The sequence below is a fragment of the Hippoglossus hippoglossus genome, chromosome 18, assembly GCF_009819705.1.
Source record: "Hippoglossus hippoglossus isolate fHipHip1 chromosome 18, fHipHip1.pri, whole genome shotgun sequence".
In the NCBI taxonomy this organism is placed as follows: Eukaryota; Metazoa; Chordata; class Actinopteri; order Pleuronectiformes; family Pleuronectidae; genus Hippoglossus; species Hippoglossus hippoglossus.
This window is the reverse complement of record NC_047168.1, coordinates 7,053,885-7,161,331: the sequence shown is the minus strand read 5'-3', so window position 1 is coordinate 7,161,331 and position 107,447 is coordinate 7,053,885. Positions and strand designations below refer to the sequence as shown.

General features: G+C 41.8%; 4 protein-coding genes and 2 non-coding genes across 11 annotated transcripts in view; 4 read left to right on the top strand and 2 right to left on the bottom strand.

The window, feature by feature from the left end:
* The first annotated feature begins 13,334 nt into the window (after positions 1-13,334).
* On the top strand, positions 13,335-16,077 carry LOC117752266 (DNA damage-inducible transcript 4-like protein). The gene is made up of 3 exons (XM_034569555.1): positions 13,335-13,469; positions 13,603-13,734; positions 14,618-16,077. Exons 2-3 carry the CDS (start codon positions 13,644-13,646, stop codon positions 15,106-15,108), a joined length of 582 nt encoding a protein of 193 aa, XP_034425446.1. The 5' UTR covers positions 13,335-13,469; positions 13,603-13,643; the 3' UTR covers positions 15,109-16,077.
* A 6,260-nt stretch (positions 16,078-22,337) lies between these two features.
* spag17 (sperm associated antigen 17) lies at positions 22,338-39,994 on the top strand. 4 transcript variants are annotated; one of them, XM_034569438.1, is made up of 51 exons: positions 22,339-22,493; positions 22,836-22,970; positions 23,402-23,461; positions 23,615-23,743; positions 23,924-24,059; positions 24,386-24,574; positions 24,763-24,938; positions 25,168-25,314; positions 26,290-26,342; positions 26,503-26,596; positions 26,844-27,044; positions 27,938-28,042; positions 28,156-28,306; positions 28,477-28,692; positions 28,804-28,841; positions 28,950-29,063; positions 29,432-29,586; positions 29,673-29,773; positions 29,862-29,935; positions 30,295-30,430; positions 30,470-30,549; positions 30,679-30,793; positions 31,122-31,262; positions 31,462-31,566; positions 31,808-31,977; positions 32,069-32,171; positions 32,667-32,821; positions 32,976-33,090; positions 33,187-33,341; positions 33,516-33,636; positions 33,752-33,778; positions 33,860-34,185; positions 34,383-34,565; positions 34,707-34,831; positions 34,938-35,068; positions 35,208-35,341; positions 35,447-35,635; positions 35,924-36,037; positions 36,307-36,358; positions 36,616-36,706; positions 36,826-36,876; positions 37,166-37,259; positions 37,414-37,519; positions 37,750-37,789; positions 37,918-37,982; positions 38,184-38,320; positions 38,691-38,869; positions 38,971-39,031; positions 39,123-39,270; positions 39,641-39,805; positions 39,903-39,994. In XM_034569438.1, the coding sequence occupies exons 1-51, from the start codon at positions 22,383-22,385 to the stop codon at positions 39,929-39,931; spliced, it is 6,228 nt and encodes a 2,075-aa protein (XP_034425329.1). In that variant the 5' UTR covers positions 22,339-22,382; the 3' UTR covers positions 39,932-39,994. The 4 variants fall into 4 exon arrangements, 3 of the variants coding, with proteins under 3 accessions (XP_034425329.1, XP_034425330.1, XP_034425328.1); XM_034569439.1 differs by having other exon boundaries at positions 28,947-29,063; positions 31,808-31,965; XM_034569437.1 differs by having other exon boundaries at positions 28,947-29,063.
* trnam-cau lies at positions 25,560-25,631 on the bottom strand. The gene has a single exon. It is a non-coding gene; the product is annotated as a tRNA-Met (tRNA).
* On the top strand, positions 27,179-27,249 carry trnag-gcc. Its single transcript has one exon. It is a non-coding gene; the product is annotated as a tRNA-Gly (tRNA).
* Positions 39,995-40,608: 614 nt separating the features above from the next.
* Positions 40,609-57,007, top strand: LOC117752247 (transmembrane protein 151A). The gene is made up of 6 exons (XM_034569488.1): positions 40,609-41,256; positions 49,289-49,624; positions 50,366-50,500; positions 50,754-50,893; positions 50,969-51,008; positions 51,595-57,007. The coding sequence occupies exons 1-6, from the start codon at positions 41,188-41,190 to the stop codon at positions 52,807-52,809; spliced, it is 1,935 nt and encodes a 644-aa protein (XP_034425379.1). The 5' UTR covers positions 40,609-41,187; the 3' UTR covers positions 52,810-57,007.
* A 49,443-nt stretch (positions 57,008-106,450) lies between these two features.
* Positions 106,451-107,447, bottom strand: part of pcxb (pyruvate carboxylase b) — a 265,650-nt gene continuing 264,653 nt past the window's right edge. For all 3 annotated transcript variants that reach the window (XM_034569452.1, XM_034569451.1, XM_034569453.1), the window contains one exon: positions 106,451-107,435. In XM_034569452.1, coding sequence (XP_034425343.1) covers positions 107,286-107,435 — 150 coding nt within the window. In that variant the 3' untranslated portion in view covers positions 106,451-107,285. The remainder of the gene's footprint in view (positions 107,436-107,447) is intronic.

Below are 107,447 nucleotides of genomic sequence, written 5' to 3'. Positions count from 1 at the left end.
CTGCACGTGTACCTGCACGAGAGAAAGATCTACGTGATTACAGGGTTCCTCTGCACATACATGTAGATTAGAGCTGAAATGTTAGTTTTGTATTTTATAGTTTATAGATTAACTCTCAATCTCCATAGACCTAAATAGTAAATATTAGTATTAATGACCACTCACAGCTCAGTTTTGCCATTCACACATTCATACAGTGCATCTATGTACGGCACTTTATCACACATCACTCACACACTCAGCCATCGGGGCCAATTTGGGCTTCAGTGTCTCGCCCAAGGACACTTTGACATATGGGATATGGGAGACTGGGATCGAACTGCTGACCTTTTGGTTCGTGGACGACCCGCACGACCTCTCCAGCCACAGCCGCCCCAACGTGATTACCAAAGTATCAATCAAAGATAAGAAAATAAAGTTATTTCAATTCACTTATTTAAGTTTCTTTTTTTAGGGATAATCCAACTTTCTCCGTTAATAAAATACCAACTAAAAGTAAAATCTCTAAAGTAACTTCATAAGCAAACAAAGCAGCTCAGGCTTCCTTCAAGGTCTCTTCAACTGGAATCAAACACAGTGTTCAAATCACCTCAAATCCAAGGAAGTAAACTGACATCCTGTTTTGTTTTCTTTTTCAGTGCAGGGGGGAGGAGGGCTAGTACAGTCAGGGCGATATCAGGACAGATTGTCAGAGAGACGCTGAAATAACAGCTCGTATTTGATATTTCTATCAAACTACAGTCCTGGGAACTCTGCTTTAAGGCCTTTATTATCTGCAGTGTCTTATATGACTCATGAGTCAAACCCGTTCAGTCACAAGGGAAAATGCGACTATTTTATTTTTGTAAGATTGTTGGTGCATGCATGTGTGTGTGTGTGTGTGTTATCCCAAAGTTTATCATGTCAAATCTTGTTAATGTTTTTTTCTTTATTTTAGCATATGATTATTCACAATGTATTTGGTTGACGTCCTTTCTCTGAGTGGCCAGGACTCAGACTGTTGAGTCTCCTCCCAACTGGTCAAGTTGTGTCAGAGCAGGAAAAAATAAGTGATGGGAGTTGGCGATGCATTCAAATAAACCCACTTTACGTCAGGAAGGGAAGCCGGTGTATTTCCTCCCCCCCTCCTTCTTTATCTGCAGCCAGGGCCAAAATAAGCATCGGCAGCAGAGCGCCCGAGGCTCGGACACCTTCTTTCCCACTGGCCACTGCACTGTTTCTGAGTCCGAGGGCGAAGTCAGAGGGGTCCACGGCAGCAGAATCACCATGAAGACCACCATGGTTCTTGTGCTCCTTCTGCTCGCGTCTGTCCACGTCTCCACAGAAGGTAGGGACACCAGTCAAACTGATTTTGTCCTGGAACATATGGAGTTAAGATTTCACAGAATTAGAAGTGAGGGCCCTCACAGGTCCCCTGGACTGAGATCAGTTTGTTTCAGCCTTTTGTCTGTGTCACATGGGGAGATTTAAATTTTTTTTAAAAGGAGAGTCTATTACTTTATTGTGTTGGAACATTTCCACATTTAGGATTTTCTATTGAATTTCTATTGATCGTTCATGTTGTCGTGAGACTTAAAAACATCTTTTCTTTCTTTTTTTTAAATGTGCAGCAGTAATAACTCAGATTGATGATGTTTTTCTTGTTCTCATGTAAACTGGTTCGGTATGTACAAAGATAAAGATCACTTGTTCAAAAGACACTTTGAACATGACCTCGGAGACATCCACTCATACAGTGTGTTTCCGGGCTAAGATAAGGTGCGTGTGTGTGTGTGCGTGCGTGTGTGCGTGTGTGTGTGTGTGCGTTGAACTGTCCTCTATGTACTAACAAGTTAGAAAAAGATGACATTGTTTGGCCATATTTAGTCAAACTGACAGAAAATATGTTTTCATGAAGCACAAATCTAAACCTAAAGTGCCAGAGTGACAGCTGAGGGTCAGAATAAAGAGGGGGGGGAGGGCGGCTCGTGATTTGTTTGTTTTCCTTGTGCGGAGCCAAAAGAACCTCTAACTGTTCTGCTCTGGGCAGATAGGTGATCTAACTGCAGATAGCCAGTGGGAACCAAGCTGCCCCCCTCTCTCACAGAGACGGCACAGCATTGTCCTGAGGCCCGAGACGTCCCATCTGGCCGCAAATCTGCTTCCAGTGTTTTAGGCTGTAAACATCTGGAGGAAACACCCTCACCCGGGCTGCTGCTCGGCCCAGCAGAGCCCGTGAGCGTGAGACCCCAGGCGCCTGAGATCAGTCCACAAGCTCTTAATAAATAGTCAAGAGAAGGGTTTTTTAACACAGCTCTTCAGACAATGATGCAAGTGGTTTCCATTGAGCTCACACTTGTGTTTCTGCTCCACAGAAGAGACAGAAGAGAAACCCACTGCGCAAGCTCCAGTACAGCCACCGATAAAGATGGCAACAGGTGAGTTCATGCGATTGTGGAGGTGGAGAGGGTCGCCCACTAACTGGAATGTCGGCAGGTTGAACCCCAAGTTGCCCCTGATGGAAAAGTGTCTCGTAAATACCGTCCATTTTACCTTTTTATTAAAAGCAACAGTTCCAACCCTAAAACATAATTATTGACTCTGACAAGATAAATATCGCTCTCATGTTTCTTGCTAACTGACTATGACTCACCCTAAAGGATGATTAAAGAACTTTATTTAACACTCACACAGAAGTGTTTGTGACTTGGTTCTTTAGTCTTGACTGACTTGAAAACATTTCCACACCTGGTCCGAAATATTTGTTTTGAACAGTAATTCCTGAGATTTCTCTGATTCCTGACTTGAGACTCAAAATACTTGGACTTATCTCAAACTTGGACTTGGACTTATCTCAAACCAGGGTGGGGCCAGGGGGGCACTGGTCCAGCTGAAATTTGATTGGTCCCTGCAGTGCCCCATCCTGTCAGTAGGCTCCTTTTTAATTATTAATTTAATTATCTAGTAAAATTATTTATTTTTAAGCTTTTTTGGAGTAATGTTCTTAAACGAGGAACAGTTTTCACAATATATTCAATGACGTGGCTTTGCTGAAAGCTATAGAGCTTAACAGTACACAAGGAATTACTTAATTGTGCACCTGACTGGATCAGGAATTGTGCGTGAATGTTGGACATATATTTGGCCCTTCTGTGTAAATTGTGGCCCCTTCATGGCCCCTCATTCAGAGAAATCCTAGATCCACCACTGTCTTAAACTCATCACAGGACTCAAGACACGGTGCTTGTTCTGCAGTACGTGAACCTTTTAACTGGACTTACTTGATATTTGCTCTGAAATACATGTGTCCTGACTTCGACTTGTTTCAAATGACCTGAAGGTCTCAAGACCACTTGCGACTCGCTCTGAAACACTGGAGACTTGACTGGGACATTCCCTGCTCTTTGTTTCCTGACGAGGATAATGGAGCCAGACAGAGCTGCATGTGGTCGCAGGGAAAACGTGCACTAATTGACTCCGGCTCAGCTCTGGTGTGAAATATGTGCGCTGGGTGTGCAGCTGACAGCAGTGAAGACAGGAAGCTGGGCCACACAGGACAGGGGGAGACAACAATGGTGTGTCTGGGACCGGATGCAGCTTCAATCTGCTGCGGGGCTTCAAGCAGAGGATATCCACCTCAACACGCCACCACCACCTCCACAGCCATGTTGACATCTCCCACGTCTGACACTTGGAGCGAGGGCACATCTTTGTCTCCGGCCTTTAAAGCTGTGCCAAACAGGAATAATGCAAATACACGACTTTGAGCCTTAAATAGAGAACCTATCCTTGGAAGTGTTTCACACGCACAAGCTGACGCTGGTGCTTTTCACGATGGAAGTATTTCGAGTTCCTGGAGTTGCTTTGCTTTGGAAAAGTGCACTTTGACCTCAAACCATGAGGATGTCGAGCATAAGATTTCACCTTTCAAATCTCTTGTTTTAACCTCAGACACAAGTGGTTACCAGCTGCATGACAACATGACACGTGTGTAAACTGACACTCGTGTTTCTGCTTCACAGATTCAACAACTAAGTCAGTCACCAAATATAACAACACGCAAGATCAGACGACACAACCGCCAGTGATCATAACCACAGCAGGTGAGTACATGTGTGTTAAAACAATGCTTCTACATACAGGAAACACCTGGTAACAAGCACCAGGTCTGTGGCGATAGAACCTTTTCCATAGATACCAATGATGTGTATTTTGTATTATTTACTTGCTCTGTTTTTTAACCAACATTAATGTGTTTGAGCATATTTAACAACACCATATGAGTAAAATGTACAATAAAAATATTATTATTGAGACTGTAAATAGTGAGAAACATCTTGTTTGACTCAGTCAATATAACAACCAGCACTTTATTCATTAAATTCCCCTGTTGTTGTTTTTTCAAGGACGCGCTGAGCCTCCAGTGCAGGCCGCCGTGAAGCCCACTCTACCTGCAGCTGCAGCTACGTCCCACAAAGCTGTGGTCAATGCTTCCTTGCACATTCAAAGTTAGAAAAATTTATGCTGCTTGTACTGTAAAGAGCTTAGATTGGTTGTTAAGACTGGAAAAGTTTCTCATAAATACCGTCCATTTTACCTTTATATTAAAAGCAACAGTTTCAACTTTCAGGAAACATAATTATTTACTCTGACAAGATAAATATCGCTCTCATGTTTCTTGCTAACTGACTATGAAGCCCACTTCTCCTGCAGTTACAGCTGCAGCTACAACTACAGCTACAGCTGCAGCTGCAGCTACAGCTACAGCTGCAGCTACGTCCCACAAAGCTGTGACCACTGCTTCTCCGGTTGATCCCGACAAGCGCACTCAAAGTTAGAAAAATTTATTTTGCATGTATTTTTATTTGGATGGTGATGATACAAATCTGTGTGGAAATGTATTGGAGAGTTTCAGTTTAGAAACAAGTGCTATTGCAAAGTTATCCTCGTTGCACAATTGGGTCAATATCCCATAAATGAAACTAGAATAGCGTAATAGAGTAGAGCATCCTCCTCCACCAAGGACCAGCAGTCTCCATTTTTTCCTTATTTGCAGCAAATTGCACACACTCATAATTATCAGTCCCATAAATATGCCTGATTATTTTCATCCAGATCCATGAATCATTCTCTAAGAAACCAACACAAACGTTGTGAAATGCTCACAATGTTAAAGAAAATGATGGCGGACGTAATTAGTTCAACATCACATCACATCCATTACGTCACAACTAAGCCTTCTTGTTTCTGAGTGAGACAGAGTAATAAAAAAAAAAGGTCATTTTAAAAAAAGTAACAAAGTACTGCCCCAGATTTGTTTTAAATATTTAAACTAGCTTTATCTTTTCCTTTTGTTGTTTAGGTATGAAAAATTACACTCTTGAGCCGAGGTCTTCCCAGACTCCAACCCCGAGCCTCCACCCAAAGACCGAGATGCATGTCACGTCACTCAGTACAGGTAGGTAACCATCCATTTATGATTGTTGATGAAGTTATCTGTTTTCATGAAAGCAAGGTGCGCTGATGCTGGATGTCAAGTTTGTTTTTAGTGAATACTATTGGTCATAGTAGGTTTTGTTATATGATTTTTTTATATTTAGGATTTCTTTTTTCTTTTGTCTATTAGCTATGAAAAAGGAAACTGTGGAGCCGAGATCTTCTCCAACTCCGAAACCAAGCAACCGCCCTGAGACAAGTGAGACTTCATCTGATCAAGGTAAAACATCATAAGTGATCCGTTTCACTGGTGTGATGTGATGTGTGATGATGCCGATTGAGACTGTGCTTGTATCTGAACCCTTAGGACACAATCAACAATCAAAACCAGGCAAAGGTACGAATCGAATGTCTTCTCGTTGTCAGATGATTCACAGCATTTTAACTTTGAATCAAATTAACATACTGATCCATGTTGTCTGCAGGCACCAGTACTCCTGTCCCAGATACAGGTAAATCATATACACACATTATCTTCCTCCATGTCTTTACCTTTATATATATTTATGTATATTAAGATTTAAATAAAGATGAATAAGGCTAACATTATATACCATATGATTTCTATCACTGTCTGTGAGCTGGTTGCTTTTACTCTATAATATTTGATCAAGAAAGAAAATGCTGAAGAGAAAGCTGTTGTTGAGTTTTTTCTGTGCTCACATACGTGGTTTTTCTGCACATGAAGCCATGATTGAAGAAGCAATGTAGATAGTTAATAAGTAGTTTTTCGGTCTGTAATCTAAAACCTTTTGTCTTGAAAGGTTCTCAGACAGGGAGTGATGTGAAAGAGCCGCTCAAATCAGGTGAATTCTACCAAACTGACACTGAACCGTACAGAACCGACCTGAAATCTGCTCACACAACAGAAACACTCATTATTTTTTAAATTTCATTTGGTGTTCATTGTATCTGCTTGATCTTCCCCTGTTTTCCCCACAGACAAAAGGCTGTGGTGGTTGACACTGCCCGCCCTCCTGGCCGTAGCTGCCGCCACCATCTTCTTCAAGTTCAGAAGCAAGAGAATCAACGACCACTCAGGTACATGGAGTAGTAGACTTTACCGTGTACTCATGTCATATACACGGCCTCTAATGTATGAGTTTTAAGTGTCTTATTGATTTGGTTACAATCATTTCAACTGGAATGACACTCAGTAGAGCGCATATCTCCGCCAAGGCCCAACAGCCCCTTATATTCAATCAAGCTGCGCCAACTTTCACACACTCATCATATCAGTCCCCTAAATATACCTGATTGTCTCTTCTCTTCTTCTCTTCTCCAGAAAACATTGACAATGGCACTGAGAAGTAAGTTTGATCTTTATCATCACATGCTGCCTGTATAAACCTGTGTGAACAAGCAAAGCATCCTCCTCCCTGTGTCTCTCTGACTCTCCACAGCGCATCCTTCCAGAGCAGGCCCGAGAGCAGCAAAGATGGCGTCATGCTCCTCGGGGTGAAGTCATGCGTCGGGGAGGAAAGCGGTGAGCTGCCCTCCGTCCATTTCCCGCGAGATTTCCTCCGCAGGTTCCTTCTGTTTCGCGCATTCTTCCATGCCTGGGTTAAAAAGCTGTTTCTCCAGACGCAGATCTGCAGCGACGTGCAGGGAAGTCACAGGCTTTTAATATCTCATTGTGCTGCGTGGGCTTCTGGGCCTGTAGCTGGGTAACAGAAGGTGTTTCCTGTGATTCTGGGCCCTCCGCCCTCCAACAAGCAGCAGGGCTTGAAAGATAGTCACTTCCCAACATAAACACAGATTATTTTGGATAGGGGCTATTGTGTGGCCTGTAAATGTCAGCGTGGACCAGACGCTGCAGGCGTGTGCACGTATGGCGGTGGGGTGAATGCACGTGCACATCCACACGTGAACCGACTCAGTGTACCCCTTAACCCCACCAATTAAAAAAACTAAATCTGGCCACTAAACGTTCTACCTTCCTTCCCTAATACAATCAGTCCTGAAATACTGGGCTGAGAGCTTCCCAGGGAAGTGGAGTCATGCAGGAGGAATGTTACGGAGGAAAAAAGTGTTTATGTTGTTCCACACTATTGCTGGATTTCTCTGGATGTAGCTTTTGGAATCCTAACGGGACTCGTCAGGAATCTATGTCTGCACAGATAAGACTGTAAAATCCCACGCCCATGAACTAGAACTTCTGCCAAAAATACATGCTAACTTCACCTGTGGTGGATCGAGGGCACTTCAGGGGCCAATGAGACTTCAGCTGGGGCCAGTGCCCCTGGCCCCGCCCCTGGATCATCCCCTGAACTGAATCTATTTTTATTTTGTATTGAAATAAACATATATATATATACAAGAAATAGTTAAGAACAGAGATGTACAAGAAAAAAAATAATAATCATCATCGTGAATTCAATTTTGAAAATTACATTTTTTTTAAAGCTTAAAAAACAGTCTTCCCTATTTGGAATGTAAGATTATTTAGCTTCATGTACTTTGGTGTCTTTATAACTGGTTTCAGATCATTTTCAGTTCCTTCACAATTCAGAATTCATTTCTTTTTATTTCTCAGATACATTTCAGACTTTTCCTGTGGTGTTATCCTCATGTGGTTTCCTCACTTACCTCTGTTGCTATGTGTGTTTCAGCGGCTACAAGATAGAAGAAAACTGGAGGGTGGAAACATGAAGATCAGCCAGAGGATGAGTCACATCTGTCCCCCACGTACTGATCTAGTGGAGGAGCAGCTTAGATGCTTTCATTTTAGTTTGTGAAACATAGTGTTGTGTGGAGCAGAGACGTGTGGAGCAGTGGTTTTCATGTATGATTCTGTATGCTGACAGCAGTTCGATGGAGCAGTGGGCGTGACTGTGATGATGAATCTCAGAGTAGGTGAACTTGTTGTGGTGAATGCTGGGCTACATTCTCAGTATACTGTTGACTCAAACCTGCAAAAGTACAGCTGCATCACTCATTTCTGTCCAAAACATGTTTCCTGTACAGTGCACTGACCTCAGATCTGTCACATATTTGATGTAATGAGTGTCTGTTTCATAGTTTTAGAATTATCCGTCGGTTTTGAATATAGTCTGTGTGTGAGTGAGTGAGTGAGTGAGTGAGTGAGTGAGTGAGTGTGTGTGTGTGTGTGTGTGTGTGTGTGTGTGTGTGTGTGTGTGTGTGTGTGTGTGTGTGTGTGTGTGTGTCTGTCAGTCATTCAATATCACCAAACGACTAACGGCCTACAGTCTAGCGATGCACAACAGACTCTAGGTATTAAGAAGAGTTTTAGAGTTACGTAATTACGTTTTTTCAGTAAATACACATTCAATCATACAATGAATTAGCAACAGGTTTGTATTTTAAAGACACTGGAACTGCTTCATATCGTGAATTTCTTGTTCAAGTTCAATTTCCTGAATAAATCACTAAAAAAAAGATTTTTGAAATTATCTTTGGTTATTTGTTTGTTAGTTTGCACAGGATAGACTGAAATACTGAATCCAGATATTGTTTTACAAAGAGATAACAACATGTTGTGGGTCCAGGAATGACCTTATTGTGACCCCTTATTGTGATGATAGCTTTTTATTGCATTTGTTAGTTTGTTTTGATATTTCCTCTGGAGAACAAGTTGTAATTGTCTTTTTAGTTTCACAAGATCTGCTATATTATTATTATTATTGTGGAAGCATCTTTCTATCTAAGTATAAATAAAGAGAAGAATAAATGAATACATAAATAAATATAGTTGCGTTGCATTCATGTATTTATTTCATGTATAATTTTTATTTAATCATTTCTTCATTTATTTCTTTATGCGTTAACACATTTAATTATTTATTTAGTTCTACATTCATTTATTTGTTCTGATGTCATTTTTTGTCATTCATATCTTTCAACAGTTATTTAATGACATGGTGTAGTGATATGATGAAGTAAATCATTAACCTCATAACATATTTTCATTTTCAGTGATTAACCACTAGAGGGTGCAATAAGTCAACACAAAACAGAGCCAGCCCTGGTTCGGCCTTCACTTCCTCAGTCAGTGTTCATCACAGGGAGGTTGCATGAGGTTGTGAACAGAGGAGTGAGACGTAGTGAACCAGTGTTAAACTCTCTCTCTCTGTGCTGCTGCTCAATCTCCATAAAATCACATCCATAAAGAGCTGGATGCATGAATTCATATCTAGGTAGAATAAAATCTATTTCTAATGGAATGGCTCATTCTTCGTGGTTAAGCATTTGAGTGACCTTTGCCATTTTGCAGCCATGGCCTCCATTTTGAATCGATTCCCACAGTGTTATTGGCTTCGGTTCTATCCGTGGCCTTTGTAAGTTGACACTGGGCAACGGCTTCGACTGTGGGCATGCGTCCACCAAAGAGACAGCGAGCAGATTGGCAGCAGCCAAATCACACACAACTATTATGCCTCACCAGCTGTGGCATCGGCTGAGTTACAGGATGACATGCCTGCTTCCTTCAGCTTCACTCAAAGTGTTAAGCCTCACTTTTTATTATGACAAATACCTTCTCATCTACCATCAGGGTGTTTTCTGTTTCTTTGTGTCGCTGCAACCACTGCACGCTTCAAAAAAAACGGATGGAAGTGATCACCACATGGAAAATCTGTAAATCTGTCATGTTTGCAGCACAGCAATAAAAATGCACAGTATAACTCAATGGAAATCTGCAGAAAACATCATTTAAGTTAAAGTTAACTTTTTTTCCACCCGATTACTGGATGCTTAAATTGTCTTGAACCCATGCTGTAGATACTGTGCATGCCCTGTTTTCACTGACTTTATATCATTAAATTTGACAGATGTGGATTTGCACGGTGGCCCTGAGAGCAGGTTTTCCATTTGCTGTGCACGTGTAGTCAAATTGATGAAGATGTTTTCTCCATTTGCATGTGCTGTGTCTTTTTGCACGTTTTTTTTTTTATTGTAGTGTGCTGAGCTCTCAGGGCCACCATAGATCTGTGGTGTGAATGCAATGGTACGTGTCTCTCAATAGATCCCATAGGTTTCAGGTGGTCTTATATTAAATGCTCCTTATATCTTATATTAAACTATGATTCTGTCATTACTGGGCACTTGATGGTTGCATTATATCACCACAAATCTGAGGGACCTCCCCTGAAGAGAAATGACAAGACAAATAATGAAAAGCAAGACATTACAATACAAAACATCCACTAAAACAATAACACAATAAAACACCATCAAACAGCTGTTCAGTTGTGTTGAGCTAAATGTGCAATATCTTTAAAAATACTAAATGTTATAATAAATGAGTTAAATAGTTCATAGTTCATCATGTATATCTGTAAATGATGGTGTGTAAGACCTGCAGGATTTTTCCTCTACATGCAACCACCAGCTATTTTCCATGAGAAATGCAACTCAGCAAAAAAAAAAAAGTCTCCTGTTGTTAAGTTACATGGGGGGGGGGAGTCACTGTGTGCAACAAGCAGCTCGTTTCACATGTCAGCCTGCAATACCAGGGGTCTTGACCAGGGATAACGGGGTTCATCTGAATAGCGGCGGATTAGTAACCTGAAACACGACATCTCTCCGCCTCATTCAGGGAAACAGGGAGTTGGCGCATGGAACGAATTCACCAGCAGATTTTGGTCGACTTGTTTTACCACCAGGGAGTGAAGGTCACACAAGCAGAGGTGCTCCTCACCTCCAGCCTGGTCTCTGCTCCCACGGGGAGAGAGAGGAACTCACATGACCTTTATTCAACTAGTGAGATCCATAGTCCTTATTAAAGTCACACTGAAAACATGTATCGGCCTGCACATTGATCTTACAGGGATCTTACAGTTGCTGTAAACACGTTGGTGTGAATTGCAGAATGATTTCATGCAAAAATCCCTATTTCTGAACTTTGTGCACCAAAATATATCATTTGTATTGCTTACATTATTGTTGGGACAGTTGCATTCTGCAAACTATTGTACAATTAGAAGTGTTTTGACTTGTTGTGTCCAAAAGGATTTTCATTCTGATGAATCTGCTGCAGTTAACATTGCTCATGCATGTGTAGCCTACATCTGCAACAGTTTGGTATGCCCAGTTAACCCACATTGCTGTAACAGTATAGCATCTGCAGATAGGAGCAGACACTAAAACTGACTTTTGGATTCTTTTCTTTTACCGAAAATAAGTTTTAAATATCAAATTGAAACTCACGCTCTGTGTTTCAGATTTATTCACCACATTAAAACTTTTCTTTTGCTGTAATTAGCAGCTTTACTTGGTTGACCTGCGTTCTGCAGACATCATTTTAAACACGTAATGATCCAGTTCGCTGCTTGTTAAGTTTTCTTTTTGTCAAAGTACAATGTAGGCTGCTGAGATGTGAAAGAAAGATTTCGTAGCATTTATAGTGACCTTGTTAATTCTACATGAAGTTAGGTCAAGACCTCATTAAAAAACCCTGTCATGGTGAATGTGACACTTTCGACAGCACAGTTTACAAACCACACAGTTGTCAACCCTTATGTGTATATATATATATATATATATTAAATTCACTATTAAACTGCTATAAGGAAACGTCTGCACATGTACACCCTGCACAGAGTGCATCATTTGCACCTTTTAGCCTAAATGCTTACATTATTATCTTGTGCTTTTTCACATGAATTTAACAGCCTCGTTCCGCAAAAGAAGTAACACCAGCTAAAGCATGTGACTTTTTTTTCTGAGGCATATCCAGTTCTCCCCATGTGACTGTCAGAGGGCTCTCTCTCTCTCTCTCTCTCTCTCTCTCTCTCTCTCTCTCTCTCTCTCTCTCTCTCTCCCTCTCTCTCTCTCTCTCTCTCTCTCTCTCTCTCTCTCTCTCTCTCTCTCTCTCTCTCTCTCTCACTGGATTCCATTACCCTTAAGCCAGCAGAGCTGCATGCTGGGGGTGAAGTGGAGCGGATCCAGTTACTGGGAGAACATTTCTCTTGAGACAGTGTATGATGAGGGATAAACTGCTGACCAGCCGAACAACTGTGCACACTGTTCTACCTGCCAAATGTACTATGCATGTAAGTGCATGCACGTATAATTACAGTCGGATCATTTCATGTCAAATCAGCCCACTTTAGGGCCACACCATCACAGGTGTAATTGTAATGATTGTAAAAGTGTAATGGTTTGACCTGAAACGTCCCATTTCACAGGCCTTTTTGCCTCAGTAAGCCCGGACACGCAGAGCCCCATCAGACGCTAACAAGCCAAAGATGTCTGCTTTTATATATTTTAGACATGCGGGGAAGGTTTTGCTTATTTTGCACATAATTACATCCCAGTGGGAGGTGAACTCAGAAGCTATGTCATCCTCCAAACTTCTATTTTGAAAGACTTTTTTTTCTCCATATGGCAATCACTAATACTGCTTTGTTTTGCTGCAGATCTCTGACGTTGGATTGGATGCCTCAGTTTTAAAAATGTAGATTGTCCTTAGGGGAATAAATCCAACAATGTATGTGTGAGGCTTTGTGTCTAATCAAAGGCGTATGATGCAATACAGGTTTCTCTTATCCTTAGACTAAAGCATGTTCTGTCTACATATGTTTACACCGGGGATCAGAGAGAAGTTTCAATCCCATCTATGTCCTGTACATATGTTCAGCTTATTGATTTTCCATATATGCTGGGTATAACTTTATATTTACTCCACATACTTTATATACAGTCCATGATTCCACAACATCCAGACGACAGCCAGCAGTCTGCCCCCGTCCACGTAGCAACCCAAAATATTCCCCCCGGCCATTGGTCAACTATTTAAATTAAAAGGCCTTTTTGCAGCCAATCGGGGCAGAGCGGAGCCTGGCGTGGGGACATTCGCTCTGATTGGTCAAACCTTCTGGTCAGCTGACTGTGAGGAAGGTATAAGCAGCCCCCAGAAGTTTGCCTACTGCAGTCAGTGCGTGTTTGTGAACAAGTGACAGAAACAAAGCAGCGTGCGTGTTTGTGTGTGTTGTTCATGAGAAGCTGTGTGTTTCCTCTGGACATTATTGGAGGTGAGTGGTTTAATATCCGGAGCGACCTGCTGTTAGCTTGAAAGCAGTGACGCTAATGTGTGACAGTGTCAAACCAGCTGTAATTAGCCGCCCGTGTTTAATTGACGCGGACGTGTCGCTGTGTGTCTTTCAGGCAGCTTCAGCTAAAGACAAACTCCTGGAGGAACCGCCGCCATGGTCGCCACAAGCACTTTGAAGACCAAGAGCAGCGAGTGCATCTCCGACCTGGTCGACAGGAGATGTGACCAGAGCTGCATAGAGAAAGGTACAAGCTGTGTTTTGTGTGTTTGTTTGTTTGTTTGTCTCTCCGTGTTTGTGTGTTTTGGAGCTAACAGGCTAGTTTCGGGACACTTCCAGCGGCGGTGCGCTTGTTTATCACTGTGTGTGGTGCATGGCTGCAGCAGCGGAGGGGCGGGGTGAGGGGAGCCAACAACAAGGAAGATGAAGTCATCCCTGTAGCCTGGTTCTGCACAGAGGCGCAGCTCATCCACTAACTGCGTCTACTAGTGACCAGAGCAGGATGATGACACTGCACTTCACCTGTATTGTCTTTGGTTCGATTCCCTTATTTATGTTTTGTATGTTCGAGCAGTTTGTCTGAGATGTTTTTGTTTTTTTCCCCTCATGCAAATCTGACACACACTCACCAGAGGGGATGCAAAAGCAGATCAATTAGGATAATGATATTATATATTTGATGAATGGCAATATAGCAAAATCCTCTACGTATTGATCTATTGCTTATGCATTGTTCGTGCACAGTGAGGAGGTGTAACATGTTTGTTTCCATGTTTCACCTCAGGTTTGTAAAATGTGTCACTTCTCTGCTCATAAAGAGTTAAAAACCACAAACTTCACTCAAGAACAAAACTCAATCTTTAAACTTGAAAGAAATGTGACATTTATTGTGATAATTATCAATGTATAAAATCTTTATCTTAACATTTGGGCCCATATCACCCATCCCTAGGATCACTTACTTTAACCACGTATGTATGTGTAATTTACTGTGGGTCAGTACTTAGAAATGGACATCAAACATGATTTGTGCATGTTGTTTTGCCAGCATCTTTCCCCCTGGTACTTGATGTTATTTACATGTAAAGTGGCATTGGTTCCTAAATGTGAAACTTGCATTGTTTCCTCAGAACTGGATTTCTGGGATCACTGCTTGGCTGAGCCCCACAGGAATGCAGATGTGGCTGAGGACAGAACCTGTCAACAGCTGGCCAAGCAGTTTGAAAACTGCCTGTCACGAGCCAAGAAGACGACGCTGCACTGCTCCTCTGTGCTGGTACCAGAGAAGCTAACTCGGAGAATAGCTTGCGAGGTCCTGCGGCTGGCGTCGTGCGAGCCCTGCGGCCTGCGCGGCTGCGTCCTCTACGTCCACCTGGAGCTGGACAAGGGCTGCAAGCGGCTGGAGCGCATCGTGTACGATGCCACCGTGGTGCCCACGTTTGAGTTGACTCTTGTGTTCAAGCAGGACGGCACCGCCTGGCCCAGCCTACGGGACTTCCTCTTTATGGGAACCTGCTTTGCCCCTACTTTCAGGCATGTGCTTAAGTTGAGTCCAGGTTTCCGTCTTGTCAAGAAAAAACTGTACTCCTCCTCGGCTGGTACCGTGGTGGAGGAGTGCTGAACTATGGGAGGGATTAGAGTGGGTGTAGAGTTTCTTGTGGGTAAACGCACTTCTGCCCAAATGTAAATGACACTGCTGATGGTGTCATGTTTTCTACAGTGTTTTTGTACAGGTTGAGCTGCTCGTAGACCGTCTGTCAGTTTGCAGCTTGGGGGTTTAAAGTTTAAACGTTTGTGCACAAATGAGCCTGATGGTTCTTGCATTTGGCTTCAGTGTTTCTAAAAGTGCATTTTTATCAGCAACATTGTGATATCCTGAATGTTGTTGTTTTTTTTCCCCAATAAGAACGATTGTTACTCAAACACAATTTTAGATGGTACATTTTGCAGATGAATGTAAAGCTATGTTCACATCAACATGCTTGAGAGGGACATGCTGTGGGTGCACTTTGTTAAAGACACTAGCCACTTTGTTGATGCATCTGAGTGTTTCCAGATGCATTGAATGTGTTCAGCAACAGTAAACGCACCGAGGCTTGAATAGGAGACTGAGTTTAGTCTTTGGGGGCCATATGTAGCTATTGTTGTACGATGCTGTAATTTGGGCTACAGATGTTTTTAAGACGATGTCTTGTGAAGATGCTGCTGTCTTGGTGTGGGCTTCTCGCACTAAGGGAATGTTGATGCCTTAAATGTCATGTCCTTTTTTTCACTCCGATCACAGATGTGTGTACGTTTAGTATAAATGTTTTATTGCTTTTTTTTATTATTATTTTATACCCTCCTCCCCCAGACACACCTTTTTCAATGTAGAAACTTTATAGATTATTTAAAGGATGGTTCACCAAAATGTAAAAGCAAATTGTTTTTATGTCATCCATTCACTGGGATGTGCAATGAATTTTTTCATTTATTTTTTTTTCTTTGTGAATTCCCAGTAATTTTTCAAATGTTTTTGGTGCCATTTGTACTTGTTGATGGAAAACTAGGCCTTGTCTATTAGACAATAAAAAAATGTAAACCTCAAATTACATTTGTAGGCCTGATTCTGTGTTTCGTTTTGTCTGAATAATTGTTAAGCACCCACACAACATTGGTGTTCATACCCTGGAGCTGTTGCCGTGCAGGCTGCAGTGGCACAATGCAGCCGTTTTTTAAGGAGAACAAACCAGATAAGAACATTATGCATCATCACTGGTTTGACAAAAAACCGCCACCAGCAGTTACTGTAAAACGTCTTAATACACATCTGTAATTGCAAGAGCAGTCTGAATCATATCGGAAAATACAACAATGACCCCATCAAGGATTCATTAATTGCTCTTGGGAATATTACATTTTCCAATAAATCCTTGTCGGGGTCAACACCGTGCACAAGCTGCTCCTTGTGCACGGCTGCAGCTGTTTATATCGGCACATCAGCTGCTTGTGTGAACCTGCAGAGTTTGTGTGACATTTCTCTCACTCTCTTTAATGGAGGTGTCTCCATAGTGATTTTGAGGGCCTCCGTTTGTGAACCATACTAATGAGTCCGATGAATCGAAGACTTTGACACCTGCGTGTGACATTTGAGCCCGAGACCCTTTTCTGTAATTCACCCTCATCTTTGTCTCTCTGTGGATGTTAAAGTAAGTTGGCTGCTGACACGATGGTGAACTACTCTTTGTTGATTATATAAAATTAGACCAATCGCGCAGTCCGCTGCCATTCTTGCACAAACGAGAACAGGCTGACATGGTTTCAGTGGACTGATGACCGGAGCACATGATCTTGGCAAAGATGCATCGTCGTCATTGTGACGGGACAAAGCACCAGTGATTATTTACCCAGTGTCACACGTACGTGCCGTCGCCTTGTCCCTTTGCCTTGCTGGGCTGAAGTGGGCCAGCAATACAAGTTTGCATTGTGGAGCCCATGAATATATACAACTCTGTGCAGACTTACATTTAACCCTATGACTACTGTACTGTATACTGAATGACAAATGTCATTAGGGGCAAAAAGAAGGAAAGCAAACTAGTTTGTTTTTTCAAATTGTCAAAAACTATTTCTTTATAAATCAGTACCTTAATATTTCATCCAGCCTTCAACGCTTTATGAGAATCTTCGTTTTAACGTGTGATGTTTACAGTGTCTCACATCCTTGTTTTTGTGCTGCATGTCCAAAGAAAGACGGAGGCAGCTCATGCTCCTGCTGAGGGACACACATGGCCAGTGCTTCGTGGAAAAGTACTGAAGGCCTTTTCATGCTGCTGCAGCCCAAAGAATCGGAGCTGCACGGCCTGGCAGCTCATTCACTGCAGCTCAGGCCTCTACTGGTGGCACTGGAGAACCTCAGTGTCAACACGATTCACCTCACAGTGTGGGGGTTTTAAATGACACCTCCATGTTGGGAAATAGGTCTTTCCCCGTCATACGTGCACTGCCTAAACAGCACATGACATTGATGGCCTTCACATGTTTACCAGCTGCAGGTTGCTGCTCTATCCCCCCCCCATGGGCGTCACTGGATAAGGCTGTTTGTTTACCAAGAGACGAGCTGGGCGTCATTAATGTTTCCTTCCTGAGCCTCACAACAGCCTCCTTCTGGGAAGGTGGTTATCTGATGAAGTTGGGAACATGCCTGTCACCCTGGGACTGGGTTTATTTTATGATCGAGATATGTTATCTGTCTCTGAAGAGTTTGTGTGTATAATCTGCATAGAAAAAAACGTCAATTGTGAATTACTTTTTGCAATACATTTTGTGCATTATCATCTTTATTCTTCATGTTAATCTGCATGATATTCAAAATTGATCTGATCAGACTTGTTTTCATGTATCTAACTTTTTAATATCAATCTATTTTAGTGTACCTAAGGTGAGAAGTATAATTGATAGTTATAGTTTATGACTTTGGAGAATAATACTCTTAATGCTTATATTATCAGACCACATAATGTCATTTTCATTATGGTCCTGGGTCGCGAGCCACTAACAAATCAAAACACTCACTCCCCCTTGACAGAGAGTGATATTTCCATCCAGAGAGACTGTGACTCTGGTTAGTAAACATGAGCTCGCGCTTTGCTCTTTGCTGACGTTGTATCACATGGTTCCTGGGTATTGAAATTCAAATCTTTCCTACACTCCAGCATTCCACGGCCTTTTGCTGCCACCGGAGCTGGCGACGTGTGATGTTGCTGAGAGGAATTTGAAATCACTTTGCATTGCCGAGTGGCACTTTGACGCCTCAGTGCGAACTGACAGGAGTAAACACAGGCTGAGGGACAGTGCTCATAGTCAATGCTGTCAGGCTTAATCGAATATATGGACACAAGGGGAGTAGCTAAGATATTGTAGCATTCTATTTAATTTAAGATATCTTACTGTTCATTTTTTTAAACTATAGCATGCTAACACACTACACAAAGATAAAACACACACAGAGGGCAGCAAGCATGACTGTGGGCCATAGACGATTTCTAAAGATGGTCAATGCAGACTCGATTTCCTTCCACCATCCAGAAATGAAGCCAAGATTTCCTGGATGTGATGGCCGCCATTTTGCATGTTTGGGGCCAGAGTCTGCGCAGTAGGGATTAAGGGGATGGAGCTCAACAGTGAGGCCCTGCCGGTATGTGCACTTGACCAATCGCGAGTTGGTCTCAGCTGTCAATCATCTCGTTTCACCACATTTACACAGCACTTAATAACTAATCAAAACCAAAGTTAAAGGAAGAATTAGCCCTTGGTCAACATCAGTGTGATAGGAACTACCTTAAATAACAGAAAGCATCTTTGAGAAAATGTATTTGATGTGAACATTGACTTTTACTGTCCCATTCACTAACACGGAGAATTCGGGGGCTTATGATCTATTCTGCAGCCAGCCACCAGGTGGCGACTGAGACACTTTGGCTTAATTTAATGTAGTGTAGCTATGTAATCAAGTTATATCCCTGCAATGAACATTACATAAAAAGTTAATCTTATTGTTGAGATCAATTCCAGTTTTTGTTGAATTGCACAGTTAAACTGAAATGTCTTTCTACTGCTGTAGATTTGCTCCACCCTGTTTACATGCAGGATCTGCAGGTACAAAATATTAAGAAACATTTAAATATCATACAGTCTAGTGCAGCAGCTCAAAATGAGCCTCAGAACTGCCCATAGAGATGACTCAACAGCAACTAATGCATTTCACATTTGCACAGAACAAATTGAAGTTTCTATTTTTCTCGTTATTCTGTTTTTCCCTCACGTCCATGTGTCAATCAAAGTCCACCCTCTGAATGATGCTTCACGAGCTGCTTGATATTTTAAAGAGCATCTAAATACAGTGCCGTGCAGTTTCCGAGCACATGATTTGAAACCTCAAGGTGCTAAGCATCGCCAACTTTACTGGCAATAACATTGTGTCCTGTTTTCCTTTGCCATTTTAGCGGCTCCAGTATGTTTTTTGGGGTTTTACATTTAAAGTCGAGAACTTCTTGCTCTGATCAGATTACTTTAACTTCTGTAAGATGCATTTGTTTGAGTAGCAAGAGGGTGAAGTTCTTAAATAAACCAGTTCTGTTGCTGTTAAATGAAACAAAATAGCCCCAACAGACACATGATGCACATGTTTGACAGCAGCGTAAAGCCTAAAAGAATATGTATATTTTGAGATGTTGCTATGCCGTTTGCTATTTGTGTGAATGAGTGTCACTTAAGTTTCACCACAGTGTTTATCTGGCTGGTGTGTGACCTTGGTTGGGTGCTGCCTCTGGAGGGTTTGGAGCAGACAACTCCTCCATAACTAATGCACTGCTGGCTTCAGACGTGGATTTCTCTGGCACCAGACCAGTGGCTTCTGTCTCACTTTTAACCTTTTATAGTGGAAATAGGTCATTGCCTGCAGGGTGAAGTAACCGCCACAACAATGGTCCCCTTACATTGGGAATCCATGTGAAAGCATGGTTTTGCTGCAGAGATATTGTGCATAAGATTTTTTTATAATAGCAATGATGAATTGTGACAGACGCATTTGATTATTTCACATTACATTGAGAATGCACAGCACAAATAGGTTTCTTTAGGGGAAAGGGAATATAATTCGCAGTATCTGTTTATGCTGGGGACAAATCCCAAAGTAAACATGAACTAAGTCGACAGTTTGACCCTTGTGAATGGTCAAAGTTCAACTCTGACGTCATTGAGTCTCTTGAAATATCAGCTGAATTGCAAAAAAACAATAAGAATAAGAATTGTCTTTTCCATTCTAATAACAGAATTATATTGGCAAGCATTATAAAAGAAAAAGGCAAATTATCATTATTATGAAATCCTTGTTGCCTGGGAGTGGGTGGGAGAAAGTTGCCACAAACCCTTTCTCACCTCTCTCTTCATTTCCATTCATTTAATACAGTATCTTTATATTTATTCCACTTCAGTATTCACCTGATTAACATTCAAAAGCTTCCTTTCTTTAAATAAAACCTGGCCGCGCTTAAATCCCTTGTGATGCATTGTCTGCGTTTTGTGAATACTAGATTTACATTTTACTCCAGATTCAGTTTCATGTATATTAGATCAGACTCTTCTTATTTGCGTTACTATAATTGAACCTTTGTTCTTGTTACTTTGCTCAGTTCCTCATTCCTGGGACGCTTTGGTTTCTTAAGTTCTGGCACCGAAAACAAATCAGCCTTACATAATGTCGATCACTTTTGTGGCTCAAGTTCTTCATTCAGTAACAGGAACAAAGAGAGTTGCTCATTATAATGTCTGCTTCTACGTTTGAACCGATAAACTACTCTCAGTATTGGTTAACTTTTGGATTGCCATGTGGTAGCAGCTTTTGGATTACTTTCTTATGTAATGGTATTATATTGAGAGAAAATAACTCGAATTTATGTAAAACACTAAAATAGCAGCAGGTGTATTTGTATTTTAGATTTTTAACACAATTTTGTGGATTGATGGTTTGTCCCTGTGCATTTGTCTCCTAGGGGATCTTACTGCCATCTGGTGGAGAAAAATAATAACAACATTTCACTGAAAGTTACCTAAAATATAGCATAACAAAAACATAACAAGGTATATTTTGTGGAAAAAATCCTAACAAATATTTATTGCAGGTAGTTATTACTACTTTAAGGGATAGTTCACCGAAAAATGAATATTCACTCATTATCTACTCACTGCTATGCAGATGGTGGGTGAAGTGTTTGAGTCCACAAAACACTTCTGGAGTTTCAGGGGTTGCAGTGTTGCAGCTAAATCCAATACAATTGAAGTAACTGGTGACCACATCTTCAAATGTAAAAAAAAAAACAGAAGGAAAAATGAAATGCCTCCATACTGATCCTGTGGTGTCATCCAAGTGTCTGTAAACCCCAACGGGGAGTTTTTGTTTTTTTGCGTTTTCCGTTTCACCCACCCCTCCACTGGCATAGTGGTGAGTAGATGATGAGTGCATTTTCATTTTTTTGTGAGGAATACCTTTAATATTGAAATTAAAACGTGGTCGTGCTTTTATTTTTGAAGAGCTACAGGAAGCGTCACTTTCATTCACCTGTTGTCCTCGCGGTTGCCAGGGGCAACACAAGCACCGGGCGACGCGGACAGGAACAGTTTCTGGCAGGTTTTGACTCTAAATATGTTTTTTATTCGGTAACTGTGGGACTGTTTAAGAAATGCCAGAGAGACAGGAAGCTCAAACCGTGGCAGCTGACTTATTCCCTTGAGATTTATACGTAGTTTATGAATGTTTATCAGCGTGTTACTGCTCTGAGAACCAAGAATAATTGATCTGTATTTCTTCACTTGTATTGTGAAACATGCTCGTTTATATAGCTGTCAGTCACACTGTAGCTGATACTGGGAATACAGTCTTTGAGTTCCCACCTATCCATAGACACCACGATCATGCATATGGATCTGATAGATGTGGAGCTTTTCTTGATTAATTTTGAGTCCAACCCCCCCCCCCCCCCCCCCCCCCCGAGAGCTAACAAACTATCCAATAAACTTTCATAAACCAGTATCTCATTGAATAAATCACAAACAGCTTAAGTTGCTCTCAGACAGTGTGGTGGCAGTGACAGCTGCCCCCACACACGTGTGGCAACAATCACATCAGCTGCCTCTAAACTGTGTGGCAACTAAAGCAGCTGCCTCTAAACTGTGTGGCAACTAAAGCCGCTGCCTCTAAACTGTGTGGCCTCCATAGACTGGTGTTATCAAAGGCAGCTTCTTTAAACAGTGTGGAAACAACGACAGCGGCCTTTACATATCAGCGGCAGTTTCTGTTGCCACCGGAAGTGCCTCTACGATCCACCGCTGCCACGACTTGAACCTGCCTTTACTGAAATGCCACCAAAAGCCGGTAAGAAGGGCTCCGCCAAGAAGCCCAACGCAGCTGGAGAAGAACCTGTCAACTCGAACTGGGAGGCTGGTCTCACCGGAGCCCAGTTTGAAGAGGTTGGTTTTCTTTCTCCTGGTTTGACCTGTTCACAAATATTCATATTTAATCCCACAAAGTGAAACTGCGAAGGCTCTTGTGTTCTTGATACCTGGCTTCACCTGGTGCGGGGCCGGTGTCGCTAGCTACAGCGTTTCAAATGCTACACGAAAGCAGGATCCATCTTCCAAACTGTTTCTTGAGACCGTAACGTGAACGAAACTCAGGCCCGTCTTTGCAGTTTCCCCACTTTATTCATGTGATTGTCAATTAACTCTTGAAATTGAAATGGAGAGGCCTATGAAAACATGCAAACATGACCTGGATGATGTTGTTATCATGTTGTCTTTACTCGTTTCCAGGACTCGTGGCGGGCCTGTGTGTCCTTTGTGGTTGGGGGAAGTCTGGAGGATGACGAGCTGATCCAGGCTCTGGCCGTACAGCCGCCTCAACGCAAACTGTTCACCTCGTTGACCCTGGACAGCACCATTGCAATGGTCAACTTTTTAAAAATTTTAATTATTATTTGTGTCTCCTAGCTGTTTTCTCTCCCATTAGGTCACAATAGTAACAAAGCTCGTACTCACTGTCTTTTAACATCTTGTGCCCGCTATGATGCATATTTAAAATCATAAATTGATAGATTACTCTGAAAAATACAGTTATTAGCTTAGATTTTGTAATATTTGTGTCACAATGTAGTGTAGCCTTTACTGCTGACTAATTGTTTGGTCTATAAAAAGTTACATTCATTCTCTGTTTCTGTTAAATCTCAGCTTTTATCACATTATTTGCAACTTTGTTTGCACGTCCCACTGTACTGACTGTATCATCTCATTTATGCACTGATCTACCTAATGAGTGAGTGCCACTCTAACTCATTGTATTTTGTAAACTGTAAATATTCTTCTGTCCAACTTTATTACAGATCCAGGAATTGGGGAATCCAAAAACAAAAAGAGATGATGATACCCCCATGTTCTATGAGGTGAGTTTTCAGATGTCTTAGAGGGGTAACTAGCAGAGATTTTATAATTTTTAATTAGAAAGTGGTCTGAAAAAAAACTGTTTGTGTGCTTTAATCTTTGCATTTGTGGAAAGGCTTTGCTCTTTTGTGACTTATATGTTTTCATATGTGCAGGTTGCAGAGTCTGCCAAGGTGCTGTTGGATGCAGGAGAAGAGATTCCCTGTGACCTGATGGCAAAAATACTGAAGTTCCAGCTGCTTCAGGTCAAAACCACTGATCAGCAGAGGAGGGCGGCTGAGCAGGTGAGAGCTAAATGTGACACTGTTGCATGTGTTAAAGGTTTAGTAACAGTCTTGGATTGTGACTGGATTTCCACTCAGGTTATGGTAAACTATAAAGCCATGTTTCTTGAATCTTTTTTCTGCACTGAAAAGCTGCTTGCCAATCAGTTTTGTGTCATTCTGTGTCCCCTTCTGTTTAAGGCTCTGGAAGAGATGGCGAAGGCTGGTTCAACCCCTGTCAACAAGGGCCCTGACAAAAAGGGAAAGGCTCCGCCTCCCCAGGAGAAGAAAACCAAACTCAAACGCAGGGATGACGTTGAGCCACCTAAATTCATAGGTAAAAACTCAGACAGTAAATACAAATCTTATTGGACAAAGAAATAACTAATCTAAATTGGTTGAACGTGCACTTTATTGACAACCACCACACATACACTTCCTCCTAACTGGTGACAACACACACACAGACACACACACACACACAAACACACACGACGCAAACACAACAAAACATCAAATAACACTATTAATCAACCACAGCAGTGCAATGAGTAGGGGGATATTTTTAATATGTAAAAAATTATAAGAAATTATTATACACAAGAGCTCGTGTGTGTACATGTATTAACATACTTTTGTGTTTATATATGTGTGTGGGTGCAGAAGATGAGCCAGAAGATGGTCCTCAGCACTACATTCTGGTGCTGGGTTTCCACCAGCCCCACCTGATTTGGATCCTTGATGCCATTGGTGTACATGTAGCCAATGTCATCAAAGTGTGTTCAGAGGAAAAAGAACACACGTCTGAGGGCAACGAGCAGAGTCCGAGTACATCTCCAGTGCTGGATGCAGGTAAATATCTTTCAGTATTTGTGTATCTCCCTCTTTACCCATTGAATGAGGCAAGTTAAAAGTGCAAAGCTTAGCCATGCTTTCAAACGTATCAATGTACATAATCTACGGAGTAAATATCTCATACTTACAGTTGAGATGATTCATTTAAATATATTTGAGGACTGAATTGATTCAATAAATCACAGACTCGGACAGCATGGAGCAGGCTGCACGGGCCAGGAGAGTGGATCTTTTCTGGGCAGCCCTGAGACCAGTTTTGGACAGCGCACCATTCGACTCCAAGCTCCACAATGTGGCTCAGCTCAGCTACACTGTTCCAGATCTCTTTCCGTCGACCCAGCCACGGAACACTGATTCTCTGGTGAGATATATGTTTTCTAGATACGTTCTCAGTATTGATTTTCTCGTGTAAAATATTGCGTCTTTTTCCTGCATGGTGTGTGTTTTGTCTCACCTTCTTGCCGTTTCCTTTTCATCACTCTCAGCCTCTGTCTTCTCAATGTCTGTGTCTCACTGTGTTTACTTGTCTGATGTTGCCTTTGACTTGATTTTGATTCCCATCTTTGTTTGGGTTTAATGTGTGTGTCCAGCTGGAGTTGGGAAGTCAAGTCTTTGACAGTGTTGCCTATCTCCTCTATGACTGTTTGGACTGGCGCAGGCAGCATCAGCACTACCTAGACAACAGCAAGCTCATCAATGTACCCACTGTTGTCGGGTTGGATTTTCAGCGTAAAGAGGTACACACATACAGTACACATGACAATCAGTGTAACCACATGACAGACCTGCAACTAAGGATTATTTTTATTATTTATTAATTAACTGTAGATTATTTTCCTCATTCAAACATTTTAAAAATGCATTCCCTCAGCCCATTTTGATGTCTTCAAATATCTTGTTTTGCTGTTATTGTTGAATCCCCTAAGATACTCTATCACACTTCTTCATTTAATAACCCAAAAAAAAAAAAAAAAAAAAACCTTAGCAGAGGATGGTTTCGATCCATCGACCTCTGGGTTATGGGCCCAGCACGCTTCCGCTGCGCCACTCTGCTGCTGAGCTCAGTTGCTTTGTTGAACTCATTTTATGACTCACAGGCTAACAGAGTAGGGATTGCTGTAGCACCACTATGCAGTCAGTGTTAGAAGTAGTATTGCTAACAACATGATCTTTTATCAAGTTGTATTTGTTTTGGCTTGGATTGCACCTTTTGTGTGAACTAAAATCAAGTAGTGAGTAATGTCAGCCTGCCTGATGCTATTGATTGTAGCCTTCACTGCAGACTAATTGTTTGGTAGATAAAACATCATAAAAATAGTTTAGTGTAAATTGTAATTTTAAACATCACTTGTGTTTTAAGTAAGTTAAAAAAATTTAAAAATAAATAAACAGAAAAAGTATTGAATAAGCAGGAACCACAAAAATGTCTTTGTTTGCTTAAGGTACTGTAAAACAGCAACACTAACAAACATCCAGCGTGACTGCAATAGGTAAAACATTGGAAAGAGCTGCTGAAGTCATAGGGATCTAATAGCTTTCCCCACCGTGATCATCATAGTGATGTGTGTTCATTGTCATACAGTCTGAAATACAGTATCATCAGCTATCTTAATCTGCCCAGTGAACTGTAATCAGTTGGCTGCCTTTTGTTTTCATAGTCTCAATATATCAAAACCTATTACTTTGAGTATTTTGTGTGTTTCTCTTGCTAGGTTGCGCGGACCCTTCCCCCCACGACTCCAAACTCCAAGAAGAAGACAGTTCAGGACGAAAACCTGCCAGGCCAAGGTAAAAACCTTTCTCTGCCCTCATGTATTTTTGGCAAATGCTTGTGTGTTTTTTAATTTAAAAACTAGAATGACGAAAGTAGCTTGTTTCTTTTCTATCCTCTCTTCTTTGTGGACCCAACTGCCTCCTCTCTCTACAGATGCGGACATGCGTTATTATAGCGACCTACTGAACCTGGTTCCAACTGAAGCTTGCTCAGTGCCCCTGATCATGCACTGTATGCTGGAGCAGGTCTGTGGCTTATGAGTGTATGGCCAGACCATGATTTTGGAGCATTTAAAGCAACATTATGTAACTTTTACTGAGCACCATTGCCCTTTTGTCAGGCACATGTGATGATCGATTCTGTTGGGCTCTGTGTCAGAGCGATCTGACTGTGTAGTCCCAGTCTCAGAACTGAAACAAGACTGAGCAGTGGATATTCGTCGAACTTCCTTAAACCCCAAATTGATTTCACCAAATGTGTGTTTGTCTTCAGGTGGTGATGTCCTCCGAGCAGTCTGACCTAACACAGTCTCGCATGGCGAAGAAGCCCAAGCCCAATGATGCTTCCTGGTTAGACTGCGAGCTGGTCGACTACATGCTCCAGAGCTGCCTGCCTCTGGTGCACACAGAAGAGGAGCGAAGCCGCATGTTAGACGGCTTAGTGACGGTGATACAGAGTGAGGGAGACAAGAAGGTAGGAGTGGCCATAACATCAAACTACACTGGTAATCCTGATAAACCAACAGTCCCACAACCTTTGTGCATACACATACAACTGTATACACATGTAGGTTTTTTTCTCTGACATCATACTTGTGTGTATGTGTAGCATTGGTGGTTCAGTGGTAGAATTCTCGCCTGCCACGCGGGAGGCCCGGGTTCGATTCCCGGCCAATGCATCACAAACCTTTTTAACGGGAGGAGGATCTGTGAAATTTGAGACTAGGTTATGTTACAGTGAGTAGAACGTGTTACAGGCCCTCAGAGCAGCGTAGCAGCTACTGCGTCATGGTAGGAGTGTCTCACTGAACAAATGGAAAAGAAGGGGGCTGAGATGTCTGTGAGGGGGAGGGTGAAATGGCTGAGACCGGACTCCACAGTAGACATAAAGCATGTGTCCGGCAATCACACTCATCTCTCATTTCCTGCTTTTGTTTCAACACAAGTATATTGACACAAGAGAGAATCTCAGATGTTTTTATAATGAATGTGTTGAAAGCTTTGTTTGTTTTCTCCACTGTATTGGTCCATGTGAGGAGAGGTATGTTTTATTGCAGTCTACCACCTTAGTGACAGAACTGTAGAGCTTAGCTGTCATCAGCAGATGGTACAGTCATCACATACTCAGTGCTACAAGATTAAAAAAAGAAGTTGTTATCAATGTCACATTATAAGGAGTGTGAGTTGCTTTAAAATGACGATTGGATTATGACAGAAGCTGATTTGCTTTATTTGATGTTTTACTTTATTCCACTTGTTTACCTAATACACCCAATCTCTGGTCTCCAAACCCAGATTGAGAATTACTTGTTAATTGGAACTGTAAAGATTCACGAAGGATTTCCCCATTAAATCTTCTGTGTTTAGAGACTAGTGGAGAAGTTTGGAGCAGAGGAGACCAAGAAGAAGTCGGATGACCCTTTGGTTATCAGACACCACGATGAGAGGGCACTGCGCTTGAGGGACATCAATGTAAATAGATCTTTTCTGTTTTAATTGATATGTATGGTTAGTGTAATCTCTCTGTCACCACAAGGGTGTTCATACATGGTATGTTTGTGTGTGTGTATATGACTTTCTCATAGACTGTGAAGGGTTTTGATCCAGCTGCGGTGGAGTTGTCCATGATAAAGTCGACTCCAGTTTGGGAGCTGATCCATTCTGTGGCTGATCCGAGAAAGAGCAGCTCCTGCTGGATGGCCATCAAACAGCAGCTGCAACACTACTGCACAGATGGTCAGGTTCAGAAACTATCAAAGGCACTCACCTCAATAAATACCCACCTATAATTTACATAATGTAATGTTTATCAATCAGGAAGATATTGGTCAGCCTCAGTTTTCTTGGAGAAAGCTCACGATTGGTCGGCTTGCGAATGACCTTTATAATGTGATGTCATCCTGCAGATGTTGTGTCATGGCCCCAGGTGGAGCGTCTGTTTCATCAGAGTGTGTTTGAAACTATGCCACTGACCAGACTGGACCAAAATAGTGTACTACAGAAAGCTGCAGGAACACAGGGAACACTGGAACCAGCACAGCAGCAGGAGACACCCACAATAATCCCCTGGGACAACCCACAATCATACGCTAAACAGCTGCCTCACAAACTAAAGACTAAAGGTTTGTTACCTTTGTTTGGTGAATTCAGTAACTGTGATGTTGTGATATTTGGTTACATACAAATGTATGTCCATCTCTACTACTATACCTCATAATTTATTTCAATTATAGGTCCAACATTTCTCACTGAGGAACCTGGTAACACAGAGGTATTGTTCAAATCTTCTCATTACTGCAGCCTCTGACATTTTTGTAATTAAGTAAAGAGCATGTTTTCCTCCCAGTAGTGTTTCATGTGGGTTTTCTTTCTCCAGCAGTTCAGTGAGAGAGTGTGTCCCCATCTGGAGCTATCTGACATCCAGAGCTGTAGGCTGAGGTCTCTGTTTGACTGGCATTACGCAGAACACCACGACCCTTCGATCTTCCCACAGGTGTTCTTTGTTATCTTGCCTTTGTCAGCATGAGTAAACAGTTGTGCCTGCCATACGTGTTGCTCACCTTATTAGTGTTGTTAAATATGCTAATTGTGTTCAGACCTAATCCTCTAATCAGATCTAACCCTAAACAGCATCAGATTAGCATACCTCGGTTAGTTCATTATTGAGTTCTCTTTGCAGGGAGGATTTAAATGAGAAAAGTTGCCGACACTGTAAAATTCAGGGATAAATTATAAAACAAACGAGACACACTTAAGGTGATACACAAGAGCAGCATGTTGTACATCTCAAGATTTAAAGAAAAACACTTCTACCACCATACAATTTGTGTAATTAAATTTTGTTTTATTGTTTATGCACAGGTACTCCAGGTTGCATCAGAGGAATACTGCTGCCTTGACACTTTCAGAGGAAGCCACAATAACATCCGGTACATTTTTTGCCACAATCCCAAAAGTCTCCATTACCAGTGCAAGGAATCCTGGGATGTAGTGCTTCACACTGATGTCAAGTTCAGGTCAGACTGCAAGTTCTCATTGTAACATCATGATTTTTTCTGTGTGAGAATGAAACAAATGACTGAACTCTGTTATCTTTTGATAGGAAGTATCTGGAACATGTTACTGATATCATATCGGATTGGACAAGAGAGGAGGAATTAAAGAGAGAAGCAATTCAACACAGCAGTGTTGAGTCTCAAGAAGGTGCTGCAGCTTTCGACACAAGGCTCTGACAATAATAATTGATTTAATACCATACGTACAAATGCAATCTTTGTTTATCCTGAACTAGATGAAAAGGTTAAAGATTCTGCAGAGGAGGAGGAGGACACTTTGGAGCCTGTCATCAGAAAAGAGTCTCTTAAAGTTCGTACCAACTGACGCACGATTGCTGCAATCATGCACCTAACTACATCACTCCTCAAACTGAGGAAGAATTGTACAACCAGGTTACCTCTTGATCACATAGAAGGATGCAATATCATGTTTTGTTTCAGACATATTCACAGCAGTCTAAAAGTCTAGTCCCTGATCACTTCAAATATGAATGGTTTGGCTGAGATCAGTGCATCAATTTGACCCAATTCTAAATCAGCCGTGACATCCTCCCATCTATTTACTAATAATAGAACAGGACCAGATAGACCTCTTCAAATCTCCAATCATTACTTGTAGTTTCTCACACGTTGAATGCAGTTTATAATGATGTGAGCATGATGTTACAGGCCTTGAAGTTGGAGCAGGAGCGGCTGAAGGAGGAGGAGATGGACAAGAAATCAAAGAGGGAGAATACACCGAAAGGCAAGAAGCCGAAGGAGGAGGCCAAGACGACGGACAACAAGAATGATAAAAATGTGTCAGGTGGCAAGAACAGCAGAGCCGAGACAGCAGACCGCTCAGTTACGACCCCCATAGAGTCCTCCACAGTGCCCCCTGGGGAGGAAAACAAGGAGCTGCATCAGACGGAGGAACGCTTTCATGTGAGGGCACACACACAGAAACATATTAATCAGCCGCCTTTATGTTTGCATTAAAGATAAAAACAGATAGTAGATGATCAGTTGTTTCCTCTCACAAGTAATGCATCATTATGTGTGCATGGTGTGTAGGGTTTCACAGGTTACAGCATGGATGGGATGTTGATCCATGTGTCAGGTCGTCTCCAGCACCTTTTCCCCTCAGATGGAGGACACATCACTGTGGAGAATATCACCTATGTTGAAGGTATTTTTCAAGAAGCACAAGGAACGTGCTGACATCCAGAATTAATCAAACCAACGTCAGTTCAGGACACATACCAGCAAACAGCTTAGATGTTGAGAGATCATTACAAAGAAATACATACAGGGAATTTTGTTGTGCTGAGCTTAAGTATTCCCTCAACATTTCTCCCTCTACAGCCACATTTGTATAATAAAGGAATTAACTGGCAGAGGCAGTACAGTTATTTGCTGAATGAATAACAGTGAATTGAAGTTATTCAACACTGACATCTAGTGGTTGACTGGTGCTTTGGTGATCTCCCATGCATTTTGTGCCGTTTTCAATCCAGGTTCCTGCCTAATGAAACTGGCTGTGAAGAAGGATGGACATCATTTCTACACACACATCAACCAGGTTGTTATTCATCCTGCAAGACCTCCCTCTCAGCCCCCCAAAAAAGAAACCTCTGACAAAAAGGACGACTGTAAAGGTAAAGACGCTAAACACAACACAGAAAAAAATGACCACCCTGAGTCCAGAGAGGTGGCTGCGTGAGAAAGTGTTTTGTAATTTTAGGATTCTTTTCATCCACACTTCCAATGTTTTTAAAGTTATTTTGTGGATAGTACAGTTGAACAAACTAAGATGACCCGTGAATGATTCTGTGTTCACATCATTTCTCGTCTCAGAGCCTGTGGTGGAGAAAAGAGTGAAGCAGGGCTCCCTCACAGCGGTGCTAAACAACGGAGTTCACCTCTCATACAGTTTCTATGGCCCCACAGGAGAATGCAGAGGTGGTAGTTTCATATTTTCATTCATCAAATTTTCCGCCTTTGTGAAGTTTAATTTGCATTTAAGTATTCCAGTCTTTACTCAATGTTGAAAACAATTCTCTTGTTAAATTATAACGCAATGATTGCTAATGTTCCAGATATCCTTATGATTATGTTTGGGGTGGAAATATCTGAATCTTCTTCACTATGCAGGCACATACTGAAAAAGCTGTTGACAGTGTTTTGTTTGGTGATGTTCTAGTGAATACCCAGGAAACAGACGGGGGCATCACAGACGCAACCACCCAAGTCCCTGCCCCTCTCTCTTCCTCCTCCCAGGACTCCAAGAATACAGACCTGGATTCAGATCCTGTCAATACACAAATCCCATCCAGCCAGGACAGTCCTCAAGAGTCCCAGGTTTCACAAAACGTGCATTAAACACACAAAAGGACACACACGTACATCTTAACCAAGAACAATATTGTTGTAATATTAACCATGTGTTTGTTTGTGGTCTAAGTTGTGTGAAGGCCAGCCGGCACGGCCATCAATTCCATTCAACAGTGTCAACCTGTCTGTCCCTAACGGCCTCCTGCTGCAGTTTCTGAGAGAGGATATTCCAGGTCAGCTATACACAGTGTTATACATGTACAGTATGTAGACGCTCGCTCTCAGGTGTGTGTTTCCTCACATTCTTACAAAAGGCTTGTGTACTTTGAGGTGAGAATACAAATCAAATTGAAGAGCCGTGACATTGTGTTCCTAGATTGACTGCAGTAACTGTATATCACAGAACTCATTAGCGGAGCAATATAACTCTGTTTTAACTGTTGCGTCAACCCTTCGACACTCATCTTTGTATTTTGGGGACCTCGTGAAAATGAAATAATGAATCAGAAGGAGTTTAATCTGGAGTAATAACTTAATATGTCTAAATTTACCTACTCATACACTCAAGAGGATATTGCCACTTATTTTGATGTCTAAAAAATAGTGTAAATGAAAACAGGAAGAAGGTTGTGTTAAATGAATGCATCCTCTGTGCATCATATTCCATTACCACTATATTCCCTCCTGTATTCACTCTCAAATATTTATCACATAATTTCTGCCTCCAGGAGAGTCCTCAGAGGTGCAGGTGAGACAGAGCTTTCCTCTCCGTGGTAGGGGAGGGGTGGGGCAGCTTCTGGACCCCTCCTTGTCCAAGGAACTGTCCCGCATTGTCAACAGCCAGGGAGCTGTGATCCGTTACATGAGAGATGGGTCCACAGAGGTAAACATACACACATTTTCATAAAGAGGCAAACATGCTAACAAATTTAGAACTGGTAGTTGTACCCAACATCAAGGATTCCTATCTATTAATAGTGATGACATTACACCCATACAGGCACACAAACCATTAGCTTCATCTGTGTGTACTGCAGGTGCTGTTTGCAGATGGGTCGGTCAGTTTCAGCCAGGATGGTGGTCCAGTGTGGGTGGCTGACTCTGAGGTCAAGGAGGAAAACACTCCTAATGAAGCTAAAGTCAACATGAAAGGTCAGAATGCAGTGCAGCCCCCCCGCTGTGAAGATAATCAAGTATCATTTTCAATGACACCCAGTGTCAGATTGTCTTTGTACCTTTTGTGTACAGAACAGAGCAAAGAGAAGGCGGCTGATGCTCAGAGAGGCTGTTGGTTAACTACGACTCCCTCTGGGGCTCGCATCTGCACAGTGGGGACCACACACAAACACTTACCCACCACCCCTGTTCTCGCCTTCAAGGCTACGGACTCCATAACTCATGAGGTAAGAGTGCAGTATTACTCAGGTTATCATGATTACTTGTTCATTGTATTGATGCTACAAACATATTTATGTGCAGAGTTGTTGTTTCAAAATTGTCAGAGACACAGGGCCCAGTCTGACATTGATACACTAATTCTACACTATGGTTGAGCTTGGCATGTGTTGTTGTGTCAGGTGATGCTGAGCAGGGAGGATCTGGTGGTTTCTGTCCAGAACTCAGATGGATCTTCAGTTGTGGATCATGCAGATGGAACCCGGATCACCAGTCTCCACCAAGAAAGACCATCAAACACAGGTGACCAGCAGACAGTGCACACAGCAACCAGTCAAACAAACCTGCACTCACAAATTAAATCTTTTAGCCAAGTATAGTTTTTTGACCTGAGTCCCTGTGTCTGCTACCTTTCCAGAGGAGCAGCATAAGAGTGTGACTCTTAACACCCCTTCTGAATGTGTATGCGGCTGCAACGACAACATCACTGAGAACATGTGCAGTCAGGATACCTGCAACACTGGGGACGAGAAAAGCAGGGACAATGCAGGGAAAGCATGTGGCAAGGAGAACGATAGTACAGAGTTGATGGCGTGTGAGGACGTTTGCGATGAAAGGGAGTGTGATGAAAATGCATTGTGTAAGAATGGTGCGGAGAGTGTGTTTGCAAAAGAGAATGGTGAGACCCGCCCATGTGAAACTGATGAAGGTAGCGTGTCGACCAAAGAGAGAGTGATGTTGGTGGAGAAGGAGGGCTGCGCTACAGTGGTGATGTATCCAGAGAGACACACGGCTCACGTCTTTTTGGCTGATGGAACTGTCATCACTGGGAACAACCAAGGAGCCTATCAGGTGGGGATGTTTATGCCAAATATGTTTTTTTTTTAACGAAAAGTTGGATTATCTTGATGGAAATGAGTGTTTTTAGCCTACATATATCAGTCAGCACCACAGTGTCAGTCTCTGTTGACAGACTATCTTAGGCAGTATCATCGATTTAAAAACCCATCTCTCTGTTTACCTTCTTTTGTTTGTTTCATGCATTCAAGGTGTTCCCATCCAACGGGCTCCTGCAGATCCAAAGTGACGGCAAGTGTGTCTACTCCTCTGACCCACTTGTAACCCCCAGTCCGATGGGTGATACTCCCACAAACCAACCAGGAAGCTACACCATGAGTCACACAGACAAAGTGGCCTGTGATATTACAGACGCTGATGGGAACCACTTCCAGGTCAGTTATCATCTGTATCCGAATCTTGAGAAAGCAGCTCTTCTGAAAAATAAAGAAATAACTTTAAAATGATGCGACAGAAATGTACCCATCGTCTTTACTTCAGCAAAAAGTTGGAATCAATGACAAACTGTGTTGCAGGTGATGGAGGATGGGCAGGTATCAGTGCTGAACGTCAATCCCACTCCGAGCACGCTGAAACACGACGAGGAAAAGGAAGAGGAAGACCGGGAAGTGTCCAGGCTTCATGAAAAACATTGTCCTAGGTGGGCTTCCATAGATATGACTCTTATAATTAATAGTGTGAGATGGAATGGATATGGATGGGGGTTTTACTTAAAGCTTGAAAACATACAGTATCTCGTCCTGCAGGCTGTTTCTGGTACATGAGGACGGCTCAGGTACTGAACTGCTGCGCTCTCAAACTGTGGAGGAGCTGCTCTACCAGGCGTACTCTGACCCTACCGTAGCAGTGCGGAAGGAACCACTGCCGGACACACAAGGTGCACTGCTCAATATCATTTGAATTAGGAAATACAATGATCATACAATAGTATTTCAGAGGGGAGGATTCAATAAGAAGGTTTTATGGTGTCATGGAGCCATTCTTTAGTGCTTTAATTTGTGCATTTGTGCTCCCAGATGAATTTGGTATTACCATCCTCAAGCCCAGTCACCAGAGTGTGTGTTCCAAGTGGATGCTAGGGAAACAGAACCCTGACATAACCCCTCCAAACCTCAGAAACCGCAACTGGCGTGACTTCCCTAGAAAAGAGGTACTGGCACACACAAACCCATTGTACATGCACGCACAGGCAAACAACACACTCAGGGCCAATCGCTGACACTTTCCAGTTTCTTTGTGTTTCTCTCTTTCTCAGAAGAAAAGCCGAGGTCCTGCATTTGGTACCAACATGGGACGAGGTCTGACTCTGAGAGAGTGGCCCGGGGGTTCTGCAGCACAGCACCAACATGTCCGGGGCTCCCCTAAAGTCCTGGAGATGAGGGAACTGTGCCAGCACCAACCATTTACCAGGCTGTTCAAAAATACTATAGATGCACGACTGAAGGTAGAACTCACCCAGCATCCTTTCTTTTAAAAATGGTCATGAGGTGGTGTGTTTTTTTTACTTTTAAGTTTTATATTTATTGCACTGAAATGCTAACAATGGCTTTGCTAAACCAAGCAGATTAAAGAGAACATTTAAGACTATCTTATCTCTTGGTTTAGAGGGAAAAGGGTTACAGCAGGAGCAGACACCTGAAAATGATCCTATTTTTATTACTTTAAGTTTTGACTTTTATGGAAATTTTTTCACAAGATTGTAACAGATGTTAAAATGTTGCTCTGACTGTAGGAATACATCGAGAGCTTGATGGAGAGGGATCAGCGATCAGAAGCCATGAAGGTCAAAAACCCTCGCACTGATAAGGAGAGTGTCCATGCCAGTGATCTGCTCAATCTGGTCCTGGTCAGTGCACACACACGCACACACAGACAAACGTACACACACACACACACACACACACACACACACATACACACATACACACACACACACACACACACACACACACACACACATACACACACACACACACACACACACACACACACACACACACACACACACACACACACACACACACACACACACACACACACACACACACACACTCACTCACACTCGCACACATATATATATATATATATATAAAATTAATTATGTGTATTTTTCAGTCTTTCAGAGAGAAAGAGGATACAAATCCCACCTTTGTGAAGAGGACTTCAGGTGGGCACCTTTTGTGTGTTGATGTGTTGGTTCTTGTATATTATGTGAAAGATTGTAACAGCTGGAACTGGACTGGAATCAGACTAATGATACCAATGTGTTAATCATCAAAATATTGTTTGTTTTCAATAAATTACTTAATTTTTGTCAAAGTAAAGTGAAGATAAGTTGTTTTTAGTCAAGTTACTTTATCAGCTGTTTCACTTCAGTTGTGTGTCACAAACACTTCCTCTAAATTCTTCTGTGTGTATCCACAGTGGACATTGGGAATCTGTACAGCCAAGGTATTGGAGCTCAAGATCAACAGCCGGATATTTCCAAAAGCACAGGCTCGGCAGATAGTGACAGGTAAGAGAGATTAAAGTGAAACATGTGCATTTATGAAATAACACTCTTAAAGGACAGTTCTACATATTTGAAAAGGTTTAAACTATAATATGTATTTTTAAACCTACTCTCCTATTCAGTTCTGTTAATGTGAAGGAGTCAAAATGGACTGAAAAACATGCACAATACAGGTAAATATAAAGTCACACATTAATGCACTAAAATTACATTTGAAGTAAATATTTGATGTGTTATTGTCTCAGGGGAATACATATGGCTGTTGCTGTGTTTCTCCTTTGAAGAGAATTATTATAATATTTAGCATACTGAAGCAACTGCAATTCTACTAAGAGATGATTGCAGGATAGATAATGGACAAACAATGGAAATTATGGCACTCCCATGGCAACAGGTACATTCAATTTGTGCTAGCAGCCATCGACTCATCAGTCATTTTCTCTGCATGCATGTGTGAGTCAGACAGGAGGTGTGTGAGGAGAAGGCTTGTAGAGCGGCTTTGAGAAGGAAGAGCATTGTTCCATATTTCCACCCAGAAAATATTCCACTGTACCAGGTACTGTATGTGTCCACTTTCATATTTTGTATATAATTGTATGTAGCTAAAAAGTCAAAAGTCTAAAAACACATTGATTCAACCTTTCTGAATTCATATAGAGGAATGCACAATGTACACTTAGAGATGCAGCTTTGTGTTTTTTCCAAATCAGCTGCAGAACCAAGCACCAGACATGAAGAGGCTCTCCATGGATCTTCCACCAATCCCTAAGTCAGACTGTGCTGAGGCCTTTCTGAAAGATGCTCCACAGGAGAACAGTTAAGTCATGATTTTGTAAGGATTTACTCATAGCTGCTAAGATGAAACTCATTTTAAAGGGAGGCCTGTTGGGAATCCATGGGGAGAAACACAAGTTAAATTCAACACAACTTAAATAACGTAAAACTCAATTTAAAGCCATTGGCAAATTGCTTAAAAAGCATTATAATTGTAGATTTGATTAAAATACGTTCTGTATGATTTACTGTATTTGTGTTTGTCACTGCAGCCCCACGACCTTTAAACCCAACACCTTCTCAGTCTGCAAGGTAATAATGAAAAGCATACTAAGAACTGTTTTTTGTTTTTCTTCTGTTTAATTAGGTTTTCACTATTCCATAAATTACTTGTCTAATTAATGCTGTTCCGACACTGCTTAACATCATTTTCCTCTCAGTCGTGCAGCAGGAAGTGACGGGCTGCCTGTGAGGAGACCCACTAACCCCACACCTCAGACTGCTGGTTTGTACCTTGCCCTTCTTATTTACTTCATGCTCAAAGGAATCTTCCAATCAGATACCTCACCAGTGATGATGTGTCAAATGCCGGACTGTTTCTCAGATATTGTCTAGACATTTCTATTTAAAGCATCATCAGAAATTAGACTTTAAATCACATATGAATGAACGAGTGACTCTGTCCTTGTGTGTGTCTCTGTGCCAGGTGAAAGCAGTCAGAGGGGTTCACCTGGGCCATATAAGTCTGTCCAGGTGGATGTGACTGGAGAGCCCAGGAGGACTAAAGTCAGACTACCGACCTCCATCCTCGTCTCTAAACCCCGCAGTATGCCAAATCAACAGGTACACAAACACACATTAAATGTCAGTAGATCAACTGTGTTTGACCAAATTCAAATATTTGTATATTTAATTACATTACACAGCTAATTTAGTAAAAATATTATGTCGGAAATAGTAAAATCAAGTGTTTCTTTAACACCTTTCTTATTTTTGAAAAGCCTTTATCTACTGTATCCATTTTTTGCCTGTGAATATTAAAAAGTTATTCTCTAGTGACCTCTAGAGGTGGAGATGTGCCACTTTAGACCATATCTGGACATCATGTAATCATGCAACATATGTATCTATACACATGTGTCTCTATCACTGTCAAACAAATACTGTTCCTCCTGTATTCCCGCAACACTCTGTTTGTGTCCTTTTATTCCAGTTCCTATCATTGGACGAGCCATTGAGGAGGAGGTGTCGAACGATTTCTCTGACCAATCCAAATGTTGTAGTGAGGGGCTTCCTGCTCCTCCCGTCCACCGTCGACTTCGGTACAGTGCAGGAGGGCACCTCGTCATCCATCACTGTGGTGATGAAGAACGTGGGAGTTGACACGTGCAGGTATGGACGAGGATCCTGATGATGGTTGAATGATTGAGTAAACAGGCAGTTCAGATCGGCACAGGTGAATTCATGGCCACTTTGCTCTGTATCTCTTGCAGGTTTCACGTGAAACAGCCTCGTCCTTCCACAGGCCTCCGTGTCATCTACAATCCTGGGCCTGTACGTTTCCATCTGGATCTTATCATTACAGTAAATATTAATCCTCATGTTTGAACGAGCTTTTTTCCTAAATCAACTCGTATTTGTCCAGGTGGCTGCTGGGTTGCAGGTTGAACTGCAGGTTCAGCTGTTTGCCAAGTGTACATCCCAACCAGGAGATGTAGAGACAAAAAAGCACATCTCCCAGGATATTATCATCCACACTGAGACAGACATCTTCTTCCTGCCAGTCACTGCGAATATCCTTCCACTAACTTAAGATTTTCTTTTTACTTGGGGAGAAAGTTTTGCTTTTCGTTATAGATTCAAGTATTTTCCTAAAACTTAGTTTTTTGTCCATGAACCATATGAGCTACTATTCAGCCTTGTATTGTCCTCGCGACTTATCAATTTGCAAATTCTTAATGAAATCACATTTCAGCATCCCTTCATGTTGTCTGACTCATAGGCTTGTTTTCAACATTTTAATTAAAATTCCCTCCGAGGAAGGAAACAGAAGTAATTTAGGTTTAATTGTAAATAAAATGTGTGAAATTTCCACAGTTGCAATCAGCTAGATCTGTGTAGTGACATAAATGATGCATGATATTGGTCCTTAAACAGTTTCACTCATCCTTCCTGAGAGGTTGTATGACATTTTGCTCAAGGAGCGCACCAGTGCACACAAAAAGAAAAGCTCCAGGGTTCTCGAGCTCTCCTCCAGTCTGCCAGATGGTCAGGGTGTCGCACACAGACGACCCGATACCCTCCTGACCAGTTCTGCTGCAAAACCAGGTCGGTGTCTTAAAACCAAATTCTAAACCAAAACTACACATCTTTGAGTAGAAAGAATATCAGTATCACGGAACCTGTTCTTGTTTGTAAATTGCAGGAAATCTGAATCGCTCCACGAGTCAATGAGGAATACACAACAACACCATCTTTAATCTGATTTCTCATTTTTCACATGTTAAGAAATCATAAGCAGTGCAGGCCTTTGGTACATTCCACAAAAATCTAATCATTTGAATGGATTTTGTTGTTTTTTCCCCAAAATAAAATCCTTATTAACCCATGAACTCTGGACATTTGTGTGTTCTTTAAAAGACTTAAGATAAGATAAGATAATACTTTATTAGTCCCACAATGGGGATATTTGCTGTGTGGAAGCAGCAAAGAGGACAGTCAAAAATATACACATCAGGAAAGTAATAAATGTATTGTACTTATTTATTGCATGCCATGCAATGCAAGCACAAGGAAATATATAAATATACATAGAGTAGAAGCAATATATAGTGTAATCAGAATATATACAGTGTAACAGAATATACAGTGTAACAGAATTGCACAGATAGAAATGATTATTGCGCAGTTAAACCTGAGTGAGTCTATGGTGCTGTCCCAGAATTGATAAATAGAAGCTGAGGCCATTTTAACTCTTGTGATTTGGCAGGGTATGGATGAAGCCTCTGTCCCTCTCATACAGGGGGATGGGGGGGGGGGGGGGGACACGCGCCTGTGCGTGTGCTCAGGTGAATGGATGGGGGTGGGGATGTTGGTGTATGACGTCAGCGGAGACCCAGCGCAAGACGCACGGTGCACCGTGACACAACGAGGCTGAGATCCCAGACAACACAACCTCGCTGCTGCTTCGTGCGTTTCTCCTGCACGTCGCACGCAAGACGCGTCTCGTGCGTCCCGCTTGATTTGTGCAGCTGCAGCTCGTGAGCTCCGGCGCTGTGGTTGGCTCTCCCGGTGCGGTCGGTCACGCGCGCACACTTGCACAAACGCACGCTCGCAAGCTCCAGAAACACGGCGGAGGCGAGGACGGCTTGACAGGGAGCGTGACGCGGCTTTGACTTTGGGCGCTCGGGCACATTTTCCAGTCGCTTAGCCCGGTGAGGTGGAGGATGGAGCGGGGAGGAGAGCCGCACTGAGCGCGTCCGCTGAGGGAGAGGAGACGGCTGAGGAAGGCGCGAGGTGCCACCGTTAAAGTCCGGGGTAGATGATGCTTGTTTGCCGCAGGCCCCGCCATCGTGAAATCGGATACCGACGTGCGGCGGATGGGGTGACCGAGCTCGCTGCTCCGCCGGGGAGGTCCCTGTCTTCGGACGGTGCCGGGATGGGAGCTGCCTGGTTCTAAGGGAAGGAAGGAAGGAGTGGCAAGAGGGAAAATGCAGACGGAGGAGGAGACGGCCACCGCAGAAGAGCCCATTTTGGAGGAAGGGTCAGGACGAGAGCAGGTAAGAAAGGGCACCTTTTCAAAAACACTGCCTTCTCCTTTTACGCGTACGTGGTTGTTTATGCGTAAAGTTGCGCATATGTGGCTCCTTCAACAAGCCCCTTCTATTTCCAAACAACCCATTTATTCTCCATTTTACACCCCAGTCTGTAGACCAGTAGACTCCTGCTCCTTCATGTCATTGCTCGGGAGGGAGTCACGTTTCCCTCTGAAGTCCTTCATGCCTTGTTCCGGAGCAAGGGCACGGAGCAGGACCTTGGCTTTCATATGAGGAGCTGATGAGGCTGTGGTCCGGGTAAACAGACACGGAGAGGGACATGGTCTAAATGTAGAAACGAAAACCCCAGTCCCGATGTGATCTGTCCGGCAACGCTGTGGGATGCTGTCCCTCTCGGGGATGAGAGATGCTTTCCTGTATAGTGGAGTGTGTCCATCTGCCAGCTGTCACCGCTGAAATACACTAGAGGGTGACATCACGGTGGAGACACACACCCACCTCTCAGCCCAAAATACACTGACATACAATGCAAATGGTGAGAGAGCGCAGGATAATGCCTCCAGCTACTGTAATATTAGTTATCTGATTGATGAATATAACCTGCAGTGTGTGTGTGTGTGTGTGTGTGTGTGTGTGTGTGTGTGTGTGTGTGTTTAGTATCTAATGTTCAAACCTCAAGAACATGTATCACTGTCCTTTTTTAAAAACATTTCCCCAACCGTATATTTACTCCTCCTCCTTGTTGTTGAAGTCCCTGCTCTTGTTCCTGTACTGTTATAATGTAAAAGTGATATCTTTAAAATATGGAGCCTTGAATCCGAATACAGTTTTTCAGTACACCACCCTGCTGCTGCCCCATCACCACACACACACACACACACACACACACACACACACACACACACACACACACACACACACACACACACACACACACACACGCTCATCTTTACTGTGTGACCTTTTCCTCTCTCTCTCAGTTCATCACCTGCCCTACTATTTCTCCTCTTCTTTGAAAACCAAGGGAAATGGAGTAGGAACGACGAAAACAACATCAAAAATATGGATGAATAATGCACAGAGTAGGAAATGAACTGCGCCAGTGGAGTTTACTTAGACATGTGAGGTGTCGGTGGGTGTATCTGCTGCATGCATGGGGTTGTGTGGAATAGAGCTGGGTGATGAGGCCAAAAACAAGTTAAATGCAATAATTCATTTCATATCTGTCGATACCGATGATCGTTACAATAAACATCGAATCATCATTTCTTTCCAGTTTAAAGGTTTTTGCACCAAGGTCAAAGTTGAGTTATCTGCGGTTTAAAACTTTTCTTATTGGACAGAAAATGACTATATACCTCTCAATACATACACTTTATATCAGAATCTATTGAACATTTCATTTATTTATCGCTATAGATGTAAACAACACAGAGATAATTAGTTATCGTTTAATTGGTGGGTGGGTTGTGACGTACGTAAACAGCTGAGGCAGACCTGGGTGCTTGGGTACAGGCAAACATCTTGATCACACCTTCTTTTTAAATTGGAGCCTCAGGGTTAAAACTAACAACTTTATCAATTCATCAGACACTTATTACTTTAAAACGTTAATTTTGTTGTCTGTTGATTATGAAAATGTTGAGAAATGCCCATTGAGTCACAAAAAGCAGAACATCTTTTGCGTTGCCAGTTTTAATTCTTGCAGCCGTTGATTCGCTCTTGATGACATTTTCAATTAATGGACAAATCGTTTTAGCTCTAATGAACTTCGTCCACTCGGCTGCTTTTTACAATATACAGTATAAGACTGGTCCACTTGGCTAATAAAAGTAGACATAAATAAGAACTAGGTACTGAGCCGGTGGTAATTTAAAGCCTTGGAGACCCTAAGCCTGTTAAATCATGCCTCTCGCATTATTCTGTCACTCTCCTCTGTTTGTATCCATGCGTACAGTGCAGACAGTGCAATGTCATGCAGTGAATTCAGTCGGCACCTGTTCTCTGCCTCCATTACTCTCTCATCTTCCCCTCTTGCTCTCCTTCCTGTTTCATATTTGCCTGTCATGGAGAATACAGCATCTTCCTCCCATCTCTCGCTGCTCAACTCTCACTCTCAAGCAGCTGCACGCTCGTGTTATTCATGCCTCACATGGGTACGCACGTACACTCGCACAAATGAAGCAGTAGCACGATTAATATTAAAATCTCAGGTTTGATTCTCACGTACCTCTTGACAGTGGCCCTGCTCTGTTTTTTTTTAAGCGGTAAACTCTGTTGCATCAAACCAAGTATTTCTAATTATTACTTATTTCCTTAAGTTTCATCAGCAGATAACGAGACAGATTTCCACCAAATGAGGAACCGTGTTCGGGCAGAGGAAGAAAAAGACAGATCTAATGTGTGGGAGGGGCAGAGAACAGGAACAGAATTAAAGAAAAACTGGCTGGTGTTGGCCTCAGAAACAAATGTAGTCAACCCAAGTTCTCTTTCTGCGCTTGTGCAGAAAGAAAGAGAAACGCTTTCTGTTTTGTAGAAAGGTCTAATTTAAAGACTAAAGCTTGGTGAAGTCTCATGTTTTATGCATTTGTGACCCACTCTTGTAGATTTACATCTTCACTAAGAAGAACTGTGTTGTGCCACAGATGTAAATCTTGATAACAGTTACACAGCAGCAGCCTGGCTAGCATCATGAGAATCAGAGAAATGTGTTTCGTTAAAGACAAATATAAACACAACTGCTGGAGGGGACCACAGGACATTGGACAGCAAATGTAGAGTCGCTGCTTTCCTGAGGACAATATGTCCCATGTAGCATTCAAAGCTAAAATTAATACTGACCAGGAAGCGCATTTTCATTTATTTGTTAGAGAACAATGTATGGATTTTGATGTTGAAAAAAAATAAGGTATGTTTAGGGAACAGGTATTTATGAGTGTGAGCATTTTGGTGCAGATTTAAAAAAAAGAATCTGTATCTAGTGAATTTACATGTGGCTTCATGAGGGGCGGAGGTATGCACAGTGCCATTGTAGTTTCGCATAGGTTTACATGGACAGCAGGTATTTCACAAGTGCTGATATTCAGTGTATTGACACGTCATATGTACGTGAACGCAATGCAAATATCAAAGTTCACCAAAGTTGAATTCCGTGTGAGGCCACGCTGCCACTTGCTTCGCCACAGAAAGCAAACGTTTTATTCGTCTGCTTTCACTTTGTGTGACCGGGCCCGAACAGCATTGGGAGCTGCTGTGAATGTTTTTGATAAGAATTCATTTCCACTTACGTCTCTGAAAGTAGCATTCAATATAAATATGAAATTTGCTGCATTTTATTCTTACATTTAATTACATTTGAAACTACTTTTCCTAGCTCTTAGTATGCACTTGGTTTTTTTCTCTCGCTCCAATGGTGTTGTTTTTATCATGAGATTTAGAGACATAGTTATTAGCTACAAGGGTAATTTGATGAGTTTCTATAGATCTTTGTGTATTTTATTCCACTGTGAAAAGCTGCCACCACTTGTATGTATTTTGTAACAGACATATATTCAAGCTGACATGAAGGGCGACGGTTGCTTTCAATGATCATTTCATTTCTCAACATTAGACCTTCCCCTGCTGAAAATTGATCAGTCTCCCGGACACATTCTCAGAAACCGATGATTTGTAATGGAGTAATTCTTTCAGCCACAGTGAGGACACGATGACACAATTTATTTCCTTTACTCATCAAGTGCTCACGATTGAATTTGTTGGTCCTGCCGAGCTACACTAGAAACCTGACATCCTAAACGGCCCCTCCAATTGTATTGAAATGACACATCGTTTTTAACAGTGCACTGCAGGCATCAACAGCACATTTTCCTCTCTCCGCGCTTCCTCACTTCATTTGCCACCCACATGCCCGGATTGCTAATTATAGCTGCTCCAGTCACACCTAACACGCTGAATCAGTATGAGCAGCGAGGGTGGGGGGGAGAGGGAGAGAAACGTTTTCTACTAGATCCCTTAATCCAGGGGGTGATTTTTAAAAATGTCTCAGCCAAGTGTAAAAAGGAAAACATTTCTATAAATTGAATTTTTTGAATCTTTATGTGTAAAGATGGAAGGGAGGGTACAATAATATAGCTCCATCAGATGCCTTAAGAGTAAGCAGCATGTCGTGATGAAAGATTTGCTTACGACAATTTTTCAATGCATATTCAATTTTCTTTTTGGGTTGGAGGGGAAAGTAATGTATCTCATTCATTCGCACCAAATGTCATGTGATCCAATAAAAACATTCAAGTTAACACTGTCTCAACAAACAATCCACGTTTTAGTAGATTTGCATAGGTAGAAACTGTAGTGAAACCATAACCCTGCAATTTCTAATATATAAGATATAATGTTGACCCTAAGTGAAATAGGAGGTTTATGCTTTCCCCTGTGCAAACAATAATACATAGGGCCAGTAACTAATGGGTCAATAACAGAATTGCAGCACTCGGTAGAGAACATACCACTGCCAAGATCCATGAATTATTCCCAGGGAAATTGGTGAAAATGTCGAAAAATTTCCTATCACACAATGTATTCCATATTGGTTCATATATATATATATATATATATATATATATATAGTATAAACATTTTCAACCTTGTCTCAGATCATGTTTTATTGAAAATCCAGGCTCTGATATGTACTCTTTGATGAAACAGAATTTGTCTTGACGAAATTGGCCTGTACCAGCCCTCAGCCTTCCAGGATGGAAAGAAAATGAAAGTTGACACCCTCCAGACGAAGCTGCATAGATTTCTCTTCATTATGATGTCAAGGAGACAGAGATCTGTTCCTGCCTCGACACGAGAGCCAGGGCTCAACACGGGCATCTGAACCAGAAAGAGGATCACGGCACAACCAAAAAGCTTCTGGAGGCGTCATTTATTCCTGACTTGCATTACTCTGGCAGCCTAAAACATGCTCAATTATTTGTTTATGACACCATTTTCTTATGCTGCATGTGTGCGGCTTTGTAGGTTCACTTGATTATCAGTCGTAGCACGGCCCGCCCCTAAGTTCATTTAGTTGTTAAAGCCTAACTAGTGTTGTCAGCTCCCAGGTGATTGTGAGTGGAGCATCTCCTGGCTCTCTGTTTTCATTTTAGCTGTGTGGTCTTAACCTTTGGGAGAGAGAACTGCTCATACTGACAAACAGTGACTGGCATAAGTGCAGGCAGGTATAATTTGACTCCAGCTTGGGGCTGATTTCCTCCTCTCTGGGCAGCCGCAGAGACTTGAGTGCCACGCAGGTTCTTTCTTTCTTGTTAGAATGTCCTCTTTTTTTTGTTGGGACGACATTAATCTGCTGAAGGTATAGATGAAAGGAGCCGGAGAGAATTGGAGACCGCAACACAAAGTGAGCGCGACAGGGAGGGCAGGAGAAGGACGAGGAGGAATGATTTTGGCAGTGGGCATCCCTGGAGAGAGGTGTACTCTGTCACTGATGCCATCTCTTTAGTTCCTCTCCTCTCCTCTCCTCTCCTCTGTTTGTTCCCTTTCATACTTGCATTCATGAAAAGTTCATGATGGTTTTTCTCTCCATGTCTCTCACGCTCCTCATCCCTTTCTCTCTCTCTCTCTCTCTCCCTCTCTCCTCTGTCTACGCTACACTTTTAGCCCAATCAATCCACTTAGAGACAGACCCAGAGAGGATGTAACGCAGGAGACGTGGGGGTGAGGAGGAAAGGAAAGGCCGAGGGGGAGTAAATGCTTTGGAGGTGGGAGGGAAGATTCGGGGAAGGAGAAATTACGTAAGATTGTGTAAGGAAAGAGAGGCGGAAAATAAAAAAGGCAGAAATCTATCATTTTCCTGCCGTTACACGTGCATTTGAACAGGACTTTCTCTGTTGGAGGTTTACTCAGTGATTTGTAGCCACTAATAAAGTGTAGGTGCCCTTCACTTTGCCTTTAACTGCATGCCCTTGACACACTGTAGTAAAACATAAAAGCCTGTGTGTGTGTGTGTGTGTGTGAGTGTGAGTGTGTTGCAGCCAGCCACTGTGGCTGCGTAGTGCGAGACAGGGAGACAATGAAGGGAGATGAGTGTGTGCATGAAGGAGGGGGGCGATAAAGAAAGGGGGAGAGGGGCATGTGTGCTGGATAGATGGAGGGGGTGATGTGCTGACAGGACAGGCAGACTTGGCGGAGAGGAGGAGGAGGAGAGGACACTGGTGTCATCCCATCTTTTGTCGTTGGCGTTGCTGCTCTTTCGCCGTGTCGCATTCGGCACGCGGCAGAGGGTAACAACATACGTGAGGGCACACAAGTACAGAAACAAACACACATGTCACAGTGCAGGTGTGCGATAAGTGTGTTTCCCTCTGTCCTTATATTTCCCTCATGCATTTATGTGCAACATACTTACAGCCCTCCCCGCTCCTCTCTCATTCACATATATAATGTGCAGCAGCAATCATAACGCTGCTGATGTTGGAGTGGAGTCATTTAGCCAGGGAACAGTCTCGAAGCATCGTTCTCATCTAAATTATTCACGTACACTTCGCTGGCTGCATTACAATGCTGAGAATGTGCATGGAGAGAGGGAGATGGGCCGAGGAGAAGAAGAAGGGCACGTTAGACCACCATCTATGTATGTCTGTGTATCTGATTCATCTGTGTGTGTGTGTGTGTGTGTGTGTGTGTGTGTGTGTGTGCACGCGCATGCACGTAAATCATAAAACTTTAAGGTGAATACATGCTTTAACGTTAGGGTAAGGCCAGCGTTGGGGTTAGACAAGTACAGTGGATATGGTTACGGTTAGAGAACGTCCAGGAAATGAATGCAAGTCAATGTAATGTCCCCTGAAGTCATGGAGTTGGTGTGTGTTTGTGCGTGCGTGCATGTGTGTGTTTGAGTGCACTGTAATATGACGTCTTCACAGTGCAACTGAGGCCGTGTCAAAGTGTGCACTTAGAGAGGCATAAACCGTGTGTGTGTGTGTGTGTGTGTGTGTGTGTGTGTGTGTGTGTGTGTGTGTGTGTGTGTGTGTGTGTGTGTGTGTGTGTGTGTGTGTGTGTGTGTGTGTGTGTGTGTGTGTGTGTGTGTGTGTGTGTGTGTGTGTGTGTGTGAGATATGCATCACTTATCCTATGATGGCTTGTTGATGGGTTGGGTATGGGGTGGTGTAATGCGTTCCTATGGTCAGGAGCTCAGTTCAAAGACACACACACACACGGTCTGAAATATGATCCTATTTACCAAACAGGAAAATTATGACTATTAAAACCTCACCAGGGGGTCACTAGGTACATAAAACCTGAGCTGCTTCCCTGACAATAATTTCCCATCACCACCATATATGTGCTTGTTTTCATTCATTTTTTTAACTTTGGATTGATTTTATACCTGCTTAGGGAACCACAGCATTTAAATTGCGTCCATGGGCTGGATGCAATGTGCACTCGTCTTGTGTGTGGAATGAATGACATTCTAGGGAATATTGAATCTCAAAACAACGTCAAAAATGAGTTAAAGCCTTGGGTCAAGTAATGATTCGCTCAGTTAAGGACTTGCTGACAGATATAATTTCATCCACAGTCTAAACCACGTTGACATGGTTCTTGAATCTGAAATAACCTGCACCCACATTTTAAACGCAGCACTATCAGGACATCCCTGCATGAACAGGCTCCTGACATAGTGAGGATCGACTGAGAGTACGACTGCCTGTATTTACATTCTCAACAACACTTAACACCTTTCTAACATGGCCCACATTTGTATCGCATGTTTTCTGTGAACGTTTTCTCAGAATCAACAGAGCTCCTCCAGAGCCACAGAAGATGTTTAACAACTGTGTCCACAGACTCTGCAGTAATTACCATGACTGGTAAATTGACTCACTGACATTTGGTTGAGTGTCTCATAGGTGGTGTAGGTACTTGTCTTTTGGGCAGAAAAATTACAAGCACGACCTTTTGGGCTCATGCTTTCTTCGTTCAGTCAGCGGTCAGCAGCATCTTATTTCTCCTGTTTGTGTTTGTTTCCACAGCAGCGGCCACTCCAACAGTCTCTGGCCTCCTCCCTGTGTCGGGAGTCCCACTGGAAGTGCCTCCTCCTGACTCTCCTCATGTATGGCTGCTTCGCCACATTGGCATGGTGCGCTCTCTGCCGGGTGCCCGTTCTCGGCTCCTCCTCCATACCTCTCGGGGCCGACGACGACGCCACCTCGGCGGCCTATTACGACATCCTGCACTTGGAGAGCCCGTGCTCCAGTGGCTACGTCTACATCCCCCTGGCCTTCCTCGCCATGCTTTATGTGGTTTACCTGGTGGAGTGCTGGCACTGCTTCTCCAAGACGGCCATGTTGGCTCATGCTGAATTCCAGGTATCTGTCAAAGGTTGTCTCTTTGAATTTAACATCGAGTTAGGTGGGCTAACAGCTAGAAAAAAACACACAAACCCGAAAGATAACGGAGTCTGCTGCTGCAACAGAAGTCATGACCTTGAGTAAGACCCTAACTGCTAACTCAGGGGATGTTGTTTGGTGTAATGGTGTCAGCAAAATGTAAAAATATAAAGGATAAGTTAAAAACAATGGTGCTGAAATGAATGTCTGCAAAGACCGTTCTAATATTTATGCAACAGCATCAGAATTGTCCTCATTTGATGAAGAGAGAACCCATTTTACTCCAAATTTCTACTCGAGTGTGGACAAAATGCTTGCCCACTCATATGGAAATAAGCCGACCTGGGGGCATCAGTCTATCTTTTGTCTATTCTGGTCTGCTCCAACTATTATCAGGAGCACATTACTCCAAAGGAAGTGTGCATACGGTTCATCTGCCGCAGCCAAAAACAAAATATTCTGTGTAAGTCCAGACTGTCGGGGGCACATATTCTCTGCTTAAGACAGAGAATAAAAAAATGAAACAAACAAACAATGGAATCTTAGTATTGCAAAAGCTGCTCCAGCAATGTTGCATCTTTTATATTTTAAAATTATTAATCGACATTTTTGTTTGGAAGAAAATCTCGAGATAAATACATGTGTTCAGTTGTAGAAACTATGTCACATTGTGGGATTGTTTTAAATGTGGTAGTTAATGGATTCGATTGTTTGATGCAGGAAGTGTACGAGCGCGTGCAGAGACTCCAGCAGGCCACACCCTGTATTTGGTGGAAGGCCATCAGCTACCACTACGTGAGGAGGACGAGACAGGTGACGAGATACCGCAACGGAGATGCGTACACAACCACACAGGTGAGGGGAACTTTTCCTTTTAGCTTAATTTACAAAAAGGCCTACATTGTACAACCTTGAGTTATTTTACAGTTTGATAATAATAACTGCTATGTGAATTTGTGAAATATTGTGAGTCTGTGTGCAAAGACAAAAATGTATCTGTTAAGTATAGCAGCAATGCTTTATAGTTAAAAGAACTTGATTCCTCTTCTCTCTCTTCCTCTCTATCACTCTCTTTCCCTCCATCTATCCCTGCCCTCTTCTTCCGCAGGTCTACCATGAACGGGTGAACACTCACGCTTCCAGCTCCGAGTTTGACTACGGTCGTTACGGCGTCAAAGACGTGTCCAAGCATCTGCTGGACCTGCAGATGCACCCTGCCGTTCGCCTCCGCTTTACCAAGTGTTTCAGGTCAGATTCTCACCACAACTGTTCAAAAACAGACAGATTATCAGTCTGGTAAAAACAGATTTCTCTTCTCTTTAGCTTCTCCAGTGCACGTGCTGAAGCTGCCTACCTCACCCAGGTAAGATATGGTTAAAAACATTTTTTTTTAATACAAGTGTATTTGTATGAGTGCTGCAAATAGTGACAATGTCTATGATATTACCTTTTTAAGTACGATTCTTTTTTTCTTTAGCTCATATTGAGACCATTTACTAAATCTTTCAACGATCAAGCGGCTGACTAGATTATATGAGAACCAGGTAGAAAAGGCCTTACATATACGATTAATGGCTGTATTCAGGATATTGTACTGAAAAGATTTCCACGTCCATTGTCTATACTGTTGGGAAATAAAACATAGTTACTGTGCTCGTCATCACACTTACCTGAGAGAGGCTATATATAAAGAGTCAGCCCTCCACTCTCTTTAAAGTATCTCTCTTATGACAACCCCACGCACATTGCTGGGGGAATCCAATGCTTCACAGGCCTGCTGTGCCTAGTAACAGTTGCTAAGCTATAATAAGATACTATCTTTTTGGAGCAGTGGTTTAGCAAAAAAAAAAACAGATCCCACAAATAGTAGCTGTTTTTTCAATACATTATCAGTAGCTTCAGCATTAATTTAGACATATCTAATGTGTTCTATTTTCTGTTATTCAAAGCGAGCGCGCTTCTTCGGGGAGAACGAGGGCCTTGACGACTACATGGAGGCCAGGGAGGGAATGCACCTGAAGAACGTGGATTTCCGCGAGCACATCCTGGCGTTCCCGGATCCTACTCATCAGCCGTGGTTTGCCAGGCACAGGGTGTTCTGGCTGGCTTCGGCTGCCCTCCTGTCGTGGCCACTGCGGGTTGTGTCAGAATATCGCACAGCATACGTCCACTACCATGTGGAGAAGTTGTTCGGGGAGGATGAGGACGGTGGCGGAGGAGGAGGACCAGGTGGAGGAGGACCGGGTGGTGGAAGGGGGGATGGGACTGACGGTGGCACTGAGAATGGAATCCGCCCAGGAGGGATTAGTATTGGGATTGGTCTGAACGGGACGAGCTACAGAGCCATCTCTCGGGTCAACACTGTGGACATGACAGAACTGGAGTGGCACATCCGCTGTAACCAACAGATGGTCCCAAGCTACTCTGAAGCCCTCCTCATGGACTTGGACATAAGTGGGGGGACAAACCCCACTGTTTCTACCCCCATCTCTGGGCCTCCGGGCACCACCCCCAACCCAGTGACCAACCCGTCTCCTCTGGCTCTGCCCGTGGTGTTCAACTCCGCTTACCTCCTGCAGAGTTGTCCTCGATGTCGGAGAACAACTTCGAGTTCCAGTCTTCCTTCCAGGCTAAGAGCCTCGATGGGAACAACGGCCCTCCTGAACGCCACCGTGGCAGGGATCAGGGCAGCAGGGCCGGGTGGTGGGGCCATAGGAGGAAGGTTGGTGCTCAGTCGGAGTGGATTCTCACTCGGGAGACTGGCAGGAGGACGCCAAAACAGCCTGTTTCATTCAAGAAGCATGGGGGGAGGGCTGGGGGGAAGTCGGGAAGAGGGAGGAGGAAGTGGCGGAGGTGGGGGAGGCGGAGGTGGAGGTGGAGGAGGTGGAGGATTCCTCGGGTTGGGTTCAAGACAGGACAATGAGGAAACCAGAGGAGTCCTAGAAGGAGAAGGGGATGACGATGAAGAGGAGGAGCAGGAGGAGGAGGAGAGAAGGGAAGACCGGGCAAGAGAAAGGAATGATGAAGCAGAGCAGGACAACGGAGGGGGAGGAGAGGCGAGGGAGGGCGAAAGGGAACGTCCTCCATCCTACCAGGACGCGTTCTTCTTCCCTGTCCTCATTATACACGGAGAGGAGAGCTGCCATGCTGGAGACGACATGTGACGGGTAGAAAGATCAACACATTGAGAGAAAGAAAAAGTATCGGCTGAGGGAGATGGAAGGGACTGAGCGGAAAGAAAAGAATGGATCACACGAGAAGGGGCTGAGGGAAAATGATACTTGATAGACCCAAAGAATGAATGAAATGAGAAGCGAATGAGGTTGAAAGGAAGGAGCTGGTTGACAGCATACCAAGCAGAGAAACGCAAGATAGGAATCAGTCATAACAAAGTGGGGAAGGTAAGAATAGCTCTGTGACACAAATAATAAGGAAGGAGGGGATAGAGTAGGGAGGAGAAGCAGAGTAGTCTCAGAACGAGTAGACAGCTTCAGGGGATTTGAACAGATTCGGTGCATACTGTAAAAATAAAAAAAAAGGCATGAAACAGTGGTTGAGAGGAAGATGGAAGCTGATAGAGAAGTGAAGGACTAAGATAAGATGGAGTCTGAGAAAATGAGTGAAGGCAGGAATATCCTCACATAGGTAGATATTGCTACACAGAGAGAGACAGAGAGAGAGAGAGAGAGAGAGAGAGAGAGAGAGAGAGACAGAGAGAGAGAGAGGATGACAAATCAGATACTTGGGAAGAATGGAGAGACTGAAAACAAGTCTATTTCCAGAAATATCTATGCAAGAACAGGAGGGGGAGGAGAAAACAATTCTAAAGATAGCAACCGGAGGGCAGCGGAGAAAGTCTAAACCAGCTGAGCGCTTGTGGGTAGGTTTTCAAAATAAACAGTCAAGGGGGAAAGGTAGTTTGAAGGTTCAGCTTTGCTAAACAAGTGGCAGAGAGTAAAAATATGGATTATCTGAAGAGACAACAAACAAGGAGGAACCGAATGAGATCACAACAAAATGCACTGTGGGGAAGTAACGGGAGAAAATCCATAGTACGCTATTTGCAGGGTAAAAGAGCAAAGGAGGAGAGGAGTAGACAATACAGACCAGATAACACAAAATCTAAAATAACTCATGCAAACTCTAAAAAGAGAAAACAGACTTTTGAGGAAAACCAACTCAAGAGGAGGAGAAGACAAGCACACAGCGGCAATGTCCAAACAAAATCTTCAAAGTTCCCCCGTGTAACATTTTCAAATAGATTTGTCTCAGGTCTTCTAAGGTTTACTGTACAACCTCACGCGACACCACCACCGCTTCAGTGCCAACAAAAGAGGAGAAACATCGATTTCCTCCGCGTCTCTGCAAGACGTCACTTCGCCATTAGCCTCCCCACCACTCCCCGTCCATTACTGATATGAAGCTGATAGGGAAAAAAAGGAGTGACTGCTTCCTCCTGCTCCCAGCTTCCTCCATTCCTCTGCTTGCTCTCCATCCATCCATCTCATCACCTCTTCTGTGCTCATTCCCTCCTCACCTCTGGCTGCACGGGAATCCACATATAACAAGAGCAGACGTGTAATTCTCAGCATCACTTCTATTATATATTCTTTATAAAATCACAACCACCTTAACAGCTTTTTTTTTGCAATTATCACGTAAGGTGAGATCCCAAAATAGATCGACTGCATCTGTCGTTAACATCCCTTCATCCTTTCCTCCATCACCTCCAGCTCAACCCTTTCTTCTTGTTTTCTTTTAAAGTGGTGGATATGTGATACGCCTCTCTCTGCTAGTGGAGATGAAGCGATCACATTTCATATCCACTTCCTCCACATATCACGTCTCCTCCTGGCTGAGCTCTCTCCTCTCGGGTTAGATTTAAAAAACACAAAACGGATATTTCCCACGTGAATGAAGTTTCTGACCTTTCGCCGTTTTTTTCCCCAGATTGAATTCTGTGGATTTACACTGTTTTCGTAGAGGGACAGAAGATCAAGACAACACTGGCCTTTACAGCCACTGACTTTAGGCCGGGGTTTGATTTTCATCCACGATTCAAAGTAAAATGCTAATCTTCACCAGTTATGCCTGTGTAGTTCTACTGTAGTTTCAAACATTTGTACTCAAAGTTAGTCCTGAGCAATATGGAGAAAACCCTCCTCTATTATCAATGCACTATATATACCACAGTATGTGTTGAAGCTTGAAAAACCTCTTAATCTAATTTATATCCACATTATTGGACTGCATGGGAGGTAAAACCTGAGGCGCGGAGCTCAGCTGGCGTAGAAATTTGACCTTTTGATCGTTTTGTGTTTTAAGCGTAGACGACAAAATTGCAGATGACAATTTACAACGTTAAAATAAAACCCACAACACGATCACAATGATCGATAATGCCCGGCTGTTGATTGTGCCATGCTGCTACCTCCTCCTCTTGAAGAATCATCGGTCACCTGAGTGACAGCGCCCTCTATCAAACAACGCCTCACTGTGGAACGTGTAGCTGGCATAGAGATGCATGATGTAACTTAATAATCGCTATTGTGCAGGTCCTACTAATAGCTATGTGGCAAAACAATGGCTGCCATTGCAAGATGCAGTGCCAAAAAGCAGTGATCCATGCTCAGTCAAAACTAATGTAGACATTTTAGACTCATCTAGACGACGGCACAGACAAGAATCCATAGGATTTAACTCTGTTCTGCTTCCTCAGTTGGTCTGTTTTTAAAGAAAATGAGCCCAGGAAGAGGAAACCGGCACAGACAACGTAACCAACCATCAGTGCTTTGATGCGTATACTTTACAAAGCACACGAAACATGCTTCTAGTTCTAGATGAACTTTTCTTAACCTTCCCGGCACATTGCCCTTCAACGGTTTCTTCAGCCACTCTGTTGGACGTCGGTCGGGTCTCCCTCGTTCTCTTATCTGCTTACTTTGGACACGAAGACTGAAAAGCACACAGAAAGGATGACGTTGCTGAGTTTTCCTGAAAATGGAGCGAGATTGATGCCTCATACACTTGATGATAGAGATAATGGACCCGAACACGCACACAAATATGTAACAAGAAGCATCTGACCTGGTTCCAGCAGTGACAGCAGGGAATGTCCTCTCAGTGAAACTTTCTGAAAAGAAGAAGTAGAGCACGAGTGCTGGCCTGGTTTGGTGTACGACACACACACACACACACACACACTGATCCTCATTCTCATGCACTGATTCTGGCTGACGGATCTTCGGTAGCTTTGAGGGAAGATCGAGTTGAACTGGGCACAAGAAAACTAACGGACGGAATAATAAATAAGAAGAAATGACAAACAGCATCACGGACAAACGTTTCTCTACGAGTGGAGAACTGGGAAAAGGACAAAAACGACAAACAGCAGCTGAAGGGCAGAAAGACTGTAAATGTGAGATTAAAAGACAATTATTTTTACAGCTATTAATCATTATCTGAGTCTCTTGACTTAAATGTCCCTTAACAAAAAAAAGCACTAAAAAGCACTGAACACACACCTCATTGTTAATCTGATTTCATGGTACCATCATGTTGCTTTCACGATCACTTGATTTACTCTGTTAAATTGTTCTATAATGGCTGGAAGGGTCCTGATCACTATGTATTGTTGTTTGGCAATAGTATTGAACTCCAATTTGAAACCATATACTTTGGCTCCACATGTTACAAAAAATAAAATATAAATAGTATATAATACAAACTCAGCTACTTTAATATCATCTGCTTACTTGAGAAGACATCACTTAGGTTAAGTGATGTCTTAAAATCGAAATGCCTTTGTTAGCTTCATGTATTTGCTGATTCTTTTCTTTTATTTCTTATTTTTTGTAAAACTGACTAAACTCTGCTTCTGAATTTGCGAAAGGTGCTCGGACCCAGTGATTCTTGTTTGCGAGTTAAGTTTATTTACTTTTTTTATTTACTTTTTTAAAAAAACTATATGGTTGTATTTCACTCATGTGTTTTTAGTGGCTATTTACGTGGTGTTTGATGATCTCAGAGTGTGTCAATAAGTGTGTCCTCAGCCGCTTCAGGTGTGCCAAGAGAACTTTGTGCCCATGATGTCTTACACAAACAACACATGTTCGTGTGTGCTTGCATGTTGAGCCACAGCAGTGACGCAGCCATTGTAACAGCTTCTTTTAGACTAGAGCGACGACACGCAATTTACACACACACACACACACACACACACTCTGAAAGAATGGAACCGTCCAGCTATTTTGCCTTTGTGTGCGAGGTTGACAGCTTTTTTGCTCAGGATTTCATTTAATGCTGCATTCCTGTGTAAACACGAGCTCTGTTTTAAACTCATGAACATGCCAAAGAAAAAAATTCAAAAAGAAACACATCACACAACGCAACACATCACAGAGAAGATGTCTGTGCTCACACAGACACTAATCGACTGACTTGTAGCAGCTAAATACAGTTTGTTAAGAAAGTTAATTATTTCCTACATTGACTTAATGACTGTTTGTGTGTAAATCCACCTAGAGTGTGTGTGACACATGGCATATTTATGTCGACCTAGAAAATGGGTTTTGTGACCACAAGGTGGCAGCAAACCCATGTTTGACCACAAAACAGCTGCTCTCCTGCTGTGTGTGCGTGTGTGTGTTTGTTTGTGTGTTTGTGTGTGTGCCCGCGCGTGCGTGCGTTGATACCTGAGTGTGTTCCATGTGTACACACTCTTTGGTGTCAAACCAGGTCATTTGTCTTTGGCAGCTGATCACAAAAACACCTGCTTTGACATCACTATTGAGATTTGACCAAAAGTGCAACGTAAGGCCCGGTCACACACACACGTGCATTTGAAGCTAAAATTGCGGGTCAGAGTTCACCAAAAACTTCACGCCAAGCCATTCTGTGATTTGCCTCTCGGGCTCACACAGACAGGAAGTCACTCATATATTCTCGTATGTGGGACCGGGCCGACACCTACAAGTTGAGACACCCACACAGAGCGGTGTCGTCTGATGTGATTGTACATTTCTCTTCTAAAGCTGATCTCCTTTTTCGTTTCACTGTGATTGAATGTGTTTTTGCAAAGCAATATTGTCGTCCACACCCCTGCTCTGTGGCTGGACTTGTATATATGTTGCCAAGCAGCTTTCTGAACTTATATCCACAAGCAATGGACGCCTCAGAGATCACATTTGCATATCGTGACTAAGCCTCCATTTCTACTGCATAACTCATAGTCTCGCCATGTTGCTCTAAATGACACAAGCTACAAATAAAATTATATAGAGGAAGGTGGTTTTGGTGTGTGACCGACATTTTTCTACTTCATTAAGATCACTCTAGAATTCACTCCTGTGTTCTTGTGTCCACGTACAGTTGATTTGTTGCACAAAACTCACGTTTTCCACTTTGTTTTTGTTTTTTTATCAACGTCATCACTTCACTATCTTATAAAATGCTCTCGCAACTATGACAAATGTATTGTTGTCAATGCTGTTACTGCTGTTTGTCTCGTGGTCATGGGGCGAGTCGTCATACCCAGTTTTTCAAACACTGTAAAAAAAAAAAACGTGTGTAGAGGTTTTGACTTGATCACATGAATTCCAGCTGCATTTTCTTTTTTCATTTCTAAAAGCATCCGTGTTTGCCTCAAACTATCAGGTAACTTATAGATTTCACACTGAGTTATTCCACAGTCAATACATACTTTGCATTTATATAAAGTAAAAGTATAAAAGCAGAATTCAGGGTATCCCTTTGATGACACTTTGATGTGAATGTGTGCGGAAAAATAAGAAAATCGCATTTGTGTCTGTTCTCTTCCACAGACACTTGTTTTCTGTTCTTTCTCTAATGAACAGTAGCAATTTTCCATTGTGCAAACATTTAATTGTACCTGTATCCACCTTTGTATCAGTGTGACACAGCATCAGCACTCTTTGTTTTTGCACTGGGATAACGAGCAGCTTTTTGTCCTGAAGTGAAGACGTCAAAAACAACAGAAAATTCAACCAAAATCATGATTGTATGTAAAAAAGCCTCACTGCTGATGAGAACCACATGACTGTAATGTGTCAATGCAATCTTACAGATACAAGTATCCAGCGTCTGGAGGGTCCGATTCCATCCGTTCATGATATAAACGATCATTAGTGGAAGAGATGCAGCAACTTATCAATTTAACACCTTGCTGAAGCGTAATCCTGTGTCTCCCGATTGTTAAGATGAGCATCATGATTGTACAACAAAACTAAAGCTGTATTTATGTGAAATCACAAATTCTCGCCTCGTGACATTTCAGGATATACCTTTTTTATTTCTTTTAATGCTGCTGGATTACTTGTGAGCCGTCGGAACACGTGAGATGTTACCACAATGTAGTTGTTATGTACATGCAGCCTCAAACAATAATGTTACATATGACGCATTATTGTCCCACACAGTGACGTGTGAAGCCGGGGAAGGGGCTTTCTGTTCAAGCACCGTCGAGCAAAATGTCCTCAGTATTTAAGCTAATTCATATGTAACTGATCATAAGATTGTCAATATCACACCAGATTAGAGCTGTCGTCACCGGCCGGGTGCAGATGCTGTCATCTGAGCGGATGGCGACGGTGAGGGTAACGGAGCTGGTGGCAATAACACTGTTAACTGACGCGATCCTGGCGATGATGATGATGATGACAATTAATTATTCTGGATGATACAAATAAAGTCAATCTGCTTGGTTTACCAGGGTTTGGTGTCGTGGGATTTTTAAACCCATTCATATATTTACATTTCTAAACTTATTAGCGAGTGTAACCATGTCTTCATGTTGTAATCGGTATTCATCCTGGAAAAAAATGACCTCTCCAGTTTTGCTAAAGAAAACAGTTTTAGAGAGACTTTTCCACAGATTATAAAATGACACTAGTGGTGTAACATCAATCTGGATTTAATGACAATTTATCAAAGAAATGCCTGTTATATGGTGGGTGTGAAATTTGCAAGGCAGGCATATTTTACCAATTTTCATGAGCACAAACATGGAACTGGTTGGTGATTATGGTTAATTTTAGTAAGTGATAATGTCACAAGTTATATTTTTGGCCCAGGACCCTCAGGTGGGTAAGTGGTTTCGTTCATTGATGGATGGATAAGGTTCCTGTCTGGTGGAGTGTAGGTGAGCTACTCACAGTGTGCTTAAAATACGCAAAAGTTAGTTTTATTTTGTCAAGAAAGGATGCTGTTGAGTTGCCTGGGAATGTCTGACTCAAGGGTGAAAATCAAAAGTTTTCATAACCTCCACCCAGGGGGTTATGTTTGTTGATTGGTTGGTTTGTTGGATTGAGAGCAGGAGCCACCAATTAACCACAGTGCCACCCCTCGGCAAGTAAAATCCTCAATCAACAGACAATAACCCATAATTATTATAAATGTTTTAATAGTAAGGCTAAGCCCAACATTACTTGGGTAACAGGTTGACCAGTACGGTTTAGCTCAAGTCTGACAAGTTAGTCTCAGTGAGTTTTGACAATGAACTCAGATGATTAAGTTCCACATCTTCTTGATCAACCTTTCTCAGTCTATTAATTTAATCTGCTTCATAATTGATCTTTTGAAAGGTTGTTATGTTGGTGTTATTGATGATCCTGGCCCGGCAGCATGCAATCTGTGTGTTTGGTGTGTCATTAATCTCTGGTTGGTCCACTGCACGTACAATATTCATACTATTCACCATTCACAGGCAGAGTGTGACATGCTGCGAGTCTGGATGGGCTTTGTCTCGTAGTACATGCGCGTTAAGGGAGAACTTCCATCATGTTACACTAATCTGATTGTGTCTTTGTGTATTTGTTTGTCCCCTTCATCTTCACAGAGCTGCACCCACTTCTGACAACAGTAACTTGGGAGGGAGCCGAGTTCAAAGCTCCATTCGGCTGTTTAATAACGCCGTGTTGGATATTTGTCTTCTATAGATATTGACAACAAAGTACTTCCATCAAAAGCGTAGTTATGTAGAGTCAGGAAGTAGAGGGATTGATTTCCCATCGGACTACAAGCCACACTTGTATAGATAGTGTGTTGTGCTTTCATATGAATAATCAATTGATAAAAATCTCTCATGTTTATTGAGGTTAGGAGTTCAGCGCTGGATCAAAACTCGTCAGATGAGAACGGCTTCAAACTTTGCATCAACTTCATGTTATATTTCCATCAGCTGTATAACAAGTAAGTGGTTGCCTCCTATCTCATCGGTTCGACACTGGAGGGCAGCAGAGTGTTTGCATAATGTCCCAGTTTGTTTCTTGGCCTGGATCCGTGGTTCTTGAACTTTTTCTGGTTTAACAACCCCCTTCAGAAGCTAAAAACACTAACCAAACCTCCCCACCCCACAAATGTCTTATCTTTTGTTATTAATAATATAAGGGAGGCAACTAATAAGAAAATAGGATCCAAATAGAATTTTAATTAACTTGTTTTTGTATTTTTCTTTCATTTCTCTCCAATCCCCTTTCACTTTTTAAAATATTTTCCCTGCATTAATCACATTTATTCAACTTAACCTCCAATGTTTTCTAGTCAAATCAAAAACTTGATTATAAAGTAAAATATAGCAGTCATAGTATGTTGTGTGTTTTTTGTTTGTCTGCTAACTTAATTGTATGGAGGCTGTACGTTTGCAGGCCACAGCTGGATCACAGTGTGTCTGCCTGTAATGCTTCTGATCAGTAACTTGAGTCAGCCACTAAATGAGTCATTCATTTGATCAGAATCTCACCACAGCAGGCCGCCTGGTGGTATTAGAACCATGTCCAATAGTAAAAAGGCCCAGCCTGGAGTCCTCGTGTTTTACCCCTGCGTTGGCCCTGATATTGTTATCTGTTTGCCCTCCTTCCCACACTGTCTGGCTGCTGGTGCTTACAGTCTCTTCTTCTGATGCTCCTGACGTTCTTGCACAGATCTGGCTTTGTCTGGCTATTTGCCCAGCTTCTGCTCCTGTACTGAGAGAGGGCAGAGGAAACCTGCTCGCTGTTGGAGACGGGTGCAGGTAAAGCCTCCTGGAGGGGACGCAGAAAAACACTGTAATACCGGTGAAGAAAGGCACAATTATCAGACATGATTCTGCTGATTTATTGTAATTTGGTGGCGACCTGACCTCTACTCTTAATGTTAAATAACCCAGACTGGCGCTGAGCAAAAATTCACATTATAATTAACATTTAAATAGCCATATATACCCAGCATGCATACGTGACTAAGCAGAACTGCACTTAATAGTTAAACGTTGCATTATAATCATTTGCTATTTCCACTGTTTCCACTTGGTGGTGCTGTCGATCCACAGTGTGCTCCCTTTAAATCAAACCTCAGACAAAAACAAGGAAACCACCTGAGCTCCACATCAAGGCTGCAGCTCTTGATTTCTCAGAAATACCCAAATGACAAAAGGGATTAGCAGACGTTTGGAAAAGTTTATTTGAATAAAGCTCACTTATAATTGGTGAAATTAAGCCCCCATCTTTTTCCAGATTTTTTTCAGGCCTGGATCTATAACAGCACAACAGAAAAAGAGTGCGTGTGGAAACCTCACCTAGTGTATTCTCTGAGACTACTGCAATTTATAGAATTCGACAGTGGGGATTAGAACATGCCTTAGAAATTTATAGCGCAGAGCCTGAGAGGGTAAAGGGCTTTTTAATGAAAATACGGATTAATTGCATTCAATCTTTCTCTGGTGAATTTGGTAGGGAAGTAAAATACTGTCAAGCAGCTTCTCAGACATCTTCAATTTTGTCAGGCCTGAACTTTTTCCACATCCTCCTCGGTACAAAAATGACCAAAAAAAGTACTGAAATTAGTCCGGAGTCTCAGCTCAGCAGTCAATTCTGGAAAGAGGAGAGAGAAGAGGAAGGGCAATGGAGAGGAAAAAAGGGGGGTTGGATGGAGAATTGTACTTTCAGCTTCACACACACACAAATACAGTGGCAGCAGCAGCAGCCTGCTGTGGAGTCTCTTGCTGAGTGGGGCTGAAGTCAGCGGAGCGAAGGATGAGGTGGAAGGAAAGAGGGGAGGACTGAGAAAAGAAGGAATGGAAAAAAGTGAAGAATACATAACAAATCTGAAGCGACATAACTGGACGTGCCACAGCTCACCCCAAAATAACAGGCTGATCTCCACCTCCTTTTCATCCCAGTACCCCCCCCCCCCCCCCCCCCCACACACACACACACACACTTTGGTCTGCTTACAAGAGGCTTTTTCATCTTCTCAACCTCATCCCTCGTCCACTTCATCTTCTTTCCTTTCCTTTCCTTGCATTTACTCTCCTCTCCTCTCCTCTCCTCTCCTCTCCTCTCCTCTTCTTTCATTTCATTTCAATTCCTCTCATTTCCTCTCCTCTCCAAAGTTTGCATGTATGCATCCTTCCATTCATGCATTTCTTCTCATCTTTAAGCTTTCTGGTGGTACTACCCCCCCCCCCCCCCCACCCCAAACTCTCTCCTCCCCCCTCCCTCCCTCCTCCTCTCTCTATTCCTACCGCAACACCCCCCCACCCTCTCCAGATCCACCTCTCCTCTCTGTCTAATAATAGCCTTAATGTGTTATGAGTATGCAGTCTGTCTTGCTTGCAGCAGCTCTGCGCTCCCTCTCCGCTTCTCTCCCTCCTCCTCTCTCCCCCTTTTTCCTCCCCCGCAACTGCTATGCTGTCTTTCTCGCCTCCCTTTCCACTTCCCCTCCTCACATTTCACCCCCCCCCCCTCTCTCCATATGCTCTTTTGTCTTTTAGCTGTTGGTGTTATCTCACCCCATTTTGTTTCTTTTCCTCCCCATCCTGTCACCCACCTTCTCCCTCCCTCCCTCCCTCTCTCCCTCTCTTCCTCCTTCCTCTCTTCTACGTGGTGTGAACATGTTGTCTTTTACCTCAACCCACCCACTCATCTTTCTCATCCTTCTATCTTCTCCTTCTGTCTGTTTGCTCTCTTATTTACGGAGGCTTGCTCTTTTAGCCATGTGAATACACACACACACACACACACACACACACACACACACACACACACACACACACACCTCCCCTCCCTGTGCATCTCCCCCTCCCCTTCTTTTGTGCTTTTCTGCAGGAGTGTGTCTGCCTCTACCTTTTTTTCCTCCCCCGTTCTGGCAGTCTCTCTTTCTCTCTATCAAAACTTTGCAAGCTTGTCTCATTATATTTTTGTGGGTGCTCTACTTGTGTCCATGCATGTATCTGCTGAGGTGAATTATTGTTTAGAAGTGTGTATGTGTGTCTGTGCCTGTGCATGTGTATGTGTGCCTGTGTATGTGCGCACGTCTAATTCGCCTGTCTGCTGTTTGTGTTTTCAAATTGTTGTAGTCCGTCTATAGTGCAAAACCTGCGAACCCACACATACACACACACATACATACACACACACACACACGCTCACACACAGAGCCGTGTCTCCATGACTTCAGAGCACGTTACATTGACTTACATTGATTTCCTGGAGACTTACTTTAACCTTAATTTTTGGTCCACACAGCATGAGTAAAACCTGGGCCACACACACACACACACACACACACACACACACACACACACACACACACACACACACACACACACACACATTGTTTGGTTAAATTCTCAGTGTTACTGTGTGAACCTCATTACTGCACCCAGGTAGAATATGACAGAACAGAGCAGATTCAAAACAACAGGAAGGGAGGACATTTTAATTTTCAGACAATTAGACAGACACACAGACACACAGACAGACAGACAGATGGGCTGTCGACAAACTTAATGAACTGAAACGCCAAATTAGGTTAATACAGAGAATTGCAGATACTGCCACAAATCCTTAAAATATCTTTTGTTGAAGTTGTTTTGCAAACTGTGAGCTGCAGAGTATGAGGCTGGTACATTCCACCATGTAAATTATTCCATGCCACCAATACAGTGTTTACTAGAGGAGTAGTTTTTGGCAACAATTTATGCAGACATTTTAGAGATGCAGGTCGAAAATCCAATAGCAATTTATTCAAATGAACAAAGTTTGAGTCAAAATAACTTGACAATAGTAAAACGGAGGTGTATAATTTTGTAAAAATAAACATTAAAGTTATTACAAATTGGGAGATTTATAAAATACAATTTTGCTGGGGATATATTTTCTGTTTGTAAAGCTGTCTCTTCAGAGTTGATTGAAAACCGCAATTTACATTGAGATGGAGTTGTTTTATAATTATATTATAATTAAAGAAATGACCATGCAAGTGAAAAAGTGAGGTTTTGCCAACAGTTGGGTACATAAAAAAAGGGCTTGCTGGAAAATTGCAAATGGGTAAATACTAAAGAGGATCACAGGTTTTTAGGATGAGCAAGAAATTCTCTGCAGGATGTAGGCGGACAAGTTTCCTCGAGAAAAGACTTCTTGACTATATCCTCGGAGGATTCACCATCACGATGCAAACCCCTGGTAAACCTCGAAAACAGCAAGACCATGCTGCAGTTCACTGCAACACAAACAGAGCACATACAGTAGGTCTATGGAGTGATGGAGCAAACATCAACCTCTGTCAAAATGATGGAAAGAGGAAGTTGTGGAGAGTAAAAAGAATTCATGTCCCACAGCCACCACCTCATGGATCGTTTCCTTATAGGCATGTGTGGCTGCCAATGAAACCAGCCCAGTGGCATTTATTGATGAGTTGCCTGCAGGCAGAAACAACAGGATTAATGCAGTCATGACAGACGGCTATGAAGGAGTCATACAGGAGCATTATGTGAGGTCAGGTTCAGCCAAGTGCATCAAAACTCAGACGGCATTTCATGACTCAGCAGGATAATGATACTCAACACACGGCCAAAGCATCCAAAGGTATTTCCAGGATAATATTGACTGGACAGAATCAATGACCCGATCCGAACCCGATTGAGCGGAATGCCTCGTGCTAAAGACCAGAGTAAGAGCAGAGAAACCCAGAAAGTCCCTGACTGTAAACCACAAAGCATAGTGGATTATAATATAATGATTTGTGTTTGACCTCTGTATCCGTGCAATTAATTTTTAACGCCTTAACTTTGGACACTATTAAAAAAGGCCACATCTCTCTCTTTCTGTATTGATTTCACATTGAAGCAGAAACTTGCTAATTTAATGAATTATCTAGTATTCAGAGAAAATTCCATTTTGCATAAACTTGAAATTTTAAGATTAAGCCAAACATTAAGGAATATATTAAATTACAATTGAGTTTAGTCAATTTGTTGTCATCTGAACTTCACTGTTCCCTCGACCTCCCGATATTCTCTTCCGCATTCCTTCATCATTTGGCATGGGTGTGGGCGTCAGCAGTAAAGTAACCAATGAGCTGCCTCACAGGTTACAGACTCCGCCTCCCTGTGTGACTGACAGACAACGCATCCACTCGACCCACGTCACCTGACACGCCCACCTGCTCGCACGCTGTGCACACCTGTAGATTCCAGCTGCGTTGGATTGTTGCGTCTCCGGCTCTTCACGCAGAAACAACGCGTTAGTTCGTGCATGAAAAGTTTGTCTCGGTAAAGTTTGTCCCTGTGGAAGACACACATGTTCATTTTTGTCACAATGGTGCCGCAGGTGTGTGTGTCTGTGTGTGTCCGAACCAGGACCAGTTCAGTGCGGAGTTTGGACCGAGCCACAAACTAACAACAACAAGGTAAGAGCTGCAAGCTAACACTTCTTGGAAAAGTTGTTGTTAAAGTTTCGTGTAATAAATGTGGGCTACTCTTCTCTTAGCATTGTTTTTGCTAGGCTGCATTTATTGGGAGTCGAGAGGATATATAGCTTATTTAGCTTTGTTCTGCTGTTTGGAATTTGCCTTGCAACGCTTCCCATGCTGTTCCTCTATGCAAACAGTGTCTGCAGAAACATGTAGAAATAGAAATGGATATGTACTTTATTGATCCCACACTGGTAATTTATTGTGTTACAGCGAGAGCAAAGTAGCAATAAAACAGATACTCAGACTTAAAATAACTCCAAATATAATGTGATAAACAAAAAATGTACTAAAAACTGTACATATTCCCTAAGTAAATGATGCACAATAAAGTACTAGAATACACAGTACATTACTAAATGTAATAGAACAACGAATACGCTGACAAACTATGAGTAAGTTGCAGTAGTTGTTTGCATTTAAATGTAAATTTAGGTAGCTGTGATTGTTGCTGTGTGTTCTGATGGTTTGTTTACACTTTGACAGGACCTTTTATTTCACTGCAGACATGTTGACATGTCATAACAGTTCATGCTGAGTCAGTGGGCTTCTTGAGACTCAATGGAATAGATCCATTGTTGATGTTGGTAGTTGAAACTGTGCTTTACCTGCTGCTATTATCAGTCAGGGTCCATTTACTGGAGGATCTCAGTAGCTTTTGTCATTATAGATGGTTACATGTTGACATGTTCTCCACACAAACCGATATTTAGCTAAACACAAGATAGAATCACACATGCAATGTTTGTGTCAGCTTGCTGAGCTGTTCTTTCACGTTGCATTGTTGTTTACATCTGTTGCATCTGATTACATCTGCTCCTGTGGTTGTGTTGTGTGGTCCGTTTGGTTCATACATGGTGTCGATGCTAATTTTAGTTTCTAAAGAAAATGTTCAGGATTTTTGTAAAGTCGCAAGGCAAAAAATGCAGTGGGATGTGGGGGGTGCTCTGTTTCTGTTTCTTTGCATAAATGGAATCAACAGTAGCAATTAACTTTAGAGTTTAATTTATTACTTTTGAGTATTTTTAAGTCTTTTGAATGATGAAACTTTATTATACTTCAGTAAAGTGCAGTGTCAGAGGATTAGTGCTCAAGGTATACATTACTGTATTTGTGCATTCATAAAGGAGACATTGAAATAGATGTATCCATATATATGCATATAGACTGTTATAGGCCGGTATGGTATACAGTATGCATATGAGTATAATATAATGTGTTTTGTATATATGCATCAATATACTGTATCGGTATAAATTCACAGAGGTATACTAAATAGGATTATATAACTATATAAAGATGTATGCATGTATATAGTATACAATATGATATTAATATAAGAAGGTATTTAAGTAATGGGGAGTAGTTGTAATGTTGTAATGAAACAAGAGAAATGTGTGACCTTGTTACGGCAGACAACTTGTGCGTACCGAATGCAATTATGATGTAGTGTAGTAGCAATAATCCAGTGCTCCCTGTAGGGGACTATATTTAAGTCATCAGTGCTCCTCTCACTTTTGTTTTGCTCTTCTGTGCTTGCTGCTGCACTGCTCACCTGAAAGGTTTTACTGGTGGTCATGAAAACTCAGTCTCCCACCTGTATGGCTTTGAGCGTTTGTCCGCAGGATGTAGTCTCCCTGTGGGGTAGGGATTGTTATCTTTAGTCTCCAAGACTTGCTGCGCTGTGCTGGATGTGTTCTTGCAGAAAGTGGCAAAGTCGGAGGGCAGACATGTGGCTCAGCTGAAAGGCAAACCATCACTTGCTTTCCTCCACACTTTTTTGTCTATGTGCATGAATGAACATGATGAAAGCTCGGTGTGTTTACTTGGATCCTCCTGCAAGATTTGTTAATTGGATGTTATTAATCATTTAATCGGCAGAGGATGTATATGTGCTTAGTCCATAGAATGTACTTAACGATGTGTCTCCACTTCCTCCCACTATCCAGAAATAAAGCCGAAATATCCTGGATATGAACGCCGCCATTTTGCACTTTTTCGAGCCAGAGTCTACGTAGCAACTGGGTGATGGAGCTTCAGTGGCGAGGTCCTGCTGATACACGTGTTCTACCAATCGTAAGTCAGTCTCAGCTGTCAATCATTATGCCTCACGCCATTTTTATAACATCACATAACTGGTTAAAACTGAACTTGGTGGGAAAATTTGCATTTGGACAAACATCAGTGAGATGAGGACTACCTAGAATAACAGAAACCATATTTGAAAATGTATTTGATGTATATTTTTAGTCTGTTCCATGTCCCATCCACTTACATGGAGGAGGCTGGGTTTATGACCTATACTGGAGCCAGATGGCGCCCAAGACACTTAAGTTTCACTTTTGGGGAGCAGTCATGTCAAATATATAAATGTATCTATTCGTCTATATACAGTCAACTAGTCAAAGTTTTAGATTCTCTTTTGCCTGTCATATAGATACAGAGTTAAAACACATATTCTGTGTTGGGTTCTGTCAGGAGACATTATCCAATGTATTTAGTCACAGTCAGGATTGGTAAAGAAGCTGCTGGTTATCAACATGTCTGTGTAAATTCATGTTATGGAGCAGCACTTAGTAGAAGAAGGCAATAGGCAGTAAAAGTAAATCCGCCCTTACTTGGTTGTTAATCAGGGATAGTTGGCAACAGAAATGCAGACAGATCCAGCAAAAACAGCCAAAGGGCAAAGGTAGGCAAGCAGGCTGCAGTCAATAAAGAAGTAAAGGGTCTGAGGTGTGAAGGAAAGACAGGAGAAGGACTGGAGAGCTGTGGGGATTAGGTAACATAAACAACCTGGAGCTGGAGACAGTAACTGCACATTGTTGTGTTCGAAAGCCAGACATAAGTTGTGTTGTACATGGTACAAGTCAACGTTGGTCAGCCCTGAAGACTTGCTAAAAAGGGTTAGGGTTAGGTCTTCCTCTTTGCCAGTCTGCCACTGTAAATTACTTACATATTTAGCTCTTTTTTAAAGAAAGATGGAGTGCTACTGCTTGTCCATTTATAGCATATCAATATTTTAGCATCTGCAAAGGCCATAACCGACTGCCTGCTATTGAGCTGATTTAGAAGCAGGCCTAGTACATGGGCACATTTCTAAATCTTGGATTTTACTTTTCGGAACTTTCTCTGTCCAACAATTCAGAGATGTCAAACAGGAAACACATTCGAGCAGGATCCCTGTCTCTCTCTTGCTGATTGATAAATAAGACATGTTTAACCTGGGGAGCATGAAATGCTGCAAAGTATTGATTTGAGTCAGAGTGAACGCCTAATTGGACACTGGGCAGATTACATCCTCCTTTGTATTTGCAGCGTTTGCGTTGCTGTGTGACCTGTGAGTTTATTCACTGTTCTTATAGAACTTTCCAGGTATTGGGACTGACAGTATTAAGCACATGGAACAACTCTAACACAGCATCATTGTCTGACGTAGTATGGGTCAGGGAAGAACCCATTACATTTTGGTGCCGATCTGGATCAGTAACCATGATTGTCTGTTGAATCAGGTTTGGCTGTTCAATATTAAAATTCAATGATTTGTTCCTTTTTTTTCCATCAAGACTGTTTGGACTACTGTTCGAAGGCTTTGGTGGGACATGCAGAGTGAAAGAAACATTCTTGTAATTTAGTTAACAAGCCAAGGCACGAGCACAGAAGCAGCCTAAGCATGAGGAGATGGACTCGAGCTGAGTCACATTTGTGCAAAAGTATATCTGAGTGCAGTTTTGAGCAAAATCTGACCATGAAATGAATAAATAATGCCCCACAAAATACTCTTGAATAAACATAGGAAATAAACTCTGTAGTTGTCTTTTCTAGCTTTTTAAATCAAGGACATGTATCCTTCCAAGATATTGCCTTACAGAGGCACAGACGTTTGTTCAAATTGTCTGTAGTGGTTTGAATCTGTTGTTCTATATTGGCTCTTTTAGGGATTAATTTCATTGCATTTTTAGGACAGCTGATAATAGCTACACATTTGTTGTGTGTAACTGTGTGTATTTCATTGATTTGTGTTGCTGTTTGAGGAAAGGTCACAGATTCTTTTTTACCGCCATATGATGTCTTGCTGTCTAATCTGTTGCTATTTAAGTTCATCTGTTAACTAGGTGATTATGGCATATATATTTTTAATACAGTTAGAGAATTTTTGACTGAACTAAAGGAGAAGTGTGAATATGTCAGTTTGTGTGAGTGTTGTTGTGAGTCAGGTGTCAGACTTCGGCAGCCTTCCCACTGGCATAACAAAGCACCATGGGGTTAAGTCAGCCAAGGATACTTGGATAGTAGATTTATAAAAATGCTTTGTGAGAATAAAGTTGAGCAAAGCTGAATATCAATATTTTTAGTTTTTCACCAGGTCAGACAAGTTGAAGGTTTAACTTCTGCAACGTATGCAAATAAACAAAACACAAGCAAATTAGGAAAAAATCCTAAATGTACCAGTGTTGCAAATAGTCACAACTCAACCACAAAGACAAAGATGTTGCAAATACTTCTTGGTCTACACATCCATCTGTCGGATCTGCAGGTGATCACAGCTACAAGAAGCTGGAAGGATGTTGACTGCGTTTGCATGGGCTGCAATAATCTGACAATTGACCTAAATGTACTTAGTTACTTGTTAACACTTGGACCCAGGGCATGCGTCATCAAGCAATTGGTAACTGTTGTATGTTGGTAACTGTTTCGATGTCACAAAATGCTGTGAATTATTTTGTGATTTAAGATGTTAACATGTCTACATAATGTAACTAAGGTCAGAATTTTCGACACATGTTGATTCAGAATATTGGTGTCCATGTAAATGTGTCTAATATCTGACTAAGTTCTTTGGAGAAGCATTTATTTCTGACAGTCTTTTGTAATTACAACATCAACGATTGTTTCCTGGGATGCTTTGACACTTTGTAATTCACATCCGTGTTCACAAAGACAGAGGAACCATGTCTGAGGCCCAATGCCTGTTCTTTTTAAAAAGCACAGCGGCACACAGCAAATAAGGTCTTTTAAATTCAGCAAAACAATTTATTGGACAGTCAGCGCCACCTCTAAATTAGACAGGCCCATGTTCTGTGTCGAGATCTATCAGAAATGTGTAGCTGCTGGCAGCACGGTGACATTTCACTGGGACAGGGAACAGCATATTGAAATATGCCTGAAAATGATTCGGTTCATGTGCAGTCGTGATGTGTTGTTAGGTTCTCGTGCTCTTTTGCATGTTGTTTTCATTTGCTCAGTCTTCTAAGATCCCAGTTTGACTGACACAGATTAGGTCTGTTCTCTGTGTAATTCATGCAAATGTGAAGTCACATAATAAACAAGATGGTGAGCAATAAGGGCACAATAGACTGATGGGAAAACAATATTACAGACTTGTGCAGCCTGTGCGAGAGCTGATTACATTGCTGAATTTAATGATCTGGTATAAGAGCAGTGGCTGTGACTCAGTAGGTAGGGCGGGTCATCCATTAACCAAAATGTCAGAGGTTTGATCCCAGTCTCCCCTATTCTGCATACTGATGTGGCCTTGTGAAAAATACTGAACCCCAAATTGCCCCTGCGGCTGTGCCAGCAGTGTATGAATGATGTGTAGGAAAGTTTTGCACATGGATACACCGTGTGAATGTGTAGCAGATATTATTTCTCAGTAAAGGAAATGTACGGTCAGTGGATATGGTCCACTTGAAGTGGCTGGACTGTGTGCATCACGTCTGTTCGTAACTTGTTTTACATGTTTTCATTGCTGTTAGTCTGATTGGCAGCAGGATTACACAAAAAGCTACTGAACCAATTTTATTGACACTTGGTGGAAGGATGGGGGCGAAGGAGGAACCCTTTTTGGAATGGAATAGATCAAGGAGGAGGAAAATGTTTTTTACATTTTTAACATTGCAAAACAGAGCGTTTTTTGGACATTTCGCAAAAATCTTTGATTGGCTCTTGATTAAAAAAAATATTTAGGGGACAGTTGGGCCTTGGTGGGGGTTCAGTAAGTGCTCTTCTTAGTGCAATTGTAGTTTTGTAAAGTCATCATAACATCATTGATCGATTTTTAAGGTTTGGATAAGTTAAACTTGTTTTGGTGTGAGGAAAGATTATTTTCTGCATTAAAACAAGCATTTCTTTAATGTTAAAAGACCTTTGTTGTCATGATTACATGAATAAACCTGCACTAAGGCTTGTGAAAAAAATCATGGTTGAAAGATACAATGACGATAATGGGCTTCAAACGGGAAATGAACAGCACTGTAGACCTGTCCTCCCTAAACCTCCTGCTCTTTATGCTACGTCACCCACTTTCCTTTATTGCCATCATAATTACTACAGTCATTAGAGGTTACCTGACAATAAAACATAGGTTGTAATAATCAGGCTCCTCTTTAGTGGAGGGATTGTAGATGGTAATCAAGGACAAAAAGCAGCTTATTCTTTATGAAGGCGTTGCTTCCAGCAAATGGTCTGACAGCTGCTACAGTCCAACAGCTAAGCCTGCTGTATTAATTGCTTTGATTATACTATACGGCTGATGATAATGATGGCTAAAAAATGTCTAAGTCACAGCCCGGGAGAGTATTTGATCTAGTCTGACTCAAACCTCTGATGATTTTGGAAGGGTTAGAAATCCTCTGTAGCGTGGCATCAATATCAGTCTCGCTTTATCCTCGGTGAAAACGTCAGGACAAGAACAGCAATACCAGACAGCGTTCATCGTCTGCGTATTTCATCTGAACTTGCTTTTTCAGAGCAGATGAGTGATTTTAAATTCTGTCTTCCCCGCTCAACACAATTGCATCACTCTCAGCTCCGCCAAGCAGACGTCAGGAGAAAACAACATTGGCAGTGTTTTGAGGCCAGAGTAATGGAAATCAGTCTTAGATTCGTTTCCATTTATGAGCTTGAAAGATGTGTGCAGATTCATCATATTTACATTTGCTAATGGTGCCAATCAGATGCTGCTCTCGTGCATATTCGCATTTATTTTATGCTCTGAAATTGATGCGAATGTTCCAAGTGTACGAGAAATCTGCATTTCTGTTGCTGCTGTTCTTCATAGGATTTTTGGGAACTCGTCCTTGCATAACACTCTTATGAAAAATATACAGGCAAATGTAGTCTAGGTAAAACTTTGCTTTGTTTTTTAATGACAAATGACTTCATGTGTCCTCTCTCCTTCCTTAATATTACCTCAATGTAAAATTCCAGTTGAATGGACCATCCCTTTTAATATCATTTAACATACCTTGTGCACAACTGACACTGCTGCATCTTAATGTGCTCCTCGAGGTATTTCGTGGAGTAACACCTGCTGGAGCAGTGTGTGTTGAAGCAGAGCCTCGCAGGGAAAAAGAGATGAATGGAAAGTGATTAAAAAGCAGAGAGGTGAGCAGGGAGACAAAGATTGATAACAAGCGAGGCGACAGGGTGACAAACTGAGAGTGTGTGAGTGTGAGGGAAGAAAACATGTGTCACCTTCGCTTTTCAGAGGCGTTCCCCACAGCCGCAGAGGAATAGAAATGCACCGGATGTAAGCACTTTTAAGACTCAGACTCCAGGATTGTTGTTGCCTTTGTTTTGACACTGGATGTGTGAAGAGAAAATTAGGTGTCGGTCGTAGATAAAGCGAATTTTGGAGCCAGAGCTGCACCCCTCATTCTGTGTGTAAACTGTGCATGGGCTGGGCCTGATTCAGTATGACACTTTTTCATCATCTCTCTCTCCTGCTCCTCCTTTTCTGGCCTGTATGCTGCAGCTTTGCCTCCTTTGCTCCCCATTTTCATTCCTCAACAGTGCCGATCCTCCCACGCTCTCTGTATTTGCAATTGAAAACACCTCTGTGAAGAACTGCACGAACTGTAAGGGAGACACTGTGGATATTCATCGACTTTATTCGTTCTACCCAAAAATCTGTACAGGTAACAAGGGAGGAAGTGGTATATTTGAACTATTTATCTTTTTTGGAAAGCTTAATTACCCTGACTCGAGATGAAAACAGGCTCTTTTAAACAGTTTCTGTGAAGTAGGCATCACTATTTATTTAATCAGATTGTATCTAGATGTTCACCTGAAGAGATTTTGATGGCGAAAATACTCAACAGTCAACATCAGTCATTGTCACATCTCCCCCCTTCATTCCTGCTATATGCTGCTCTCAGTGTTTGCAGTTTTTTTTATACTATTAATTTCAACATTCATAGTTTTCATCAAAATCAACCAAAATATGACCTCAGCCTCTCCTGCAAATATTTGTTTTTCTCACAACTTTATTATTATTATTATTTCATTCATTTCTTCTTCTACCCGCGCTTCTCCTTTATTCCCCAAGATGAAAAATGGGAAATAAAGACTAGATTTCATCCGTTTTCAACACAATGTTATGACGGCATATTAGGGCCATTGTTGGTTTAGAAAAAGAGAGAACGTGAAGATGCTACAGGCAGTGATCAAGGAAAAGATGACAAATCCCATTTGAACTGCCAGCGAGACCAATTGTAGTTCCTGATGCACGGAATCTCATAATTTTGTGACTTAAATCAGAGTTTCTTCTCACAAATTTATGGCTTTATAATCTCAAGAGATTTTTTTTCTTGTACATTTATGACTTTAATATCGGAATGTCTGAGCTTTTTCTCGCTATATCACACTCCCCTCCCGACTCTGGGAATTCTTTTCTTTTTTACCTGCAATGGCCCGAACAGACCTACAGATATTTGTTAACTATATTAGGTGTATGGTGTGTTTCTGTTTGTGTATGCACGTGCCTCCTCCAAATGGGACCATGCAACATTTATGTTGTCATTATAGTTGGTTAGGGCTTTAAATGTGCTTTTCATTTTCCCTTTCATTATGAGCATACAAATACAAAACTACAGTACAATGTCTCTGAGAAAATGTTACCTGTGCTAGTGATTACAAAGTAACCATAGGTGGCACATGTTTCTTGAGGTAGACATCGTGTGTGTGTGTGCGCGATGCATTTGAGCATGTTACACAATGTGTTTGCATGAGCTTTGTGAGCACTAACCAAGCGGAAATGACAGTAATTAAATAAATGAGCTACATCTGTACCTGAGGGGGCGAGAGACACACACACACACACACACACACACACACACACACACACACACACAGAGCCTCTTCTGTTTAAGAGAGAGAGGATACACAAAGACAAGAGGATGGTTTTCATGGAAGACAATGAGAAGCGAAAAGGTGTAGAGAGACAGAGGGAGGTGGGGGGGGACCGATTTTATCGCACAGATTTAAACCAGTGAAAACCTACAATGTTTTTACATTTTTCAAAGTCCTCTCCTCTCCTCTCCTCCTGGATGAGGAGAAGGTGGCCTGTAGGCTCTGTAACCCAAAGGGAGTCACCCCTCCCTGGGCAAAAAAAGCTGATGGTCAGAGCCCTAAACTGGGATTCAGGCCCTACTGATTCATTTGAAATCCTAACAGCTTTACATAACCTAGAAAAATTATTGTCAAATGGAAAAAATTCCTCCTATAGGCATTTTTATGTCTCCTGACAGGGCAGTGCATGGATTCAAGTGGAGACATCAGCACTGGAATGCAAAAACAATCTTTTTTATGCTAAATCAAGCAGACACTTCAGGTTACACCATGCTGCTTCAAAGGCTGCTGGTGAAAGTTCAGCTCTTACTTTGCTTTTTGATAAGCTGCACTGCTGATACAGTGCTGATACAGTTGAGATTAAATCCCTTTTATCATCCACTCATAATAATTAAACGTTTCAAAAGATTTTTTTTACACAGAAAATAAGAAACTAACATGCTGTTACACAAAAAAAATCCCTTAGTATCATCAGAGGGTGCAACACGGTAAAATGCACATGACCATTTTTGTATCTGTGCTTCAGATTGCATGTTGCCGCTCCAGAGCTGAATGCTGAGCTTCTGCAGTTTTTTACGCATCTTCGTTGCTGATACGTTTGAGATTACAACAAAAGCACTTAATGAATAATTGACCTCGCAGCAATATTAAATCACGTTGGTGCAACATAGTGTAACAATGACGGAGTAGTAGAATGACTTCACCTTCCTGTTGCAGCTGTAATGAGCGTAAATGAGGGTTCACTTGACCAGTGGTGCAGTCGAAGTCACTTTGCTCCCTGCAACAGATGTGGATGTGACAGAGGGTATAGAAGGGTTTGTGCATGAAGTATAGTTCATCTGCAGTTGATCATCTTGTAAATTGCAAAATGTCACTTTAGGGGGGTATTGCCTAATTTGATTGTCTTTTGTCCAATGTTCTCTAAACGGTTGATGCATGGGATGCACCGACCCAGGTAGTCCTCAGCGAGTTGTTAGTAAAGTCAGATCATTTTTATTTGTCTTGGTGGAGGTTTTTAGTTTCCTGGAAGTCTTAATCCTGTCTGGCAATAATACAATTCTTGAGAAATTCCGAGTCAGTCTGATCATTAAGGTTTTTGAGCACTGGTATTGTACCGACATATCGGCACTTATCATCATCTCGTCTCTCTCCTAAATCCCATCAGTCATCAGTCCAAACATATTAGTGGCAGTGAGGCATAACGAAGCCAATTAATTGGAAGGCATTAATGCAATCTGAGAAATATGTAGTTTTTGTTCTGTTGAAATGATTAGAAATGATTCTAAAACAAACTCCACTCAAACTGTCGTCAGATGCTGATATATGTCTTGTCAGGTGCTGAATGAGTATCTGTTTCTCTGCTTCAGAAGTTTACTGAATATTATGTCTGCAACCTTGTTTGGAAGCATGCTCTTCTGAGAGAGCAAATTATTGTTGATGTTTACTGTCGGTAAAGGAAACTCAGTTTGCAAATGCTAATATAGTGTGTGGCCAGGTTAGTGTGGGATACGGGTTAATGATTCAGACTAAGTGCAAAGGAGAGACATGATCCAAACTGAGAACTGACACCTGGGGAAGGAAAGGCGAACGTCCAAGGGCTGTGCAAGATGAATCACAAGGAACCAGGACAAAGTGCAACCCACAAAAGTGGAATATCACAACTGAACTGTGAAGATTTGAGCCCTTCCACGCATCACTTTCCTGCTCCAATCAGTGTGTGACTCTTCAAACACTATAAAAATGCAAAGAGAGAGAGAGAGGGGGGCTCATCGTGGACGTACAGGGGAGATACAGGTGGTATCACTCCAAGGTCCTCAGAGCACTGGCTGATATCTTGGAGCAATGAGTGTCACACCCATGAGAGCCCAGCCCTATGTCTGTACAGTTCATCAGGGAGCAGCTAAGTCACCCCCATCAAAGTAGACCGAGAGGAGCCTCTGTTGTGGGACATGAGGGTGAGCCTGGGAGGAAAACAACACTTTCCCCCAGGTTGTCAGAACATCCCTGAGGCCTGACATGCTGTGGTCACATGGCTCAAGGAGGCAATGAGGATCATTCTGATTGAGCTGACAGCCCCCGTGGGAAGATGCCTCGGAGAAGAAGCTCCACCAAGTGCCAGGACCTGGTCCAACGATTGCAGGGACAAAGGGTGGCAGGCCTGGCTATTTCTGTTGAGGATGGCTGCATGGGTTTTAAGCGCTGTCTGTGTGGAAGATGTTTACACTCTTGGGAATAGCAGGGAGGGAGAAACAGGGAGACAGATGCTCGCAGGTTGCAGGAGGCAGCAGAAAGAGCCTCTTTCTGGCTCTGGAACAGGTGGGAGGAGTAGAGTTGGAAGCTACGAGAAGATTGGTAGAGACTGTCGCTCACTGCTGATCCACCAGCTGGACGACGACGTGGTTCAGGGTTGAATCGTCCAAGGAAAGCTGGACGGCAGCTTAGGAAATCTTCTGGTTGAAAGCTTCAGTCATAGGAATGGTGCATCTCATAGCAACACTGCACCTGTTCTCTCCTGCTAGAATATGCAGCTGTCCCACGTGTGTGTTTGTTTGTGTAAACAACTGTGTGTGTTTTGTGTGTGAGGCATTTCATAGTTAGAAGGCTGGTGTGAAGCCGCATGGCGAGTGGATTTAGAATTAGAAACCGGACTCCACAGAAAACACACATGAAGAGATAAAACATACTACATAAACACACACACACACACTTTTCATGTTGGGATGAATAGATGCAGTAGCTGTGATGCCAGACGCACACATGCCACATGAGTCAGAGAAAGACACTCCTCTTAAAAGTAAAACACATACTGGAGCTACTCCCAACTCACACAAGCAGAACACAAGGAAACACAGTCTCGTTATGGCATCGCTGAGAGACATACAGCAACACACACTCACCAGCATAGATTGCGTGATATCAAAGAAATACCACACACACACACACACACACACACACACACAGAGAGAGGGGACAGTAACACACAGCACCGTGAGCTGATGGGAGTGGAGCAGCCTTACTCTGTGTTATGTTATGTGTTGGACCCACTAGTTCACTTTGATTTGACCCAGCAGCTGAAACATATTGAGCATTTTATTTTTAGACATTTTGAAAATTCATTCTGAGACCGTACCCCTCTGTACGCTGCCTTGGATTCCATCAGTGCCATGTTAGCTTGTGTTGTACAGCGTGTGAAGATAAATGTTGAATATTTCACGTGTTTTGAGTTTATCTCTTCCATAGGTATTTAGGCTGGCAGACATATGTTTATTCAGCAGTAGAAAGGGTAGTTAAGTGACATTTTATGATTCTGACATATCACGTAATTTCCTAGAAACACAATTGTTTCCCTTAACTGCGTGAATTGTGCTATTTATCCCAACACTGTGGCAGTTGGAGCAGAAGGTTCTAGTCTCTAATTACTAGATTCTGGTGACAAGAAAACTAAAGTTACAGGGAACACTCAGTCTCCTTTCTTTATAATACAATGTTCAGGTCATGGAGGTTGATTTCCCTTCACTACAGCATTTCAGTTATTTCCGTTATCGAATAATTTGGCCATCTTTTTAGTTAATTAAGTTAATTGAATCCACAAAAAGATGAGAAATTCAAGGTCCCAGAGGCCAAGGTGACATCTTAAGATCTTTAGTTGAAACAGTTGTGAGATTTAATATTAGAGATTATCACAGAAAAATATGACTTGAATAATTACTCCGCCTAGGTTTTCATCCCTTTCCATTTGTTTGTTGGTTTGGTTGATTGAAAACAAGATTATGCAAAAATTACTGGACGGATTACTATGAAACTTGGTGTAAAGATGTGCTATGGGTCAGGGAGGAACCCATTAAATCAATTTTCACTACAATTCTTTAATGGTAGAAAAATGCTCTGATATCAGGATCGAAGGAACAATTTTACAGTGAGAGAAAGTCTATTTATCTCTGTGACAGCAATTTGGTTTAAGCAGAAGTAACCTTGCATGTGGGAGAGACGGATAAAAACAAGGTGGAAAGAAAAACATCTGTATCTCAAAATCTAAAAGACGGCGTAGACATCAAAAACATTGTTGAACTGAGGGAGAAGTCTGAAAGGAAGACGTTACTGAATCCTCTTTGCTTTTCTTTCGAGTGTTTACACCCAAATGATCTCTCCTCCTCTGAAGTGCAATCTTATCTGATCCATGAAATGTGACCCTCTGTCTTCAGTGGACTGACAGCTCTGAAAAACATCACATGGCTGACTCTTTAAATTGTTTTTGGCTTTGGGTGAGACTCACTTATAACTACTTCTAAACCCGCTCCAAGGTCATAACAAAATCATCTGTGCACCAAACCTTTATTTTCTCTTTAAAAAAGAATAAACATTGAACCGAGGAGACCTGGGTATACCTCTCTTCATCGACCCAGCCCGACCTGTCCTCACTCAAATTATTTTGCCGTCTACCTCTATATTAATCTTGCTGTCTTTCCTATCTCTCCTTATCGTCTCACTCTATCCATCCGTCGCCTCTGTCCTCTCTCTTGATCCATCAGTCTGTCGACCCTTCCTCTTCTGCATCTCTGTTTTTGTTCATCAGTCGCTCTCTCTCTTCGGGGGACACGGGCCCAGTCAAATCAATCACATCACACCATTCGTGTCCCCCTTGCAACACAGAGATCTCTCTCTCTCTCTCCTCCTCCGTGTACACCTCTGGCTGTATAGACAAGACCATCCATCAGACACTTTCTTTCTCCCACACATACACACAGACCTCTGTTTTGACATGAAAAGGTGTTCCGCACTGCATCTGTCCACTTGTCTCTTGTATCTGTCTTTTGCATCATGTACTTCTCTTTTCCCCCCTCTTTTCTTCGTATCTCCATCAATCTTTCCGTGCGTCTATCTCTGTCTGTCTCAATCCAAACGCATCCCTCTCTGCTGTTTGTGTTTCCAAGACGATGCAGTGATACAGTTCTGTTCCATCGCTGTTGTCGTGCCTGGCAACGCTCTGCTGCTCCATTACCACAGCAACAGTAAACTGTCCCCTTTCATTACAGTGCTTATTAATGCCGCATGCACATATGCTTGTGCACACAAACATACATGCTGAACTAAAATGGCAGGAACAATATGTGTGTTAAGGCATGCACACAAACACAGTATTGGTTTCTTGCAGCTTAAGAGATTAGTTCATCGGATGCTCACACAGAGACAAAACAGGCTTTGACTCAAGCAAAAAGTATTTAGCTTGCTCTGTAATAGCTTGCTGTATTTTAGGCATTCAAAAATACTGCACCACACGCACTGCTGGATTCAACTTAACCGCATTAAGTGCACTTCAGTGCCTGGCCAGGGCCTCAACAAACGATGAACACTGCATGCACTGCCGAGTCTAAACCAAAGCTCAGCTCCCTGCCTCCTAACCACAAGCTGTAGCAGTGACATCAGGACAGGCAAAACACACGAGACATAAGATGTTGTTCTGCACTGTTACAAACTGGCTCGCATGCTGCAACATATGGAGGGACACGTCATTATGAAGGAAGAGATGTCTATTTTATAAAACTGAATGTTTCATTGAGATTGTTCTAAATACAGGAGATGCAGTATGCTAAAATATAATTTGTTGATCAAGGAAAGTCACTTGTCACTAGTTTGCTCCACGTCGATGACGACTATGGCTGAAGGGGTTTTTAGGTTGTCATGAATCTTGAATGCAAAATCACCAAAATACTTTTACAGAATCTCTTCCAATGTGGCACAAGTGTACATTTGGACTCAAGGATGAACTGATTAGAATTTGGTGGTAAAAGGTCAAAGTCACAGTGACTTCACAAAACTTCATATACTAATTCTGATGACATTTCACTCAAATGTCTAAGAGGGTTAAATTAAGTGATCCAAAAGGTCAAATTCACTGTGACATAATGCTTTGCAAAAACACTTTTCTTGGCAATATTCAACACCATATGATTATGTGACGCTGTCAGATTTGACATGCATCCAGTATGTTTGAATATAGCCCCACCCCCTGTTTTGCGCATGCATACAAGATTGAACACTTGATGTTACCCTTCTCGCCTGCTGCCTGAAGCGGAGCCTTCATTTGTTATAAGGTGGTCGCATGTTACAAAGTCGACAAACAGCCTCACCTTCGATCGTTACTCTGTCGTCTACAATGTAGAACACAAAATACTTGCCCAGTACGGTAGCTTGCTAGCATTCTCCAATTTCATTGCAAAATAACTTCACTGGCTTACTTGATAGGTCAAGAGGGCACGTAATCGGTCAAACTGTTGAGTGCCCTCTGCTGGATAAGGAGACAAACTACTTCAGACGGTGTGATGCTCGTCTATGTTGTATATTTTGAATTTGAACGGGTCACAACAGTTGGAATATTAACTTTCCCCACACGTTCGAATGAATTTTTGAATTTGGAATAAAAAGTGACAGTCCTATCACCTTGATACTGGTGTTTGTGGAACTCTTCTGTGCTGCCAGGTTGAAGGTGTTTGTGTGTATGTGTGAAGCATCCACATTTTAGAATTTGTAGTTTCCTCTACAGCAACATCCATTGTGAAGCTATGTGTGACATGGCTACAACTTAGTATGTTGTTGGTTTTATTGTCCAAACATGCATGTGAACACATCACTGAATATGAGTCTTGAAAGAGATGGATGTAAACTGGCAGAGGAAGCAATTGTAGTTGCTTTATGTGAAATCTCTTACCAAATTTATTTCAGGTATATTTGAGTTTTTGTTTTTGGGTCTTTTGAGATGACTCTGCCTTTTCAAATTATCAAAATGGAAAGAAATCGCTAATAAGTTATTCAAGCAATGTTGCCTTGAACTGACAATGTGTTTTTCTCAAGAGGTGAAACTCCTTCAGGGTGTGTATTAAGTTGATGATAACACTTTTAAAAAATCAGTGGTCAAGTCAGTTGTCACTTTTTCCTTTTTTGCTTGGCTGGGCAGTATGAGCCCTGCCAACGGAAATTGGCTGAAAACCGTAGCAACCGTGATTACAGGTGTCAAACTACCTCAGATAGCTGACAACTTTACAAGCAGCTGTCAGGAGAGCCGAGGCTGCCTTAAATTGCCCCCCCTTTGCCTGCATCTCATTTATGAGGGGTTAGAATAATGCACCTTAAGGCTCAGTTTGGAAAATGCCAGGTCTAACAAAAGGACCAAAACAATGGGGAGGCTATATTAGATGTGGAGAATACAGGCGAGCGACAAATGAAAGGAATGGAGGAATATATTGAATCCACATGCATCCACACAAGCTGTGTGTATCCACTGAATAGCTTTAGTTTAAAAATGAAGTGAGTCATATGCTGTGGCCTTCACATTCACCATATCCCAACCAGATTGAAAAGAATATCAACACTAAATGACAAAATATGTTTTGGAAGAATAGCTTCCATGCCACCGCTTGAAAACCACTAACATTGAGTCTGCGCCTTTTCAATTTTTAGGGCTTAAGGGCAAAGGTCCAGAAACCCAAGTAGAGCAGATTTTATATATTTTTTTAGTTAGTAATTTGTGTAGGGTTATAGTTGTTGATTTGTACTAAACTAAAAAAATGTATTCAGATAAGTGACATACAGCAATATATGATACAATCCAAGTTATGTTCTTCGTATTTTTATGCCTCCACGCCAGTGACAGCCAACGACTCGATGTGAAACACTGTTTTGCCTTGTGAATAGATTATTTTAAGAAAGCCTGGATAGAATCCCTTCAAATTTGGCATAAATATTAACTTAAAGTCATTGACTAACTAATAGTTGGGTGGTCAAAGGTCAAAGGTCACAGTAGTCTCAGATATCATATTTTTGGCCTCTTGAACATGATATCTAAAGTCTGCCTTTAGGGAAATACTTAATTTTTGACCAGTTGTTACCTGGACTGAAAGATGAACTAATCAGATTTCAGTGATAGAAGGTCAAAGGTCACGGTGACCTCATGAGTCTGAAAAAAATGTATGTAGACTGAATCTGCGCTGGTTAGTGGAGGCATCCAACTGCATTGAATTTAACAATAAAACCTCATTTGAATTTCTAAACATTTTAGCATATGAATGCTATAAGCCCCACAGCTAAACAAGTGGGTGTGAAGTGGTGAAATCAGTGCGTCTCATGAAATTTCAAAGTCCCAATGTTGTAGGCGTGATATGTGCAGTAGATGTCTACTCTGGGGGTCATTGTAATGTTAGATGCTTTTATTCTGTTTAAGCTTTATGTATTAAAAATGGCTAAATAAAATTACAGGCTATGGTACATGACTATTGTTGAGCTGTTGTTCAGAACCATGGACAGTGAACTTTGTGTCGGTGTGGTGCTGTCCAGGGTTCTGAACCTGAGTGGAGCAGAGGAGACAAGTTGACACATGGAGCATGTGGCAGTGTGTCGTGCAGTTTCTTAGCCTTTTCGTATTTGTAAATGGAATACGAATTTTCCCTCCATATTCTGATTCACAGAAAGAAGGGAAGTGACCTGCAGCACGCGGCAGTTCCTATCCGCCTCCCCCTGCTAATTTTGAATGACTATTGGGAAACCTCTGATCATTAAATGTAAATAAATCATGCTTTGTTTGTGATGACTAGTTTTTTTTTTTACTTTGAAACTCCTAGCATCTAAGCATCGCCCGATTCAGGCACTATGGGTTCTCTGATGTGTTCTGTGACTTTTTCTCTCCCGTGACCCCTGGCCCTCTCTTTGTTCTGGGACCTGAAGCTCTGCTTTTAAAGCTTTTTGAACTAAAATCAGTCGACAAGTCCCTTCATGTGAACAAAGAGGCTGGAGCAGCTCTGCTCTGATGGCAGGGGATCTTAGTCCTGGCCTCAGCACTAGCAGCTCTCCTGCTGTCACAGCTGCACTCCCCAAAAGCATATAGGAGATCAGGCTTTGACCCATCTTAGCTGTCAGAGATTCTCCTCCTGGCTCGACAATCTTGTAGCTCTCAGACTGTGATCAAACTGTCCAATTTTTATCTGTAAAGAACAATGACCAAAAACATGCACATCAGGTACAATCTGTTCAAACAGGCCCTGACACAAAGCAGAACAGCATGTGGTTAATGGTTCACCCATTTCTTTTTTTTTTTTTTAAAGGTGACAGGCAGCAATAAATGTTTGGATGTTGTTATCAGTTATCCGATCCTGATCCATAGAAAAACCTTGTGCCAGTGCATGACATGTGAGACCTGTCGAGATAAGACATTATGCTTCCTGGAATAATCTGTAATTGATACTGACACAGACTGATAGGTTTATTTTTTGCTGATCTATTTTAACAACATCTTTCTTTGTCAACAGAGATTAGTAACCACTTAGAAAAAGGGAAACTGGCCAACAGCAACAATATGGTTAAATGAATCTGAGACCCACTGCAGGGCAACAGACTTTCCAGATCACTAGTTTAAGAATCTGGGTCATGGGCTTAAACTATTTAAGTACCCATGTCCAGAGAACTCCCTGACTGAAGCTTTAATAGAAGCTTTAGTATCATTTCAACCCCACTGGCTAACTGGGCCTTCATGCCTGCATCCATTCTAACTGGATGTATTCTGCTCCACTGGATTGCCTCATTGAAATACATCTAATATGGCTGTTGCATGGTTCCACTTTCAGGAGGTTTATCTCTCATTCTCCTCCTCGCTCGGTGGCTGACGATGGCCTCATGTGACGTTTGTTTTCCAGCTGGGTGTAATTCAACATCGATAGCACTTATCTGTGCTCTGCTGGTCTTCCCTGGCACGGGGAAGCCAGTGGGGTAACCCCTCTCATGTGGTTCTTCTGGCAGGCAAACCTCATCTACTGTCTCCAAATTATTATTTTTGTCTTTTTTTCAAAGTTTGTGCACAAAACCCCAAAAAGTGCCAATTGGAAGATTAGTCCCAGTCCCCAAGTAAATCCAGTTAAAATGAAGGAATGTTTATAAGCCATGTATTCCTAGGGAAGTGTAACACACGGCGGACTGCAAGTTTGTAGGCCAGCGGGCTCAAAAGATGAAATTTTTGTTAGATATGCCTAAACTGCTTGACAAATTGCCTCTGCCAAGAAAGAAAATTAGGAGAGTCCCAATGTTAGAAGAAGAAACAACAAATTGTACAGTATAGTGGCTTCTTACTTTGAGTTTCAGTCAACGAAAGTTTTCTGCTGAGAAGATGAAATTTACTGCTGCACTGCTTTATGTCTGTCGTTGTTAAATTATATGGCATGTTTGAAAAAAAAAAATCACGTTAGCCACAAGTTAAAATGAAAATAAAATGAAATATTGTCATCACAGAATTATGTGTCAGGCATAAAGCACACAGCTACTTTATTATATTCATGAATAACATTTATTATCCTATAAAAACTAATTTTCTTAAAGGACTTTTGGAACTTTGGAATACTTGCTGAAACAAACACACATACACATTTGTTAGTTGTTTGGTTGTTCTGTTACATGCAAATTGACATCTGGCTATAGGACGGCATTTCAGGACAGCCTCTCCTCCTGTCTCTCTATCCACTTCGTAATTTCACTCACTGACACACACACACACACACACTCACTCTCTTTCTTATCACCTCTCCTCTTTGTGCAGTTCAGCAGACACATGCTTCATCCCTTACTCTTCACCAGTCCCTTCCCTTCTTCATTCACTTGCTGCCACTCATGTCTAAAGACGAGGTCAAAGTCTTACACAACTGGACTGTGTATGTTCAATGTGAAAAATTTAGGGCGCTGTTGAAAATTGCTGTGGAACTGCAATGTGTTAATTAGCATATTCATGACATGATTGCATCGTATTTGCATTCTGCCTCGTGCCAGTGGGTTTTTACCATTTTTTTCTGGTTGCTTCTCTCCTCCTCTCTTGGATCACATGTGCAGTATTTTAATTAAGCCAAATTCCTCATAAAGCAAAACATTTTTAATGGAACAAATGTTCTAATATTTGATTTCATACTATTCCGTGTATATATCTGGTGCACAAAAGTAGAATGTGGATAGCAGTAGGCATGACCTGAAAGGATTTCAGTCGTGGTAATAGTGGGTTAGATGTCTCTTAAACTCTTAAAAGCTGATATGGTTGAACATGTATTTGGCCATTCAAATTATTATAAAAGTCATGAATTTTGCTGCAGAACTGCATTTAATATGTTACTATATATATACTTTTTTCAGCACCACCAAATCTGACTGACTTCCTGCATCCCTGGTTTTATTAATATAATGGGACTATGGTGGCTTAGGTTTTTTTTTTTTTTGTGCATTGCAGCTGAGCTATAGGCTTCTGGATATCTGAGGCTGCTGATTATGTTGATTATACTGGTGGTTATGTTTATTATAGATTGAGCTGTTACTAATAGCAACATTGTTTGGTTTATTTTTCAGAACCACACACACACTCACACACGTATAAGCATTCAAGTTTTGGAGATTTTATAACCGCAACATCAAAAATCACCAGATGTATCAGTTAAAGACAATGGCTGTTATTTTATTTTTGCCGTGAAATGATCACATACAGAGAAGGTGAAAGAATAGAGGTGTCAAAAGTCAATAAATATAGTGAGAAATCTGCTAAGTAGAAATTAAATAGTGGGTGTATAGAGAGATGAACACAGATTAAAGACCAGCTTTCATTAGTAATGATTTTTTATCATACACTAATATGTTGGCTACAGAATGTCAGAAGGATTATGAACTTTACACCCACTGATATAAGAGGTTTGCTTGTAGCTGTGATGACAGACTTTAGTCAATTCCAGAGACAAAGAGAAAAATACAAGTGCCTGTGAGACAGAAATAACACTTCAATATTTCGGTAGACATCAGCCCTGTATGTTTTGTTTTGGGTAAGTGCCAGACTCCCTGAGGTACATGAGCAATCAAATACAAACATGGCAACACAACACTGCTTCAATATTGATGCTGTTTGCTACAGGCCTTCTTGATTTAATAGAATCTTTTGAATGGATTTACCACTGAATTCAAATGTAATCCTCTAAAATGTAGAAGCTCCCTAAATATTGAGGAACATCGAGATGGCGTGGCATTTGGGTGTCGGCTTTGAAGCACCACTGTCTCAGATAAAATAGAAGTATGAAAACCATCTTCATTGTCTCTGTCTGTGGGTTTAGTGGTTCTAGGATCTGCTTTGTTCACGTTGAGAGCAGATATACCACAAAATGTTAGATTGCACAGGGTGGCTCAAGTGCCTTTCAGACATAGGTGTTCAATAGTTATTCATGTTGGGTTTTTATGACCCCATTCGGTGCTTTAAGGATTGTTTAAAGGCTCGCACTGCAATTGTCTTGTTTTGGTGCATTCAGCAGATGGATTTCATGAGCTTAGTCTTTGGTTCGACAGTGGTCCATATACCAGAGAGCAGAATAAATGCTTTGATTGGTTTATCATTTCTAATAAACAATACCTTGCACTCCTCCCACGGGTGGAGGTTGGATGGATATTTTTTTATGCTTTGTGTTTTTTTTGTATGTCACTGAATACATGTCTCATAAATTGTATGCCTTAAGAGGGTTATGTAAAATGCTTAGGTTGTGTGCAGGCCATCATTTTCGAGGGAAAGATGTTGATTTTAATCCAAAGGCATTAAAGTGAGCTGCTAGAATCGCTCCCATACACACAGAAAATATCAATGTCATCTGCAAACAGCCAAGATATCTCTGTGCACACAGACTCAGTCTTCCCACAGTATCCTGCTCTCTTTTTGGTCTTTGATGCATATAAATTTGCACTCTTAATGCTGATACCAATCTTATAACGATAACGATTTATGGCCGATATATAATAGGAAAAACAACTTTTTTCCATTGTTAATTCTGTAAAATAAAAGTTTGGGCCAATATGAGCCCTGACTTTAGTGGTTGTACTATGGCAAAGTCTTATGTCTGCATCAGGATAATACACTTATGCATTTAAGGTAGTTAAGTAAGCGTTTAAAGGTGAGGAAGCAAGGCACCAACTCTGATCTGCTGTTGTTGCATCGATACAGGACACTTTTTTTATTCTTAAAAGAAACTCTGGGGGTAAATGGAGTACACATATGAGAATAACACACTGCATTAGCAGAACTGTATTAAGAAGTTATACCTTTCAGTATGTCAGAGCAGAAAACACCTTAAGGTTTTATCAGCCTGTTGAGACCTTGAATGTTTTCACTACATAAAATGTCAAAGGTCATCTCACCATGAAGGAATGATTTTTAAAATGGATTTTTTTTAATTAAATGTTCTGCGCAACCCTGTGGATACAGCCTGTTGTCTTAAATTAAAGATATGGAGGATAATTATTTTGATATAACCAGAAATCCAAAGATATTCAATTTATTTATCGATTAATTCAATAATGTTGGCTGAAAAGCTGCATTATATTATTGGTGCATGAATAGGAATACAAGGTCAGATACTGTGGGACAAGACAAAAACACATAAGCAAGTTTCTAGAACACACAGTGAAAGTTGCTCCTTCAAAAAAGCATTCTTGATTTATATCCTCATTTATTTCAAAATGTTGATTCGTTTTGACTCAGGGGCTTTCAGTGCTTTTCATAGTCAACTAAACAGAAAAGCAGAACTGCCAACTGATTTTAATAAACAAAAAGTTCACAATGTAATTTTTTTTCACTTCTCCTTCAAATGTATTTTTACAGAAATCTTTTTTTCAATCTGAATAAAAACAACAATAATACCCTAATCTTTATTTTTATAGCACTTTTAAAAGTTCCAATTAAACAATACAATTTGACTGAAACAAAGGAGCAATCAAAAAGAAAAATAGAACAATCAAATAAATAAGATTGTTCAGATAACAGCCAATGCCATTCATTTGCAGAAGCTTTTACACAAAGACAAAGTTTTCAGGAGGGATTCAGAGAATTAGTCTTTTTACATTCAAAGGGCAGAGTTCCACGGTGTTGAGGCTCTAATAGCAAAAGCCAGGTCACTCTTTGTTAGGAGCTGTGACCTGGAAGTAACCAACAAGGCTCCGTCTGCCGATCTCAGTGGTCGACAGGCATGGACCAGGTCAAAGAAGTTAAATGATTTGTAGGTACAGCAGCAGGTTGAACCTTCTCTCTGTCTGGGTCAGTGGGTTTCTCTTCTTGTCAAGACGACTGTTATTGTGTCAATAATTCCTCTTTCACCTTTGACATCAGGCATTTCAGCTCATGTCCAAAAATGATGTTTGAGCATTCAGAAGTGACCCTTTCTCTTTTTCACTTTTCATTGCAGCCGCTACAACACTGGTACAGCCTTAAGATTAAATAAAAAAAAATCCTCTTTTATATTCGGTTTCCCATAATAACACCAATTTATATAAAAAGAAAAACGTTGACATAAGCATTCTGACCCTTGGCTATGATATATGAAATGTATCTCCATTGCCTCCCATTTCTATTGATGTTTCTGCACCTTGACTGGAATCAATGTGTGTTTAAAAAGCTACAGAAAGCGTTCTCCTTTATTGAAGGTTCGTATAAAAGTGGCCTCCATAATTAGAAAATGGAAGAAGGACGAGCTGGTATCTCGGTCAAACTGAGCAATAGGGAAAGAAGGGCCTTGGTAACTGAGCTGACCAAGAAAACAATTTGGCTGATCTCATAAAATGCTATCAGATTGGAGTCAATTCCCATCAATGAGAATATCAGTTATAGTCCAATTTCCCTTTTCCATGAAATGTCTTAAGTTTTACCTTCCTTTGTGAATACTGAATACTTTCTGAAAGCACTGTATGTTTACGTCTAAGTGGCAAAGCCCTTTGTAGAAATCAATAGAGCCCTGGGAGCAAAGTAGATATAGTATGAAATGTTATGGATCAGCAGATGCTTCTCAGCGTTTGTAGGGAAGTTGCACATTTTGGATTTTGGGTCTTTTTTGACAGACTTGTTGTAGCCTATTCCTTTTTCTAAAACACAATTTTCAGTGAGAGATGTAAAAAAGAAAAAAAAGTGATAGTAGCAGTTACTGTTAACTTCAAAAAGATTTGCTTATAGCTGTATTAAGCAGTTTCTGTCTGCATGGGAGGCAAAACACTCAGAAAGAAATTCTGTCATCAAGATCTTTATTGCTAAAGTGTTCACGATTTCACAGCTTACTCACTCATTCAGAAAATATCTTTCTGCACATTTGACAAATGTAATGAAAAGATCTAAAAGTAAGTCTGTAGACAGAGTGATTGGCTTGGTCTGCGCTTTTTTTTTTCACAAGCTGCTGATTACTCCATGTCTGCTCAGGTATGTCCGTGTTTGTGTGTGTGTGTGTGTTTGACATTTAGTGCTAGAAATGTCCGCTAATAATTCTATCTGCAGGGTTTCTTACGGCTCAGACATAGGCTCTGTGTGCCAGCCTGAAACAGAAAACAATGGGTCTACATGTGGCTGCATACAGCTCCAGTAGCATGTTAATTTTCAGTGGGTTCGACACCAGTGACCCTTTCATATTAAACTGAGCCATTTTCAATATTGTCAGCTACTGATGTGAGTTTTTGTTGAATGAGAGCTTTTGTCTCAGTGTGGGAGTAATCTGTGAAATATTCAAGCTTGGCACAGCAGACTGATACAGGGACGGCCCTGTGGATTTACTCAGTCGTGCTGCACGCTCACGCAAAGATGCACACACACACACACTCGCACTAATGACCTGTGCCCAACAGTTTTATTTGCTATGTCATGAGATTATCATAACGAGGGTGTTTAATTTACCATCCATCTGTATGTGTGCTGTTTCCAGTAAGTGAACATGTGAGCCTCAGACATGTAGGCATGTGTTTGTGTGTGTGCAGTTCAGAGCTAGGTACAAGCGAGAGGAATGGCATTCATTGACATTCAGGCCCTTGATTTATCTAACACAGGGAGGCAGGGATGAAAAAACTGATTTTTAACAGTGACCCAGATCAGACGGCTTTTTCACATTCATGATAATTATGGGTGCCAAGTGGTCGGCACCCCTAGGCAATGCATTACATACTACTATGCTGCATACTTATTATTATGGGTGCCTAGTGGTAGGTACCACTAGGTCAATGCTTCGCACCCTGCAATGCATTGCAATACATATTGTTATTCCCCATACGTATTATGGGTGCCTAGTGGTAGGCACCCCTAGGTCCTTTGTGTGTGTTCTGATCTGAGCTTCTGTGTTGTGCCACAGTGTCTCACAGCTATCAATGGAATTTTTAAAGCAGAATTGGTCACATGAGAAACCTATGGAACAAAACATTGTATGTATCTCGAATCCTTAATAAGGCAGATAATGGCTAACGAAGTTTGACATTTTTGTGGGACTTCAATCTAACTTTGACTGGCTGTGACTCCCATAATATAGGTCATATACAAAAAACTCATTATTTTAAAGATTTCCTTAAGACTTTCTTTTCTAGCTCCATATTTAACTTTAAAGTATACTATCCCCAATATAACTTATAAATTAAAATTTGTAATAAAATATTACACTTTGAGTTGCAAAAGTTAGTTTATAATGTCACCAAAGCTTCCAGAAAGTTTGGTGTTAGGTTTTGGAGTCATTGCTGGTATATCATTACTTATGTGAAGTGGCATCACATCACTAATTCCTCACAGTGTTGTTGAACAGAAGTTAGTGATTAGTACATTATCAGGCATCAATGCATGTGTATTAACAACCTTTAAAGCTTGAGTAATAAATCCAAAGTTATTCATCTTACTTCTCTTGTGGCTTTCATCTTTATCAGTTAACACACAGACATCATCTTAAACCCCAGATCCTTTTACTGTATTTCGACGGTCAAATGATAATTTCCAAGTGAAAAAGATCATCTTTATGTTCTACTGAGGTGTCAGCTGGTGACCTCTGATCTAGCCTCATTCGAAAGCTCTCGTTCAGAGTGGGTCTCTGTGAGCAGGATGCAGATGGAATTTTATTTCATTTCATTGGGATGCCATGCGTAGCAAGTTGTGCAAATAACCAAAGCTTTGCAGTTGGACTTAATTAATGTTATTGACATTCAATGGAGTGATAGCCTTCCTTATTTAAAATCCCTTTTACCTTGTACAAATCTCCCACTTTACCAGCACCAAAGCAGCCCCAGACCATCACATTACCTCCACCATGCTAGACAGATGGCGTCAGGCACTCTTCCAGCATCTTTTCACCTGTTCTGCGTCTCACAAATGTTCTTCTGTGTGATCCAAACACCTCAAACTTTGATTCGTCTGTCCATAACACTTTTTTCCAATCTTCCTCTGTCCAATGTCTGTGTTCTTTTGCCCATATCAATCTTTTCTTTTTATTGGCCAGTTTCAGATATGGCTTTTTCTTTGCCACTCTGCCTAGAAGGCCAGCATCCCGGAGTCGCCTCTTCACTGTAGACGTTGACACTGGCGTTTTGCGGGTACCATTTAAAGAAGCTGCCAGTTGAGGACCTGTGAGGCGTCTATTTCTCAAACTAGAGACTCTAATATACTTGTCTTCTTGCTGAGTTGTGCACCGGGGCCTCCCACTTCTCTTTCTACTCTGGTTAGAGCCCGTTTGTGCTGTTCTCTGAAGGGAGTAGTACACACCGTTGTAGGAAATTTTCAGTTTCTTCGCAATTTCTCGCATGGAATAGCCTTCATTTCTAAGAACAAGAATAGACTGGCGAGTTTCACATGAAAGTTCTCTTTTTCTGGCCATTTTGAGAGTATAATCGAACCCACAAATGTGATGCTCCAGATACTCAACTAGCTCAAAGGAAGGCCAGTTTTATAGCTTCTCTCACCAGCAAAACAGTTTTCAGCTGTGCTAACATAATTGCACAAGGGTTTTCAAGGGTTTTCTAATCATCCATTAGTCTTCTAAGGCGATTAGCAAACACAATGTACCATTAGAACACTGGAGTGATAGTTGCTGGAAATGGCTCTATACACCTATGTAGATATTTCATTTAAAACAGACGTTTCCACCTAGAATAGTCATTTACCACATTAACAATGTATAGAGTGTATTTCTGATTAATTTAATGTTATCTTCATTGAAAAAAACAGTGCTTTTCTTTGAAAAATAAGGAAATTTCTAAGTGACCCCAAACTTTTGAACGGTAGTGTGTGTGTATATATATATATATATATATATATATATATATATATATATATATATATATATATATATACACGATAGGAGCATCGGTGTGTGTTCCAACTGCGGTGTATTAATACCAAGTTATTTATAGTGTCTGTGTCTGCGCTGTAGGCATGTTGTAGCTGCTAATAGGAGCGAGTGTCAGGATTAGAAGTTTTACCTCCAGATGCTGCCCACCTTCATCACAAAGTCTGCAGATTCCCTAGATAACGTTATTAAGGTTCCCTCTTGGGATGTAGGTTAAATCTGATGTTGCATGTATGTGCTAGCACTTTTTGATTTGACATAAATCCTCTGTTTTGTCAGTCAACTCTTGTCACGTGATGAATCGTAATTCAATCTTTAGATGAAATGGTCATGATTTAGTCATAATAAAGGACAGAAAAATGTATATTTACTGTCCCGTGAAGGAAAAGTGTCATTTTCAGATCCTAATGGGCCAGGCAGACTGTCCTTTTAGATGAAATTCATACTAAGGATTGCCTCAATAGAGTAATAGTGGGTATTTTCATCTCAAGACGTTTATGACAGATAAGGCTGGAGCCACAAATGACATTTAATGTCGGACCATTATGGATCAATATCACTTTTCTGAAAATATATGTGATCTTTTTGTCTTCACAGAGGGTTGTTTCATTGAAATGTTACATGTCCTCTCTCTCTCTCTAATAGTGACGGTGCCTTCGTGGAGTTGTTTTGTGATGAAGTCTTGTAATTTACAGTTGCGTTGTTGTATCCACTTCAGCCTCACCTGCTTCCACTCAAGCTGCTGATTTCCCGAATGACTTCTGACAGCCCTCAGAGAACAGTTGTGAACTTCTTCCATCCAGCTGTGGATGAATAGTACAGTGATAGGTGAAGAGGTCCCCCCCCCCCCCCCCCAGTCGAAGTTAAAAGCTGTAGCACTCGTATCACAAACTGTCTTGTGGATGCTTTACATTTGGTGTGTTGAACATAAGCAAACGATGAGTGTAGAAAAGAAAAAGGCCTTGTACTGAAATTATGCGAAGCTGACACCACCACTGGAAAATATCATGATGTGGGGAATCATTGTAGCTGAACACTTGGACGTTTCTTGATATGCAGGAAAATAAAATATCTACACCAACCAAAGTGATATGAAAGCAGCAGTAGGGGGTCCAGCTCAGAGATGTAATCTAAACAGTGTTTCATGCAAAAAAGAAATGTCTTCTCCTCTTTAGAAACGCAGAGTGCTTTAGACATTCACGTTGAAAGCCTAACAAGCAAGGTTTTTCCAGCAGTGATGCATTATATCCATCATTTACTACGGAGTGTAACAAACTGCCCTGGTTTTTCTCAGCAGGTTAAACATCTGTTCGCTCAAACTAGACTCACAATAAAGTTGTTCACATTGTTGGTATCAGAAAAGTACACAAGTACAAAAACATTGCCTGTGTCTGAGATCAATTAAGTGCAAAATGTATGAAAAATGAGGAGTTACAGCAAAGCATGAACACAACTTTGTGCTAACAAAGCCACTACAGACAGTGGCACATTTTATACATAGTTGGGAAAGTTACTGTACAACTGTTTGCTCACTGCAGACGAAAATGCAGAATGAATTAACAAAGGTGTGACTTTTTTTGGCAGAGCCAGAGTAAAAATAGCCATTTGATTACAGCTGATGTGCCACCTCTCAACCAGGAAATGTTGTTCTAATACATGTGCTAATGAGGTGACACCTGCATTGTGTTGGTTTGTTGTGTTAATGTACAAATTGAGCATTCACAATCGACACAGGAGTCACGTTTGTTTGGGGTAACTGATAATTTAGTGCTCTCGTCAATTGAGTTTCAGTGGAATCTCCGCAATTATTATATGTGGTGAGTGTTGCGGAAAAAAACGAATCCCCAATCTGTGAAGGCTTAATGAACGTCACCGTTTCAGATGCATTATCAGATTGAACCATTAACCATTTCAGTCAGACGTTAAGGTTTTAACCATTTATTGTATTTATTACAAATGGATTTAATTATGGTTGCATTTGCTCTTGCAATACTATGTAACAAATCGTGTAATTTAAGATTTTCATATACAGGGAGGAAACTAGATTAGTGAAAAGAGGCAGTGGAGATGTGTTATGTATGTACATAGAATTAGCACCAAATCTATGAACTCATATATAACATAGACTGTATATAAATTGACACGTCTCCATTTCCTCCCACTTTCCAGAAACAAAGTCAAATGATCCTGGGTACGGACGCTGCCAACTTGTGCCGAAGACGTCATTTGGAGTCTGCACTGTACCTATTCGGGGATGGAGCCACCGTAGCAAGGTCCGGCTGATACATGTAAGTCAGTCTCAGCTTTCAATCATGACATCTCACCCTGTTTTAATAGCATCAAATTACAAATTAAAACCAAATCAGTGTGATATTATCTACCTTAAATGACAGACCACACCTTTTGAGAACATTTTATTTGACTTGTACTTCTTAGTTTGGTCCATGTCCCATCCACTAACATGTAGGAGTCGATCAAGGCAGTTTGACACTTTTGGGGAGCGTCCGTCAAAAAAGTCATTGACTGTGTTTTTGACTGTGAGACGGTGGCGCAGTGTTTTGTGGCTTGACGTCAGTCTGATCTTGTAGAGCTGTGATTGTAGAGGCTGATATTTGCCACAGGTGGAGCTGACTGGCTGCGAGCACAAGTGTGACTTTTCCATGTTGAGCCTGGATTAAGAACTGTGACTCAAAGCTTACGTGCATCACTCATTTGAATGCGTATAAAACCGGACATCTGTGCTTGGGCAACTTCATGTACGCAAGTCACTGTATCAACCCTGCACATATTCCTGTTTTCCTCTCCCAGACAGAAGGCTCATAGATGTGTTTGTGAGCGAGAGATAAGATGAGAGTTAAAAAGAGTCCGCTCGGACCGTTCTGCCGCGGTGGAATGTTTTCAACCTCTCAAGGTGAAGGATGTATAGGTGCAGATAAAGACATCTGATGATTGGCACAGTGTCTCTGACGCACGTGAACAGAAATAAAAAGTGATTTGGCTCTCCTTCTGTGATCCTCTCCCTCTCTTTGCTCTCTGATTCCTTAATTCCTGTCTTGGCTCTGTGTCTCACTTTAAGCCGCTCTGCTCTTTCTCTGTTAGCTCACTCCGCCTGTGTCGCATTGAATCCTCCCCGTCTGCCTCTGTTTCTGCTCTTCAGCCTCCCTGTTATATTCTGCTGCACTGCTTTGATTCGAGCTGAAGCGCTTTAAGCCTGCAGTGGCAGAGAGGGGTCACACATTCAGACACGCACATGCACACACTCACACTTTAACTCGCACTTAAAAGCCTCTGTGTGTTTAAAAACAAGGAACAAAGTGCATCATGCAGGTGTGTGTTCTTCCTGACACTGTTCTTCCTGTTCTGTGCAGCAGTTTTCATACTTAATGAGACGTACCATCGCATGCAGTATTAACTAGAACTGGAGTCCTCTATTTAACTGGTTGAGTTGCTCTAACCAATCTTTGGTGTTACACTCGCGCTACATCAATAGCCTCCCAGGTAGCAGTGTCATGATATACCAGTATTGACGATGAGCATAATTAGAGGTGACATGGTAGCTGGTGTTACATGTTGTTCAGGCACACACCGATTACACAACTTGCCCATTGGCCACATAGTTTCTTTTTCTATAGACATAGTCTTGGTTCAGTTTCGCATATGAGGAGTTTTGCCCACATTTATCAAGTTTCTTTTTTTATCAAGTCATTTCTTTTATGCCTGGATGCACCATCTATCTTGTTCCCAGTCCACCATTATAGGTATTAGGATAGCCCAAATAATAATTATGTCCTGAGCAAGACTCCTTCCTCTCTTCTATTGACTGTCTATTTGTTTGTGATTATGGCAGAAAGTTGTATTTACAACCATAAGAAACTAATATTTCTTCTCTGTCTATCCTCGGTTTTGCATAGTTTCTGTATCAGTGGGGCAGCCACATACATGGGGCAGTAAGAGTGGTTGGTGTGTGTGTGTGTGTGTGTGTGTGTGTGTGTGTGTGTGTGTGTGTGTGTGTGTGTGTGTGTGTGTGTGTGTGTGTGTGTGTGTGTGTGTGTGTGTGTGTGTGTGTGTGTCATTGCCACAAATCTTAGTTATATGCAGGAGATGCAGACCTGCAACTGTAGAGGCAGAAGTGAAATTTAATATTTATTTTGTACTAGTACTTATGAATAATGATAATATATATAATACATTCTGATTCGTATTATTTTAACTTTCTATAGATACCATGGAGAATTATGATCACAATAATTGTGTATTTAAAATATATTGTCATAGCCCCTACTTCCAGCTGGTGCGTTTTGTTAAGATGCCCGAAGTCGAGTGTAAACGATGGAAACAACAGTTATGCATATCACGGCTCAGCAACCGTTATGACCCATCATCTCAAAACAGGAAGCAAAATCTGCTGCGGTATGATGCTCCGTCATCTTTCATGCTGAATCATTGAGGCTTTGAGTTTGAACATATTTTAAAATGATTTCATATTCTACAAATACTCGTTTTTTTATTGTCTATTGACGATTTGGCCATGATTTTGGACAACAACACCCTGTCGCCGTATACTATGCCAGTGGGTGTATTGTGTACTTGTACATGTGTGTGTACTGACTGAAGTATCCCATCAGCAACAGTGTCACTAGTTGTAGCATCAAAGGGTCTTGACAGAGATCGACTCTGGAGGGGTGATAGGAAATGATCCGTGTCATGGTTAGCTACTGGCCGTCATTTGATGCCTTCATTAGAAACAGAATCTGTCAGTGTGGTCAGCACGAAGCATTGATCTGTTCGGCTAATTGATGTGTGAAACCGCGTGTTAACTCATCACTCGAAGGTTGCCCGTGACTTAGTGATGCTGCTGTTCTGCTAATAGTGTCCAGAGGAGGAGAGCACAGGCAGCGTCTTCTCATTTAACCGTGGTCATGACTGGAGCATACACTGCCTCCTCCCAAATGTTTGCTGGTATACACGCACCTTCCGTGATGATCTCGTAACTTTGAGTTATGAGACCATCACATCAAGAAATTGAGTGGAGCCGAATGTTGGCATTACACAGGATGTGCAGTCGGGGACGTTTGTGTGTAGACATGCAGGGTGGGAGCTGTTGCTGCCCTGCAAGCTCCTGTCTGCTGCCTCTCAGACAGGTGGAAAATTGTCCCCACAAGCAGTCTTCGAACAGGGAGTAATGGAAAACGAATGGAGATGGCAGAGGAGGGCTCAAAACCCCTCATTTAAATGTGATGTTTGCTTGAGGTTGTGCTGATGTTTAATTGAGTGTTTTTGACATCGTAGGGTTTTCATTTAATTCCTACTTTTACACCGTGATTATCGGGTTTCACCGCTGCTTTTTTTTAACATCTGTCTCTTATATTGGCTTAGGGATTTCAACTATTAGAATTAACTCAGTTTGAAATCTAATGCATAGCAATATGGCAGTTTTTATGGCATTTTGCTGATTGACAGGACACTTTGAGGATGAACCCTCGATCCCGTCTGACTGAGACTCTATGTAGGCCGTCCTCCTCGTCTATTACATCTTTATTCCTGCAGCAGGATTACAGCAAAGAAAGCAAAGTAACTGTATATAGAAACAAATTGGCTTATGTATTATTTTACATTAAATTAGGGCTGAAAACATTGGTGCTACAGTGGACAAAACCAAATCTGCAACTATTTCAATAATTTGAAACACTTCTAAGGGTAGACATTCCCGAGTTCCAGTTTTCAAACTGATAGAATTAGCTGTTTTCTTTTTTATGTGACAGTTCTGAAAAACATGAACTTGGGCTGAGGGAATTTTTGAGTGGCATTTTTTTTATAAAAGTCGATTGATGAAGAAAAAAAGAATTTAGCAGCGCCAAATTAAATGCCTTTTGTTAAAGCACTTTAAAAAAAACGTTTTATGGCTTTAGCAAACAGCAGTGGACTATTTTCTATTCTCATTATATACAGATAATTTGACTAGAATTTGAAAGGCCATTATTACCATAAGCTGCTTTCAGAAATGCACTGAATTCCGGAGATCTTGTGCAGTTTCTCCAGAGGATTTGTATGTGTGAACACAAATGTCGAAGTGAGAGCCTCTTGAGCTTCTGAGGACTCTCTCTCTCTGCCTGGCCCCCTAGTATAAAGTCTGCAGAAAGTCCACAGAAGTCGAACACAGCAGGAGATTTAAACAAATATCCTGGGGGGAAAGGGCGGCGTCATACACGTAGAGGACAATGATTAACATGTCAGGAAAGAAAGAAAGAAAGAGCAGACGCCAGTGTCAATGTGCTGTAAAGCCGAATTAATAAGTTATGGAGGATTTGATGTTGTTGTGATTGTATCTATGCAGAGAAACCATAGTGATAGCAGTGATTACACCTTATCATGGAGCTTCTGGGTGAGGGGCTTGACATTTTTGACTCTAAGCAGATGATCAATCACAATAGACTGGGCCAACTGACCAATCAGAGAACAGGTTCATTGAGACTGCAGCAGTGTCCTATGAGACACATGTGAACAGGTGATGGGCACTGAAACATTTACAATGTATGCAACAAGTTCAGGATTCATAATGTGCGAGAAATATTAAATTAAAGTGCTAAGCACCCAATTATAAGATAGTTTAGCCTCATTTTCAAAACCAATTCCAGTTTCTGTTGCTTCAAGAATTTCAAAAGTGTCACTTACTTTGAAGTTGTGTCCCGTTCATCAAACGATGTTGTTAATTAGACATTTGTAACGGTCCAATTTTATTTCAATTTGACTTTATATCTCCATTGCCATGGCAACAGACTAATCTGTTATTGTAGATTAGTAGGCCTTCCATTAATGTGATCAGTATTACTGAACACATTTTCATCTACAACACAAACTATTTCTTTGGCCACAAGGCTGCCACCAGAGGCCTCATTATGAGAGAAGTTGGTCTTTGTTGTGAGTGTGGATCTAATGCACACCAATCATTGGTAGTCTGCATCCTGCACAGGGAGAACGAAGAAACCATTCATGTGTGCTTGAATAAAGTAGTAGAGCTTTTATTCAAAATCTCTGCATGGGCTCTTCAATAAGATGCAGCAGGACTATATTTCATAAAACTGTTGAGTAGAGACACTTGTTAGATTGTCAGTATAGCAAACTGTGCGACATCTGCTGTCTTTGTGTGAAGTATTCTGACTAAAAGCAAAAAGTGTGGTGTGTCAAATAGTTTGAACAGTGAGAGTTTATTTAAAATCATGTTTGAGGGTTTTATTTTAATCATAGTATATTATGACTTTTTAATGTGGTTTAGGAAGCCTTACTATGCTATGACCTTTTGGGATATTCACCATCTTGTCCTATATTCTCAAATTACATTTTTATCAGAATTTGGACTTCATACTATGACTTTTTTTAATAAAAAAAAGGTCATAGTATAGCAGGGGAGAGAGAAGTTAGGCGTGTGTAGAAGCGGCCCCCTAGAGGGTTTGTTTCACCTTCTCAAACACCAGCTGACACTGCTCCGTCCACTGGACCGGATCTGAGGCACCTTTTACGGGTGAGGTCCGTCAGGGGGCTGGTCAATCGCTGCGGTCTTGTCTACCTGCGGCCACGCCTGCCTGCCGCCCAAGTGGTACCCCAGATACCGTACCTCCCTCCGTCCAACTGCACACTTCTTTGGATTGGCCGTGAGCCCAGCCTCTCAGGGACTCGAGCACCGCTGCCACACGCCGCAAATGCTACGCCCAGTTGTCGCTATGGATGATAACATCATCCAAGTAGGCGGAAGCAAAGGCAGCGTGAGGACGCTGCACCCGGTCCATGAGACGTTGGAAGGTGGGGCCCCGGACAACCCAAATGGGAGATTCGCAAATTGGTACAAACCGTACGGAGCAGAGAAAGACATCTTTTCCTTGGACTCTGGAGACAAGGGCTACTGCCAGTAGTCCTTTGTCAAATCCAGTGTCGGGAAAAAACGAGCGGTGCCTAGCCGATCCAGGAGTTCAACGACCCGGGGCATTAGGTATGCATCAAAAACGTGACACATTATTCACCTTGAGATAATCCACACAGAACCGAATAGACCCATTCTTATTCAGCACAAGAACTATGGGGCTAATCCAGGCACTGTGGGATTCTTCTATTACCCCCATGTCTAGCATGGCTTCCAATTCCTTCTGAACCACCTTTCTTTTGCGTTCAGGTAACCGATAGGGCCGTGACAGCGCTGTCACGCCCGGGCGAGTTTCGACATGGTGCTGTATGAGGTTAGTGTGGCCTGGCAGAGGGGAGAACACAACCTCAAAGCGCTGCTGCAACATGGCAGCATCCGCTCCCTGGGACGGTGAGAGATGGTTGTCCACAAGGAGTGAGGTGCCTCAGGTCCTAACTCATCTCTCTCCAATACCGAGCTCACTAGAGAGACAGGTACCGCCTCTCTCCATGCTTTGAGGAGGTTAAGGTGGTAAATTTGTGTTGCCCCGCCCCTGTCACAACCTCAGTCTACCTCGCCTACTCGTCGTGTGACCACAAAGGGACCTTGCCACTTGGTGAGAAGTTTCGAGCTGGAAGAAGGGAGTAATAGAAGCACTTTATCTCCTGGTGCAAATTGTCTAGTTCCTCTGTTGTACAGGCGTTGTTGACGTTCCTGGGCCTGGAGCAAATTCTCACGTAACAACTGACCCAGTGTGTGAAGCTTTGCTCTCAGGTCTAAGGACGTATTGAACCTCATTTTTACTTGGGCTCAGCCCATCCTCCCAGTTTTCTTTATGCAGGTCCAACAAGGGACCTTGAACTGCTGTTTGGTTTCCTGCCAAACAGCAGTTCAAAGGGAAAATACCGTGGAGGCCTGGGGAACCTCCCGCATTGCAAACAACAGAGGGTCTAGCCACTTATCCCAATTACGGTCGTCCTCGTGTACAAACTTACGAATCATGGATTTCAAAGTCTTATTCAGACGCTCTACCAAGCCATCGGTCTGAGGGTGGTACACACTGGTCCGAATCAACTTGATGCCCAGTAACCCGTAAAGTTCCCTGAGTCTACGTGACAAACGAGGTGCCCTGGTCAGTTAGGATCTCTTTCGGGATCCCAACTGGGGAGGTGACCTGAAACGGTGCCTGTGCTTCACTTTTAGCTGATATCGTGCGCAGCAGCACTGCTTTGGGATATCGCGTTGCGTAGTCCACCAACACTAACACAACGCGATATCCACGTGTGCTCCGGTGAAATGGCCCGCTGAGGTCCATGCCAATACGTTCAAATGGAACCTCAATAAGTGGTAGTGGGGGCAATGGCTGGTTGGTTCACCAACTGGCCTTTCAGGACAAGATGAACATCTCCCCGAATGCCCGGCCAATAGAATCGGGCCATTATCCGGTTAAGGTTTTTGTTGTACCCCATGTGACCGGCCATCGGGTTGAAGTGAGATACTGTAAGAATTTCTAAGTTTGAAGTTTAACATAGTAAAGTCAACAAAGTAAGTAGACATTAGTAAAGGTCACTTTTTCGTCAAAGAAAGGTGATCAATTACCTTTTACAGTGTACTCAGCTCCCCCAGTCTATACATGAGCTTAATCTCTCAGGCCACCAGAAAGGAAGAGTGTAAGTGGCAGCTGATCGATAATGGCAGCTGAGCAGAAGACTTGACTGATTAAATGTTGTTAATCAGCACTTAATCAGATCTATAGGAGCTGTTGAAAAGACACATGCAGCCACACAGGAATTAAGGTTTGATAGACAATAAAATTATCGAAATTACACGAAGACAGTCTGGCCCCATCAAACCTGCCATTCAAAAAACATCAACTTCTCTCATGTCAATTATTTTCCTCGTCTTTATATGTCTATATTTCCAAGTCATTATGCTCTCATTTGCTAAATTTCACTCCTTCCCATCAGTGATCTGCTCCATCTGAACAAAATGTTATAGTTTAGATGTTAAAGCGAAATGTAATAGGCTCAGAGATTGGTTTTTGGGGCGTGTCTGTGTGATGTCACCAGTCGTCAGGGATGATTGGCAGCCCGAAGAGTGATTTTCCTGGAGAACTGGAGCTGTATAAACGTTGTGTTCACTCAGTTGTTACATTTAATTTTACTGCCACCTTTTGTACAACTGTGTAACATCATGTCATTTACTCTTCACCTAAAAGATGCAGTCTAAATTACTTGCATTGATCACAGGGCTTTTGATTTGTAAGAAAAGTCTGCTCACTTGAATTTATTGTTGAAATGAAATTACTAGCAGGACACATGATTCTGAAAGAGCTGCAGTGGGATTGCATGATATTTAGAGCAGGACTTGACCGACAGGATTATTGGAGGTTGTGATGAGGATATGTGTTTTAACCATTAATCAAAGCTTTACTCCACTTGGGCCTCTCTTGTTCCTGCAGCACTCAGGGTTTGTCTCTTGCCTGCTGTGTGAATACACAACACACACTACAGAAGTTGTGCCAGTGAACATCGACAACTGGACTTTGTGTTTCTTGGATGTTTCACCTCTTGTCCAAAAGGCTTCTTCAGTTCCAACTCGTTGGAGGTTTCAACAATGCGGCTGTGGGTTGAGTCGTTATGTTTAACATGCAGGCTGTTGACACCTTTAACCACTCGTAGACCCACCCTGCTGTTGTGAGTCATCAGGGTCCCATGAATTGAGGTGTTGCTGGATGTTGGGTAATGTGGGCTGCGTTCAACGACCTGCCTGTTTAACATAACGACTCAACAGAGGTGAAACATCTTTAAGAGGCACAAGCAAGTCCAGTTTCCTTTGTACACATGTACAACTGCTATAGATACAAAACACACACACAACACAAGCGGATTCAGTCAGTTAACTTTATTTGTAAGTACAGACAGAACAACTGTTGCTTTCATTTAATAGTATTAGTTTCCCTTTTTTGTGCTCTCCTCTCCTTGAACAACTTTTACCACATAAATGTAAACTACATCAGTAAATTAAATTGATGAAATTCAAATGAAGATTTCAAACTATGATTTAGAAACAAAAGAATTTGACAGAAATTCAACATTGAGTAAATAAACAGTTTGGTTGCGTTCTTAAAAACACAAATGAAAGAAATTTTCATTCTCTACATGACAGTTAACCTCTAGATGAGCTCCAGAAACATCCCCCGCTCTGACAATTAACTTTCCATCTACTTTTTCTAATCCCCCAGACACTAAATTGTAGTACATTGTCATAAGCACAGTTATTGGAATTGCGGCTGGCTAAGACATAGAGAAACACTGCAGTACAGTTTACATTATTGCATGAGTTGATACCAACATCTTACATGTGCAAATTTACACAGTGGATGGGAGGGAGATGGAGAGGAAAAGCAGATAAATGAGATGAGCTAAAAACAAAAAGGAGAGCAGGAAGGACCAGTACATTAAACCTCTCATTCATACACTCGCACCGCTTTCAAAAGACCCACACCGAATGTTGCAGCCAGGAGGGACAGCGAGGCATAGCGGCCGGCTGGGAGAGCGAGGAGACATGCCAGTGTTCTAATTAAGTGTGGCGTCGCTGCTCGGTATCGATGCATAGTTCAAAAGGGGACACATTCTCAGAGGTAATGGTGCAAAAAAAAATCAGGAAGCGATCCAGTCGAGAACAAACCGATTCAAGTTCAATTGTGTGTCTCGATCAATGTGGCCTGTCCCAGTCGCACAGGCGTTCTGGAAAAAGAAAGCTGTTGTCTGTTCTGGGTTGTCTACGTTCTCTGGTCACAGAACATTCAGTTTGACTGGCAGGGAGTTGAAACGTGACGTTAGCGGAGTCTGATCTTCTGAGTTTAATTTTAGTATTTAACAACCTCATCTGACAACAGAACAGGGCCGCCGCTGCATTGCTGTTAAATAGTGTTACTATGGAGATGTAGTGGTAGGTTTTGATCCAGGCAGCACTCAAGGGCGAGGAGTGTTGGTGTGAATGTTTTGCATCAGTGCGTGTGTCTGAATATTTCAGCTACGATGGTGCAACGTTACAGGGACCCGTCAGTTTTGTCTGGAAATTTGCTTCAACACAGACTCATTTATGCAAACACGCATGAGAAATATAAAGCCGGGAGCTTCTACTGGGCGTCTCGAGAGTCTCTTATTAGTCCGGCTAATTTCACATCATTTGACAGAATTAATCAGCAGAGGCTCAGAAAATACCACCACATGCCTCCATTACACCAGCATGTAATCCCATTTACACCTGCATCAAAATCCCCACACAGACAGAAGACCATTCCCCATGATCTCTGCCTGGTGCTGAGGAGAGAGAGCGGAACGACTCCTCTCACAACTTTTCCAACATCACACGATTTAAAAGGCCCGTGAAGCCACTTGAAGTCTCTGATTGAGCCGGTTGAGCCCCACTGGTTTAGTCGGGCCACCTTACCGCTGCCTTCGGATTAAGACAGACACATTTAAACCAAGTTACTTTGTAAAAATCACATCTGTGATCCAGTGTGGGTGTTTCCACTGTGGCCTGCAGCTTCATTTAAACTCTCTGGTGACAACTTGCCTCTGGTTCGGGATTTCAAAGACAGACGCAAGTGGGGAAACATTTTAAACATAAGCACAGATTGTTTAAATATCATTTCATAATACTAGTGAGACATTAACAGGATCAATTTTCCCCTTTGATACAATATCTAACATTCTGGCATGTTTAACTGTATCCATGTCGATGGGAAGTAGTGCCATATGCTTTGTTCTTATTGTGAAAATATTAATCACATATTTATCATTTAAAGCAGGTTGGACAAAATAACGTGATTGTTTTTTCTTCTTCACTCCCCGTGTGACCTTCTGAAGTTTGTGCCCATACAAAAGTGAATTTGAGTCTAAACGTGATCTTACATTCCCAGAATGCAGAGACTAAAGTCAGTGATATGATTGATGTCTTGTTCCCATATGAAGAAATGATTTGGTAAAACAATCCTCAGCCTGAATCCTACTGACTACGAAGAAAAACATTTAGTTGTCATTATTATAGTTTCACTTTTAATATCTTAGGTAACATCAACAGCATAGAAATGGAAACTAGATGTTACACATGATTAGCTTATTGTCGTACATCACATTTAAGACTATTAAGTGAGTATATTATTCTAAAATATGTTTTTTTCAACAACTTGACAGTGATATTTTGTTTGGAACGTATCACCACATCTCGGGAATTAACTTGGAGATTATCAGGAGTTCCCATCAAATGAATTAATAGGATCGTCATATTAGCTCTTTACACACATCACATCAGGGCGTGTGGGAGCTGTGCTTCTTTTGTGTGTCAAGGGTAACTGAACACAATATATACAAACTGGAGGTTGAAATGTCCTGCACACCCACAGAAGAGATCTGTCTTTGAAGGGTTCCTGTCCCGCCCCACCCCTGCACCCCCCACAGTGTCAACCTCTCACAATTTCCCACATCAGATTGTCTAACCTCCCCCTCCCTCCATCTCTCTTTCTTTACTCCTCGATCTCCAGTATCAGGTCATCTCCCTCCAGGGAGGAGTCAGTCGTGACATGGACTACCTTAATGGTCCCGGCCATCGGGGAGTTGACCACGGTCTCCATCTTCATGGCTGAGAGGACACACAGCGGCTGACCCTTCTCCACCTTTAATGGTGA

Bases quoted from the DNA above. Each gene is read 5' to 3' on its own strand.
- LOC117752266 (XM_034569555.1), top strand. From the start codon at position 13,644: ATGGTCGCCACAAGCACTTTGAAGACCAAGAGCAGCGAGTGCATCTCC. The intron at 13,735-14,617 runs GTACAAGCTGTG...TTGTTTCCTCAG, and splicing joins CCAGAGCTGCATAGAGAAAG to AACTGGATTTCTGGGATCAC.
- spag17 (XM_034569437.1), top strand. From the start codon at position 22,383: ATGCCACCAAAAGCCGGTAAGAAGGGCTCCGCCAAGAAGCCCAACGCA. The intron at 33,637-33,751 runs GTGACCAGCAGA...CTACCTTTCCAG, and splicing joins AGAAAGACCATCAAACACAG to AGGAGCAGCATAAGAGTGTG. The intron at 36,038-36,306 runs GTCAGTGCACAC...TGTATTTTTCAG, and splicing joins ATCTGCTCAATCTGGTCCTG to TCTTTCAGAGAGAAAGAGGA.
- LOC117752247 (XM_034569488.1), top strand. From the start codon at position 41,188: ATGCAGACGGAGGAGGAGACGGCCACCGCAGAAGAGCCCATTTTGGAG. The intron at 50,894-50,968 runs GTCAGATTCTCA...TCTTCTCTTTAG, and splicing joins CGCTTTACCAAGTGTTTCAG to CTTCTCCAGTGCACGTGCTG. The intron at 51,009-51,594 runs GTAAGATATGGT...TGTTATTCAAAG, and splicing joins AAGCTGCCTACCTCACCCAG to CGAGCGCGCTTCTTCGGGGA.